Source organism: Prunus mume, linkage group LG2 (assembly GCF_029339155.1).
Source record: "Prunus mume cultivar Tortuosa linkage group LG2, ASM2933915v1, whole genome shotgun sequence".
Classification (NCBI taxonomy): domain Eukaryota; kingdom Viridiplantae; phylum Streptophyta; class Magnoliopsida; order Rosales; family Rosaceae; genus Prunus; species Prunus mume.
The window spans coordinates 33,692,538-33,825,832 of NC_142699.1; the positions used below are offsets into that span (position 1 = coordinate 33,692,538).

Here is a 133,295-nt window from a genome sequence, read left to right on the forward strand (position 1 = left end):
TGAAAAACTACTGATACCGAAAACTACCAAACTGCACATTACCAAAGTTTTTGGATTTTGGTTTGGTAAAAGACCCTTTACCAATTCTAACTGACCAAATGGCTTGTGATACTGGATGTCCCAGCCGCATGTATTGTGCTATATTTACCACCTGCAATCGGATGTGTTTTAGAATTGGCTACATGTTGCATTGTCATGCCTCTCTGGGTTTGTGTTGAACTCATAACAAATTGTGGATATTATGCAGCAATGGCCTTTCCCATAATTTGGTCTTGGCTGTTTAAATCTTGAACCGTACACTTGTTTTAATTATTAATTCGCATTATGACTGGCTCTAATGTTGTCATTTGGAAACAAGGTGAATGATTCATATGTCTGGATTATTTGTGGTTCTGGTTCATGTAAAACCAGCCATGCCTAAGAAGCTTAATTTTGTTTCTTGTTTTAGCTTTCTGTACACATTGACTTAGTTTCTTTCTCATTTATTTTTAGAGTGTTCTGGTGGAACCCACTAGTGGAAACACAGGCATTGGGCTTGCATTTATTGCTGCCACTAAAGGATATAAACTCATCTTGACAATGCCAGCTTCAATGAGTTTGGAGAGAAGGGTTCTTCTAAAGGCATTTGGAGCTGAGCTTGTTTTGACTGATTCAGCAAAGGGAATGAAGGGAGCAGTTCAGAAAGCTGAAGAAATATTCAAAAGCACACCCAATGCATACATGCTTCAACAGTTTGACAATCCTGCTAATCCTAAGGTATCTTGGCTTCCTATTCTCACTTTGTTGAACAATTGGCTCCTTTAGCAGCTAGGCTGTTCAGCCACATGTTACATTATTTTGAGGCTAATTGCTTAGTGCTCCCTAAAACTACAGTATTACATTGCCCCTGGTAAGTCAAAGTAACTCACGTTGCCCCCTGGTAAGTTAAAGAAACCCACCTTGCCCCCTTGATCGATTTTTGTGTCTCACCTTGTTCCTTATCAAGTCCGCCAAAAAATTAGTTAAAAATGCTAACGTGGCATGACTGGGACCCACAACTTTGCTGAAATGTATGCCACGTAAATGCCATGTGTTTATGAATTGAACTATTAAAAATAATATTTTAAAATAAATCAATCCACTGCAATGTAAATTGAGCGTGTGTATTGGTAGTCTAAATCGAGCAACAAAAACAAGGTCACACCAACATTGGGGTGGTGGTGGGAATCGGGTTGAGAGAGGGGATTTCACAATGTGGGGAGGAAGGGAGGAGAGTGGGGTGTCGGGGGTACAGCGGGGTAGGTGGGTAATGGGGAGGGGAAGAAGGGGATTGGGGATTTTTTAAAATATTTTAAAACATTAATTTTAGTAATCAATTTTTTTAAAAGAAAATATTCTATTATTTAATTGCACACTTGACACTTACGTGGAATACATTTCAGCAAAACAGTGGGTACTGTTTCTGTCATGTTGACATTTTGAACAGATTTTTTGACGGACCTGATGATGGAGAACAAAGTGAGATGCAAAACATCTGTTAAAGGTAGAAGGTGGATCACTTTGACTTCCAGGAGGCAATGCATGATTTGACCATACTTTGAGGGTGCACAAGAGCAATTAAGCCTTTAATTAACTACTATGTCTCAATGTTTTTTTTTTCCCTTTTTTTAATTGTCATATGCCGGCCCAAAACACTAGAAGTCATGTTAGCCATGTACTCTTGGGAGGGGTTTAGAGTGTCCACAGTGATGGTGGAAATGGTGCTTATATCTTGTGCAAAGAAATATTTCTACTGTGCTGAGCTTCACATATGTATACTGAAAAGCCCACAGCCCAAAGTAGTCATCGATCAATATATTCCAGAGTAGTACATTGCTTCTCAAAAACAAAAAGAACTATATGTGCATGAGCTTGACCTTGGAAAGCAAATGAAGTTAATGAATTAGATACTAGTCAACTCAAATCCAAGAGATATTTTACCTTGGCTGATTATTTCTTCTTCAGTCGGTTTTGATCATGTGCTTCAAAGCTTGCTGTAAATGATTAGTTTGGTTTTACATGGAGTCTATAAAGCATTTGAGTTTGACCTTCATCACCTTACCATAAGGATACCAAATTGTCATAGGGATCCTCTTTGTAGTTATAGCATAATACCATTATGGCTTCCAATACGGTTAGATGTGTATAAATTCATTATATGTTTTGTATGCAGATACACTATGAGACAACTGGTCCAGAGATCTGGGAAGATACAAGAGGCAAAGTGGATATATTTATTGGAGGAATTGGAACTGGTGGAACCATTTCTGGGGTAGGACAATTCCTTAAAGAGAAAAATCCTAAAATAAAGGTATGCTGTTTTTCTGATTCATAATTTCCAAACTGTATATGCAAAAGTGCTGACCAGCCTGAATCTGATAGCCTTGCCTTGACTGTGTCAATTAGAGGGCAAATTTAATTTGACGTAGATCCTGGTATATCTGTGTACTGGGTGGAGGGTGAATTATTTTCAAAGAGAATTTCTCTTCTTTTGTGTTTTATTTATTTATTTATAATTTTCCTCCCTGCCTTTCTTTTGTTATCCTTTCTCTTCTTGTTTTGGTTCCCATTTGAGTGACATCATCTGATCATTAAAGTAACAGATTATTGGTGTAGAACCCTCGGAAAGCAACATCCTTTCAGGTGGAAAGCCCGGTAAGATAGAGGACCAGCCTTCTAATGAGTTTAGTGTGCAGTGTTTTTAAAAAATTTCTCATTTATTACTTATTTTCATGTTCATTTACTTTTCATTTTTTAAAATACAGGTCCCCACAAGATTCAAGGGATTGGAGCTGGATTTATACCTAGAAATTTGCACCAGGATGTTGTCGATGAAATTATAGAGGTCTAATCTTATTCCAATTTAATCTATTCAATTTTTTTTTTTTTTTGGGTATGTCTGTTTCTCTCTCTGTATACTTGAAATAAGTTTTAAAATGTTATTGTATCAAAGCTTACTTTATAAGTTAATAAGATAGAATTGTGCTTTTCTGCAGTATAAATCATGGTTCCTTTCTTCCAAAAAAAATAAAGAAATAAAAATATCAGGGTTCCTTTGTAATTTATCCTGTCAAATGTTAATTTTGTAGTCATTCATCTATGTATCGTTAATCACATAAGGTCCTTGTGAAGTTGGTTTTTAGTTTAGTTCTCACAGATTGTGATTTTGGCAGATCTCAAGTGATGAAGCTGTTGAAACTGCGAAGCAATTAGCACTCCAGGAAGGCTTGTTGGTATGCGTTTTTAGTCCTTGTTTTAGGGATTAATCACTTAACATGGGAGATCATAAGCGATGAACTATGATTGACATACCTATGTTTTGGCTAGTCATTGTCAGTTTACCTGTGATGAAAGAGAATAATCATAAGTGTTCAAGAATGGTTCGATATTCAAAATATCTCTTTGTTTGGAAAGGAAGAATTCAGTTTTCTCATGGAGTCTTTGGTGATGACGATCAAGACTCGAGGACGAGTCTTTTCCAACCAGAGGAGTTTGATGCAGGAGCATCTACAAGGCTCTCTAAAAGTACTTGGGTCCGTTAGTCAATTGGGCTAGGGTTCTAGTTTCTTTAACAGCAGCATTAGATACCCATCCTTTAATGAAAGGGTTCCTAAAAGCAAATTAAATAAAACAGTGCACTTCATTCAAAGGAGGCCATCTCTGTATATTTCATTATAAGGAGGCCAGCCCCTATTGTTTATCTATCCAAAAACTTTCAAAAGAAAAAGTTCGGGCGCACATCTTCTTCTTCACATCTATAACAGCAAAAGTGCTGACTCGCACAACCTAGAAACTGACTTGTGCGTGATTTTTTCATTCCAACCAATATGATTTCAACAATATTTTGCTGATATTTCGATCCGGGATGAAGAAATAATCTTCCCCCCCTCTTCCATTTCGATCCCCCTTTTTTGACATTTTGACCAATAATATCAGAAATTTCGACGATTTTTCTACGGTTGCTGCATATGGAGTAATGTTCTCTTGCCATACTGGTGTATCCAGACTATGAATCTAGACCACGTTCCAGACTATATTTATGTATATGTTTTTATATTAAATTCTTTAGTTTAGTGGTTTAATTTTTAACTTCGTATCATATCAGGTTGGTATTTCTTCTGGGGCTGCTGCTGCTGCTGCTCTCAAGGTTGGTAAGAGACCTGAAAATGCAGGGAAGCTTATCACGGTATATCATCTCTCTATTTTTCTGTGTAAAAATTATTTCTGTATGAAATTGATGGAACTTACGCATTGTGAGTTGAGCTGCAGCATTAATTGGTATGCCCTGAGAGAAAGAGGGAATGGGGAGTAGAAAACATAGAAGATGTAGGCTTTAAAATTTAATGGATGATCAGAGGAAGAGGTCCAAAAATTGTAAAAATCCTTGTAAATGGGCTTTTTGGTTTTAGGGTTGGGACTAAGAAAATGCAGACGTTTGTGCTAGCATTGTTACTTGTGAAAACTTGATTTGACTGGGAGAAAAAGAATGAAAGAAGAGACGGCATCGTTGGATACTTATTTCCTAAATCTTGGGGTGGGACTAAGAAAATCTAAACACCTTTGTGTTTAGAATCTTTTCATGTGAGATGGCTTGATTTGACTGGGGAATAAGAATGAAAAAGAGATGGTTTCACTGGATGCATATTTCCTACACCTTTGCTGGGTCTGATATCCATCTTAACTTTCCATGTACAAGAGTCTGGGATTGATCTTCATTCTTAACTAGGGCATTCCCAACGGATTTAATTTGATTATGCACATTCTGATATTACTTTTACAAGTCTGGTAAAAGTAATAAAAGTCACTCCATCATTTTGCATATTGAGTAGTGCTCTATGGACTTGCAAGATAAAATCCGGACCATTGAATTGAGGCATCCTAGTCATGTTCTGAATTTTCACACAATCACCGTTTTCTTGGGCTGTTTTCTGTATGATCTCTGTAGGGCATGCGCTTTATATAATTACCTCAAAACTCTATTCCTTTCAATTCTTCTTGAATCAATTCATTTCAGAATTTGATTGCTTACAGGTAGTGTTTCCAAGTTTTGGTGAACGATATCTCTCCACCATACTTTTCCAGTCAATCAGAGAAGAATGTGAGAAAATGCAACCCGAACCATGAAGTTCCTTTGTTCGAGCAAAATTTATTGACAGTTACGCAAATTTTTTATTCTGAAACTCTCATTCATAATATCCCGTTCACACATGAATTCTTTCTCTAGAATTTCTTCTGTATTACTAAGAGAGGATCACGGTATATAATTCTCCACCGGTGGCTGCTGTTGGAATTTTTATTATTATTTAATAATATTTAATTTCTATAGTGAATGAAAAATAAGTTTCTCCAACTGTTCGGTTTCCTTAGATTTGTGTTTGTTGCTGTTCAACATGCACAAGGATGCAAAGGTTGCATCTCTTGAACTTACACTAATTCGTAGATACGTTGTTTTATCAGGGGTGCATTGAGTTTAATATAAATCAAGCACCCTTCATCAACTTGAGATATCCTCAGGCTGGAGAGAGTTCTTTCCGGGAAAAATATAACATCCTCTAGTACTCTATTTTATGTTTGTTAAATTCTTTCGAGTTTTGTTGAGAGTACAAATATATAATTAGTTTGCAAGAGTCTTAAATTGAAGTGCTTCAATTTAGGATTATTGATTGTTGAATCTTGGGAGGTGGACACCAATAAAAACTGCAAGGGTTGGGGTGAAATATGTTTTTAGGACATTGCAATTCTTGCAAGCCTCATTTGCCGAAGTTGTCAGTATTTCTATTTGTGTTTGTTGATTTACATTAATTTCATGTAAATTTGTTATTGTATTTGATGATTACAATTTTGTTGAGAATTATTAATCTAAATTCATATTTTCTATTGTTTCGCCTACTGCAGCTCTTTGACATAAAAATTTGGGAGACTTTGGACAAATACAAAGGAGAGAAATTTTGTAAAAGAAGCCAAAATAGACAAAATTGCCCTTATTTATCTTTGGATTTCCTAAAGAATCCTTTACATTTGCATGTCTTTGATTTGAAAGTTGAGAGGTTTTTCTGTCTTTTTTTAAAAAGCTTTTGGTTTTTTCCAAAAGTGAATTTTTTTTTTGGCTAAAACCTAAATTTACTTAAAAGTTTTAAGAGAATTACCATGTGAGTGGATTTTCTGGTGTTTGATATTTTTGTCCCAAAAGCCAGTTTAGCTACTGATGTCTTGGTTCTTGTTAAGTGGCAATGAATTGGGGTACCCGTGGTGGTTGCAATATCTGGGCAGGGAATGGTAAAATATTCAAAATACTAAAAAATACTTTAGTCCCAATCATGTGGCATGTGTCATATCATATATATTTACTTGATAAATTCCAATTTGGATTATTATTCTATTTATTTATTTCATGCAGAAAATGAAAAAACTTAAACTTAATTTATAAAACCCTGTAGTTTTTCTTCCTTAAAAAAAACCCACTGCTAGCCCTAAACCATCAATATGACATCATATCCTTCCCACCATGTTTGTTGCTCTTTCTTCTCCTTCTCCCCTCGTGTTTTTAATTTAATTTAATTTTTTCTTCATCTAAGTTCTTTTGGGTTTTCTACGATTGTGCTACTTTCTAAGAGAAAATAAAAATAGAAAAATATGAGGGAAAAAGGAGAAACATGATGGGAAGGATATATGACAGCAAATTCATGGAGTCACAACTGAATCGAATTCCGTTTTAAAAGTCTCAAATTCATATCCTTATTTCCAAGATAATGATGATGATGATAAAAGTCTGAAATTTTGATCCTTGTTTCCAAGATGATTATAATAATCAGAGCCAAACAATGGTACAACGATAAGCTAATTGTTTAGGGTTGCAGTGATTTTTAGGGATTTATGTAGAAATGTCACATGAACTTATACATCAGTTTCAATTTTTCACCTTAAAGAAAAATTTAAGAGAAATGTCACCTAAATTTTTCAAAATCCATGATTTGTATCCGAGTTTAACACCATCCAATTTTCTATCAATTTAAGGATATTTTAGTCTTCTCATTTTCAAAGGTGATTTTAAAATGGAAAAATCATTATAAAAAAAATTATATAAATCAAGGGTCTTTCCTACCAAACATTAAAAAATGAAAAAAGAACATGAAAATTGCATTTTTTTTTCATCCCCCTCTACCATCTCTCTCTACAAAAGACCCCCCAAACTATATGGTCATTTTCAAGTTCGTACCCAATTTTAGGGATATTTACAAATACATACTCAAACTCCCGGAAACTCTACAAATTGCCCCCACCGTTACACAAACCGTTAATGAATTTGTTAAATGCTGATGTGGCAAATGTGAGCCCCTATTTTCGATGACGTGGACTTCATGTGGACATAATATATAATAAACAAATCTTTGTTTGAAAATAGTTTTAAAAATGTTACGGTATGACCAATTCAACTAATAATAAAGAGTTTGTAGACCATTTGAACTAATAATTTAGTTTATGGACCAAAATACAACTCGGATATAAATTTGAGGATCATTTAAGGGCTTCATGTAGGTTTTTCGAGAGAGCAAACTATTTCTTTTAATATTTTTTTATTTTAATTTTTACTTAAATTTTCAGTAGAATTGAAAGCGTGGTGGTCGGAAGTTAAAATTATACAAATTTATAAATAAACCCAATCCTAGACATATATTTATAAAAAAACCCAAACACTATTTAAACATAGAAACACACCCAAAATCAACTCCAAAGTCAACAATTGTATATTTTTTGGGTGTGTTTATAAATGGGTTTTGAGTGTGTGTAATGATGGGTTTTGGGTGTGTTTATAAAGTGTTTTAGGTGTTGGGTTTTTTTATAATTTCAGCTCTCATTTTGGGTGTTTTAATGAAACTCCCTTAAAATTAATAGCCCAAGATTTTACTGGTAATTTCTTGGTTTCCCACTATCCTTTGTTTTTTACGATAAAAATAATATCTTTGTTTTTTGTCTTTATTATTATTATTATTATTATTATTATTATTGGGGGTAAGAGTCACGTGTAAGGTGAGGCAGGTGGAAACCAAGTTTAACAAAGACTCAACTATTACTTGCAGCCTCAAGCCTCAACCATTGATCGGAGAGTTTGATCACGTTAAGCAACTGAATCGTTTTGTATTATTATTATTTTTATTTATTTATCAAAAGCAATTAAGTCGTTCGACAAATCTTAAATAATGCTAGCTCGTGCATCTTCTAGAATATAGTTTCCAGACTGATTAGTATGAGAAGCGTCGTGTCCTCTTCACATTTCACACTATTTAGTAGGGCCAAATTCCAACTTAACCAATAAATTTATTTGCATGGAGAGGTGAGATTCGAACCTAGAACCGAAATACCAGCATACTAAAAACTAGCGATGATATTTTATTTTTATTTGTCACAATTAAAGATAACCGAGAGAAGAAAAATATATAGTTCTTGCCAATAGTATTAGCAAATTAAGCTCTTCAAATTAAAACATTTCATAAATCGCAATATTAAGGTACCCTATTCAGTCATGTAAAAAGGGAGGGGAAAAAATTCACAATGCTTAAGTCAAACGAAAGAGGAAAAGAAAGAGAAAAAAAGAAAATTAGGAGTTTTTAGTGCAAATATCATAACCTTATTGAGGGATTTGTTGGGACCAATCTGGTCCCTACATGGGTCCGCCCTTGCTAAAGAGAGTGATAGAGGTTGCAACTTTGATGACTAAATTTGTAAGGCTCTTGAAGAGAGTTTTGATTATGTAACTCACCTATTTTTGCATTCCAAAGTTTTTTTTTGACACGTCATTCCAAAGTTATTGAAGAGGCCGTTTAGAGATCTTTGGAAAAATACAAACCAATAAATAATTATTTTCTTTATGATCAGAAAAACACTTTTAAAAGATATTGACGTTTATTTTTATTTTTATTTCCAAACTATAAAAACGTTACCAAATGAAAGTGTTTAAGTTGTCACTTTTCATTAGCCAAGCCGTCAACGTCATGAAGTCAATTAATTTATTATTATTATTTTCTTATCAAAATGAAGTCAAGTAATTATCTCATCGGGATAACGCGTTCCTCAAAACTTTTCCATGCAGGATGTTACAAGTATAAAAATTACTCAAATAGTCTTCAAATTTATATTCGATTTACATTTTGGTCCCTTAATTAAATTATTTTTTCAAATGGTTCATCAACTCTATATTATTCGCTCCATTGGTCCTACCGTTACATTTTGTCAATATTTTCGTTAAATATGAGGGCAAATTGGTCATTATTTACCCTAAAAGTATGTTTAATCTAACAGAAAATTAGACGATAGGACCACTGGAGCGAATAATATAGAATTGATGGACCATTTGAACGAATAATTTAGTTGAGGGACCAAAATGTAAATCAGGTATAAGTTTGAGGACAATTTGAGTAATTTACCCTAACTTGTTATTAATTTTAAACTTAGCTAGTTATGTTTAATTATCTTTAATTGGATTGTCACGTTGTCTTCTCTTGTGGAATTGTGTCTTGTTGTTGTATGCCAATTATATATATGAGTGAATGAATAGTTATTTGATTTTTTGTTTCCTTATGTTCTTATTAAATTTGATTTTGACTCATGTTTTTTTTTTCAAAGTTAGGAAAGGAGAGGGGGGAAAACTCATACACACGGGTACCGTGGAGGTTTGAACTCAGAACCACTTAGGAGCACACCAAAAACCTAGTCCAATCTAACTAACACCACAGAGTAATTGTCATAGTTTTGGTGCCACAAAGTTAAACTTTGCGGAGGTGCTTTTGCCTTTTGTCCTTCTAAAGCTTTCAATTTTTCTCTTGTTCTGTTTTATCTTTATTTAATCTTAAAAAAACAAAGACCTAAAGTAGGCTTTGAGGAGAATGTTAGATTGGAAGTGTGCCACTATTAGTAATTAATTAATTATAATAGACGAAAATATAAACACCTTATAACTTGTCTATTTTTAATCCCCAAAATGAAAAATCATTTACCTCTTCCTTCATGTTCTCCTTCATCCTAGGCACTAGATGAGTAACAACCATTACAAATTTTTTTGTTGTGACTTTAGAGATTATTGGGTACGTTTTTCCATGAATAATCCATGACTAAAGGCTTTATTCTCGGAAAAACATGACCAATAATCTCCAAAAGTAAAAAAAAAAAAAAAAAAAAGGTGATCACTAACATTTTTTGTAGTGAACCATCAAACAGGCATTGTAGCTTGATAAGATAATAGGGGCACTAGATGTGAATTATACCACTTAGTCATGGAAGTGTGTCTGTTACCCTTGCTTATAGTTTAGAGTAATTCAAACTTGGATCCCAAAAAAACGCATGAAACGGCAGGTGTACATAAAGGTGAAAAGAATGAAGAGATGATTCCTTGGAGACACACTATTCTAATATTAGCGTCTCAATGGAATTGAAAAGTTAGTCTTTAGCCTACATCACATGCGCCTAATTCTAGCGCTAATTAGCTAGTTAGCTTTTGCCCAGTTAATTTATGCTCCAGCGTGCATCGATCAAATACAATAAAAGAATGTTGGTGGTGACTATTAGTACCATAAAGCTAAGGCTAGTTAGGGAGTGGTCCCCCATCCTATACACAACTAGTGATATATATAAACAAGGGTTTGGAAGCAAAGAGCTAATCAGCTAGTTAGCTTTTGCCTAGTTAGTATATTCATTGAGAAACCGAATATACCCATAAGTCCCGTTTGGTTCACGGAATGGATTTGAGTGGAAATCACATTCCATGTCATTTCTCAAGGGATGAGAAATGAAAGATTTCTTTCCTACGTTTGGTAATGCTGATAAAGTAATTGGGAGATATCACTTTATTTCATTTCTCATGTTTATTTTGAGTAGGAATGGAAAACAAAGTTTGTAGAAGTAGGGCTTCACTTTCCCTCTACTTTCCCATGTAAGGTCAACTATTTACCATGCTTGGACTTACCAAATATGAGAAAGTAATTGATTTTCCATTTCCAAGCCTCCTTTTCCATGAACGTAAAGTTTTATAATTGACACAAAGGGCAAATTAAGCTTTTGAAAGCAGATGAAACGTCACCGCGATAATAATTAATATGTGTGGATGGATTCCAAGCATGCAATGATGCAACACATTAATTCTACAATTAACGGCAACTTGTATGGATAAAAAAATAAAGTATATTGTAAGTATGTGTGGAAGGATATTGAAGCAATTGGATCGATCTTTCTTAAAGTTTATATTATGAATAATATGAGCATGACCATAAATTAATTAAGAAAGGCTGGCATGTTGAAATCACCAACGTGGTTGTTAACTTGTTAATTAGGTTAACGACAGCCTTTTGCTCCACACCTGAAAATCGTATGGGAAAGTAAAAGGAAGCTAGTGGAGAATATTTTCCTCACATGGTCAAGCCAGATTGAATGGAATATGAACCCCAGGTCAAGTTGCAATCTCTCCATTATTTATTATTATTGGTCCAACCCAAAGTTGACCAGTGGGTGAAAAAAAGAAGAATTTAATTAGAAGAAGAAGAAGAATAATAATAATAATAATTTAAGACATTTCCTATTGAAAGGGGTGATAGTATACTAAACTCACATACACTATACGGATACTAGAACTCGAACTCAAAACTTTCTAATTATTCATCTAACAACGTTATTGATGCAATAACCAGTAATGAAACAAAAGAATCAGCATGCCTGATGACACATGCAAACGTTCATATGTTAATAAAACTAAACAAAAAGGAAATATAAAATTGGAACGTGGGTTACGCCTAACCTAATTATAATTGATCATGTTGAAGCAGTACGTATCCAAAATATTGACTTCAAGTTCCGTTTAATTTATTAATTAATCTCAATTCACATGTACACTTGCCTTTGTTAATTTCCATCTATCCATCCATCTATAAATACACATGGCTCGCATTCCTCTGCCTTCCAATTCATATACCCCAAACACACATCTTCAATTTGCAACCATATATCATATTTATGGACTCCAACGAAGCTGAGCTCTCTTTTCTTTCTCCTTCCCTCTCCCCAACCAGCAGGTAATATAAACATGCTCTCTCTCTCTCTCTCTCTCTCTCTCTCTCTCTATATATATATATATATATATATATGATTTCCAGCAAATTTTTTTTAGTACAAGCAATTGGGGGAGAATGTTTTACACAAATATTCATTGAGCGTGATGGGTTTTGAATATATGCGCCCACATGGGTGGCGGAGCCACTCCTAGGCCTGGAATAGGCCCCCCCAATATTTTTATCTCTCCTCTATTATGTTATATATAACATATAGAATTTGTAATAAACAACTTATAATTTAATTTATAGTTCCCTCTAAAATAAGTTAGACATGACTAAATTATAAATATTTAGCTCTAAACATGTAATTATTGATTACTTAGGTGTTTTATATACTTGTGTTTTCTAATTTGCCCCTTCTAACTTTACAATTTTAGCTCTGCCCTTGAGTGGAGGTGAAAGAGCTCAACCAATTGAGTTATATCCATTGACATTTTAATTGTCGGATATGATCATAAATATAATGTTGTAGGGAAATTGTGCTGTAATTTTCTTTCCTCCTCAAAATAATGATAATAATAATAAGAATTAATGTGGACATTATTAAATTTTCATGGCGGGGAAGATGGTGGTCAGAGGACACAGTAGCCGTAGTTACTGGTGCAAACAAGGGCATTGGGTTTGCGCTTGTGAAGAGGATGGCGGAGTTAGGGATGACGGTCATATTAACAGCCCGAGACATTGAAAGGGGTTGCAAAGCTGTGGAGGCTCTGAGAGGCCAAGGTCTTTACAATGTAGCCTTCTCTTGCCTCGATGTATCGGACCCTTCTTCAATCAGAGCATTCACATCCTGGTTCAGAAAAAGCTATGCAGCCTTGGATATTCTTGTAATATTAAGTTTTCTCTTCCCCACCATACCATTTCAAGTTAATTATTTCATATTTATTGATTACTTCGCTGACCACTTCTATTAGGTGGGCCTCACTAATATATGTGAGACTCACATGTATTGAGAAGTGATTAGCAATGTGATATTATATAGTGATATATATAGTGTTACATATATAATATTGACCTAAAATTTGGGCCAATTTTTGAAAATTTAAGGTAAACAACGCAGCTGTGTCGTTTAATGATCTCAATGAAAACTCGGTGGAACATGCGGATACAGTGATGAAAACCAATTTCTATGGACCCAAGTTGCTGATTGAGGCCCTCTTGCCTGTGTTTCGTAGCTCTTCCTCCATAAGTCGGATTCTTAATGTTAGCTCCAGACTTGGCTCACTAAATGTAAGTGAAACAATTTTATATATAAATAGTTATATACATAAATTCTCCTATGTGAACGTTTGGACGTTATTACTGTGCGGTACATTATGTATTTTCTACTATCCCTCTCTGTTTTTTTCTTTATTTACATTGGTATCTGCATGATAATAACATACGGACATCTGGATGATTGAATAACTATACTTATATGATATATATATATATATATGTATTTTTTTTTATTTCACTTGCTCAAATTATATATATGGCCTTGCAGCAGCTAAGAAACCCTAGCATAAAACAAGTTATGAAAAGCGAAAGACTATCGGAAGAGGAGATTGAAGGGGTGGTTAATTTGTTTCTCAACGACGTGAAGAGCGGCACATGGAAGAGCAAAGGGTGGCCGAAATTATGGACCGACTATGCTGTGTCAAAGCTTGCACTCAACGCATATACAAGAGTTTTGGCAAAGCGATATGAGGGAAGGGGTTTGAGTGTGAATAGCTTCTGTCCAGGCTTCACACAGACATCTATGACTCATTGTAAGGGCGACCACACCGCAGATGATGCCGCGGGTGTGGCTGCTAGGCTGGCCTTGCTTCCTTCTCACCAGATTCCATCTGGAAAATTTTTCTTCTGGGGTAGTAGTAATGCTATATCCTCTAAATTATAGCTTCAGTGATTTGCATTTGGAGTTAGATTTAGTTTTTTGGCCACCAGGGCATAATGAAGTGGGCAATCTTTCGAGAGGGAGAGCCTGTAATTAATTTTTTCTGTTAAAGATACTTTGGGTATATGTACGCCACATGTGGGAAGAGAAACCAAGAAAATTTAGTAGGCGACCATTACTTGTTTGATCGGGTGTATTTATATCTTTGTGAGTTCGATGCTATAATCTTAAAAACACTAGAAATTGTTAGAACCAATCAGTACTATGTCGATCGGTTATGTAATAATCTATGTAAATCGCAGATCTTACGCAGCAGAAAAGTAATTTTGAAATTTAAATTTAAAAAAAAAACTTAGAACCTATTGCCAAGATGCATATTCAAACCAACTGGGACACATCATAACGTAGTGGGAGACTTTATTTGGTGACTTTTTACTTTATTTTTTATTTTAAACAGAAATCCAATCAAAGAAAGTATGCAAACCTCCTTCCACTGCAGTTTACTGCACAAATTTAATGTCACCCAATTCTTTGGCCAATTGATTTCAAATCGAGCCAAAAATTTGAAAAACATCATAATATAGTGGGGGGTCTTTTAATGAGTTTGTACTGAAATCAAATCAAATAAACTATGCAAACCTCCTAGCCCTCTTTGGGGAGGGAAAAGTGCAGTCCCTTATATGTGTGGGCACTTGACTTCTTAGTAAGAGGTCTTTTAGGCAAGATAGCTTGAGTTAAGGAACATAATCGTGGGAGCCCATGAGACCAAAATTGGACAATACCTTGCTGGTGAAATAGGGTCGTGACAAAATGGTATTAGAGTTGGACCTCGACTAGAAGTTTGCTTGCGACAATGCTGGGTGAGTGGATTGTAAGACTTATGAGCCCTTAAGGATGCAAGGCAAGAAGGGGCAAGAGTAGTAAGCAATCGTACATCACTCGGGGACGGAAATGTGAAGTGCCATATATGTGTGGTCAAAACTTGAGTTCCTTGTAAGAGGCCTTTTGGGCAACATAGCATAAGCTTGAGCCCAATGACGAATCCACCATGCTGTCAATGGGGTTAATTGACCCCATGAAAGCCATGAAAATGGTTGTGGAGGTTTTCAAGAGCAGTAAATGCTGCTATCATTATCAAGATTTTGTAATCCATTATTATATTTCTGTTCATCCAATTGTTTAGTAATGGCTTCTACTACTACTCCATCAAGCTTGACACGTTGGTTGAATGATTCTTATGATAATAGCCATGCTTGTTTGTTTGATCCACTATCAGTAAAACGAAGCCTTCTGTTTTCTCGTTATTATTAGGAGCTCTTACGAAGCGTTTCGTTACCAAAAGATGTAAAGCTTAATCTGGTGAAGCAAAATAATTTTAGCCTTAGATGGCAGCACAAGTTTTAACAGAATCAAATATTTAGCAACTCTTGCTATCTTATTGGCAATCCATACCGACCAAATGGAATGCATTTTATTTATGGACGGACAATTACAGACGGCCCTTCTACTATCTACTGCTTCCATATTATCTATACCTTTAGTATTAGCATAAACAATTTACAGACAAAGGGTAAATCAAAGGATTACTAAACGATGAATTATATAGCTTTTGCAAATCCTACCCTGAGATTGCCGAAGTCAAACACTGTGTGGTATGCTCCCAAGAACAGAGCTCCAAGAACCCTGCAGAATGTGCTCATTTCATGACATTCTTGCATAAACCTTAAAATGAAGATCTTATGCGAGGTGAAGAATCACAACGAATCATGAAGTAGAACCTAAAGGAGGGTCATAGTGACTTACCATAGAGGACCTTGCGGGGGAGGGACATCCAAAGCAACAAATCCACTAAGGCAGACAATAGAACATTTTCCTTCAACTTTAAGTATATACTGAACATCAAGTCCAAAACATGTTAGAAATGGAGTGAATCTAAAGGAAATTGGTTTAATTAAGTTCCTTTCTAAACATTTGAGTTCTATCTTAACAAAACCGTGCTACTTATGTTACAAAGTGTGGACTAAGAGCTATAACAAAACCTGTACCTGTTCTGGGGAGAGGGTGAAGGATTTGTTCCCAATTGTAAATGAAACATCTGGCATGAATGCAATGTTATCACAGTTGACAAATGACCTTCTCAACGGATTCGGAAGCTTCTCGCACAACTTTACTCGCAAAAAATTCACAAAGAAAGGAAAGAATCAAAAGAATTTTTAGCTTTGGTGTATGCATATTTATCAGTCAAGCCTCAATACTTTCAGAAGAATTACCTCATTCACATAGCTAAATATTTTTTCCTTTGCTATTTGCTTTTTAAGCTGCAGCTGAATCCAGTAGACAACCATTTCACACAAGGTACATTGAGGAGTTTCATCAACTGATGACTCCTTCCCAGTTTCATTCTCTATCACTGACTCAATATAGTTTCTGCAGAAGTAAATTTTGCCTTCTGCTATGGTTATTATGATGAAGATATAAAAAACTGAACAAAATAAACAAAATAATAATTGGAAGAAAAAGAAAAAGTCTCAACTTCACATTACGAGATCCATCATATGAACATAGACCGATATCCACACACACTATATCAGGCCGTACCTGCAGACATATGAGGTAAACTCTACTGCATTTCTTCATTTCCAAAAAGGAATTGCAAAGGAAGTGAAAAGGGAAAAAATACGAACCCCAGATACTAGATATTCCCATATCAAATTTCCATAAGTGGAAACAACATTTTTACATTCCAAGTTTGCATATCCGTCTGCTCCAATGGCATGGTTGATCTGAGCCACTATAGTCTGTAAAAGAAGAGTTAATCAAGGGTGGAATACAAGTTGTTACTGCTCAAAGTCTGAAGTTTTAAGCATGAGTTTATACAGTTGGACCAGCAAGGAAGGATGTTCCTGAGTCCACAATGGCAGCACAGCCACCCTTGCATAGTCCTGAAAATTTTAAACTTTCATGTCATATGATTGTAAATTGAATAAAAACAGAATCAAGTTATTTGGTTTTTTTAGGCCTCTACATATGTTTTTGGGAGAATTTTTGGCTTGTCAAGACCAGACATGTACATGAATTCCTTGACTCACCAAGCAGCAAATTTAATCTCTAAACATAGAATAAAGATAGTTAAACAACGTAGGAGTGGAAATGTAGTAGAACCTGTGGAATTGTCTGCAACAATAACATCTCCAACATCAATCTGGAGAGATGAACAAAACTGAATCAAATGTCATCTCATTTGGCAAGAAAAATATATTAGAGAGGAACACCAATTTCTTTTTGCTATAATAAACCTGCCAGTAACCCTTTTTTGAAATCGGGACATAGGTGTGATCACCCGTAAAGTGCCTCCAATCAAATCCACCAAAGACGATCTCACCTCCCACCCTTGATGTTGGATCATGATTTAGCCAGATAGAGAAAATTTGCTGGCTCATATGACCTTGTTGCACCATGTTATACCTGCACCCAGAAAACTAACTCATGCTTTTAAGCCATCAAAACTCCTTTTATATTTTTAATCAGCTGGGAGTGGGGATTCAAATATGAGATCTAATCCAAGTTCCAACGCTAAGATGAAAAGTACGACTAGACTAAAGCTAGTTAAAGATATATCAGGTTTAAGCAGTTTATGCCAGAAACATACCACACTGGTGTGGCTTCGCCAACAGAAATATCCTGAAATCCAAGTCCAAGGACCCCATCAAACCGTGCAGCTAAGAATGTAAGGACTCCTTCCCTTGTAACCTCAACAAATTCCTAAAGGATGGAAACCAGACATAGCATCAACAAATTGGAAAAAGAAAAAGTGTAAACAAAAAAAACTTTAGATAAACCAAAATGGAAATAGAGAAAGAGCACTACTTGATCTTTGATGATCACATCCCCAATTTTAACGTTGTCTGCACTGAAGTAGCCGGAAATGGAACCAGAGCCATAAGGAATTTTGCAGGGTATTCCTAAATAATAACACAAAGTAATTTTGAGTTTGATTCTAACAAAAATTTCCCACAAGAAATCTTCTGTGTCAATTAAAAAATTAAAAAAAGGGGTCAGTTAGATGCATACTCAAATGTAAGGGATGGGAAAGATTACCAATTTTGGTGTAGGTACTCGATATGCTTGCCCTGTATTTTGAATGAAAGTAACAAGCAATCTGCATACAGTCACACTTTAGAAACTACTCAAAACTCTAAGAACACCATAGATTCAAAGCATTTTGATAATTCACTGCCATACTTACAGAAAAGATGCATCTTGAAGATGGGACCCAAAGATTGGCGCTGCCAGTATCAAAGACAACAGCCAAGTATTGTGGGGGAGACCCAATAGCAATCTCTCCATAATATTGGGTATCAAAGTAATTTTTCAGATATACAATATTAGATTTAAGATTATTGGAGTTAATATTTACATCCCCCAGACCTCTAGGTTGAGAAACTTCTGTCTTGGTGATTCTTGCAGCATTCAATCTGTTGAGGCCTACAGGCTGCTTCTTGAGACCAATTCTCAGTAGCCCATCATTGGATATTGCAGCAGCCAAGGAGCCTGACCAAACCCAAATACAAATTGCAACCAGAAGACCCTTAAACGCCATGCTCATAGAGCTCTCTGGCTCCAGCCATGACAAAAAATAAATACAGTTTTAGAAGAATGAGCTCCACAGCTGTACAAATTGGACTGTATGTATTAAAGCTGGGATTAACTATCCATTTGCATTCAATTTCAGAAAAGTCTGTCTGAAATTTTTAAGTTTTCCCTACCAACTTCAAAAAATTCTTATAAATCAATCATACTGCAAAATTTTTGACACGATGAACAATATAATAATCAATCTGACAATACAATATTATTACAATATCTATGCTTAATTCACATAGGAAACAGCTATTAACATGCCAATGTTGGAATTTGAGTTACTAATACTGATGGGTCGTAATCAGAAACAAAGTTCATAGTTTCATACCTCACTGGCATTGGCTTTACGTGGTGAATTGTGCGAGTGATCATGAGTAGCTCAATGGGCTAACCTTTTTGTCCACCGTTTTATAGAACAGATGGAGAGAGAGATTTATAGAACAGATGGAGAGAGAGAGAGAGAGAGAGAGAGAGAGATTTAGGAAACCAGAAGGCAGTTTCCAGGTCCGTGCGAGTTAAGAATTTGCCAAAAGAATATACGGAGACAGCCACGCATCTTTGGTTGTAGAGTTTGCTGCTATGCCACAAGAGGATCATGCCTACAATTTCGTGGCCTTACAAATTACAATCACTTCTGTGCAAAATGCAGACATGCAATTCATCTAGCAAAGAAGGAAAAAAAGAAAACAAAATAAGTACTTAAAGTGGGAAATGCATGTGGCAAAGGGTCATGCAACAGTTTGTTGAGTAAGCAATAATCGGTTACTTTTATGTTGGGTTCAATAGGACAGTGTTCTCGTACATCGAAGCATTGAACAACATTAATTATAACATCAAGCAGGCGATTGACCTTAAGTAGTTTGTTTAATAATGATTAATGCTCTAATGTCTAATTACAAGAAACATACAATTTACTTGTATAATTAAAATGAGCAATGTCGAGAGAGGGGAGACTTGAACACAGGAATGACCCGAATTGTAATTGTCAATTATCACAAGGGATCTATTATTGCCACTCCTGAAAAGTCATAACTTCCTTTAATATATTGGAGGAATGATTACTTTTTTGAAATGTCAATAAACCTCCCTCGTTACAAATCTCCCTTAATACTTGTGTTTCAAAACAAAAATCAAATGTGTTGGGAGGCTGACAGACAAAAAAATTTAAGAGTTTAAACACTCGAGTAAGCCTTCATTTTACCAATTAAAAAAAAAGTAAAAAGAATTTCTTTGCAACTATTACTTTGCCTTTTCTTTTCCTTTATTTAGAAAATAAATAATAAAAAAAAAAGGAAAGAGGGAATTTGGGCTTTGGTGGGCCTATCTACTTATGGGCCTAAACAGAGCTTCGAAGCTAAGATTGGGCTGGCCACTAAATTAAAGAGTTAGCGCCCAAATCACGAGTGTAACGGCGGGTAGATTGTTCATCATCATCTTCATTAAACGAAAAAGAAAACTTTTTGTAACAAAAAAAAAAAAAAGAAAAAAAAAGAAGAAAACTTTTGGCGCTTGGGAGACGTTCACGTCTCCAAAAGGGCAAAATCAAAAACCCAAAATACTCTGCAAAGTCCGAGAGTTTGATTCTTACTTTCTCAGTTTCTGTTCAAGAATGGCGTTGGAGGACGACGACTGGGACTTGAGCGCCGAAGAACTCGATTCTCTCGAAAGAGACGCTTTCCAGAAACTCGCTCAGCAATGCATCAACTCTGCTTCTGCTTGTTCTTCCTCTTCTTCTTCTTCACATAATCACCACCAGCTGCATCCGTCTTTACTTCCACGAATTGCTTCCAAAGCTCCCCTGCAAAACCCATTCCCAATTCTCTTCCTAACAAGGTGGAACTTTTCTTTTTTCCCGTTTCCTTCTTGAAGTTTCTAGGGTTTCAGATACCTGATTTTTTGACAGTGTTATTTCCTTTTCACTTTGTTCTTTCTTCATTTCTTCATTTTGAATTATTATCCTGCTTTTGGGACTTTTTATTTATTTATTTATTTTTTTTTTAATAAAAGAAATATATATTATATATATATATATATATATATATTTAAAGTTAACACCTTCACTACCTTCATTGTCATTTTGGTTTTTTAGGATGTGCTGTAATAAACATATTTATTTGGCAACAATGCAGGTAGCACCTCTGTCTCCTGGGACCAGAGTATTATCTCCATCAGTCCCATCCATGTAAAGTAAATCTTGGTCAGTTTATTGCTTTTAACTTTTCTCTATTACTGCAGCATCAAAATTCATCTCTTTCCAAGAAAAAAAGAGATGTGTATGAAACCTACTTGACTGCTTCATTTTTTGTGCAACTTGTATTGAGCATGAATAGGAAGTTCCTACTCTTAAAAAGACAGATAAACGTTTCTTTTCCTTCTTCTTCATATTCCATAGTTTCTCTTTAAATGTTGAAAATGGATCAGGAAGAAACATCCCACCTTGACAATCACCAGTGGTTGAATCTTCCAATTTGATACCGTTCTGAACTTTTTCTCATTCAACTGATTATATTACTTGCTGGTTGCATTGTTCTGCCTGCTGACCTTAAGTAATTTCTGCATATCTCTCGGCTCCTTTCTCCAACTTGTTGCCTTTTTGCAAGAAGATGAACGTCTGAAGGAGCTACCTAAGCTCTCTGTCAAATTTTTTCTTCATGCTAGTGGAAACATTGCCACAACATTTCCTTATAACCAGGTATTCCTTCTATTTGCTTCAACAATGCTCATTTACAACTTGTCAAACTCTTCGTTTGCTTTATCAATTATGTTCTATCTTGCACCAGGTGCTAGTAGGTGCTGTGCGCAAGGTCCCCAAATCCTCATGGAATGCAAAAGAGAGGTATACCTCTTCAACTCCCTTTATGTTCTTATGTTTGGTTCATTGGTTTGGTTGTCTTTTACAAATGCTGGACATGTTATGAGATGGAGCTCAATCCATGTGTAAGTGTTCAAACTGCAGGTTATGGATGTTCCCTATATCTTCTTTGTCATCAGCAGAAAAATTTCTTCATGAAACTTCTGGTGTTAATGTTGAGGTGATAATAACTCTTGCCCTTTTCCATTTTTTATTCAGGCTTTGCATGATGATTCAGTTTAAATTAATATAAATTGAGTTTCAATGTAGACACTGTTACCATTTATGTTTGAAGTTCACCAAGTCTGGATTGTTTTTTAACTTCAGTTTTACCATATTTGATATTTTGTTGCAAAATTGTGCAGGTAGAGAACGTAGATCCCTTAGTTCACCGCGCTATTGCTGCTGCGTCTGTTTTTTCGGATATTCTAGGCTCATCCATTCCTTCAGCAGCCACAGGCACAGAGAGCTATCATCCGATCCGAGTTTGTCAGCCGTCCTCAGCTCACAGCCACCACCTTCAATGGCCAGTGCTTCACTCAGCCTCTTCATCATAAACAAGAATGTTCCGACTTGACTGAGGATGATTTGAAGGTATTAATTTCTCACAGACGAGAACGATGACAGGGCTTTTTCTTATTTCTTTAAAATAAATCGTATAGCCGAGCGGCTATACTCTCTAGTTAAATGTTTTTAGAATAAGTCGTATAGCCGCGCGGCTATACCTTTTTTTTCAATTTTTTAAAAGAACCGATCGGTTATATACTGTTATTTCTTATCTCTTTAAAAAGAAACAGTCTAGCCGAGCGGCTATACTCGATTTTTTGAATTGTTTTAAACTGAAATAGTATAGCTGAACGGCTCTACACTGTTTACACGTACGGCTATACTCTCAATAGTATACTCGGTTCCTCCATATTTTTTTTATAAAAGGAAACGTATAGCCGAGCGGATATACTCTTCCATATTTCTTTTGGACTTGTTTTAAAAGAAATAGTATAGCCGGTCGGCTATACTCCCGTTGGACATATACATACATATTTTTGAATTCCTTTTTAGCAATAGTATAGCCGAGCGGCTATACTCCATTTTAAATTTTTCCAAAGAAATAGTATAGCCGCCCGGCCATACTCCATTTATTAATAGTATAGCGGTGCGGCTATACTCGTATTGAACATGTGCGTACATATTTTTTATATTTAATACACTTATTTTGTTTTATAAAATTTTCAATAAAACACAAAAACTTCACGAATTATACACAAAATTCCCACATATTATTGAATACTAATAATATATACAAATAAATTTAAAATATGTTATATTAAAATCTTATATAGTAGCTGAAATTTTTAGTTGTAATTTGAAAAATAAAACACGTACGTATTTTATTCTTATAGCCACGTGGCTAAACAAAAAAAATCTATAAAGTATAAACTAATGCAACTAGGAGGTTCTTATTTATTAATTTTGATGTATTAAATAGTATAGCCGCTCGGCTTTATGCCTTTGTTAATAATTTTTTTTAAAGAAATGGTTTAGCCGTGAGGCTATACTCGGTTCTTCTAAATGTATAGCCCATCGGCTATACCCGGTTGTTTGAAATTGTTTTAAAATAAATAGTATAGTCGTGCGGCTAGACTCGCATTTAACTTATACATACATATTTTTTTATGTTTAATGCACATATTTTTTATGAAATTTCAATAACAACAAAAACTTCATGAATTATACACAAAATTCTCACATATTATTGAATACAAATAATATATACGAAATTTTTAAATATATTATATAGTAGCTGAACTTTTAAGTTGTAATTTTCTGAACTTTTTACCAAATTTGTATCTATAAAGTATAAAGTAATGCAACTAGGAGGGTCTTATTTCTTAATTTTGCTTTATTAAATAGTATAGGCGCACGGCTGTACTGGCTTTTAGCAATTTTTTTTTAGCCACCGGAAATACAAATCCAATTCTCATGTCACATTATTCGTTATGAATGAATGCGTCTTTCTTTGTAACATTGTTTTCAAATTTTAGTTAGGCCCCAGGGGGATAACATGAACCGTTTTCGAAAACATATCACAGGTACTGAGGGAATTCTTCCGGAATGATGAATTTAGACCCCAGAGGATAACATGCTCGTTCACTTCCAAACTCCTAGAGTTTGCGCCAAACTAGTTCCATGATTGTCCACTGCCTATTTCAAAGTGAAACCTAGGAATGGAGAGCAGCAGAAAATGGAATCAGAAGTGCAGATTTACCAAATGGCAAAGGAAAATGGTGGGTCTCCTTCCAATTATGCACTTATGGCAGGCATAACATAACCACAAAGATTGCAAAAGATAATGAACTTGCATAAAGGCTGAATATATATTTCGCGTTGGGAGCTGCATCAAATCAAAGCCACTCTTTTTCAAATTTCCAGTAAAAAAATTTCTTTGCTGAATCAACTTTTTCAACTTTTTGAAAATGATAACCAGGAGATATCAACTTAAATTGACTGATTCCTCCATCAAGTCCTCGGCTATTATTGGGCTGGCCACTAACTAAATTATAGAGCTAGCGGCCAAATCACGCTTGAGAGACGTTCATTTCTCAGAAAGGGCAAAATCAAAAACCCAAAACCAAAAATACTCTGCACAATCCGAGTGTGTGATTCTTACTTTCTAAGTTTCTGTTCAAGAATGGCGTTGGAGGATGACGACTGGGACTTGAGTGCCGAAGAACTCGATTCTCTTGAACGAGACGCTTTCTAGAAACTCGCCAGAACGCATCAACTCGCTTCGCTTGTTCTTCCTCTTCTTTTTCTTCTTCACATAATCACCACCAGCTGCATCAGTCTTTTCCTTCCACTATCAACAACAGTGTGGAAGCAAAATATCTCACCCTAGGTCAAATAATTAGGCCAATCAATTTGGGAATTATTTGACCCAATTGGGGGTTACCTAACCTAATTGGGAGTTACTTGAATTAATTGGGAGGTTACATAATTTAAATTGGATGTATTTGATCATCGCCTTAACAAGGGATTTGGTTAAATCCCTAATCCCTAAATACACCAACCTCACCAACCACGCCAACTTCACCAACCCCACCAACTTCGCCGAGTCCCCCTATAAATACTTGGCTACGCACGAGGATTGAGGTACGTTTGAATTCCTTCTGAAACTCTAGCCATCATATTCTTTCTCTCTCTCACACTAGGCTCCGGCCACCACACACGGCTCCGACCACCCGGTTTTGCTTGAAACACCCAACCTAACTTAGGCATCAGAGGGCCTTTGGCCAACACCCCCTGGGTGTGGTCCTTTTACTCCGATCTGTTTTGTAGGAAGAAAGAGAAGTGGAGAAGATGAAGGAATCTTAGGTGGAATATTCTAGTGGGACGAAAATCGCTCCCACAAATTGGTGCTTTCATTGAGAGCGCGAGATATATTCAAAGCGTGCTCCAAATCCATCTTTCACACATTTTTTTCAAACAACCATGGTTGATACAAGATGTACGAAGAGTAACGCCACCACAACGGGCCCATCTCATGGTTTCGTGGTGGAAACCTCAATGCAACTACAGGGATCGTGGCTGCCGACGCCTTGCAACCGTCTTCTAGTGCTTTGCAGCCGCCTTCAATTGCTGGAATTGCGAACAGCCGCCACATGACCCCGAGACCTCCATAGCCTTGCGATCGCTAGCGCCGATTATCTGAGGCTGCTCGCCTCACCGTCTGCCGTCGAGCACAAGAGCAGCCACACCACTTAACTACGGACTTGCTGCACCCCACGGCTACTCGACGCCGTCCCGCCTTGGAGCAGATCCATTCTCTCCCTCCTGGCTACGCAAGTCTCGTGGCTTGGTGCTCCGTGCCGAGGGGATGTGCGTTAACACGTGACGCCCTTCTTTTGATGCGGTGCGCGTGCGCGGCGTGCCAAAGCACGGTCTACCGTGGTGTCGAGATGGTGATGAGGTTTGGGTAGAAGATGGTTAAATGATGCGCCTGTTTTGAGTTCGACTCCTAATCAAATGATTGTGGCCGAGAGAGGAACTGATCTCGGCCATCAGGTTCACGACTTAACCTACAAGGCCGTTTAGTGGTGGTGTTGGTGGCGATTTTTAGGCGGTGCTCCGGCGCGTTGCTCAGAGAGCGACGGTCGTATGATATATGGGGTGAATGAGATGATAACAGAGATGGTGCTCCGGCGCCTTGAAAATCAAGGGTCGTATGATATATTGATGAATGAATTTTCCTTACAATCTACCACTACTCCTATGAAAGCAAATAAAGGTATTGAAAATGCATTATAGGAAAATATAATTTGCTCCGTGGGAGGCTTTTGGTTTTGTGTTTGAACTTATTTGAATGTAGTTTTGAGCTTAGTATTTATAGGGGAAGTCTTGGAGGGACAATCGAGGCTGAAAAAATTTGCACGGTGGAGTCTGATCGGGGCAAGTGGGTAGTCAAATCGGCATTTGGGATCGTGAAGCATGGCGGTGTGACCCCCATAAATCCCGGTAAATCTCGGCCACCACCCTGATCGTGGGTTCTGCCCCCTTGGTTGTAGGAATGCATTTAATGCCCTGGTCTAGTGGTTGGTGATCTGACCTCAAGTTGTAAGAATACTTGTGAAAATGTTTGCGCCTAACCACTCTGATTTGCATCACCAAATCCCGACTTCACTACTTCCTCTTCCCTCATGCATTAAATGCTTCTTGCGACTAGTGGGTTTGCTGCGATAGTCAGAGGCATTACTTCATTAAATGAGGCGTGACCTTGAGGCCATGTGGCGATTTAACCATAGTGTCTTCGGCCGTGTCTTTACGCCTTCGGCTTCGCCTATAATACCGCGGTCGCGAGGCCGAGAGAATTCTGCCTTTGCGCTTTTCTTTGTTTTCGAAGGCGAATGCCTAACGAAACTTGGCCGTTTCAGTTCATGAGTAGGTGCTAGGGCCGAGAGGAAGTCCCTTCAGTCAGTTTATGACCGTGATTTATTAGGCACAAACACCTCCTATGCGATCACACTTGATATATGCACCTGTGTACGCGTCTAATGGAGCCCTAGCCCACATGCCGTTGGGCCCGATGCACACCACTCTACTTAACTTGCGCAGTTAGGTGGACCTTAACTCACGGGTTGATCAACTCACATAGAAGGTCGAAGATTAAAACAACTGATTGGCCACCACTTAGGCGATCGGCTGATTCAAGGCCCCAACCTTGGACCCCGTGACGAGGAGATGAGGGCACACGAACATGCTAGCGAGCAGTTCGAGAGGTCCCAAGCTGGTCGACGAGGGCAAACCGCAGGGGAGAGCGAGATTGTGCGAGGAGACGCAGATACCGCGAGCCGTACTCGAGCCGTTAGAGGTTAGGTCCTGTGACCAATGTGCTCGAGAGGCTAGGCCCACATCCAATGTCCGTGGTCGCTTGGGTCCACAAGGAGCTCGAGTTCGTGAGCGGTCGCGACGAGCACAACGATTAACGCCCACCAGCCCGCTCGAGGTCCAACACACGGCGACAAGGCTGTGGAAGGATCCTCCCAAACTCAACCTTCTCTCCCGCCCCACGGGCAGGCAACCAAGGGATCGACCTTGGGAGCTGGAGAAGAAGTTAGCCAATCACGCTCGAGGCACCGAAGGCGTCGACCTGAACGACCTTCCTCGTGAGCAGAGGATGATGATCGACGCCCACGAGCCCGATCGAGGACCAAGACGCGGCAACAAGCTACGAGGAATCCTCACAAGCTCAATCTCCTAATTTGCCCCACGGCAGGGAACCCAAGGATCGACCCTTGGGAACCGAGGAAGAAGTTAGCCACACGCCGAGGCATCAAGACGCGACCGAACGACCTTCCTTCCAAGCGAGGATGACGATCGACGCCACCAGCCCGCTCGAGGACCAACACGTGGCGACAAGCCGCAGAGGAATCCTCATAAGCTCAATCTCCTAATCGCCCCACGGGCGGGCACCTAAAGGATAGACCCTTGGGAACCGAGGAAGAAGTTAGCTAGTCGCGCTCGAGGCACCAAAGACGTCGGCCGAGACTCCAACCTGCGGGCAGAGGATGTCGAAAAGCTAGTAAAGGACCAACTCCGAGGTCTCGGACTTAAAGGAAGCACGGAGAAGACCTGTGCAAGGAAAATGATCGAGTTGATCGCTTGCCCTTTATCGACGAGGTGGACTGAGCTCCGTCGCTGAAGCGGTTTACAACACCATCCATCACTCCATTCAAGGGGACTTTGACCCTGAGAGCCATTTGAGGCACTTCAAGAGCACCATGATCCTGTACAAGGTAGACGACACACTGATGTGCAAAGTGTTCGCGATGACTCTGTGAGGAGTAGCTCAAGATTGGTTCCACACTCTACCATCCGAGTCGATAGGCAAGTTCAAGGAGTTCGCCCTCATTTTCACAAAGGAGTACACCTCCTACGAGACGGTCGAGAAAGCATGCGGACCACCTGCTCAACCTGCGCAAGGAGCGACGAGTCTCTACGAGACTACCTGAGACGGTTTAAGGTTGAGAAGGCTAACATCATAGGATGCAATGACCAAGTTGCATCCTCAGCTTTCAAGAAGGGCTTGCAACCGAGTACGAGCTATACCGGGAGTTGGCCATAACTCCAAGCCAAACCTTGGCGAAAGTGTTCGCCACGGCAGAGCGCTACGCACTTTGGGACAATGATGGTATCGTTGTAAAGAAAGCCAGCAAGCAAGTTGACCATTCGACGAAGCAGGCAAACCAAAAAAGCAACAAGTTCGAGCAAAAGCCCAGATAAGCCCAGCGGCCCCAAGAGGGAAGCTCGTAAATAGGGACCGTCACCGAGTTTGCTATCCCAATCCACCGATCCTAGCTCGGTGAAGGACAAGCCGTGGGTGAGGAGACCACCACCCATGAAGAGTTATGCATACGGGGAGCCGGTCATCCCAACAACTGCAATGCCACCTTAACTGGTCGAGAAGGTCATTGCAGAAAGTCCGCATATCGGCTCGTGATGCTAACCTAAAAGGTCATTCAAATCAACATCATTCTAGAACTCCCAAGACCACCAAGGAAGATGCTCAGGCAACTTATGTCTCGAGTCACAACGGGAGTACCAGCCATTGTGGATACACCCATCATCGGCTTCCGAGCTTGACCTAACAAAGAGATCATTTACATCCAAATTGTTCGCATGGTCACCTGGGTTAGAGCAAGATTAGCAAACTTGCGATCGACCGCTTCAATGGGTCATCCATCATCACCGCTTTATGTCAACCACGCCAGCCTGCAGAAGAGATGCAACCGCTCGAGCGGTCGATCATTAAAGCCAAGGTGATCGACAAGCTCTAGCCATTGAAAAGAGTCTCCTACTCGTTGAATACCAACGTTGTTCCGGTCAAACAATCGAAAAGGGCAAGTGGAGAGTATGCGTCGATTACATCAAAAAGGCATGCCCTAAAGACAACTTTCCATTGCCGAGAATCGACCACTCATGGATTCAACTTCCGACAATCAGCTACTTCGGCTATAATCAAATTATGATGTACGATGATGACAAGACGAAGACCTCTTTCATCATTGAAAGAGGGACCTACTGCTACAAGGTCATGCCCTTTGGGGAAGAACGCTGGAGTAACCTACCAAAGGCTCGTGAATAAAATTTTCAAGGAGCAGATTGGCGAACCGTGAAGTCTCGTGGGCGATATCTTTGGTCAAAGCCCCTGCGGCAAACCACCTCAAAAACCTCACCGAGGCGCTTGACCGCTCCGCCAATATCGCATGAAGTGAATCCAAGTAAATGCACGTCGGTGTATCGTCTGGCCGGTTCCTAGGGTACTTAGTGACGCAACGAGGTATTGAGGTACACCCGCGCCAAATCAAAGCCATTCTTAAGATGAAGTAGCCTTCCACAGTGAAGGAAATACAAAGCCTGACGGGCAGAGCAGCGGCCCCCAATAGATTCCTATCAAAATCTATAGACAAGTGTAGACCATTCTTCAAAGTTTTGAAGAATGGGCAAAAAGACTAGTGGGACGAGGACTGCGAAGTAGCTTTCCAGAATCTAAAGAATTACCTCACTTCACCCCCCGCCTCAAAGCCGTTCCTCGTGAAGACTTGTTTGTGTACTGCAGTGTTCAACTCGGCCGTCACTCACTCTCATCCGAGAAGAACTTGGGGCCTAACATCCTGTATTCTACACTTCAAAAGCTCTCCTCAATGCAGAGACTCGCTACCCTAAGTTGGAGAAGCTTATTTTGGCCCTTGTAGTTTCCGCAAGAAAGCTGCGACCCTATTACCAAGCTCATCAAGTCATCATCATGATTGACTTTCCTTTGACATCAATCCTCCACAGCCCTGATGCTTCTCAGCAACTCATGAAGTGGGCTATAGAGCTAAGCCAATACGACCTCCTCTACCGGCCGAAGACGCAATAAAAGCCCAAGCCTTGGTAGACTTTGTTGCGAATTCACACCATCGGCGAAAAAGCGGTCGGTAAAAGAAGGAAAGTTTGGCGATAAGACCTCCATGAACGACCAACCCATAGACATGTGGCGATTCGCGTGAAGCGGGCGTCGATCCGAAATGAGCCGAGCAGCATCATCATCATCACCGGATGGAACCTGCTAGAGCAAGCTATCACGCTTGGCTTCCCACTTCAAACAACGAGGCGAGTACGAGGCATTGCTCGCTGGCTTGCGCTTGGCAAAGGAGCTATCAATCAAAAAGTTGGTCATCTACTCAGATTCCAAGCGATCACAAGTCAAGCCTCAGGAAGAATACATGGCGAAGCACCCGAGGATGATCTTGTACCTTGACAAAGTCCAAGGGTTATTGAAAGCGTTTCCCACCATCACCATCCAGCAAGTGCCCCGAGCAGAGAACGCGCACGCAGATGCACTGGCGAGCTTAGGATTAGCGTTGGATACCCAGTTCAAGCGCTCCATCCCGGTCAAGCACCTTGACCAGCCTAGCATAGAAGAGGCAGAGCAACGGACCTGATGCAGATCGATGAGGATCCTAGCTGGCAAGACCCTATCATTGACTACCTAATGAATGAAAACCTGCCCAAGGACAAGTCTGAGGCCAGAAAAATCAAGCAAAAGGATGCAAGATACTACATGAAAGGTGACATGCTTATCCGCAGATCATACTCCGGGCCTCATCTCACTTGCATCAAGTACCTGTAACGTTCAAGGTTCTCTGCAAGATACATGACGGCGAATGTGGAAATCACGCGGATCGCTTGCTTAGAACGCTCTCGCATCGGTTATTTCGGCCTACCATGTGCCAAGACTCCACGGAGTATGCTCGAAGATGTGATCGATGCCAACGCTACAAGCGGTCCACGGCTTGCACGCGAGAATACCATTCGCAGAGTAACATGACCATTCATGCGGGGCCATTGACTTGGTAGGACCTATGCCGACAGCACCGCCAATAAAGAAATGATGATCGTTGCCACTGATTACTTCACCAAATGGATCTAGGCCGAGGCTTTATCTTCTACCAAGGAAGTGGATGTTGAACGGTTCATCCGGAAGAACATCATTTGCAGATTCGGTTGCGCAATTGATAGTCACCGACAATGGTACACAGTTAGTGGGCAGGCAGATCACCGCATTCCTTGCGAAATACGGCATCAAACAACACTTGTCAACTCCTAGATACCCGCAAGGCAATGGTCAAGCAGAGGCATCCAACAAGATCGTCTTTGGATGCCTAAAGAAAAGGTGAAAGGCGGCTGGAGACCTTGTGCTTAGAAAACTTTCATCACGCACCAAGGCACAAAGAAGATGAAGCCAAACTGGGAAGGCCCCTACGTGATCACCGATCTGGGGTAGAGGAAGTTACACCCTGGACACTCTAGAAGGAAAAGAAATTTCGAGACAATGGAATGCCCACCACCTTCGGAGATACTATCCATGAAATTCTTAAACGCTTACCAGCTTGGCTCCTAGCAGGCGACGAGCCTCCCGTACTTCCATTGAAGACGAACTACTTTTGATGTTATCTTTATTGTTAATTTCCTTTATTCAATAAAGCGATTTATTCACACCAACATCAATACAAGAGCAAGCTTTTCAATGAAGTACTTTTTTGAGCATTATGTCTTACGAACATACACATGTCGGCAGCAAGCCTCATCTCCATTGCAGACAAGCTGCTCCTCGAAGCACAAACTCAATGAAGTCTTTTTCGAGCATTATGTCCCTGATATACGCTCGCAGGTGACAAGCCTCATCTCCATTGGAGACAAGCTGCTCCTCGAAGCACAAACTCAATGGAGTCTTTTTCTAGCATTATGTCCCCGACATACGCTCGCATGCGACAAGCCTCATCTCCATTACAGACAAGTTGCTCCTCGAAGCACAAACTCAATAGAGTCTTTTTCGAGCATTATGTCCCCCGACATATGCTTGCAAGCGACAAGCCTCATTTTCATTGCAGGCAAGCTGCTCCACGAAGCACAAAATGGAGTCTTTTTCGAGCAACATGTCCCCGACATATGCTTGCAGGCGACAAGCCTCACCTCCATTGAAGGCAAGCTACTCCTCAAGTACAAACTTCATGGAGTCTTTTCAAGCGTCATATCCCCGACATACGCACACAGGTGACGAGCCTTACCTCCATTGTGGGCAAGCTACTTCACGAGTACAAACTCAATGGAGTCTCTTTCAAGTGCTATGTCTCCGGACGTACACTTACAAGATACAATGAGAATTGAAGTTTGAAAGATAACTGAAAATTCCATAGCAAAGCGGCCAACCAGCCAAGTTCAACAAAAAATAGGGTGGTCAACCAAAGACCACTTATTGAAAGAAAATCACAAAGTTCAAAAATAGCAAAAACGAACTACATCTACTGGAGGACTTCAGCAGATGACTCTTAGTCAATCACATCCTCAATCGCTCGCAACAGCCTCACTCTGCTCAACCAAGCACCATCTGCTCAACGGCCTCAGCTTGCCTACTCCTTCGCATTTGCTCTAACCTAATCAGCTGCACTACTTTTGGCGTTGTCTTCCTCCATTGCAGCTTCATCCGCCACCCGCTCCAAGAGCAGCCACCTTGCCTCCGCCCGATACTGGACTGCCCAAGTCAAAGACCAATTGGCAAGTCAAAAGCCTCCTCTATTCAGGAGGCCAAGTCACAGAAAGAAGTCAAGTTGCAAGTGGATAGCCCAACAATTAATCCACACCTCCTCCACGCCACCACGTGCCATGCAGAAGCTGGGGGGCATTTGTGGAAGCAAAATATCTCACCCTAGGTCAAATAATTAGGCCAATCAATTTGGGAATTATTTGACCCAATTGGGGGTTACCTAACCTAATTGGAAGTTACTTGAATTAATTGGGAGGTTACATAATTCAAATTGGATGTATTTGATCATCGTCTTAATTAGGGATTTGGTTAAATCCCTAATCCCTAAATACACCAACCTCACCAACCACACCAACTTCACCAACCCCACCAACCTCGCCGAGGCCCCCTATAAATACTTGGCTACGCACAAGGATTGAGGTACGTTTGAATTCCTTCTGAAACTCTAGCCACCATATTCTTTCTCTCTCACACACTAGGCTCCGCCCACCACACACGGCTCCGGCTACCCGGTTTTCTTTGAAACACCCAACCTAACTTAGGCATCGGAGGGCCTTTGGCCAACACCCCCCGGGTATGGTCCTTTTACTCCGATTTGTTTTGCAGGAAGAAAGAGAAGTGGAGAAGACGAAGAAATCTTAGGCGAATATTCTAATGGGACGAAAATCGCTCCCACAAACAGTAACACGAATTGCTTCCAAAGCTCCCCTGCCTTCCAAAGCTCCCCTGTGAAACCCATTCCCAATTCTCTTCCTAACAAGGTGGAACTTTTTTTTCCTGTTTCCTTCTTGAAGTTCCTAGGGTTCAGATACCTGATTAATTGACAGTGTTCTCTCTTTTCACTTTGTTCTTTCTCCATTTCTGAATTTTGAATTATTACATGCTGTTGGGACTTTAAAAAATATATATATATATATATATATATATAAAATAAAAGTTAACACCTTCATTACTTCCATTGGTGTGCCGTTAGTCATTTTCTTTTTTAGGATGTGTTGTTGTATACATATTTATTTGGCAACAATGCAGGTAGCACCTTTGTCTCCCGGGACCAGAGTATTACCTTCATCAGTCCCATGTAAAGTAAATCTTGGTCAGTTTCCTCCTTTCCCATTTCAATTGCTTTGAACTTTTCTCTATTACTTCAGTGTCAAAATTCATCTCTTTCCAAGAAAAAAATGTGTATGAAACCTACTTTGATTGCTTCATTTTTAGTGCAACTTGTATTGAGAACGAATGGAGGTTCCTGCTGTTAAAATGTTTTTTTTTCTTCATATTTAATCGTTTTCTCTTAAATTTTGGAAACGGATCAGGAAGAAACATCCCACCTGAACTACTGATTATATTACTTGCTGGTTGCACTGTTCTGCCTGCTGACCTTAAGTAATTTCTGTATAACTCTCGGCTTCTTTCTTCCACTTCGTTGCCATTTTGCAAGAAGATGAGCGTCTGAAGGAGCTATCTAAGCTCACTGTCAAATTATTTCTTCATGCTAGTGGAAACATTGCCGCAAAGTTTCCTTATGACCAGGTGTTCCTTCTATTTGCTTAAACAATGCTCATTTACAACTTGTCAAACTCTTTTTTTGATTTATCGATTATGTTCTATCTTGCACCAGGTGCTAGTAGGTGCTGTCCCCAAGATCCCCAAATCCACATGGAATGCAAAAGAGAGGTATACCTCCCCAACTCCCTTTATCTTCGTACTTTTGGTTCATTGGTTGTGTCCTTACAAACGCTGGACATGTTGTGAGTTGGAGCCTAATCCAGATGTAATAGTGTTGAAACTGCAGGTTGTGGATGTTCCCTATATCTTCTTTGTCACCAGCAGAAAAAATTCTTCATGAAACTTCTGGTGTTAATGTTGAGGTGATAACTCTTGCTCTTTTCCAGTTTCCATTCAGGCTTTGCATGATGATTCAGTTTAAATTAATATAAATTGAGTTTCATTGTAGACACTGTTACCATTTATGTTTGAAGTTCACCAAATCTGGATTGTTTTTTAACTTCAACTCTGGTTTTTGGACAATCAATTATCAGATGCTCGATGGCCATGAGAATACGTTGCAAGTTTCAACCAGCCAGCCGCCGCGAAGCAGCCCGCAAAGCAGAAAACCATCGACTCTTACTTTAAGCGTTGCAAGAGCCAGGAAGACTCTGAAAATCAGCCCAAGTTCAAAAACCCAAGGCACTGGATGAAGGCTGTACAAAACGGTAACCTACTGGCATGGAACCAGTTTGAAATGTCGAGAGCACAATAGAAGCCAAACTAGTTGGGTTAATACAGCACCCAAGGCTCGGTTGTAAAACTCCACCATCTGGGTATATACAGCAAGAACAAGAGGAATGATATGAAAAGTTATGGCTCTGAGTTTTCAACATTCCTGTGGTCACTTTTTTGTTTATATGTGCTATTATATCTTGCCTTGGTTTAACTAAAGTTAATGTAGACATAACAGCAAATTTGTATACCGTCATTCTGCATTCATACTTAACATAGACATGATTAATGAATAGATTTGGTGAATTTCCTTTAAAATATTAATTTTTTACACAAATCTAAACTACTCTGAAGTACAAAAGAGATGATCTAAATCTGGTGAAAGGGGCGGGCACACCTGCCTTATCTAAATGGTTTAACCGATATATGCTAACAAGATTAGTTGCTCATGTTCTTAAACTTGTGAAGAAAAAAAATCAGATGTTTGACGTCAAGGAAGGAGTTTTGAAATAATAATGAAGAAACACCAGATAATTATGACTTTAGATAAATGTAATGATGATGAAACAGATTATGAAATATGGGAGTCGATTCTATTAATTTATTGGCAAACAGTACGTGAATATGAAATCCTAAACATTTAAGATGATCTCAAATCAAATTATCCTACCACATGAAATAGTTTTAAATTTGAATGTACAACTTTATTAAATTGCTTTAAAATAATTTAACTCTTTAACTTTTTTGTTGTGATTTTTTTTTTTTTGAGTTAATTTTTACTCATACCTTTGTGATTTTTTTTTCTGAACAAATTAAAATAATAAAAAAATAAAAATTCTATAAACACAATTTTATTTCACTTGAAAATGAAACATTAAATGAAAAAGATGCCATGACAAAAAGTTAAAGCAGCAGCACACAAAAAACAAAAAACAAATAAAACAAAAATGGAATTGATCTTTCTCTCTCTCCCACTAAGTACTAACTATTCGGACACGATCTCTCTCTCCCTCTCCCCAATATTAACTCTCCCACAATAAGCCGTTGGATGTCAACGGTACTATTATCTGGGCCGTTGGATCTCAAAGTTAAAAGTTCACAGGTACTACTTCCTTAATTACCACAACCGACTCTCCGAATTTCTCTCAAATTAAAAATAAAATAAAATAAAAGGAGTTTCCAGATTCAGTGAGGTGAGATGCTCAAAGTTAAAAGTTGACAGGCTCTAGTTGTTTCATTACCACATTGATTCTGTGAGTGAGATGCTCGCCAAGGAAACTTATAAATAGCAGTGACTGAGATGCTCTTTGTTCGCAACAACACTCAGAGAAATTCAGACAAAAACTTCACTTCAAACTTGAATTCTCTTCTACTCTCTCTTTTCTTGTGTTCTTTCATTATCAGCAGCATCAAGCAATGGAAGAGTCTCTTGTGCCGTTCGGTTTTCGTTTCAGGCCCTCCGATGAAGAGATTGTGGGTTCCTTTCTCTACCCGTTTTTGGTAGAGAGCAAGCCCTTCATGTCGCTATACAACAATTTCTTCCATGCCTGCAATCTCTTCGGCAACAACACAGAGCCTTCGGAGATTTGGAAAAAATACGGAGGGCCGCAACTCGTTGATACAGACTTGTACTTCATCTCCAAGCTCAAGAAGTTAACCCCCAAGCGGATGGATCGAAGGATTGGCAACGGGGGTACTTGGAGCGAAACTGAATCCTCCAAATTGGTTCATGAAAAGGTCTCTGGAAATCCCAACCCGAACCCCATTGGCCGAAAGAGAAAGTTTCGCTATGAGAATAAAGGTTCCGAGGATCACACAGGGTGGCTACTAGATGAATATAGTCTTTTCGATGGTCCCAAGAATGACTACAATCAACGTAGTTACGATTTTGATTTTGTCATTTGCCGGATGAGGAAGAACGATAGGGTCGGGATCAAGGCAACAAATCTAAAGCGTGGATCACAAGATAAAGAAGAAAAGAAGATGACCACAAACAAAAAGATGAAAAAAGATGATCAAATGGGATCAACAGAATCATCGTCTCAACAAGGCTGCTCTTCCAGTCCAATTGGTGGTGATCTTGTGGGCTTTGATCCGATTGATCTGACAATCTTTGAGGAAAATACGATGGCCGACATGGAACAACCTACTTGGTGAAGCTTGGAGCCCAAGTAATTTTGAGGATGCAGTCTCTTATGATGTTGATCCGATTGGTGAAACCCAAATTAACTTTGAGAATGAGGAAAATACGATGGCCGACATGGAACAACTACTTGGTGAAGATTGGAGCCCAAGCAACTTTGAGAATGAGGAAAATACGACGGCCAACATGGAACAACTACTCGGTGAAGCTTGGAGCCCAAGTAACTTTGAGAATGTGGTCTCTCATGATGTTGATCCGATTGGTGAAACCCAAAGTAGCCAATTGTCTAACTGGTCCCAAGCGACATTAGATCAGCTCCTGGTTGGTGTATAAGGAATTAATTCTACAAGTGATGGCTGTAGCTCTCTAATTTTCAATGTGTGCAGAGAACTGAGTATTGATGAATATATTTGTACCACGATTTTGATCGGCTTTAGTTTCTTTAATTGTGTACCTTTTTGAGTTATCAATGAACTGATTCTATTTGTCTAGTAAAGTTACTCTTAATTTGTTAATTTGACCAAATATTGCTAGCTTGTTGTAACTTAAAATTGCTCTAATTAACTTGGAATTAGCAACTCTTCCAGTCTCTTAATTCATAGAGCAGATGATATGTGATATACAATAACAGAATAAAACGTAGCAAGTGAAGTGAGTAAAAAAGATCTTTTATTTCATTCAAACTGTAAGACTTTAACCAGAAGGCTATTACTATATATTGTGATTACAATGTGCCATCAGGCAAAGATGACACTGAATTCCTCTAAATTATTCGATAAAATCATCAAACATATATGTACAATTGTTTGATTGTTTGTAGTACACATGTACAACATTCTATTCTACAGTTGGATGAAATTGGGAGAACCAGTCTGGGGTTGTCAAATCTATTACCTCAGCTCCACAAGGCCGGAGATAGCTTCTGCTGGGAGACTGATCATCGTCTGCAACTATAGCTGTCGATTGTTCCCTTGCAGGTCGGCCCAAATCCACAATCATGTCATCAGAAGATCCACAAAAATCTATATCTTTAGTTACTTCTGTGTCAAATGAGGTAGTGCCATTTGCTCTGTACAATCCTCTCCTACCACTTCACTGCATCCACATGTTTCGTTAATTATCTTGGCAGTATCATCCTCCTGATCATCTGCTGAACTTTGAACTATAAGATCTGATAATGTTTCTTCCTGTAATGTACCATCATTCATAGGTTCATCACATTCTTTTCCAGTATACCACTCATCTTCTCCTACTTCTTTACTGCATCCAATACTTCATTCATTCTATTGCCACTATCACTCTGCTGAATTATGAGTCCTGAAGTCCAATAATGTTTCTTCGGGTAGTGTACTGGAATTCATATCTTCATCACATTCCCTTTCATGACACCACTCATCTTCATTTTCCAAAAGGTCATCAGATAGTTTAGTACAGGAAGGAAGCTCATCCATGGAGCAGACTTTGACCTTCATCTGTTCTGGAAATGGTGGACAACCAGCAGAATATTTGGCAGAATCAGCAAAAATAGAAACAATATCACTTTCCATCAATAACAGGACCCCTACCATGCAGAACATTCAAAAATATAAACCTCCGATACAGAGCAATCATAGCCTTGCAACAATTGTTCAATGATGATTGTCTAACCCTCCTTCACCAATCCAATTTTATCAAGATTTATTCAGAATTAGTAGGGAAACCATAGATGCTCTCCCATGAACGCTTCCGCTTCGTTCTCCAAGCACCTTGCGCTATTTCACCATTGTGCTGTCTTATCGACGCCGTGGGTTCACTGTGAATCTGAAGAATCACCCAAATAAGCACAAACAAAGGCACAGAGTTCAAGTGGGCTCTCTTATTACTCCAAGCAGATTCAGATCGAAAATGACAAGATTGATCTTATTATTCTCAACAGATATGAATTCAATATAGGTGTGGCCTTTGTAGCGGGGGCTGCGAGATCAACAGATAAGCGAAGAATCGTCCTTCTTCTGCTTCTTCCTCCTCCGCGATTAGGGTTTCTGGGAATTCAAGGCGTATGTTATTAAAATGCTGTCAATCCATTCGACCGTTGGAGTTTAAACAATTCCGTTTTCTACGGTCAGGATCTTGCGGTGGTACTTAGGGAGTGACCAATTTTTTGCCACGTGGCCGGTTGTTTCTCGATCAACCAAAAAAAATGTTGCCACGTAAATAATCTTCAAACTGGGGGTTTGGTTCTGTTTATACTCAATGTGGCTTGGGTTCGGTTCGGTTCGGTTCTGTTCGGTTCTGTTTACAATTTGTATTTTTCTTGAAACAGCATGTAGAGACAATAAGCAGCACACCACTGTTGATGTTGTGAAATCGTTTGTGGTGAGTATGGCTGTCCCCTGTTGATTTTGTTCTGTACGTCTTCTTGTTTTATAAGCTGTTTCACACAAGGAGGAGTACCATGTAAGATGCTGTCTTTGATTCTCATGTTGCTACTACTAAGAAGTTGGGGAAATTGTCTAATTGTTTCAGGACCTTAATTCTGATGGTGTGTGTGTGATCGTGTTGATGTCGATAATGAAGTCTCTACTCATGAGCTCATCCTTCTAGTTGAAAATGATGGGGACATCACGTGAGGAATCATCCCAGCAAATGAAGATGATATTATGCTGCCAAACTATTTGGCTCCATACGGCTAGCAAGAAGCAACATTTGAAAAGAAGAAATATATTTGGTTCCATAAGGAAACAGAAGACAATATCAAGAAGCAGAAGAAGATTCCCATAGGATCCTTTCAAGGAATCCAAAATGAAGAATAGCTAAATAAGGGCATTCTTCTAAAATTCTTTACTATTGTATCATCTTCCTTATTTTGCTCTGCATGTTTTTCTTGCAAAAAAGAAAGTTGTTGTTTTGCTCTTTTATAATCATAATTATATGCTAAAAACTCTTGCTCATCAGTTGTGTTGATTGACTTTCGTCCTCAAGGTACTTGACTGGTATAATCATATTATTAAGGAGCTAAACTAAAGCTCTGATACCATTATTTCAGCGGGGTCTCGGTCAATGTTTCTAAAAGCCAAAATAACAACCAAATACCTTGCCTAGAACATGGAACTACAAAGATGCCAACTTAAAGGGCTATGGAGCAGAACTCAGAGATCCTATGAACTCAAAGGTTCCCTCACAGACACCAATTATTGTTATGGCAAATATCAAACATGACCAAGTGCTCAAACAAAGTATTGATCGTCAGTTTAGCAAGATAATAACATAATTATAAAAGTGTTTCCCTGTTTTGGACAAGAAGTCTACTAAGAAAACCAGAAATAAAAGATAAAAAAGTCTTACTTTGCATTTGCTGGAATTGCTATTCATTGGATATTAATCTGTTGTTGGTGGTATTTAACAATGCTTGAAGTATATGGAGAATAAGAGAGAGTATATGAACAAAGGAGTTTTATTAAAACTGAAAGAGGAAGTACTAAGATTTTTTCTTCTCTATTGTACTTCTCTTCTTCGGAGCTGCAAGCTATATACATTACTTCACCGACTCCATTCTTTTCTGCTAAGTATGAGAAAGGATAAGGATGAGAAAGAGAAGCCTCATTCCCACTATCTTTTTTCTCTCCATCTCTCTATCTCTCTCTATCTGAACACTCCACGCATATTTCATATGTGCTTCACATGCTTTCTTACACTTATGCAGACATAGATACAAAGAATTCACATGCAATATAATAAGCCAAATTACACCTCCTGGATCTTCACATGTTGCTGTGCTTTGTTTTTCTAAAAGTTGCTAACAAACAAAATGGCTGAAAAAATATTGATGGCTCTGTCTGGTTTGGTGAGTCTTTGCATGTCTTTGGTATTAAAGCTGAGGAGTTTTCCTGTCCTTTGTGGAAAGATTTTGGCTTTTCACTAAAGTCCATTTTTTATTGTTGCTAAAGCTGAAATTTCATGGTTGCAGTGATGTTGAACAGTTACTTACCTCTACTAAGAGAGTTCATTCCATGTGCTGCATCGTAGATTGAATCAGATTTATCTGCTAACAGCTCCGAACAAGGTTGTTTTTTACATGTAAATGAATGATTAGTGGTCTTGGGTGCTATCACCCATTAATATTGAGCAAAGGTGGAAGATTAGGATTCTTAATAGCATATTGTCCTTGGTCGGCACTTGCAGCTGCTTCATATGCTCGTTTTTTCTTATTTCTTTAAAAGAAATAATACAGTCGAGCCGCTGCACTCAATTTTTTGAATTATTTTAAAAGAAATAGTATAGCCCCACATGTACGTACATATTTTTATTTTTATTTTTTATGTTTAATACACTTTTTTTTTTATTTATAAAATTTTCGGTACTACATAAAAACTTAATGAATTATACACAAAATTCTCACATATTATTAATATATATGAAATTTTTTTTAATATTATATAGAGGCCGAACTTTTAAGTTGTAATTTGCCGAATAAAACACATACATATTTTATTCTTATAGTCGCATGGCTATTCCAAATTAATATCTATAAAGTATAAACTAATGCAACTAAGAGGTCTTATGGAGTTTCACTAAAACACCCAAAATGGGGGTTGAAATTATAAAAAAACCCAAGCACTATTTAAACATATAAATACACCCAAAACCCATCATTACACACACTCAAAACCCATTTATAAACACACCCAAAAAGTTGACTTTATGGTTGATTTTGGGTGTGTTTCTATGTTTAAATAGTACTTTGGTTTTTTTAGTCTAGGATTGGGTTTATTTATAAATTTGTATTCTTAATTTTTGTTTTATTAAATAGTATAGCCGACCGGCTATACAATTGATTTTTTTGCGTATAGCCGCACGGCTATATTTTCTGTTTTCAATTCTTTTAAAGAAATAATATAGCCGCCGGGCTATACCCGGTCCTTCTAATTTTATTTATAAAAGAAATAGTATAGCCGAGCTGCTATACTTGGTTTTTTTATTTGTTAAAAAGAAATAGTATAGCCTATACGTATTTTTTAGAAACAGTGGCTATACTCATATTGAAAATGTACGTACATATTTTTATGTTTACACGTATTTTTTAATAAAATTTTCAATAATACACAAAAACTTCACAAATTATACACAAAATCTCACATATTATTGAATACAAATAATATATACAGAAAAATTTAAATATATTATACTAAAATTTTATATACTAGCTGAACTTGTAAGTTGTAATTTGCCGAATAAAAGATGTACGTATTTTATTCTTATAGCCGTGTGGCTATACCAAATTAATATTTATAAAGTATAAACTAATGCAACTAAGTGGGTCCTATTTCTGCCGCGGCTATACTCGGTTTGTTCTTATTTATTTAAAAGAAATAGAATAACCACGTGGCTATACTCGTATTGCCGCGAGGCTAACACATTCATATAGTTTTTTTTTTATGTTTAATACAAGTAGTTTTTATTAAATTTTCAATAATACACAAACACTTCACGAATTATACACAAAATTCTCACATATTTCTTAATAGAAATAATATATATGAAAGTTTTTTATTATATTATATTAAAATATTATATAGTGGCTGAACTTTTAAGTTGTAATTTGCCAAATAAACGTTATAGCCGCTCGGCTATACCATAATATGTATAAAGTGCAAACTAATGCAACTAGGAGGGTCTTATTTCTTAATTTTGTTTAATTACATAGTATAGCCGCCCGGCTAGACTTTTCAATTTTTCTGAAAGAAATAGCTATACTCGCTATTTTCAATTTCTTAATAAAGAAATATTATAGCCGCCCGGCTATACTCGGGTTTTTGAATTGTTTTAGAAAGGACTGTAGCCGCACTGCTATAATCATAAACATAACATACATATTTTTCATGTTTAATACACACATTTTTTTTAATAAAATTTTGAACTTCACAAATTATACACAAAATTCTCACATATTATTGAATACAAATAATATATACCAAAAAAATTAGATATTTTATATTAAAATTTTATATAATTGCTGAACTTTTGAGTTGTAATTTGCCGAATAAAACACATACGTATTTTCATATATTAATTTCAGCCTTTTCATTAATATCTCCACGTACCACCCAAATTCATTTAAGATATTAATAAACAATCATGTCTACAATATTAATTTATCATAAGTATTGTATTATATGTGAACTACATAAGTAACGCCCTGGCAAACAATTTTTGAGTAATTCAAAATTTCTCTCTTAAGCCAAATAGGAAATGTGAAAACATCAGCAAAATAATGGGTGGTAATTAACAGCATGATTTGGAAATGTTGTCTAGTAACTCCTGCCCCAGTAAGTCCACTTCTTTGCTGGCTTTCCGGAGGCAAAGCAAAGTGTCCCTGCACACAAGTTGCATTATTAATTTCCGAACACTATGGCAATACTTTGCAGCGATGCACAACACTAACGAGACAACTGCCGTCATGAAATTGCAAACATGTTACGAAGGTTTGGAAGCACATGAAACAAGAAATGTACCTTCAGGAAGTTCAGGCTGCTCGAATGGGGTGCAGAGTGACTTGGCTGCTCCAATTTCACCCTTCGTTCGTTTTTTCACATCCTCCTCTACTTCCTGAAAAATATGAAATAAAAGGCAAAAAAGGAGGGGGAAAATAGATGACAGCAGGATTAAAAGGTTTGTAGAAACGAACATGAACAGGACCACAAATAAGAAGACAGGTAAAATTACTAATGATTACAAATCAAACAAAAATGAGGACACATTATCTAACCAGACCTAGTTGTCAAGCTCAACACAAAGAAAACTAATAGGTTCAAGTTTCTAGAATTAGTACTGAAAGTAAACAACCTGTAAATACCCAATAGTCAAGGCTAAGCTCTTTTTGAAAAATAAAAAACATTTGGTCGAAAGAGTAAGCTGATATAAAGAGAATCCATTAGTAAATAAAGAGAAACCATTAGTAAAAAATTTAAATGAGAAATCGATACAAATCTTGTGATAACTGTAAGATTATAACAGAAAAGATAAATATCAACAATTTTCTGGAAAGGAAAAGCTGAGCTATGCAAACCAAAGGAGAAACTGCATTAAGAGCCACATGCTAGATCATAATAGAGTTGACAAGGATTACCATACCATTTCGTCACACCAAGGAGCCAAGATCATTTTCTTTTGGTTTAGAGCTTCCATAAATTCATCCCATGTCTTTGCAACCCTGATAGAAGCATCTCGCTTTTGTTTTGCCACATCAAACAGATTTTCCTGAATTCTATCTAAGATATCTTTTACTTGCTCAACCAAATTGCTCACAGGAATGTCCAGTTTATCTGAATTGTCACGGCGGGCCAGGCGTACCTAAAAACCAAATGAACATTATTTGATCCTGTCAGATAATCAACAATTAATAGAAACTGCAAGGTTATGAACCACAATTTTCACACCAGCATCTTAATAATTGCATATCTTTTAAACTTATCAGACTATTCATGTCTTTGGCACCTCAATCTTCCAGGGTGAATCCTGAGGCATCAAACCTTGGCTCCAGTTTTAAGCCATACATGATAGGGAACAGGGTAGCTATTGTTATTTTGCCCAAGCAGCAGACAAGTCCTGGCCTAAATATTACCAGGATAAAGATGCATCTAACCATATTTTATATGACATGTCAAACTTGAATGTACGAGACTCAGTAAAAAAACCAGATAATGCCACATCTATCTGACCTGGCATTACCGGCTTACATTTCATGATCAGACCCAGAAATAAAACTATGAGATCTGTTACAGGCTTACTCAATAGCAGACAAAGAACAAAAGAAAATATGAGCAACTAAATTTAAAATGAAAAATAAAATTGTGAGAGCAGCCTCACTTGTTTTTTTTCCAAATCCCTTGGTCCAATTTCAATCCTTAGAGGAACACCTTTCATTTCCCAATGTGAATACTTCCAACCTGGACCATAGTTGTCTCTTAAATCTGCCTCAACACGAAATCCTGCTTCGGTCAAGGTATCCACAGTTCTCAAGCAAGCTTCAAACATTTCTTTTGTATTAGTATCCTTGTAAGGCACTGGAACCACAATAACCTGGGTAGCTGCCACTTTAGGTGGCAATACCAAGCCTTTGTCATCTCCGTGAACCATCACCATCACTCCAATCTGAACATAATAATAATAACAATTGATAAGATCACTAACGAAAAAACAGCAAAGTTATCGGTGAAAGAAAGAATTGCATTTTGGTGGTGGGAATAGTAGTACTATCTCTAGGCAATTCAGCAGATGATGGAATGACATTATAAGTGATGCATAACAAGAATATTACAGATTTTCTTATAAAATGTAAACCAAGTTTTATATAGCATCAACTAAGTCCAGTAATGTAGGATTGAATCTAAACAGAAAATAGATGGCCAATTACAGAAACCTTACACTGTACCCAGTAAAATACAATGGAGTAATCTAACTTCCATGCTAGACTAGACAAATTTTCTATACTCCATGGACCTCCATCAAAACTTGCCCATAGTTCATTCATCCTTTATTCTTCAATAGATGCTAATAGTGTGGCATTCGGATTTCACATTGAAGCACCAAAACTAAACAAATTGTGAAACAACTTCATATGGAACTGTCACAAAGGGCAATTACACCATGCTACACAGACATGAAATTGTCCGTAAACTAAATTTTATGCCTGAGCACATATATATATATATATATATATATGCTCCATAGTTCGGGTCTTACATCAATGTCAAATTAGGTGAAATTAAATATAGATATTGATGTGTTGATGAGAGGTGACCAAAAAATTTATTTGATGCATGCCAACAGTGATTAATGTCCAAACAAAGAAAAGAAATTTGTTATTGTATAGAATAACAATATTCCCAAGAGCTTTAATGCAGGAAAGAAAAGAAAGCAAAGTTACCGTTCGAGTGCTATATGCCCAAGAGTTTTGCCAAACCATGGCCTTTCCACCCTTCTCATTTTCAAACTCTATGCCAAACATTTTAGCAAAATTTTGACCCAAACAATGCGAGGTAGCACCTTGTACACCACGGCCAGTATTTGGAATAAAAGCCTGCAAGCATGAATTAATATATTCAAGCTCACCATAGAAGAGGCATAAGAGGTATGCTCAAAAAATTATGGATAAAGAAAATATCAATTACCTCCACACTTGTAGTGTAAAGGCCGCCAGCAAATTTCTCAAGCTCACTCTTCTTTCCCTTCACAACTGGAATTGCCAAATATTCCTCATATATCCTTCTGTATAATTCCAATATCTCAAGAACCTACAATCAAGATGAATAATCAAAAACTAACCTTCAAAAAAAGATCTTCAGCACAGTAGAAATGCAACTAACTCTTTATCCTAAAGAAAGTGGGATTGGCGATATGGGCATTGAAAGGGGAAACAGAAATTTGAGTGACTCCTTACCTCTTCATCTGCCTCTGCCTGTGTTGCAAAAGCTGTATGGCCTTCTTGCCAAAGAAACTCCCGACTCCTGAAATCATATGGATACATACAAATTTGAGGCAAAACCAAATTTAACATACTTGTCAAAAAGAGAGGTCAATAAAATGGTCCTATGACATAGAGGACAATTAGCAACCCTGACTAAAGATGCAACAAAACATCAAGTAAGAACTAAACAACTTTAAATCTATGAGAACATATCGGAAGGAATAAAAAGGGTTAACTCATCTTGTCACTATCAATGCTACAAAACTAGTATATACAACACCAAAAGCAGGAAGACAATGGAACTACCTGATAAATGGAGTAGGATTGCTGAACTCCCATCGAACAACATTACACCATTGATTTAGCTTCAAAGGTAAGTCACGGTGTCCTCTGATCCACTTAGAGAAATAAGGATACATAACAGTCTCACTTGTTGGACGTATTGCTATTGGCACTTCCAATTCAGATTTTCCAGACTTTGTGACCCAAGCAACCTACTTAAGAAATAAAAGAATGAAAAAAGAGGTAGCATAAAACAAATAACATATACACATACTAAGGGGTGACTGGTGCATAACACGACAGGCACAAATTGTCACAAAGTGACAAGTAAAAGTACATGTTTTTCATTATACAAAAAAACTCTATGAGTTAAAAACACCACGGCAAAAAAATTATAATTGCATGCTAGATACTAAAATAGAAGGCATGCCAAGGAGAGGAGAGAGTGAAATATAAAATAATATAAATAATAATCAACAACCAACTGAGCGAGTGCTTAGATGTGTATGTGCCTGTGTACGTGTACGTGTGTAACACAATAAATAAAGTCACTTAAACCATCATAGCAATAAAGTGTTATTTCTCACCTCTGGAGCAAAACCCTCTACATGATCCTTCTCTTTTTCCAGAACACCCGGGGAGACAAACAAAGGGAAATAGGTATTTTTCACCTTCATTTTCTTTATTTCTGCATCGAAGAATGCCTACAAATTAAGGAGTTGGACGTGAGCAATTTTGCTGGAATTATCATATCAATTTGCTAAAAGAACAGAGAAAATATGCAAGCATAAACTATGAAACTATTACATTGAAATCTGTTAAGTAGAGTTCATAGCTTTGATAGGTGCATATATAACAAGGTTGACATCCTCAATCATATAAGTGCAAGATGAGATTATCTAAACTCAAGACAAGAGGGGGTATATTAAAAAGTACTACCAGGTTTAATATTGTTAAAAAGAATTCAGGCAAAATAGTCATCAACTGACAGGGAAAGATGACATCAATTGATACCATGCTAAAATGTCAAATTTAAATTGAAGTCTTAAGAACTATACAGGGAACATGTAATCAATATGCTGGAACCAGATGGTTGTTTCTAATAGCAAAGAAGAAACATTGACAACATGAAATTGAATAACTAAATAAGAAAAGGAAAGCTTACTTGCATCGTCTCCCATATTGACATCGTCCATGGCCTTAAAATATAACAACCAGAGATATCATAGTATTCAATCATCTCACTATGAACAACAACCTACATGGAATAAACAAGAGCCCATATATTACTTAGTGAAAGAAACTGCTGAACATAAACCAGAAAAGATAAAGACAGATACCTCAGAATACCACTCTCCAAAATTCTCATCCTTCTTCTTGGAAAGACCCAGGCCAGTTTCTTTCTTCACCTCCTTCTTTTTCCCTCCTAAAAATTAGAAAGAAATTCAAAGGTAAGCTAACAGCAACAAGAAAATCAAAGAAGAATCAGAAAATTGAGGGACAGGAGAGCAGAGCTCACCACCCTTGGTATTGGTGTTAGACTTCTTAGCACCGGCATCGGCCATGTTTGGATGTTTTCAACCTATATTAGACCACATACACCACAAAAATGACTATTATAACAATGGGCAGTACTATTAAACCATAAATTTACAAACAATGACAATTTTATCTATCACTCACAATTAGGCTCATACTCAGTTCTTTGTGCTAAAGAAACCCACAAAATCTAACATTTAAAGCAGACCCAGAAGAAAACAAAAGCCAACAGGGAAACCCAGACTCCATTTTGGAATAATTCGAGCTCGAAATCGAGAATGAAAAAAATGCAGAAGAAAATAGTAGAAGAACGGAATGAGAGAAAATAAACCCAGAAACATGAGAGCAAACAATCTGGGAAGGCTGAGTCTCTTACCAAAATTGAATCTTGTTGGTCGCGTTTGCGGCTCGCAGTTTTGGCTTCTCTCTTCTTCTCGCTCCTTAGCCTCTTCTTGTGAGAATAAAGAAAGAAAGAAGACAGCAGACTGGGAAGACTTAGTGGTAGTAGAGTAGGCTTGCCCTAAATGAAACTGCAAATAAATGAAGAATTTGTCCTGAGACCCTTGTGGGCTTCACCCCAGCCCAAACAAGCAACAAGCTTGGCCCCAAAGCTACCCAATTGACCAGTTTTCCTTCTTTTTTTTGTTTTTGTTTTTTTTTCTTTACCGGATAAGCTTGGCTCCCGATGTAGGATATAGGTGAATTAAGTATTTAGGTAATTTAGCGGAAGCGAAAACAATGATAAAACAGAAAGTAGATGATACGAATCTCTTGGCTTTACTCTAAAATAAAAATAAAAATAAACTTTTCTCAATATCTCAACAACTAAACTGAATTTTAAAGAAAGACATGGGATATATAGCAAACTAAAGCATAGAGACAATAGGATAAAAATCCCTTGCTAAAAGATATGTTGTGTACCATGTACACATTAGGTATACCAAAATAAAACACAAAAGATGTGTTATTTTAATCAACATGGTCCAGGAGTGTAATTAATAAAATTCAAAGGGCAGAAAGAAAATGGTGCTGAATGATCTAAGAATTTTCATTATAAAAAGACGCAGATCGTTGAACTTGGAACATTCATAACACATGCAGTCATTGGAAGCAATCCGCGTTGAATGTCAACAAGAGAAATCATCTTTCTTAGTTTAACCCCGCGTGCAAATTAGCTGTATGATTCTCTTATTTTTATCCTTCTCTTTGACTAGAAAGTTAGCTGCATGATCTGCAATGGAAATTGGCCATTACACTTGGTGTCATGCAAATTGCAGTAATTGGAAAACATGTAGAGAGATGATGACAAAGTATAATATGTACTTACATTTATGCTAGTTTAAAAAACTAGGACTTTATAGGCATGCCAATACAAACTTAAGTCATAAGACATACAATGCTACACAAAATTCAAACAAATTCAATGTCAGATCCCTTCATTTGCAGGCTGATCTAAGCTGCAGGAACAAACCCCAAATCCTTATTGTCTTCCCCAATTAAATTAGCTACAATGAGGCTCACATCTCCCAGGCCAACTCCAATGTACAAAGGATTGGTTGGAATCCTAACCGAATCATCTGTTCCTTCGGATTGAATCCCACCTACGGTGTTCGAAACCCTAATGTTAGGACCATTTTTGCATTTTCCCATACACTTGCACCCAACAACAGTTCCTTCAACACCCATCACCCTCTCAAACTCTTCCAGCAATGCGCCACCTCCTGATTTCTTGCACTTGTTGCCCATGCACACCTCAATCTTCAGGGCAGATGCTCCCATAACTGAGCTACTAAGAGCATCATTATGGCCAATACTACCACTACTGCTGACACAACTTGAACTAGTTCCTGAGCAGCATTCTGCTTCCTGATTCTGTGAAATGCTAAATTCAGTGACATTTTCTACTTTGGTGTTCTCTTGGTGGGTGGCTATGGCTAATGAACTTGGTAGGGTCAACACCGCCCCTTCTTGATGATTAAATGGCTGCAAACTGTCTAGTATTGGTTTCGCAGGGGCTTCACTTCTCAGGTGGTTCATGTCAACCAACTCCCCACATTCACTTTCACTTGATTCAGATGATGATGAAGAAGATGATTCACTGTCAACCATGTTTTTCATCCGTTCAGCTTTAAGCATGGCCTTCTCTTCTTTCCTCTTTCTCTTTAATTCCTTCTCCTCTGCTCTTAGCTGCTCCAATTGTTTTAGTAATAATGCCTCTGCACCTTCCTGCATACACAGCAAATTTACACATTTAATATCCATGATTTCAAATAATAATCAACACCCAAAATCCAATTTTCAAGGAAATCAAAACATATCTACCCCGATTCTTATAAACACACACACAAAATACAGAATTTTATCCTGCATATCACCAGCCCAAGTACATAATAATAGATTTGGTCCAAACTATGTTAGTTCTCAAATTCAAATGGGAACCAAAAAAGCCTACCATTAAAATGTAAAATTGAAAAATTGAAGACAGAAAGATGAATTTTTAACCATAGAAACCACTTATCACCAAGAACAGAGATGAGGTGAAGTTAATCAGAAACACACCGAGATCAGCTTCCCCTGAAATTGAGCGACTAAACCCTCCTGAGAATCTAACGGTCCAAAACCCATCTGAGAAGACGCGGACAAGTCCTTGGACAACCCTTTGAGCAACTTCAGCTTCTTCTTGATCTCCTTCTCCTTCTTACAACCACATCTGGGACCCACGTGATAATACTGCACATGCCTGTCATCACAAAATCCATAATTCGATTGCCCACGAAACCTTCTAGTTCTCAAAGACACTCCAAAATCTCTACGACCCTGAACCCGAAACTCTCCATGAAACGACGCCGTGGAAGACCGAGTGGTATCGATTCCAGCGCCGGAAAAGCAAGGTACTTGCCGGGAAACGACGCCAGAAACTTCCATGGCTTTTTGTAAACTAGACGCTGAAACTTGGAAACTCTAAACCCTATACCCACAAAACGCGCGAATAGCAATGATCGTCGTCTCAAATCCTAAAGATCGAAGCTTTTTTTATCTGCGTATCTTCCTTTCCTTGCATTACAGGGGCAGAGAGAGATGAAGGAAGCTAGAAGGTGGCTGGATAAATGATTGAACACGCGGGCGTTTTAGATTGGCGGGTAGTGAGGAGGAGGCGGCGCGTGCTGGGCGCCTGCAAGCTTGTGACCGTTTTCGGTTGTCCACACGAATTGAGTAAAGCCTTCACCCTTCGATGGATTGGACGGTGGAGATTAAGCCAAGTGGTGCCACGTGTGCTGCCAAGTAGGCATTTCTTACATCCATAACCTTTTTTAACCAAAATGTTATCTGTTTTTATTTGTTGGGTATTTTTCCTTTTTATTCTGTAAAATCCTTTTGTAACTTAATTAATTAAAAAATAAGAAATAAACTATTTGGTAGAAGCAAAATCACAATGAGTCAATGACACAGAAGCCACATAAACATAATACAGATTTTCAACCACCAGATCAGAATCAATCTCATGCAGCTAATTAGCAAAAACAGCAAGAAATTTCCATGGACACCAAACATTCTTGGGGACAGTAGTTCAGCCTTGGCAATGTACAACCAAGTTTCAAAATACAAGTGCTAAATTTATAGATCTCTTTAGAGAACAAAAAAGGTAAAATAAAGCCACAGGCAGTTGAGCTGGGATCTTATCACAAAAGAAGATTAAATACAGTGAACATAGTTTAATATTATACACAAAAAGCAGAAAGTATAATCAGTAGGAGATCTTTTACAGCAACTGTTACCATAGTCAGTTGATCATAGTAGGAGCTTTGATTGGTGAAGAGTCCATGTCCATGCCATCAGTAGTCGGCCTGGAAAGCTGGTTTTAGGTAGCCTCTGAGTGATGCAACATTCTTGATGGAGATTTCATTCACTTCTCAATGCTTCACAAAACTGGATTTTGAACCTTTTGCAGTGAGATTATTCGACTTCTGTTTGCAGCTGGGATTCTTGTAAACCTCATAAAAATACAATGAAGAAAATGCTTAACTTTCTTATAAACTTATAACTGGCGGCAGGAAGTCTGTCATTGCAGCTTTTTAGGAAGATGCTATGCCTGCCAACAGCTCTTGAGAACCTCCCAAGTGTCCCGGTACTCGCTGTCTTATTTCTTCAAAAGCACATAATGTTTCAGAGTCCAGACCTCCAGCAAACTGCAGAGTTCCACAATGTAGGCAGCTCAGAGGACAGATATAAAAAGGGGTATTAAGGGCACATGACATAATATCAAGAAGAAAGTCAACAATTGCATTCCATATGTAATTCATCATATGAAGTCAGCTTCTAAAATTTTATAAGCTTGAAGATCTTATGAAGTTGGTTTGTTAAAAGGTTGCCTTATCCCATGATAAGGGGTCTGTCTTGTAGTGAGTGAAAAGAAAGATTGGAACAGAAAAAAGGGAAAACAAATCCAGTTGCAGCAACTTCGTTGTTACTCCCAGGCAAGAAATCCGATTAGACAGGGAACCTAAGATGTCTACATAACAACAGAAAATTAGACAGGGTACCCAAGCCATTTTATCCAAACCACCCAGAAAAATGCCGCACGTGATGAAACATAGTCCCCCAAATCCATCATATGTCCAGTCTCCATTAACCTACTATGAGGTCATAAACTGAGATACTGCACAGCAAAGAAATGAGTTTCTCCTTTTTATCATTCTTGGTCACTGTTCAGCTTCTCATAATAAAGAGGGTGGGTGGATTCATATTAGAGGGAAAAAAAACACTTGAAAGTGTGAGTTAAACATTTACTGCTCCAAAATTGAAACAATAGCCCCTATGACATTCAGTGCAACCCGACTTGATTGCCCTTATTTTCTCTCAAATGGATTCATTAGGCTCCTTGTTAGGTGATCCTATCCATACCATAACTATGAACAAACATAGAAATTGCTGACTCAAGGATTACCTGGTGAGCCCTATATACAAAATGCACCCCTGAAGCAGAAGAGATTCTTGACTTGTTTCTCTATCTGAATTCTGAATGGATTCAAGCTCCATTGTCACCCTCTTCATGTAAACATTAGCCAGATTCATGGAAGCCTTCTTTATCTACACAATTTGGGACAATATAAACATAAGGATATTCCTCAATAGCCACTAAATAATGATGTACACAAGGCTTTAAAATAATTCCTGACATCAGATTACAGACAATGAGATAGAACAAAGCCACTAAATACAGCAGGAGATATGCTGATATAATCTACCAAAAATGTGAAGATACTTTAAAAGGTTTCTGCCATGCTGAAATCTGTATTTTTCAGATTAAACTGCATAATTTCATTATCACCATCAATATATTAGAGAATGCACATAAAGAAGCATACCTTACTCACAATCCCAGAATCAAGCATCCAATCAATTGGAATTTTCAATTCCTGATAAGAACGCATAACTGAGTTTCTTAACTTAATTAGCCTTTGTATACTTCGCTCCGACCTTAGACAATGAGATGAGAGAGAGCAATATTAACATGCTGGGCCTAGAAATACTTTTAACGAATATAGAAGATAATTTACATAGTTCTTACTTGTCTAATAAGCCAGCCATCTTCTTCAAGGCAGCTGCACATGGAATGTCAGTGTCATCCTTAAAAGAAGAAATCTCGCTTTGCAACAGTTTAAGGTCACGATATTCAATTGCAGCTTCTCGCATGGCATCAGCTTTCCTCTCAGGCCACTTAAAATGCTTTAAGACAGCCCGTTCATCAGCCTGTAGAAGGCATGAAAATGTTAGACTTATCCACCCATTTATGTATCTGACTCTCTGAACCACTTAAGCTTCTTACATTACAATCTAGTAGGGGTGCCCAGTTCCAAAACTTTCCAAAGCAGAAGCCAATGGAAGATTAACATTTTCAAGTACCTAAATGGCCTAAAGTAATGCAAGATAAGCTGAATTGCAATCAGAGATACCACTCGACCATCTTAGGCAGGCTAATAGATTACAAATATTTACAACCCCCTGTTTGTTATATGTTTGGCTTGCAATTCTCTCCATAAAATATATCCTACAGTTGCGATTGATTTTAGAAAATATTGGCTTCTGCTTATGGAATGGTACAGAGAATATGATACTTCTTTGATTTGGTAAAATTAAAGATAGTTGGGCGTTAGAAAGTACCAAGGATGAGAGTTCCCCATCAAGCCAATCCACAAATTTTAGGACATCTTCTATATCAGTATATGCTGCAACCAGCACCTTCTGGATAAGGTCATTGATGAACTCTCCTTTTGTTTGAACATCTGCTTTTATCTGGAAAGAATTGTCATTAGATAATGATTTACACTTCAAGCTGAGGCAGCAGAAACAAAAGAAGCAATAAGGTATCAAACTCATAAAAGCTTACAGCTAACAGATGTGCTGAACGGTTTTGAATCTCTCCAACTATGCTATTATGTGCACTAATAGCTGATGGTTTATGATTGTTTCTAGATTCTGGAGAGTCCCTCTTCACCTCTTGCTTTCTTAATGAGTGATAAAATTCTACAGGGGATGGAGCCTTCTGAGTGGCACTGGTAGTTGTTCTCACTGAGGGCTGAGGTGGAGGTGGTGGTGGGGTCGGGGATCGAACTGAAGGTGGCGGTGGGGGCGGAGGTGGTGGCCCAGATTGGGTGGCTGCAACTCTAGGAATTGCACCAGTTGGTGCTGGAGCTGGTGTTTTATTTGCACTTTTTTCTTTGACTGCCTCTTTCTTTACTACTGGGCGTTCTAATTTGTTGGCAATGAGTTTCTGAAGGTCTTTAAATTTAGGGCTCTGGTACTCTCCATTTGTCTCCCGCTACATCAGGCAAAACAGAAATTATATCAAAACTACAGATAATTAAGACTACACGTCAGAACAACCAAATTGAATTTTCTGCCAGAAACAGATACAAAATCTTAAAAGCGCAAAACCCACAATCAAATATTAAGAACAAAATCAATAACTGCAGTGAATAAACATTGCAACCAATAAAGGCACCACGTTTTCATGGAAAACAATCACAGACCCATGAAAGTTCGTGTCTTTACCTGTTCACGAGTGGTAAAAGCTGCTATCTTTGCTTCAGCAGCAGCAAGTTTCTCAGTGAGGTTTTTGTTCTGTGACTGTAGCTCCACGTTCAAGCCCTGAGCCTTATCCAACTCTGCCTTCAAGGCCAACACCTCAGCCTGCAAATTCATGATCAAACTCTCACTCATGTAAAATTTTTCCTGCAATTCTCTGTTTTTCTCATGTGGGTCTTCTTCATTTCTCTTGGAATTAGGATCCGCAGGCCTCTGCGGCCTTGGCCTTGCAAATTGCTCAGCAACCTGGCGATTTCCAGGCCTACCCACTGCTTTAGTCTCTTCAAGTTCCTTACTTTTCTGAGATCCCAACACCAACTCTCCAGATTTAGGCTTGTTGAGCAAAAGAGACCTCCTAATGCTCCTGGAATTGTCACAATTCACATCTGGGGAGACTGACTTTGCTCTTGATGGCCTTGGACTTGGAGACTCCTTTGCTTTGGAAGAAGCTGAAGCTCTGAGATAAGATGGTGGTGTTGGCTGTGACATATTACCAGAAACTTTGCTTTCACTCTTTGTTGAAGATGGTGGCGTCCCTTGCTTCATGCTTATGGCCTAAAGGTATTGTCTTCTCGAAGCAACCTGCAACTGCAACAACAAAACAATGGAACAGAGTTGATTTAGGAGCTTCTGTTAGATTCTGTACTGCAATGTTGGTGCATGGGTGCTTATGGGGCCTGCACTCGGCAGTTGACTTACCTACTTTATACATCAACTTTCATCAATGGCTCTCAAGAACCCACAACAGGCATCCCTCATTGACCACACCAAATCGAGAAAAAGAACCACTTATCTTGGCCACCTTTCAATCTCCAGCAAATTAGCAACAAACCCAATAGAGAGTTCGCGACCTTTGAGCCTGTGGAAAGTCTGAGGTGCTGAGAACACAAGTATAACATTCCATTTTGTGATTGTGTTTTTATCAGTTTCTGTGCACATAATGAATTTTCAGTTAGAATTTGTGTTTAATGCATTTTTAATTCTTGGTTATTTAATGATGACATAAAACAGACTCCACATCACCTAACACGCTTAATGGTGAATTAAATTCAATCCCAGAATTTTAAATTTTGTAAGGAAGAAACATCCTTTGGGGTTTTATGACCCATTAAGTATTCATGAAATTTGAAAGGAATCTAAATACTCTTGTCCTTAACGATAAAAAAAAAATAAAAAAAGAAGAACCTTTTAAATTCTCTCTTTTAATAGCTAAAAAACAATGATAAACCTTTTTTGTGGCCCATTTAGATTTTTTTTTTTTCAAATTCTCTTTCATTTTTTCCTACGGCCAACTGGTCTAGCTCAATAAAAAAAAATCTTAACTTGTCAGTGCTCTCATATTCGAACTCCCATAACACCTTGATAATGTGTGTGAGAAAACCCTCGTTCCCTCTCTAACTTTTACAAAAACATATAGAAACGTTTTAGCGTCTTATAATATTTGCTATCGTACTTGATGGGCTCATCATGCTGAGGTTGTCGTACCGCATATAATAAGAGATGGGTCCGTGACATATAGGGACAAGCACGCATTTATATACTCATATGAGAGTCAAGACCCATGAGAATGATTGGAAGATATGGATGAATGCAGAAAAGGAATTCTTTTTCAAATAAAATATATTTATATTCAATCCAACGGTGGTTTCTTAATGCGTAAAGACGAATCATAATTCACTCATAAATGGAGAATTTTAATGCATTCAAGTTGTCTTCTAAGCTCAAACTGCCCCCCTCTCCAAATGGTTGGTTGCAAGTCACAATTATGGGCCATTCAACTAATCTCCACATACCCTAATTATTAATCCAATTGGCTTAATTAATTATCTAGGGTTTAGTGCATGTTTGGTTTTATGGAATTTGTTTTTTGGAAAACATTTGAATTTTCAAATGAGTTGTGTTGTGTTTATTTAGTGTTCTCTTTGTGATACTGGTTACTCTTCAACCAATCAAGATGTGTTTGTCCTCTCAAGGAAACTGGAAAGAAACAGTCTTGGCTTCGTATGGTCACATTTCCATTTGTTTGTGCAAGAAAAGGAAATGCAACAGAAAGTGTAGTTTTTGTTGGGGTCCATATTCTTTATATTCCTCAATGTCAAAATCAGTATTGGGACGGCTGAATTATTACATACTCTGTCTTATCTCACAAGGGAAGAAAAAAAAAATCATATTTACCAAAACAATACTTAGATTTTGGCCATGGAAATAAGAAAAAGATGATTGTGATTATTTGTGGCTACTAGGCTTTGAGTATAAATTAAATTAGCTAGCAATTTGTCAAATTGATATTATGGTAAGATGGGAGCATGCAAAGGATTATTTATCAAAAAAGATAGAATCACTAACTATAGGTCGATTTATCAACTAACTCTTAGTTTAATTATACTTCTTTTTCCATCATTGAAAAATATCCCAAATTCAAATCTTCCGCTGAAAGACACAATAAGAAGTTGATCACTATCTATGAGAATCCTCGGTAATTTCTGAATTAAATATTGGGCTAGAGTAAATATATTCCAGACCCAAAAAAGTAAGATAGGAACATCTAAAGACTAGCTAAGACTATTGTTAAATAGTCAACATGATCTAATCCAGTGAAAAAAGGCTTTGATTTGCAGACTAGAAGGTCTCAAGTTCAAATTCCCGAGACATAATAGTTGTGTGTATGTGTGTGTGAGAAATCTCATTTTTCTATAGTTTAGATTATCGTCTATACTAAAAAAAAGACTATTGTTAAATATTGTCAAAGCAACAAAAGTATAGTTGCAGCTTCCAAATCCGACCACATATATTATATATGGATCAGAAAAGTAAGATGAACCCACGGATTAGAAAATATAGTGCTGCATAAAAAGACACGAAAAGTAAAAGCACTAGTTGATTGAGAAAGCTAAAAGTCATCAGCAGCAACATACCTTACTTAACCCTCAAATCAGATGAAAATCAAAGTTCTACTCTTTCTCCTTGTGCCTGCTTTTCCTCCGTCATAGTACGTGGAATCCATCTGCTGCTCTACATACACAAAATGAAAGTTTCTCTGTGTTCTGCCAGCCCTGCAACTGAGTGAATTGAAAAGCCTTTCAACTATTAACATATATAACAAACAGAGGTTTCAAGTTCCAAGGTGACCCCATGTGAAAATTAGGTCTGCATGGCTTTCCAGTTTTGATGTTTAGAGGGACCACGCAGATGGGAAAAAGGGCAGAAAAGAAAAACTAATGGCAACCAAAGTGAATAGGTAGACTTGAAAATTTTCCCATTAGAAAGATATGTGTACAAAATTACAAAAGCAAAACACTAAATACGTAGCTCACCCGTGAAACTTTTTGAATGAACTATATATATATACATGCAATGCAATGCTGCATGTGACGGTGAGTAATTGTGAGTCTGTTTGAGACTGTGACTTGTTCTTCTGCATGCGCTGAATTTCAAAGCCACCGCAGACTCAAGCTATAGCTTAAAGAAATTGCTTGGTGTATGCATGATGCCCAATTGCCTTAATTTAGCTCATGCTTTTGTCTCATATTCTCCAAATTATGGACCACCATAACATAGCTGATGGCCCTTACATTGGTTTCAATCTTCACTTGGGCATTGTCAAATTTCAAATTTGCAAAAAGGGTAGCTAGCTAAGATGGAGAAGATATTCGGCTAATGAAACTCCGGTATTTGGTTATCTGAAAAAACTTCTAGCCATTCTAAAAATACTGTACGGAAACAGGCCCATAGAATGCATAGGTTAATAGGCAAATCTTAGAGAACATACATGAAATGCAGATTGCAGAAGAAAAGTACCTGAAGGCTGAAGATCAACAAGCCAGAAAGCAAAATGGGGGGATGGGATTCCCTTTGAAGGATTTAAAACTTGGAAAGTTGTATATACAAGTTAATAAGATACAATATGTAGTATGGCCAATTGGTTTGGTCAGTTGCGACTTTACATCACATGATGTCTCATTTGTTGTTTTGATTGTGACATATATTGTCTCTAATTGATGTTTATTGAAACGATCACGTGAGTAATTAATCAAATTCCTTAATCAATGCTTAATTAATGCTTGAATTTACACTAAAGAGATTAACATTGTTGACAATCTAATTGCACAACATGTCATCGAAGAAAAGAAAACTACCCACAATTTGCAACTTTACCTCACATGATGTCTCATTTGTTGTTTTGATTGTGACATATATTGTCTCTTATTGATGTTGATTGAAACTATCTAATTCACGTGAGTAATTAATCAAATTCTTTAATCAATGCTTAAATTTACACTGGAGAGGTTAACATTGTCGATAATCTAACTGCATAACATGTCATCGAAGAAAAGAAAACTACCCACAATTTAGTACTACTTGCAAATTTAACATTACAGGGTCCCAAATCACAAAATATGTCCAAAAGATTTTTGGGTTTTCTCAATGATTGAATTAAGAGGCCCGGGTCCACTTTCTTCAACAAATCTTTCACTGTGGTGTTAGATAAACTCAAGCTTAGGTCTCATATGTTTGAGATATTGGGTCATGTTGTATATGGGAGGGAAGGTCATTTGACTCCAGCAAATGTTACCGCATTGAAATGAGCCCATAAAGTAGTTGATTGGTGATCATGAAACCTAAAATATAGATAATTCGGATTATGAAAATACAATGTGAATAAGCCTCATTAAAGTATCCCTCAAATAATCTAATTTTGATCACCTTATTCCTCTCCTCTTCCTTCCCCGCTGAGTTTTTCCAACTGCACACGAGTGTCTATAAAAATAGGAGGCTTTGGTCCCAATTGTTGATGCTTGAAAAGAGAAGCTGGGATTTTTTAGTACACAAGCAGAGTATGAGATAGGTGGCGGGTCAGATCAGAGGTCAGATGTCAATGGCAGTCTCAGTCACCACCGGGGCACTAATATGCGCATGATCAATTCAATAAGTAGATGTAGAAGTAGAGCCACCACTCTAGAGCTAAAATAAAAATGCTTAATGTTATGGGGTTTTGTATGAGCTTGCAAAAAAGTGGGCTTGACTTGTTTGTATGATTGTTTATGGAGTAAAGTTTAGTCCACTTTTTGTTGTTTTGTGAATGGAGAAGTTGGGTTGTTGAGGGGCCACTTCAGATGTCAAAGGCCCCAACCCCTTCAATCATTGAAAATGTTAAAACACAAGAAATTGAATGAGCCCTCAATCAATCAACTTATAGTCTTATGGTATGTATTACAGCTAGGACTAATAATAATATATTGTTATTCAAGCTAATAAACCATAAATACCATAAATAATTATAATGAGTTTTCACTCATTAGTGTTGTGTTGCTCTCCAATTGAAGCTTTCAAGAAAGAAAGAAAAAAAATGCCTCTTGGTAATTTACCCTCTCTGCATAAAAATATATTACATTACATATTCTTTTTCCTTTTGATAAAAAGAAGATAAAAACTCTCTAAGATGAGGCACTTGCATGCAATGCTACCAAAGAAGCATAAATGCCATCCTTGATACTGATCAAAGTTTCATGCTTTCCTTTCTCTGCAATGACTCCATTTTTCACCATTGCGATTACATCTGCACCCTTAATTGTGGATAACCGATGGGCAACCACGACTGTGGTTCGATCCACCATGATTCGGTCCAATGCATCTTGAACCACTCGTTCAGATTCAGCATCAAGAGCACTTGTGGCTTCATCTAGCAGTAGTATCTTTGGTGCCTTCATTATAGCTCGTGCAATTGCCACCCTTTGCTTCTGTCCACCAGACATTTGAATACCCCGCTCCCCTACTACTGTATCATAACCCTGCATTGTTTTCCAAAATTAACATGGTTAATCTTCAACCTTCCGAATATAATTTTGTGAATTTTCATCAATGAGTCCTCCTCATTTATGCAACACCATGGCAATAGATTATTTTATAGTATTTGTGGCCAAAAAGAAATTGGCAAACTTGTTAATTCTGCAGTGCCTACCTGTTGTAAACTACTAATGAACTTGTGAGCATTGGCCAATTCTGCTGCAGCTATAATTTCAGTCTCTGTTGCATTCCCTTCCTTTCCATATGCAATGTTGGCTCGGATAGTGTCATTAAACAACACAGGCTCCTGGCTCACCAGTCCCATTTGCTGTCTCAACCACTTCAACTGTAGCTTTTGGATTTCAATTCCGTCTAATGTAATGTGACCGGAATCAGGTTCATAAAATCTCTGCAACAAAGAGACAACTGTCGATTTCCCACTTCCACTTTCTCCAACCAAAGCAACTGTCTGATAACATATTTCACATTGTAAGTCCAAGAAACTTGAATTAGACTACTCAGGTCCAAAATTTTATGCATAGATTGAAATGACTAAAAGGACAAAACATGTCTAGTTACCTCGCCGTGATGAATGGTCAAGCAAAGATCCTGGAAGATTGGCACGTCAGGTCTAGTTGGATACTTGAAACTGACATGGCGAAGTTCAATTTCTCCCTTCACATTTTCTATAGTTGTTCCAGATTCATCACTGGAGTCTATTTTCGATTTCCGGTCAAGAATTGCAAATATGGAAGAAGCAGAGCTCTTTCCTTTACTTAAATCAGGGGCGAGGGAACCTGACTGAGACACTCCGACAGCTGTCATCGTGAGAGCAAAGAAAACCTGCAAACCAGGAAAGCAAAATGTTAGCAATGGCCTCAATGGACTAGTGAAGATTTAATTCTTAAGTAACAACTACTTATTTAGCAGAGTTCGGAGCCTCTGCTTATCTTTTCTCTTCTATTTACTTAAAGACTTGTAGTGCAAGGAAAAAAAACTAACCCGGAAAACATCAGAGAATGTTGTTTTGCCTGCTGCTACAAGTCGGGCTCCAGCATAAAAACTGCAGGCATACACAGAAAAGAGAAAAAAGAATGATAGCCCAAAACCAATCCCACTGATTAACCCTTGTCTTATCCCTGTCTTAATAGGGCCTTCGCATTTCTTCTGGTACAATTCAATCACCTTCTCTTCAGCACAAAAGGAAGCAATTGTTCTAATACTCCCCACTGCATCATTGGCTACTTGACTTGCATCCTCGTACATTTTCTGCAACCATTTAAAATTTATAGCATTGACAAAAAGGAATGGTCTTATATATATATATATATATATATATATATATATGCATGTGAGATTGGATGATGTTTTGGCTGCACCAGCTACAAGTTCTATACATACATTATGTATATATATTCTCTTCCTTTTTTCTTTTTTGTTATTGCAAAGTTTGGACTTTGGAGAAATACCTTTGCATCTGCACTGAATCCTTTCATGAACTTGACTTGAAAATAACCATTTACTCCTAATAGAGGCAGTAGAACAAGGATTATAAGAGCGAGTTGCCAATTTGCTACAAAAGCAATGCACAACCCAGCAATTGCAGTTGCTAAATTCTGAACCAGCAAACCTAGAGCATCTCCAACAAGACCACGCAGAGAAGCTGCATCTACAGAAAGCCTTGCACCAATTGCACCACTTGAGTGCTCAGGATCGTCAAACCAACTTACTTCCATATAAACCACCTTCTCAAAGCACATTGACCGGACTCGTTTTATTAACTTACACCCGGCCACAGAAAAAAGGTATTGTCTTGATGGCTGTGCTATGAAAGATCCCACTCCAAGAACAAGAAAGATTAATGCCCAAAACTTCGAATCCTTACGGAGTTGATGAGGTGGCTCAAAGAAGGTCTTGATAATACTGGATATCATTATCCCAAAAATAGGTAAGATTACCCCATTGGCTGCTGCAGCTATAGTACCTAGTAATAATACTGGGATCTCTGGCTTGTTCAGATAAGCCAGGCGGCTAAGTGAGACTTCTGGAGGCACTGTTGATGATGTTGAAGCAGGAATATCTGGCTCTGCAGATGCAGTTTCAATGACACCTATGGGTACACCATATGAGTTCGAGAAGGAATGACGACTACTATTTCCTCTTCCAGATGATCCCCGGCTTATGGATCGTAAGTTTGAAAATCTTTGACTTGAGTGTCTTTGAGAATCCACACTGCTAAGCATTTCGTGATCATTTACAGCACTCTGTTCTGACACGGTGCTCATTTCTTGCAACCTTATAAGTTGGCTATATGCTCCTTCAGGGTCCTTAATTAGCTCAGAATGTGGACCTGCTCAGTTGAAAACGATCAGTATGTGCAACACTCATGGACTAAGAATATGTTGAACTATAGACAATAAGATTTGGCCCTCAAATGGTAGAACAGGACAAAATAAACAAATGCATCACCTTTTTCAACAATTATTCCTCGATGTATAACAGCTATGGTGTCAGCATTCCTTACTGTGCTCAGGCGGTGGGCTACAATGACAGTAGTCCGGTTGATCATAATTCTGTCCAGTGCTTCCTGCACAATTCTCTCAGATTCTGCATCAAGAGCACTCGTGGCTTCATCTAAAAGTAGAATCCTTGGGTCCTTGAGAATTGCCCTAGCTATAGCAACTCTCTGCTTTTGGCCCCCAGATAGCTGAGTTCCATGCTCACCAACCATTGTGTCTAGTCCCTAAATGCATCAGAGTCACAAAACATGTAACACAAATTAGAAAAAAGGAGATTGAATGAATCCAGTTATGAATCCAGTAAAATTAATTATTGAAATAATCCAACGTTTTTAGAAAATTCTTGTAATATGTCTCTATTTCCATCTTTGAATGTAACAAAATGGTCGTCAAAATTAAAAATTCACACAAAAGTTTAAATGAATTAACCTGAGGCAATTTGTCTATGAATTTAGCAGCATTGGCAAGCTCGGCAGCAGCCCTTATTTCTTCAGTGGTTGCACCATCCTTCCCATATGCTATATTATCTTTAATGCTAGAGGTAAATAAAACAGGTTCCTGGCTGACTAGGCCTATTTTCTGTCTGATCCATTTCAGCTGGAACTCTTTGAGATTTATGCCATCAATAAGAACTTCGCCAGCTTGGGGGTCATAAAATCTCTCAATCAAACTGATTACAGTTGATTTACCACTTCCACTCTCTCCAACCAAAGCAGCAGTTGAACCACTAGGTATTGAGAGAGAAAATCCATGGAATATTTGTTCATCCGGTCTTGCAGGATAACTAAAACAAACATCCTTTAGTTCTATGTCTCCACGGATATCATGTAATTGTTGCCCATTAGTGTCATAAGCATCAATCTCTGGCTTTCTGTTAATTGTCTCAAACATCTTATAAGCTGCAGCTTGTCCAGCTGCAAAGGCACTCATGCATGGGGATGCCTGCCCAAGAGACCTGAAATTTTATGAAAGAAACATTATTATATCTTGATGTTCTGAAGCATCAAATATCAAATTTTGGACTGATGGGGGGAGGGGGAGTAGTAAGTAGATTTTGAATATCCCATTCTTTCAGCGCACACAAAACATGTTAACTAGTACAATAGTGTTAGGATCAATAAATTTGTTAATTAAATTTTACCGAAATGCAACTTACATGGAGCCAGTCAACACAGCGAAAACTACATTCATGACTTCTCCTCCTGTATATCCTTTTTCAAGTATCATCTTTGCGCCAAACCATACAGCCAAAGCATAACTACACATTATAATAAGCATGACCGAACCAATACCAAACCCAGATGCCAAACCCTCTTGCACACCAGAGTTGTAAGCTTTAATTAAGGAGTTGTTGTAATTAGCTATAGCTTCCTTTTCTCCTGTAAAAGATGCAACCTGAATTGGGAACGCACATCCGATTTAGTTCTACACAAAGAAAATAGAAGTAATAAATTTTTGTTTTAAAGATTTTAAAGAAAAGTAGGCCTACTGTTCTGATTGACCCTATGGTCTGCTCTACCACAGTTGCTGCCACTGCATAAGCAGTTTGTTGACGGGATGCGACCTTTGAAATAATGATGCCTATGATGGCACCAGAGAGGACAAGAAGGGGAATAGAAGATAGCATGACAAGGGTGAGAAGCCATCCCTTAATAAATGCTATAACAAAGCCTCCTACGAATGTTGCAATTAACTGGATAAAATTTCCTACCTGCAATAAGAAAATGAAAGAAATAAGAGGTTACTGGAGAAAATAGCAACAGGTAAAGGCTTTTGTGTGTGGCATGTAAATACCTTCTCGCCCATGGCCTCTTGAATGAGCACAGTATCACCTGACATCCTCCCAACAAATTCCCCAGTGTTAGTTTCTTTATCAAAAAAGCCAACATCTTGCCTCAATATTGTTTTCAAGTATAAACTTCTTATTCGAGCAGCCTGTCTCTCTCCAGTGACCATCCAGCAAGACATCTCTGGCAAAGCTAATCATCTCAGTTTCCGAAAAGCCAAATTATTTGTTTGATGCACCAGCAGGGAGTTCAGTGTACTTACGTAGAAATGAAGCTGAAGCCGCTCCCACAGCCAAGTAGACATACTTTAGAGCAACCTGAGAATATTGGATTGGCCAAGTCATTTCTGATTAAACCTTGTTCATTATAATTTCATACAGCACAATTTAGCAAATATGACTTTTGCTTAATCGAGAACTTACTTGGTGAAGGAACACCCTATTTTAGCAACTACGTTAGAGATACTAGAGAACCAAAATAGAAGTTAAAAAACAAAAGTAAGCTCAGTTGATATAATTCAGTTGGAACTGTATAGAACAATGTATTTAAGTAGACTTTTGTTGTTTCGTATTGCTGCTGTTGCCTATTTGACTTAATTTCTATGAAGATGTTACATTAACAGAGATAACTATCTAACAGTTTTTAGTCACAGAATATTTACCTTGGAAACTGCATCAACCACTTCTTTATTATTCTCAGTTCCTCCAAAAGAATTAACCACGTTTCCAAAGATTATGGTCATTAGAGGCATACAGACCCCATTTCCAATAGCGCTGATTGTACCAACAGACATTAACAGGTAATCCAAGGAATCAGCAAAGGAGAAAAGCTTGTAATATGGTACTGTTTTGGTGGCATCCTCCTTGCTCTTGCTTGTATCTTGTGGGTTGTTTTGAGAGTCCTCCACTGCTGAGTGGCCGTTCGATGCTGTCGTGGCCTGCTCCTTGTTTACATTTCCATCCGCAGGATTTTCCTCAGCCATGTTTTTCGAAGCAATAATAATTTAGTGAAGTTTTCTATATTTGACAAGAAGCACCTCAGAGAACTAAATTGCAACTATATTGACAGTAAGCAACTCAAACTTGGATGATGAGTTCAGAGCTGCAAGAGAACATTTATGGATTGAATTAGCAACCAGACACATGTATTTTTTTTTTTTTTTGGGCACAAAATTGACAACACAAACCAAGGAACATATGCCAACTTAATCCAAATTGAATATAGAGTTGATCAGTAAGCAAAAGAAAAAGAAAAAAAAAATCCACTTGTTATTCCAATTTTCTTCTTTTGTGATTGTGTGTGTGTTTGTGCACGTGTCAGCATTAGACAACCTGTTCCAGAAGATGAAAATAGCCCCATTGAAACAACACAGACAGGAAAAGAAAACAGAGGAAAAACAGAACAAGTAATAACTGCAGCAATTGGGAGAAGGGTTTGTTGCAATAAAATAAAAAATATCAAAACCAAACCAAAACTCAAGAAGCCTTACACAGCCGGCATGCAAAATGCGGGCAGTGAGAAATCACAGGGAAGGTATAATTCTTGTCAGTATTATATATGAACGAAAAGAATGGTCAGAATAAACTTTACAACCGCAGCAAACGATGCAAATTCTATCCTCCACAGACACAATTAAAATCTAAAATCAGGAATCAAACGAAGGAGAAAAGAGAAAGAAACCAAGTATAAGCTGAAGCTTATAATTTTTAAACCAAGTTGAATTGAAAGAGATACCATTCTAGTCCTCCCTCTGCTCCTCTTCTTGCCTTGCTGCTTTGACAGTGAACAAGTAGAGTTTCATTTTCATTTTTTTTTTTCTCTTTTGGCCTGTGAAAATATAGTGGGTAATCTAACTTGGGTTGTAGTCCAATATATAATTTCAGATCCTCTGCTTGCTGCTAGCAAATTGCGACGCAGCCGTCTTCTTCTGTTATCCGGTGGTCAATTGTACTAGATCATCCTACCCCACCATCAAATTCGCTTCTTTTTTTGTAATAATGAAAAGTTTCAAGAAGAGTACTTCAAAGATATAGAAATCATCTTAATTTTGGTCACGTAACAACACATATGTGACCCCAATGGGTCATAGCTTAGTGATAAGAACATTAAGCTCATTCATTTTCCGTAAAAAAGGTCACTTTATGAAGGGCTCCGATACAAATATAATCGGTAACTACTATTTTTAATCACTTAAGTTACATAAAATTAATTTGTAATTATTTAATTAATTATATGCTATGTAATCCGATCATGAGATTAGGTGTAAGGTACAAGCCATGATGCTAATGAGTAAAACAAGAAGCTGGTATTGGAATTGTATGATTAGAGTAGAATACATGGGAATGAAAATAAGGAATAAGACAGAGGAATGGTAGCAAAACAGAAACTATGGCATGGAATATGACGTGAGGTGTGTATATTATTGATTGACGAGAAGTGATGCGCAAGCTTATGCAATAGAAGAACAATCTCAACCACTGCAATTTGGGTGGTCCAATGTGACTATTTTTTATATATATTATGCGTAGCTTGGACTGTTGGAGATGTATATTAGTACATGTATGTTTAATAAAGAGTTGGCATAATTCTTTTTGGATAGTTTGGCTTCAATGTCTTAACAAAAGACAAAGAAGGAATCTGACATCAGTTGTGACAAAAGCAATCCTCAGGGGTGTCTTTTTTCTTCTGTTTTTAGTCTATGAACTTCTTGGAAGGATTTGGTGTCCTTGATCTTTGCTTATTGGCCCCACTTTTTCTCAATTGCAGTTTTATTGAAAAGGACCATTGGCCAGCTTCCGGCTGACATTTCCTTACGCACGTTTACTTTTTACTTATCATTTTCTGAGGAGATGAGGCCCCAACCCCTTCAACGTTTAAAGATGTAAAACACATGAAATTGAATGAGCCCTAAATCAATTAAATTTCTAGTTTGTATTACAGCTAGGACTAATAATAAAATCTTGTTATTCAAGCTACTCAATAGATAAATACCAAATCATGAAGTGGGAAAATTTTATGTAAATCATTCTAAAGGGTGGATTTACTTTGAGGGCAAGCTGGGCTGTTGCCTGGCCCAAAATTTTCCATTTAAAAAAAAAAAACTACGTATCTTTAGTAGCCCACATAAAATTAAAACAAATAAAAGAATGGTGTTGTTAAACGAACTCTAAAATTAATTGAGTACACCCTACTACTAGACTATTTATTGAATTACTAATTTACCTTAATATAAAATGGACAAAAGGATACATTGAATTGTAAAACAAATGTAATTTTAATAAGTACATCCTACTCACCATATTCAACCCAATCAAACATAAGTGAAAAAAGATTTTACATAGTGATCACCCAATTTCTTTGAACTTGATGTTTCTCGGTATCTACAACTACAAGCTACAAGTCATCATGGACAGTCTTGTTACTTCATTTTGACATCTATGTATATCTTAACATATGTGTCACACAACTAAGCATTAATGTTTTCTAAAATAACAAAGGTAATTTGAACACCCATATAGTGAATTGGAAATTTGAACACCCTGGTTCGATCGCTTTTGGATTTTCCTCCCGTGCTGTTTGGTGGTTTGTCTCCATGTGTTTGGGCCTCATGTCCTTTGGTACCTACCATGTCTGCTCCCATTTCTGATGATGATACCTTGGTTTCTAGGGTAGACTTCATGGTTTCTATGCTCTTGCGCATTGATCCCTATTTTGACAAGCCTATGGAGACTGGTCCAGTGGGGTCTCCTGGGAGCCTTCCTTAATGTGTAATGGGAGCATTCATGGGCTTGGCATTTGGAGAATGTTTTTGTGCCTGATACTCGGTTTTCGGGTTAAGTGGCTGATGCCGGTTTTGTTATTGTTGCGTGGTGTTTTCTCAGTTATCCTCTCAGCACATCTTTGACTCTTCGCCTGTCTTAAAGACTATGGATTCATAGGAGGTTTCCTTGTCAGTGTTGGGATGATAGATGTGTCTTTGAGGACTTTCTTGTTTCTTTTTTTTCTTAGCATGTTCGTTGTACTTCGTCTATTCTCTTGTGTTGCTCCTTGCAAACTTTTCTATTTCCAGCGCCATTTGTTATTAAAGGTGGATAGAGCTGGTGTGCTTTGTGGTTTCTCTCTTTCTTTTTGGAGCTTTGGTGTGTTCTTTGTCAGCTGCTCTCACTCTCTTGTGGTTGTGTAAATGACTATGATTTTATAGGACTCTCTTTTGACAGTTAGGTTGTGTTGAAGTGTTTTGTCGGAGGTCTTTGTGTCAGTGTTGTTTTGCTTTGCTTTTGTACTGGTCTAATGAGACTGTATCGAACTCTCTTGTGAGCCCACAACATGTGTGGTACTCTTTCTTTTCCTGGAGTTTGTTCCCTAAGAAGGTTTTAACAAGGTCACTGTATCGTATCATTCTATGTATGCTATTTCGGTTATATGAATGAAATTCATTTCTAAATATATATATATATATATATATATCAAACATAAAATTGAAGTCGAGAAAGCATACACAGGGTTTGGTGGTCTGATAGTGTTCGGCAGCCAACTCTTGAATCGGTTTGGTGTTGTGTGATATAGTGTATTAGGGTGTACCAAGGGTATCTTTGGTAGTTAAATAAGGTGTAGGGTATACTTAGATCATAGGGTGTACTTAGTTAATTATAGGGTTCGTTTAACAACACCCTAAAAGAAACCTTACATGTCTTTTGGCTAGTTGACTTATTCATATCTCTCCTCTTCTCTATCTTTTTATTTTTATTTTTTTTCATAACTCTTCTCTATGTGTTAGCTTCTTTTTGGTAACAAAAAGTTTAGGGGGAGGGGAGACTATCCCATCTCAGGACCAGGACATACCTAGGCAGGCCTCTTTGAGGACTTACAGACGGAGTCTTAGCCCCTTTTGGTTTTTACAAATTACTCATAAAAAAGGATTGTCGGCAACGGGCCTCAAACCTAGGCCTGGATAGAGAACACAACGATACTTACCTACTCAACCAATCCTCGTTGGCTTTCTATTGGCTTCTTCAATTCTTCTAATTCTTTCCTATTTTCTTAACTTATCCTCTTGGGTTTCTCCTAAATACATGTATGCATATTTAATTTTAGTTTTAATTTGAAATTGAATATTCTAGAGTCAAAATTAGGGGTTTGATTTTAGGAATTGTGTTGAGTTGAGTTTGATGTCTTTGTGGGTTAAATTTTAGATTTAAATAGTGTTATTTTCTTTGCATCGCATTTACTTGACTTTTATTGTGGTTTCTTTTTTGTTAAGCTTTTATTTATGTGGAGATGCATTTGAGGGGTAAGGCTCATTATGTCCCCCTTGATTATGTGTATTTTCTAATATTTATTAATGAAATTCACTCGAGTTTAGTATGTAAGTTTTGCCCAGCGGACTTTCAAATTATGGATCCACCATTTATAATGAGTTTGATTCACAAGTGTTCTGTTGCTCCAAGTGAAACTTTCAAGAAAGAAATAATTTACCTCTCTGCATAAAATTACATTACATACTTTCTTTTTCTTCGGATAAATTGAATATAAACGCTATCTAAGATGAGGCACTTGCATGCAGTGCTACCAAAGAAGCATAAATGCCATCTTCGATGCTGATCAGAGTTTCATGCTTTCCTTTCTCTGCAATCACTCCATTTTTCACCACTGCGATTTTATCTGCACCCTTTATCGTGGATAACCGATGGGCAACCATGACTGTGGTTCGATCCACCATGATTCGGTCCAATGCATCTTGAACCACTCGTTCAGATTCAGCATCAAGAGCACTTGTGGCTTCATCTAGTAGTAGTATCTTTGGTGCCTTCATTATAGCTCGCGCAATTGCCACCCTTTGCTTCTGTCCACCAGACAATTGAATTCCCCGCTCTCCTACTATTGTATCATAACCCTGCATTGTTTCCCGAACTTAACATGGTTAATCTTCAACGTTCCAATTATAATTTTGTGAATTTTCATCATCTCGTCCTTCTCGTTTATGCAGCACCACGGCAATAGATTATATCATAGTATATGTGGCCAAAAAGAAATTGAAAATCTTGTTAATTTTGTAGTACTTACCTGTTGTAAACTACTGATGAACTTGTGAGCATTTGCCAATTCTGCAGCAGCTATAATTTCAGCCTCTGTTGCATTCCCTTCCTTTCCATATGCAATGTTGGCTCTGATAGTGTCATTAAACAATACAGGTTCCTGGCTCACCAGTCCCATTTGCTGTCTCAACCACTTGAGCTGTAGTTTTTGGATTTCAACTCCATCTAATGTAATTTGACCAGAATCAGGGTCATAAAATCTCTGCAACAATGAGACAACTGTCGATTTCCCACTTCCACTTTCTCCAACCAAAGCAACTGTCTGATAACATATTTCAAATTTTAAGTCCCAGAAACTTGAATTAGAGTACTCAGTTCCAAAATCTTATGCATTGATTGAAATGACTAGAAGGACAAAACATGTCTAGTTACCTTGCCGTGATGAATGGTCAAGCAAAGATCCTGGAAGATTGGCACGTCAGGTCTAGTTGGATACTTGAAACTGACATGGAGAAGTTCAATTTCTCCCTTTACATTCTCTATAGTTGTTCCAGAGTCATCACTGGAATCTATTTTCGACTTTCGGTCAAGAATTGCAAATATGGAAGCAGCAGAGCTCTTTCCTTTACTTTGATTAGGGGCTAGGGAGCCTGACTGAGCAACTCCAACAGCTGTCATCGTGAGAGCACAGAAAACCTGCAAACCATGGAAGCAAAATGTAACATGGTCTGAATGGACTAACGAAGATTTAATTCTTAAGTAAAAAGTACTTATTGAGCGGAGTTCAGATCCTTCGCTTTGCTTGTGTTTTCTCTTCTATTTACCAACTTGAAGACTTGTAGCACAAGGTGGAAAAACTTACCCGGAAAACATCAGAAAATGTTGTCTTGCCTGCTGCGACAAGTCGGGCTCCAGCATAAAAACTGCAGGCATACACAGAGAAAAGAAAAAAGAATGATAGCCCAAAACCTATCCCACTGATTAACCCTTGTCTTATCCCTGTCTGAATAGGGCCTTCACATTTCTTCTGGTACAACTCAATCACCTTCTCTTCAGCACAAAAGGAAGCAATTGTTCGAATACTCCCCAGTGCATCATTGGCTACTTGACTTGCATCCTCGTACATTTTCTGCAACCATTTAAAATTTTCAGCATTGACAAAAGAAAATGGTCTTATATATATTATGTATGTCAGATTGGATGGTGTTTTGACGACAAAATTTTGAAAAGTTCAGACTTTGGAGAAATACCTTTGCATCTGCACTGAATCCTTTCATGAACTTGAAATGAAAATAACCATTTACTCCTAATAGAGGCAGCAGAACAAGGATTATAAGAGCAAGTTGCCAATTTGCCAGAAAAGCAATACACAAACCAGCAATTGCAGTTGCTGAATTCTCAACCAGCAAACCTAGAGCGTCTCCAACCAGCCCGCGCAGACAAGCTGCATCTGCAGAAAGCCTTGCACCAACTGCACCACTTGAGTGCTCAGGATCGTCAAACCAACTTACTTCCATGTAAACCACTTTCTCAAAGCACATTGACCGAACTCGTTTTATTAACTTACACCCCGCCACAGCAAAAAAGTATTGTCTTGCTGGCAGTGCTATGAAAGTTACCACTCCAAGAACAATAAAGATTAGTGCCCAAAACTTTGAATCCTTACGGAGTTGAGGAGGTGGCTCGTAGAAGGTCTTGATTACGCTGGATATCAATATCCCAAAAATAGGTAAGACTGCCCCATTGACTGCTGCAGCTATAGTACCAAGTAATAATACTGGGATCTCTGGCTTGTTCAGGTAAGCCAGGCGGCGAAGTGAGACTTTTGGAGGCACTTTTGATGATGCTGAAGCAGGAATATCAGATGCTGTTTTAAGAGAAACTACCGCAGTGGGCACACCATATGAGATTGAGAAGGAATGACGGCTACTACTTCCTCGAGAATCCACGCTGCTAAGCCTTTTGTGATGACTTACAGCAGTTTGTTCTGACACGCGGCTCATTTCTTGCAACATTATAAGCTGGCTATATGCTCCTTCAGGGTCCTTAATTGGTTCAGAATGTGGACCTGCTCACTTGAAAACGATCAGTATGTGAATTGTAACAGGAATATCAGATGCTGTTTTAAGAGAAACTACTGCAGTGGACACACCATATGAGATTGAGAAGGAATGACTGCAACTACTTCCTCGAGAATCCACGCTGCTAAGCCTTTTGTGATGACTTACAGCAGTTTGTTCTGACACGCGGCTCATTTCTTGCAACATTATAAGCTGGCTATATGCTCCTTCAGGGTCCTTAATTAGTTCAGAATGTGGACCTGCTCACTTGAAAACGATCAGTATGTGAATTGTAACAGTATGTTGAACTATAGACAATAAGTTTTGGCCTTCAAATGGTAGAACAGGACAACATAAACAAATGCATCACCTTTTTCAACAATTACTCCTCGATGTATAACAGCTATGGTGTCAGCACTCCTTACTGTGCTCAAGCGGTGGGCTACAATGACAGTAGTCCGGTTGATCATAATTCTGTCCAGTGCCTCCTGCACAATTCTCTCAGATTCTGCATCAAGAGAACTCGTGGCTTCATCTAAAAGTAGAATCCTTGGGTCCTTGAGAATTGCCCTAGCTATAGCAACTCTCTGCTTTTGGCCCCCAGATAGCTGAGTTCCATGCTCACCAACCATTGTGTCTAGTCCCTAAATGCATAAGTCAGAAAACCACAAATAAGAAAAAAAGGAATTAAATGAGTTGTTCGAAATCATCCGAGTTTTTTTGAAAATTCATGTGACCTATCTGTATTTCCATCTTTGAATGTAAGAAAATGATAAGATCACTGGATGTCTCAATAAGCTTCCATGGTCGTGGAAATTAAGAATTCACACAAAAAGTTCAGAGAACAAAATACCAGAACTTAGACGAAAGTTTAAATGAATTTAACCTGAGGCAGTTTGTCTATGAATTTAGCAGCATTGGCAAGCTCAGCAGCAGCCCTTATTTCTTCAGTGTTTGCACCATCCTTCCCATAGGTAATATTATCTTTAATGCTACAAGCAAATAAAACGGGTTCCTGGCTGACAAGGCCTATTTTCTGTCTGATCCATTTCAGCTGGAACTCTTTGAGATTAATGCCATCAATAAGAACTTCGCCAGCTTGGGGGTCATAAAATCTCTCAATCAAACTGATAACTGTTGATTTACCACTTCCGCTCTCTCCAACCAGAGCAGCAGTTGCACCACTAGGTATTGAGATAGAAAATCCATGGAATATTTGTTCATCCGGTCTTGCAGGATAACTAAAATAAACATCACTCAGTTCTATGTCTCCACGGATATCAAGTAATTGTTTCCCATTAGTGTCATAAGCATCAATCTCTGGCTTTCTGTCAATTGTCTCAAACATCTTATAAGCTGCAGCTTGTCCAGCAGCAAATGCACTCAAGCATGGAGACGCCTGCCCAAGAGACCTAAAAATTTATCAAAGAAACATTGTTATACGATTATATCTCTATCTTCTGAAGCATCATATATCAAATTTTGGACTGAAGGGGGGAGTGGGAGTAGTCAGTAGATCACGCAAACATGTTAACTTGTACAATAGTGCTAGGATCAACAAATTTGTTCATTAAATTTTACTGATATGCAACTTACATGGAGCCAGTCAACACAGCGAAAACTATATTAATGACTTCCCCTCCTGTATATCCTCTTTCAAGTATCATCTTTCCTCCAAACCATACCGCCAGAGCATAACTACACATTACAATCAGCATAACCGAACCCATTCCGAACCCAGATGCCAAACCCTCTTGCACACCAGAGTTGTAAGCTTTAATTAAGGAGTTGTTGTAATCAGCTATAGCTTGCTTTTCTCCTGTAAACGATGCAACCTGAATTGGGAACACCAATCAGTTTTAGTTCTACACTCAGAAAATAGAAATAATAAATATTTGTTTTAAAGATCTTAAAGACAAGTAGGCCTACTGTTCTGATTGAACCAATTGTCTGATCTACCACAGTTGCTGCCACTGAATAAGCAGTTTGTCCACTGGATGCCAACTTTGATATAATGATGCCCATGACGGCACCAGAGAAGACAAGAAGGGGGATAGAAGATAGCATAACAAGGGTGAGAAGCCATCCCTTAATAAATGCTATAACAAAGCCTCCTATGAATGTTGCAATTAACTGGATAAAACTTCCTACCTGCAATAAGAGAATGAAAGAAATGAGAGGTTATTGGAGCAAATGGCAATAACTTAAAAGGCTTTTGTGCGGCATGTAAATACCTTCTCGCCCATGGCCTCTTGAATGAGCACAGTATCACCTGACATCCTCCCAACAATTTCCCCAGTGTTAATTTCTTTATCAAAAAAGCCAACATCTTGCCTCAATATTGTTTTCAAGTATAAACTTCTTATTCGAGCAGCCTGTCTCTCTCCAGTGACCATCCAGCAGGACATCTCTGGCATATAGAAAACGGTACTAATCTCAGTTGCCAAAAAGCCAAATTATTTGTTTGATGCACCAGCAGGCAGTTCAGTGTACTTACGTAGAAATGCCGCCGCAGCTGCTCCCACAGCCAAGTAGACAAACTTTTGAGCCACCTGAGAATGTTGAATTGGCCAAATTATTTCTGATCCTTGTTCATTATAATTTCAACTAAGTTAGAGGAACCAGAGAGTCAAAATAGATGCTAAAAACAGAAGTAAGCTCAGTTGTCACAGGTCTGATAGAACTGGATAGAACAATATTATAGTCACACAATATTTACCTCGGAAACTGCGTCAACCACTTCTTCATTATTCCCAGTTTTTCCGAAGGAATTAATCACATCTCCAAAGATTATGGTCATTAGAGGGAAAGAGGCCCCATTTCCAATAGCACTGATTGTACCAACAGACATTAGCAGGTAATCCAAGGAATCAGCAAAGGAGAAAAGCTTGTAATATGGTACTGTTTTGGTGCCATCCTCCTTGGTCTTGCTTGTATCTTGTGGGTTGTTTTGAGAGTCCTCCACTGCTGAGTGGCCGTTCGATGCTGCCTTGCCCTCCTTCTTGATTACAACTCCATCCGCAGGATTTTCCTCAGCCATGTTTTTCGAAGCAATAGTAATTTAGTTAAGTTTTCTATATTTTACAACAAGCACCTCAGAGAAGTAAGTTGCAACTATATTTTGACAGTAAGCAACTCAAACTTGGATGATGAGATCAGAGCTGCAAGAGAACATTTATGGATTGAATTAGAAACCAGGTACATTTTTTAATTTGTTTTTCGGGCACAAAATTGACTACATAGACCAACGTATGCCAACTTAATCTAATTGAATATAGAGTTCATCAGTCCGCAAAATTATAAAAAAACCCACTTATTCCCTTTTTTTGTTTTTTTTTTTTGTTTTTGTTTGTGTGCAAGTGTTTGTGTTTGTGCACGTGCCAGCACTAGAAAACCTGTTGCCGATTTAAATGGTACAGAATATGTGCATTTTGATTACAGACAGGAACATAAAACAGAGGAACAACAGAACAAGTAATAACTGTGAGAAGGGTTTGTTGCAATAAAATAAAATAAAAATTTCAAAACCAAGCCAAACCTTAAGAAGCCTCACACAGGCACAGCAGGCAATGAGAAATCATAGGGAAGCCTCACACAGCTAATGCATGCTCTAAAGGTGAGAAATTTAAAGACAAGAGACATAACCACAAACAACTGAGAAACAACTTCAAAAAGTGTTGCAGGAAACATTAATATCACCAAAAGATCAATATACTCACTGAAGAGGAAACAAGTTTACCACATTCTAGGAAATGGGTTGAAGAAGTTGTTGGATACATGGTTAGTCAAACATTAAAATTATCCAGAAAAAGAAAAAAAGTTGATAAATTTTAAACCAAGTTGAATTGAAAGACATATCATTTTAGTCCTCTGCTCCTCTTCTTGCCTGGCTGCTTTGACAGTAGAGTTTCTTTCTCTTTTATTTTTTCTTTTTTGGACTATGAAAATATGATTAGAATAGAATACATGGAAATGAAAATAAGGAATGAGACAAGCTGGTAGCAAAACAAAAACTATGGCATGGAATATGAAATGAGGTGTTTGTCTATTATTGAGGAGAACAATTTCAACCAATGCAATTTGGATAGTTGGGTCTTAATGTGTTAGCAAAAGACAAAGAAGGAATCTTTGAACTTCTTGGAAGGTTAGGAATGGATTTGATGTCCTTGATCTTTGCTTATTGGCCCAAGTTTTTCTTAAGGTTAAACTGTTGTTTTGCCCTTGAACTATACCATAGTTGTCAATTTCCCCCTTAAACAATTGTTTCGGTAAATTAAGGATTTAAATTATATGAAATTGGTCAATTTGAGACTCGCCATTAATTTATTGGATGATGTCCCTCCAAATTTCAATCACACTAGCTGCACATAGCCAGTAAGTAAAAAAAACATAAGAAAAATTAGAAGAAGATTTATATAAAAGAAAAAAAGTCAAACAAGGGGAGAAAAAGTTCCTTCAAATGGTTTGGCTTTGAAATTTGATGTATTTATTTTGAATGGGAAAACAATTAACTTTCATCCCAGGTAGTAGCAGTTGCACTAACTAGTTCTTAATGATAATTGTTTGATTCGGTCCCGTCATGGATGAATTGAATTAAAATCTGACTGAAGACTGTATATTCGAATTCGAATACAAATTGAAGTAGGATTGGGAAGAAGGAATTGGGGATTTTATTAGAAAGGACCATTGCCCAGCTCACTGGATGACATTTCCTTATGCACATTTACTTATCATTTTCTGAGTTCAGGACTAATAATAAAATCTTGTTGTTCAAGCTACTCAATAGATAAATACCAAATCACGTAGTGGGAAAGTTTTACGTAAATCAATCCAAATTTATAATGAGTTTCATTCACAAGTGTTCTGTTGCTCCAAGTGGAGCTTACAAGAAATAAATATAATAACAAAAAATGATCTATTCCTATTGGTAATTTACCTCTCTGAATAAAATTACATTACATACTTTCTTTTTCTTTGAATAAAAAGAACATAAAAGCTATCTAAGATGAGGCACTTGCATGCAATGCTACCAAAGAAGCATAAATGCCATCCTCGATACCGATTAAAGTTTTATGCTTTCCTTTCTCTGCAATGACTCCATTTTTCACCACTGCGATTACATCTGCACCCTTTATTGTGGATAACCGATGGGCAACCACGATTGTGGTTCGATCCACCATGATTTGGTCCAATGCATCTTGAACCACTCGTTCAGATTCAGCATCAAGAGCACTTGTGGCTTCATCTAGTAGTAGTATCTTTGGTGCCTTCATTATAGCTCGTGCAATTGCCACCCTTTGCTTCTGTCCACCGGACAATTGAATCCCCCGCTCTCCTACTATTGTATCATAACCCTGCATTGTTTTTCCAAACTTAACATGGTTAATCTTCAATGTTCCGAATAAAATTTTGTGAATTTTCATCAACTAGTCCCTCTCATTTATGCAGGACCATGGCAATAGATTATATTATAGTATTTGTGGCCAAAAGAAATTGACAAGCTTGTTAATTTTGTAGTGCCTACTTGTTGTAAACTACTGATGAACTTGTGAGCATTTGCCAATTCTGCAGCAGCTATAATTTCAGCCTCTGTTGCATTCCCTTCCTTTCCATATGCAATGTTGGCTCTGATAGTGTCATTAAACAATACAGGCTCCTGGCTCACCAGTCCCATTTGCTGTCTTAACCACTTGAGCTGTAGCTTTTGGATTTCAACTCCGTCTAATGTAATGTGACCTGAATCAGGGTCATAAAATCTCTGCAACAGTGAGATGACTGTTGATTTCCCACTTCCACTTTCTCCAACCAAAGCAACCGTCTGAATAACATAATTCAAATTTGTCAGTCCCAGAAACTTGAATTAGACTACGAGGTCCAAATCTTATGCATTGTTTGAAATGAGTAAAAGAACAAAACTGTTACCAAGTTACCTTGCCATGATGAATGGTCAAGCAAAGATCCTGGAAGATTGGTACATCAGGTCTAGTTGGATACTTGAAACTGACATGGCGAAGTTCTATTTCTCCCTTCACATTTTCTATAGTTGTTCCAGATTCATCACTAGAGTCTATTTTCGATTTCCTGTCAAGAATGGCAAATATGGAAGCAGCAGAGCTCTTTACTTTACCAAGATTAGGGGCTAGGGAACCTGACTGAGACACTCCAACTGCTGTCATCACAAGAGCAAAGAAAACCTGCAAACCGGGGAAATGTTAACAATGGACTGAATGGACTAATGAAGATTTGATTCTCAAGTAACATGTTTTTAGCTGAGTTCGGATCCTCTGCTAATTTTTTCTCATCTATTTACTTACTCAAATACTTGTAGCGCAAGGCAAAAATCCTTACCCGGAAAACATCAGAGAATGTTGTCTTGCCTGCTGCAACAAGTCGGGCTCCAGCATAAAAACTGCAGGCATCCACAGAAAAAAGGAAAAAAGAAGGATAGCCCAAAACCTATCCCGCTGATTAACCCTCGTCTTATCCCTGTCTTAATAGGGCCTTCACATTTCTTCTGGTACAATTCAATCACCTTCTCTTCAGCACAATAGGAAGCAATTGTTCGAATACTCCCCACTGCATCATGGGCTACTTGACTTGCATCCTCGTACATTTTCTGAAACAATTTAAAATTTTCAGCATTGACAAAAAGGATTGGTCTTATATATATTATGTATGTCGTATTGGATGGTGTTTTGACTGCACCAGCTACAAGTTCTATACTGTAAAATTTTGTAAAGTTTGGACTTCGGAGAAATACCTTTACATCTGCACTGAATCCTTTCATGAACTTGACTTGAACATAACCATTTAATCCTAATAGAGGCAGCAAAACAAGGATTATAAGAGCAAGTTGCCAACATGCCACAAAAGCAATACACAAACCAGCAATTGCAGTTGCTGAATTCTCGACCAGCAAACCTAGAGCATCTCCAACCAGCCCACGCAGAGAAGCTGCATCTGAAGAAAGCCTTGCACCAATAGCACCACTTGAGTTCTCAGGATCGTCAAACCAACTTACTTCCATGTAAACCACCTTCTCATAGCACATTGACCGAACTCGTTTTATTAACTTACACCCCGCCACAGCAAAAAAGTATTGTCTTGCTGGCAGTGCTATGAAAGTTACTACTCCAAGAACAATAAAGATTAGTGCCCAAAACTTTGAATCCTTACGGAGTTGAGGAGGTGGCTCGTAGAAGGTCTTGATTACGCTGGATATCAATATCCCAAAAATAGGTAAGACTGCCCCATTGACTGCTGCAGCTATAGTACCAAGTAATAATACTGGGATCTCTGGCTTGTTCAGGTAAGCCAGGCGGCGAAGTGAGACTTCTGGAGGCACTCTTGATGATGCTGAAGCAGGAATATCATGTCCTGCTGATGCTGTTTCAAGAGAACCAACTGCAGTGGGCACACTGTATGAGATTGAGAAGGAATGACGGTTACTATTTCCTCTTCCAGATGATTCCCGGCTTATGGATCGTAAGTTTGAAAATCTTTGACTTGAATGTCTTCGAGAATCCACGCTGCTAAACCTTTCGTGTTCATTTACAGCAGTCTGTTCTGACACGGTGCTCATTTCTTGCAACCTTATAAGCTGGCTATATGCTCCTTCAGGGTCCTTAATTAGCTCAGAATGTGGACCTGCTCACTTAAAAACGATCAGTATGTGGACTACGAATAAGATGAATTGTAACATTATGTTGAACTATCGACAATACAGTTTGGCCTTCAAATGGTACAACATAAACAAATGCATTACCTTTTTCAACAATTGTTCCTCGATGTATAACAGCAATGGTGTCAGCATTCCTTACTGTGCTCAAGCGGTGCGCTACAACGACAGTAGTCCGGTTGATCATAATTCTGTCCAGTGCCTCCTGCACAATTCTCTCAGATTCTGCATCAAGAGCACTCGTGGCTTCATCTAAAAGTAGAATTCTTGGGTCTTTGAGAATTGCTCTAGCTATAGCAACTCTCTGCTTTTGGCCCCCAGATAGCTGAGTTCCATGCTCACCAACCATTGTGTCCAGTCCCTAAATGCATAAATCACAAAACCACAAATAAGGAAAAAAGGAATTGAATGAGTTGATAGAAATAATCCGAGTTTGTAGAAAATTCATGTGATATCTCTGTATTTCCATCTTTGAAAATAATAAGATCACTGGATGTCTCAGTAAGCTTCCATGGTTGTGGAAATTGAGAATTCACCCAAAAAGTTTAGAGAACAAAATACCAGAACTTAGATGAAAGTTTAAATGAATTTAACCTGCGGCAGTTTGTCTATGAATTTAGCAGCATTGGCAAGCTCAGCAGCAGCCCTTATTTCTTCAGTGGTTGCACCATCCTTTCCATAGGCAATATTATCTTTAATGCTACAAGTAAATAAAACGGGTTCCTGGCTGACAAGCCCTATTTTCTGTCTGATCCATTTCAACTGGAACTCTTTGAGATTAATACCATCAATAAGAATTTCGCCAGCTACGGGGTCATAAAATCTCTCAATCAAACTGACTACAGTTGATTTACCACTTCCACTCTCTCCAACCAAAGCAGCAGTTGCACCACTAGGTATTGAGAGAGAAAATCCATGGAATATTTGTTCATCCGGTCTTGCAGGATAACTAAAATAAACATCCTTAAGTTCTATGTCTCCACGGATATCATGTAATTGTTTCCCATTAGTGTCAGAAGCATCAATCTCTGGCTTTCTGTCAGTTGTCTCAAACATCTTATAAGCTGCAGCTTGTCCAGCAGCAAATGCACTCAAGCATGGAGATGCCTGCCCAAGAGACCTGAAAATTTATCTTAGAAAGCTTATATTTTGATCTTCTGAAGAATCACATATCAAATTTTGGACTGAAGGAGGAAAGGGGAGTAGGCAGTAGATCACGCAAAAATGCAAACATGTCAACTAGTACAATAGTACTAGGATCAACAAATTTGTTCATTAAATTTTACTAAAATGCAACTTACATGGAGCCAGTCAACACAGCGAAAACTATATTAATGACTTCCCCTCCTGTATATCCTTTTTCAAGTATCATCTTTCCGCCAAACCATATAGCCAGAGCATAACTACACATTATAATCAGCATAACTGTACCCATTCCGAACCCAGATGCTAAACCCTCTTGCACACCAGAGTTGTAAGCTTTAATTAAGGAGTTGTTGTAATTAGCTATAGCTTGCTTTTCTCCTGTAAACGATGCAACCTGAATTGGGAACACCAATCAGTTTTAGTTCTACACTAAGAAAATAGAAATAATAAATTTTTGTTTTAAAGACAAGGAGGCTGACTGTTCTGATTGAACCAATTGTCTGCTCTACCACAGTTGCTGCCACTGAATAAGCAGTTTGTCCACTGGATGCCATCTTTGAAATAAGGATGCCCATGAAGGCACCAGAGAGGACAAGAAGGGGGATAGAAGATAGCATGACAAGGGTGAGAAGCCATCCCTTAATAAATGCTATAGCAAAGCCTCCTACGAATGTTGCAGTTAACTGGATAAAACTTCCTACCTGCAATAAGAAAATGAAAGAAATAAGAGGTTATTGGATCAAATGGCAATAACTTAAAAGGCTTTTGCATGTAAATACCTTCTCGCCCATGGCCTCTTGAATGAGCACAGTATCACCTGACATCCTCCCAACAATTTCCCCAGTGTTGATTTCTTTATCAAAAAAGCCAACATCTTGCCTCAATATTGTTTTCAAGTATAAACTTCTTATTCGAGAAGCCTGTCTCTCTCCAGTGACCATCCAGCAAGACATCTCTGGCATATAGAAAAAGCTTATCATCTCAGTTGCCAAAAAGCCAAATTATTTGTTTGATGCACCAGCAGGCAGTTCAGTGTACTTACGTAGAAATGCAGCTGCAGCAGCTCCCACAGCCAAGTAGACAAACTTTAGAGCCACCTGAGAATATTGAATTGGCCAAATTATATCTGATTAAGCCTTGTTCATTACAATTTCAACTAAGTTAGAGGAACCAGAGAGCCAAAATAGATGTTAAAACATAAGTAAGCTCAGTCATCGCAGTTCTGATAGAACTGGACACAACAATGTATGAGTAGAATTTTGTTGACTTAATTTCTATGAAGATGTTACATTAACAGAGATAACTATCTACCAGTTTATAGTCACAGAATATTTACCTTGGAAACTGCATCAACCACGTCTTTATTATTCCCACTTTCTCCAAAGGAGTTAATCACATCTCCAAAGATTATGGTCATTAGAGGGAAAGAGGTCCCATTTCCAATGGAGCTGATTGTACCAACAGACATTAACAGGTAATCCAAGGAATCAGCAAAGGAGAAAAGCTTGTAATATGGTACTGTTTTGGTGCCATCCTCCTTGCTCTTGCTTGTATCTTGTGGGTTGTTTTGAGAGTCCTCCACTACTGCTGAGTGGCCGTTCGATGCTGCCGTTCCCTGCTCCTTGATTACATTTCCATCCGCAGGATTTTCCTCAGCCATGTTTTTCACAGCAATAGTAAAGCTGCTATATTTTACGACAACCACCTCAGAGAAGTAAGTTGCTACTATATCTGACAGAGAACTTGATCAGAGCTGCAAGACAAAACATTTATGGTTTGGATCAGGAACTAGATTTTATTTTATTATTATTATTTTTTTTTGGTAAACTAAATTGACTATACAAACCAAAGAAAATTTGCCAACTGATTCTAATTGAATATGGAGTTGATTATTCGGCCAAACTTAAAAAATCCATTTGTTCCTCTATTCTTCTTTTTGTGCGTGTGAACATTAGAAAACCCGTTACTAAAGCAAGTGGTACAGAATATGTAGATGTCGATTCCAGTAGATGAAAATAGAAAATAAGGGTTTAGAACACAGACAGGAAAAAGGAAACAGAGCAAGAAAAGAACAAGTAATAACAAAAATACTACACCCAAACCAAACATTAAGAAGCCTCACACAGCAGGCATGAAATGCAGGCAGTGGGAATGCTGAGAACAAAACTTCACAAACACAATTTGAAACTAACTAAAACGAAACTAGGAATCAAACGAAGGAGAAAAGAGAAAAAAACCAAGTTGGCAGCTAATGCATGCTCTAAAGGTGAGAAATTTAAACAGAAGAGAAATAAACACAAACAGCTGAGATACAACTTCAAAAAGTGTTGCAGGAAACATTAATATCACCAAAAGATGAAGATACTCACTGAGGGGGAAACAAGTTTACCAACTTTCAGGAAATGTGTTGATGAAATTGTAGTACTTCCGCCCCCGCCCAGGAAAACATTGCTTTATAAGACAGCAAATCAGCCTAATATGTAAGTCAATGCAATTTTCCACTAAATTAGACCCCTTCATCACCTACCCTACCATCATATTGCTTTTGAATTTAAAAAAATGTAAAAAAAATTCATGCACAAGCTTGAGACCAGTGGAAAGAAATCATTTTGGAGACGTAACAACACATGTGACATATTGACTAGCGTATGAGTTTTGGAGGTAGACTATATTTTTATCATATTATGTGTAACTTGGAGTGTTGGGCATGCATATCAGTACATGCATGAATTCTTTTATAGAAAGTTGGTCTTGGTGTGCAAACAAAGTGGAAGGAGCTATAATCTTTCATAACTTAACAAAAGACAACCGAAGAAACCTGACATCAGACATGACAAGGTGAGATGAGCCTGTGTTTGGTGGAAAGTAGAAACCGAGAAAATGACGAGGTGGTTATAATATTGTTAAGGATGCTTATGACTAATAATAGATTAATGGGTTAGTCTAATATGTTACAGTGAATTAATATTATATATTCAGAAAATAGATGTCAAGCAAACATGGGCGGAACTAGCACAAGGGCTACAGTGGGTTGTAGCTCAGTGAGGTTTTCGGGTTAAAAACTTATATATTTTCAATATTTCAAATATTGCCCAATATCTATTAACCTATTAGAGTCCAAAAAAAATCCAATTCTTTATGAATTTAGTTGCATGACAACAATAAAAATACATATTAAAATAGGTACACTTTCAATTCTATTGTTGAAATATTTGCATTTTGATAATTTTGGTTACAAATTAATATGTATTTGTTTTAAGTTAAAGCTTATTTGAAATCGCAAGGGGTTTGCAGCTCAAATAGTTAAGATCATTTATCCTTGTCTAAGTTTCAATTTTTCCTCCCCTAATATCACTTGTATCCAAATAATTTTTTTTTAATTATTGAAAATTAGTTAATTGAACTATGAACTAGCATGGTTTACATGATTTAATGTATACTTTTATTTCTACAAAGACTAGAAATTGTAAGTATGAAAATAATGATCATTAAATTTTCAGCTAATAAATATAATACAAATTTATAAATAAACCCAATCCTAGACATGTATTTATAAAAAAACCCAAGCACTATTTAAACATAGAAACACACCCAAAATCAACCCAAAGTCAACTTTTTGGGTGTGTTTATAAATGGGTTTTGAGTGTGTGTAATGATGGGTTTTGGGTGTGTTTATAAAGTGTTTTGGGTGTTGAGTTTTTTTATAATTTCAACCTCCATTTTGGGTGTTTTAGTGAAATTCCTAATTTAGTCCACTCCTTGAAAAATTCCTAATTTTGTCCTTGCAAGCAAAAAGACATTTCCCATAAAATAATAATCTTTAAAAAAAAATTGGGAAATTGAGCATGAAATCTAATAGGGTTCAGTTTTTAAAGAATTTCAATCTGCTATGTGACAAATAGTCACTGCCTGACTTAGGGGTGGCATTTAGACTGAAAAACAGAAAAATCAGAAAAACCAACCGACATTATACCGCATTGGAACCGCAATAGCTAAAAACCGACCGAAAATTGCGGTTTTAGAAACCAAACCGCAATTGCGGTTGCGGTTGTGGTATGTTGATTTTTGCAACTCAAGGTTACTGCAACTGCAAATATATATTTTTTTAAATTGCATTTTAGTAGTTAGATGTTGTGTTTTAATTTGGTTGAGTTGAATATATTATTAAGAGTAATGCTACACTTACCACATTTATATCCCACATTTTCATACCACCTTATGTGGCAGATAAAGTGGACAATCACATCAATTAAAAAGTGTCAATAAATCATAAAATATAAGAAAACTTTAAATTAATTTTAATTTATGTGTTGTCCACTTCATCTGCCACATAAGGTGGTATGAGAATGTGGTATACAAATGTGGTAAGAGTAGCATTATTCTATTATTAATATGCTTTTATGTTGTTGCTTTTGTGTTGTGTTGTGTTATAGATGGAGTCTAGCCACTTTAACACACCTAATGTCTCTAATCCCCCAAACACAAACCGATACACCCAAAACACAACCTCCACTCCAACTCATAAAGAAGGGCTTCTTCTTATAATAAAATCCACTCACCACCACCTACACTTGAGTTCTCCTTTTGGTTTGTAATTTTAATTAATTTTGAATTGAAATTTTCTTTTGGTTGTGAATGCTTGAGAAGTTGAGGTTGAGGTTGTGAATTTATACTTTTTGGTTAAAGTATGCTTAAACTTAAAAAGCTTCAAAAGAAGCATCAAACCTAGGCTTAAAAGTGTGGAAGATTGAATTTTTCTAACACAAAAATACCATACTTAAAGATCTAAAATTGTCTAATTTAGGCCCAAAATATTGAAATCGGTTTAAACCGTTAATTCACGGTAACCGATCGATTTTTGTTGTTTACCGCAATGTGGTAAACCGCAAAAAGCGGTCGGTTTGCACTTTCAAAAATCACCTTACAAATAGTCGATCGGTTTGTGTTCGGGAAAAATTGCGATTAGAACCGCAACCACTCCTAGCCTGACTGGTCCAGTTTGCAAAGGTGGCACTTTCCTCCCTCATGTTTTCTAGGAATCTCTAGATGGTCAAGGGGTACGGAAAATTGCTTTTCACAATAAAAAATGCATTGCCATTGACTTATTAAACCATCTCCAACCCAAGGGGAGGAAACTCAAATTTTGAGTTTTGAATCCAAAAAAATTCTCCAACCCATGTATTTGGGGTTGAAAATTTGAGAAATCTCAAAGGAATTCCAGTCCCATTATTGTGTGGATTGATTTTTTTGTGGGCCCAAAATTTGCTTCTTCTTTTTTTTCTTTTTATGGTGAAGCCCCGTCTTTGAACAATGTTTGCTGGCCCGTTGGGAGTTTCTGTTTGGGCAGTAACTTTGTGCGAAAAAGCTGGGGCACATTTCATTATAGATGGACAACCAAGGTCTAAAATATCGGTGGTCCAAAAACATAGATATATCAATGGAAATATCGATAAAAATTGAATAAAAATCATGGAAATTATGAGAAAAGCTTGGAAATTTTTATTGAAACTTTAGATGATGTTTACTTAGTCAATTGTCTATTATTTTATCACAAAAAATTGGAAGAAAATGGATGGCATGGTGGGTTTGAGTGAGTTAAGTTGATTATGTAGCGACCTGACAAACACTGTGACTTTAGAAAATATGTAGTAATTAATGAAAGAAAATTAAACACACCATAATTTTTTAGTTATAATAATGTACTTCAATATATTAAACTTGATACATATGATAAAATATATGAGCTTAACCAAAAAAAAAAAGATAAAATGTATGAGTAACTTAGAACCACATAGAAATAATTCCTATTAAAATTCAAACTTAGTATCACATATAATGAACAATATTAAAACTCGAAGTGAATAATAATAAAACTCCATAATATATAACAACAGCAAATTACTACTCCATTATAAAATAATAAATAACATTAAATATATGCTTAAATTTATTCTTAGGGAATTTTTTTAATATGAAAATTTATCTTAGATAATATTAGCTTGCAGACATTTTTAAAGACCTTATAAATATTACAAGTTGAAGGTATAAACACAAACTCAGCCACAACTGAGTTGGATAAGGCGCTGGCTTTGATGAGAAAGGGAGGGGGTTTGAATCCCTCTGTGCGCAAGATGGAGGCTTTTCAACATTTTTCTTGTCCTTTTCAGTTTCATATTGCGATATTATCGATAAATTGACGAAATATAAATGGAATGTTGTGAAAATATCGGGACCCAAAAAAAAAAAAAGATATCAAAATTTAATTCGTTGTGGACAACAACCATATTATGGCAAAGAATCCAATGACGTAAAAATGGAAGAAAATTATGGCAATGTTTTTATTTTTAAGTGAAATTCTATTATGTTTTGGAAATTTAATTTTTTTAGGTTAAAATATTTAGAAAATTAAATAACGAGTGTTGAAACAAAAATAATGTCAAAAAAAATTTAGGAGTTAATCATTCTTAAACAATTTAATAAAGTTGAGGACTTAAATTATGAGTTTCCAAAGTTGGAGAAAAAAAAAATTTGAGTCATGAAAATACATGAATAGTTGTATTTTGGAGGGTAAAAATTTGAGTTAGCCCCAACATAGTTGGAGATGACCTTATGAATAGAATTCTAGATGGTCAAGGCTAAGTAATCCTTATGTTTTTTTTTTCTTTTCTCCCAATGAACAAATGGACTTATCTTGAAATCCCCAAAAAGGTGAGTCTCAGTTGCATGATACATGAAACAGAAATGATCTTTGTAGACGTCCATGTTGAACAAAGGATGTTTATTCAAATTTTTTTTACTTGGAAAATACCTGGAAATAGCAAGAAAAGTAAGGGGTCCCATCACCCTTGTAGGTTAAAGATTTTGGTTCTTTGTAATAGAGATGGTGCCGAATCTGCACAAAATCAGCCATGTAACCAAATAGGAATGTACTTGGAGACCAAGTACCCACCACTTGTATAAATATTCTAGTTCTATGTGAATACAAATCATCCAATTTCAAACCTAAGTGAATCTCTAATACTTTACTTTACTAGATTCTTAAGGGAGTTTCAAATTAAAGTAAGCTTAATGATCATTATTGGGACAGTATATTGAAAATTGTCAACCAACTTTGTTGAATAATCATTTCTTAGTGGAATTTATTATTATTAATAACTTACTTTTGATGAATTGGTTAAATATGACAAGACTCTCGACCCTTCCCGAATAAAAAGTGACCAAAATCCCTCTATGTCCAAGGGAAAATTGTAATTTCATAAAAAATAAATTAAATAAAATGACGTTTTGAGACGGGATGTTACAACTTACCCCCTTAAAAAAATTTCATACGCTGAAATTGTTTTGGTCACTTTTACACTTTTTCCACACCTTACTCACGACACCACAACTTTTGACAACTCATTTCATTTATTCTCATCTCCTTTGTTTTGGTGCCTCTAGCACATTTCCAACTCCATTCCCAATATCTAACTTAAGAACACATGGATGGGGGCAACCATGTTTGATAATCTCAACACTAATAAGGAACCATCCGACCTTCAAAGATAAAGAGTGCACTTAGTGTGCGAGTCTACAGAATCACAAAACTATGCTCTAATACCAATTGACAGGATCTATCCCGAGCAAAAAGCAACCAAAACCTCTCTATGCCCAAGGACAAAATTGTGCGTTTAGAAAAAATAAATTAAATAAAACAACATTTTGGGACGGGATGTTACAAAACATGACTGTGTCGTAGCTGCAGCCTTTTGTGATTACTGACTCTATTGATAATCAAGCAACAATTAGTTGCAAAAGTATGAGTTTTGAAGGAGTTTGGTTGAAGAAGATTCAAATTGAAGCAATTCCAAGTTGGTGTGGTAGTTCACATACTCATACTATTGCACTGTTACTAGACTTGGGATGATTATCAAAATGTTATAACGCGCAAAGGAGTTGAATTTAATTATAAGATATTTTATTAAGTTTTTAGTTTTATTTTTTATATAAGTAATATTGGGAAAGAGAAATTTAGAACCTCGAATACCACTTAAGCTATAAGGACTTGCATATTTGATTAAGGTTGAGCTTAAATATAATTGATCAACCACACAAGTGAACTGAGCAAGATATGTGATGGGTCAAATAGGAAGAAAAGGAAGACGTGTGATGGGCCTAATATTCATTGGCACAGAAGGCCTCATTTATGGTTACATAACGTGAGCATGGGCTACGCCCGAGTAAGACAAGGCAATTCATTTACTTCCGGTCCATTTGAGATTGGGTAATCTGATCAAATTATGAGTGTTGTTATTTCCACCCACTATTTTACTTTCTCCACCCACTTTAGGTTTTCACATTCCACTCAATTTTTACTCCTAAAATGCCCCCAATATTTTGATCAAATTGACATTAATCTCATGGTTCGGTCCACGTGACTGTATAACTAAACTATTGCACCTCTTAATTTTCTCATTAATATGGCCATTGTTATTATAGAATTTTGTGAAATCTCTTTTTTTAAAAAAATTTATAAAATTAAATTAAATTTTATTTTATTTTAAATACAAGCGAAATTAAAGGCGGGAAATCGAATGTGAAACCTTAGATACAGGGATAACAAAAATTCACTCATTTTAGATATATGGCGACATGACATAAATAATTTTTTGAAAACGTAGACATGTTTGCATAATTTTAATAATGTTAAGAAAGTTATGGTTAAACTTAAATGTAAGAAAATAAAGTTGATCCGAGATCAATTTATCCCAAAAAAGGAGGAAAAATGGACCAAAGGTCCAAGGCCTTTTTTGATCGTTTATCAACATTTGGTTCATGGAACGGATTTGAGCGGAAATAATTTCCCATGTGGGAAATGGAAGATACATTTCTCACGTTTGGTTATGGTGAGAAAGTAACGGGGAGATATTACTTTATTTCATTTCCCATGTTTGTTTTGAGTAGGAATGGAAAACAAAATTTGTATAATTTTCTAATTATACCCATACTATATCAAATAAAAAAAGAAAGCATTTAATGATATATTGTAATTTCAAATTGTTAATAGGGACAAAATGGTCATGAAAAATGTGCATTTAATGTTGGCTCATTTTCCCGAACTTTCCCATGAAGAGGGAAAACAAAACCCAAGTTTTTGGAGGAGGGCTGCATTTTGCCCCTACTTTCTCATGTGACAGGCAATCATTTTCTATGTGTGGACTTACCAAACATGTGAAAACAATTGATTTTCCATCCCCAAGTCTCATTTCCTATGAACCAAACGGCTGTCACCATGGTTGCAAAGACCAATAGACCAAACTCCAAAGAGAGCTGCAGTCACAATCCTGGAATGAAGTGCCAGTGCAGCAGCACTAGTAGTAGCAGTAGCGGCGTTGATGAGAAGTCAGTGTTTTCACTCACCTCGTCAAGCAAGTACGAAGATTATATGGGAGAGAAAACCAAAGGGGATTTGAATGTCAAGGTGGAGCATCTTGAGGCCTTTGGTAACTTTCTTTCCTCTCCAATGCTCTATTTCGTTCTTTCAGTTTTGAAACTACAACCATATATATGTGCGTCTGTAAAGTTTTGTTCTTTTCAATGAACCCATGTAGGAATTGATAGTCAAGCAACTTTAAAAGGTCCAATGGAGGAAGTAGCCAGGGTTGAGGCTGAAGAAGCTGAAGACTTGTTCAGAGAATTGGGTATCCCGGTGCTGTTTTTTAATTCCTTTTCCTGCATACATTTGGTCCTATATATGCATTACCACATCTCTTTGCTTTCTTATCTTTTTCTTTAATATATGGTTCTCTTGAATCTTGAACCAATAAATATCCCTCTTATCATTTTCTTATGGTATTACCATGTTCAATATTTATGTGCAGACTCCTTTTTCGTCAAGACAATCACCTCGTGGCATTTTTTGTAGCCGCACGTTGAATCTTCAATCAATCAGTGCCATTGGATATGATATGGACTACACCTTGATCCATTATAATGTGATTGTAAGTGTCATCAGCTTAATATGTGTTCTTATTCAAGCATTAGTTGGCACGTCAGCTTTGATGCAACATCAAGATCATATAGTTTTTGCATGTGCAAGTGACTAGTGTTGCAACCTCAATGCATTAGTAACCATTACTATTCTGGCTATTGTCTGACATGGATTTGTATTTGCAGGCTTGGGAAGGGAGAGCTTATGATTACTGTATGGAGAATTTGAAGAAAGTGGGTTTCCCTGTTGACGGTCTTGCGTTTGACCCTGACTTGGTAGCATCTATAAGCAAGATAAAAGGTTTTTGAGTATTTACATTTAAGCAAGTCATAAGATCTAATTTTCGTTTTTCCTTCCTACCTTTGTTCCACCCTTTCCCATAGGTTATTAGAGGCCTTGTCATAGACAAAGAGAAAGGCAACTTAGTGAAGGCTGATCGATTTGGTTATGTAAGGAGGGCTATGCATGGCACGAAGATGCTATCTAATCGAGCTGTAAGGTACACTATGAAGCTTTTATTTTGATTAGTCAATTAGTGCAAATGCAAAGAAGGCATTCAGTGTGCTGTTAAAACATTAGCAATAAGACTTCCTACGAAAGTTCCTATTATCAGGTTTATTACTCTGGTCTTCCCTTGTATTATAACTTTGTGTATGTAGCGCTTAGGTTCTTCCAACATTTTGCACTTTAGCATATCATTTTTGGGAAAAGATGGAATCATATATTCTATAGTGTGGCTTAACTTTTTACTCATTGAAGTGAGATGTACGGGAGGGAACTGGTGGACCTCCGGAAGGAAAGTCGATGGGAATTCCTAAATACACTGTTCTCCGTCTCAGAAGCTGTCGCTTATATGCAGGTACTGTATTGTCTTAGCCAGAGCACTGTTTTAACTTCTGACTCATTTTATTGCTATTATTTTTGTGGATTTAGTTTATTCATATGCAGACATTGACTCATGATTCTTTTCAGATGGTTGACAGATTGGATGATGGAACCATAGCAGCACAGCTTGGTCCACTTGATTATGAGGGGCTCTATAAGGCAATATGTTGTGCCTCAATTTTATAGAGCTTGGTATTAGTTTTTTCTTGCTCCTTTTTAACTATTGACATGATTTCAGGCTGTTGGAAGAGCCCTCATCAGGGCACATGTAGAGGGTCAACTAAAGGTTAATATATTTATGATTTGTGTATTAGATATGTAAGAATTGGTTCATGAGCATGAAGTGATTGTGGTATATATGCAGAGTGAGATAATGTCTAAGCCTGAACTATTTGTGACACCTGATCCAGAATTACCCCTAGCACTTTTGGATCAAAAGGAGGTATGTCTTATAGAAATTTATCGTTCAGTAGCGTGTGACATCATTTAACTCCTTATTTACTTCTTTGACCTATTTGTGCATTAGGCTGGTAAAAAGCTTCTGCTCATTACCAACTCAGATTATCATTACACAGACAAAATGATGCAGCATTCCTTCAACAGATTTCTTCCCAATGATATGGGTTGGCAAGATTTATTTGACATTGTAAGTAAACGTCGTTTGTTTACTTATAACTTCGTGCCACATTTGAATAGTAATTATTTTATAGGACCTCTGCTATAAAAGTCTCAGGATCATTCCTTCCTGGGTGATGCTTAAACCAGCAGCATAATTTTATCACAGACCAGTTTTCTTGTGTGTGTGTGTGTTTAACAATCAAAGATTGCCTTGAAACTTAATGATCATTAGAATTGTGACCGCATCAACAGCAGTGAGTCATGGTTTTTTGGTCTATCACGCTCATTTTCAGGTTGTAGTCACCGCAAGGAAGCCAGAGTTCTTCCAAATGTCACACCCTATGTATGAGGTGGTGACAGGAGAGGGCCTCATGCGTCCATGCTTCAAGGCTAAAACAGGTGATGAAGACTAATGTTCAGTACTTGTGCTTCTTTAGCCCTGAAATTCTTGTATTTTTAAGGCAAAATACAGTGAAGTTGTTAATTTGCTAAATAATCATGTTTGATAAATGATTGTTATTGTGACAGTAATTAAATAAATAACTAAGTTGTTAAGTTGGTCAAATCTCTGCTGTTTTTGTTCTCAGTCAACATCATTTTTACTTTTCAATATATTAAATTCCTCTGGGCTTTGTATGGATCATATTATTTGATAATTCTTTACTTTGTTGGCATTGGTTTTATTTAACAATCTCATGCTCATTCAAATTCTTCTTCTTGCAGGAGGATTGTATTCTGGGGGAAATGCTCAGATGGTTGAGAATTCCCTAAATATTCATGGAGATGAAATACTGTATGTTGGTGATCATATCTACACTGATGTAAGTCAATCCAAAGTTCATCTGCGATGGAGGACGGCATTAATTTGTCGAGAATTGGAAGAAGAGGTTTGTGTAGTTGATTTTCTCTTTACATGCAAGAGCACAGAAGAGAAAGTGCAATTAACATGTTTCTGGAACTTGAGATCTCACTATCTGTAGAAAATATATTTCCTTGTATTAAACAAATTACACAGTCCCTATTTATATTGATACATGATATCTACTTAAGGTAGGAAGGAAATAATGTAGACATGAATACAATTCGATTTACAGCAAGAAAGGCTAATTGCTAGGAGGAAATTGTGAAATTGACTTCCGTGTGTGCTAGGAAAGGAAAGCTGCGTTAACACCTCACCCGCCAGTGCGCAAACTGGGCATCATAGGATGCACAAGTTTGGAAGATGTATGTTGATGGCATGGTTTGTGAAGGGCTTTGGTAAACAAGTTCGCAGGTTGGTCAACAGAAGGAACAAAACAAACTTGATGACTTCCAAGAACAACCTTTTCACAGACAAAGTGATAGTCCAACTCAATGTGATGTGTGCGAGCATGGAAAACTGGATTGACAACCATGTACATGGTGCTGAGATTATCACAAAAGAGTTGGACTGGGAACCAAAGACACACACCCAATTCATGAAGAAGAGAGTAGAGCCAAGTGGTTTCGGCACAAGCATGAGAGAGGGCATGATATTCTGATTCTGTACTGGAGTGCGAGATTGTGGGCTATTTCTTGGAACACCATGAGATGAGGTTAGTTCCAAGAGTAATCACATATCTAGTGGTCGACCGACGAGAATCAGGGCACCCAGCCCAGTCTGCATCAGAGTAGGTCGGGAGGCGAGCTGCGGCAGTTTGAGGAGTGAAGGTGAGGCCGAAATCAATAGTGCCCTTGATGTACCCAAGCATCCGTTTGTCGGTAACAAGGTGAGGGGTGCGAGGGGCACTCATGAATTGAGAAACAATGTTGACGGAAAAAGATATGTCAGGGCGAGTAAGAGTGAAATATTGTAACTGCCAACAAGCTCGCAATACTCGGTTGGGTTGGAGATAAAAGCACCATCACAAACATAGGGGAGAACCTTGGCAGCCAATGGAGTATATGCGGGTTTGGAATTGAGAAGATTGGCTTTTTGTAAAAGTTCATGTGCATATTTGAGTTGATTGATATGGAGAGTACCATCCTTATGAAGAACCTGTAAACCCAAGAAATAGCTAAGCGGACCAAGGTCTTTGCTGTCAAAGTGGCCACCTAAAAGAAAGATGAATTGTTGGAGATGAGTGGAATCACTGCCAGTTACCACGATGTTGTCGACATATAGAAGAAGAAAGATGGTATGGGAGGCCTATTGAAAAATAAATAATGAAGTGTCAGCTTGGCTCCGTGTAAAGCCCATAGAGAGAAGGAAAGTACTGATGCGATGGAACCAAGCACAAGGTGCTTGTTTGAGGCCATAAAGTTCTTTATGGAGCTTGCAAACATAAGAATGACGATCAATGAAACCAGGGGGTTGAGCCATGTAGACATCTTATTGAAGAAACCCATGAAGAAAGGAATTTTTGACATCAAGCTGACAAATGGACCAACCACGAGAAACTGCAAGACTGAGAATAGTGCAAATGGTGGCAGGGTTAACAACAAGACTGAAGGTTTCAGCATAGTCTATGCTTGAATGTTGATGAAAACCCTTGGCCACTAGACGAGCTTTGTAACGTTCAATGGAGCCGTCAGAGTGGCACTTAATCCGAAAAACCCACTTGCTACCAAGTTCTGAGAATGAGAGGAAGGAACCAAGTATGATTTTTGAGAAGTGCATTGATCTCTCCAGTAATGGCGTCAAGCCATTCAGGATGCTTAGTGGCCTGTAAAAAACAAGTAGGTTCAATATAATCAACAACAGTTAATAAGGCATGGGGAATGAGGTATTTAATAGTGTCATCAGTATGAAGCTTGGGCTTTTGAATGCCATCCTGAAGGCAGGTGCGCATGTGAGGAATAGGTGCAGGAGTGGGAGATTGCAGAGCTGCTGGAACTGGGGGTTGAGCTACGGGAGCAGGGGCAGGCATAAGCGAGAAAGGTGTATGCGAGGATGTCGGGAATAAGTTTGGAGCAATGGCTAGGCTAACGCGGAAAAAGTGTGGTGGAGTGGACTATAGGGTATGGCGGGGACGGGGTCATGGCTTATGACTGCAGCAGCTGGAAAGGTGCGCACTGGGAGATGTTGTGAGGTTACGAGTCTGAGTCTGCAGGGCATGAGTGATATATTCGGGCCCAGTGCGGAGGAGGGCAGCTTTGACCCAGAGATTGTGGGGAGTATGAGAAGTGGTAAGGAGGGTACGGATCATGGTGGCAATGTGTCTATGTTTGCGTCCAACTAGGCCTTTTTTTTTTTGGGAGTGGGGGGACATGAGAACCGTTAGTGGATGCCTAGTTGACTGCAAAGATCAGAGAAAGCATTATTAACATATTCAACACCATTGTCACTTTGAAGGATTTGCATAGTGGTGTGAAATTGATTTTTAACCATGGCAAGAAAGGTTTGAAAGTAAGAAAATGCCTCATTTTTATGGTGCATAGGATAGATCCAGGAGTAACGGGAAAAGTCATATGTAAACAAGACATAATAGCGATAACTAGGGATAGAAATGACCGGGGACATCCATACATCAGAGTGAATGAAATAAAAAGGAGATGAGGCAAAAGTTTTATTACTAATAAAGGATAGTTTGGTGGATTTTCTAAGTGCACAATCCTTACAGAAAGCATGAGAGACTTTAAAGCGTAGAGATGGCGCTAAGTGAGAGAGCACAAGATGGGATGGATGGCCAATATGACGATGCCAAGTAGGAGAGTGCAAGGTGGTAAGGGCACGGGGGGCGGTGGATGAGTGAAATGAGAAGGAAAGTGGGTAAAGACCATCTTTAGAAGGCCCCTGAAAGAGTAACGAACTAGTACGTAAGTCATAGATTTGATAAAAGTCTGGAGTAAAGACCAAGAAAACTAAATTATCACGAGTAAAACGGGACACAGAAAGAGGATTAGTATGAAGAGTGGGAAGATAAAAGACATTTTGAAGAGAAAATTTATGAGAACCTAAAGGAAGAGGAAGAGAGCCAATATGAGAGATAAAGAGAGAATCTCCATTACCAAGAAATACAGAATTATTACCCTGATATGGCTGTTGATTTTGGAGATTAAAAGGACTACCAGTCATGTGATGAGTGGCACCTGTGTCAGAGTACCAAGTGGAGTCAGGTGGCTGCATGAATTGAGCCCCAGCAAATGAAGGATATGATTTTGGGTCATTGTAGCGATGAGGACATGTTGCAGTAGTATGTTGATTGGTATTGCAGGTGGTGCACCAAGCGAGTCCCAAAACACCAAGAGCTGAGTTGGGTTGGGTAGAGTGTTTGCTAGAAGCAGCAAATTGGGCCCAATGGGGCTGAAAGAAAGGTCAGTTACTTTGAGGTCCAGAATTTGGAGCAAAAGGAGGGCACAGTTGATTAGGCCATTGGGGCTGAGGGGAGCCATTCCATGGGTTGCTCCAGGAAGGTGAGAAGTTGTGTCAGCCACCACGGCCACCATGCCTATTGCTGGAGGACCCACCACCACAGTGAGAATTAAAGGAAGTATGACCAATGCTATGAGGAGAAGATTGGATGGCCATTAGCGCTGTGTTTTGATCAGGAGAGATTCGAGGAGCCTGTGCGTCGAAAGCTAACAAACGAGCATGAAAATCAGCAAAGTCAGGAAGCGGAGGAAAATTGAGAATTGTTGTGATGAGCATTTTGTAATTGGGTCCTAAACGTAGGAGCACAGCAATGACAAGTTCTTTTGGGGAGACAGGTTTATTGATGGCAGCCAATGAATCGGCAAGGGACTTAGCATGATGAAGGTAAGCATCAATGGGTTGAGAGCCTTTTTGCATATCCATGAGTTGAAAACGAAAGCAGATTCACTGACCATACTAGATTGAGAGAAGTGGCGTTGGAGACACTCCCAAAGATCCTGGGTAGAGGTGCAGCCGACGGTGAGAGAGAGAATGGACTCAGAGAGTGTACTAGTGATGTAGCTAACAATGAGTTGGTCTTGTTGGTGCCACTGGGATTGGTTCGGGTAAGAGTGGAGGTGGGTGGTTGTTGGTGTTGCGGTCGTAGAAGTGGAGGTTTGGGCAGAAGTTTGTTTATGAGTGCCATCGATAAATTTCTAGAGGTCATGACGGGCTAAAAAATGTTTGAGTTGACGGAGCCAAAGGAGATAGTTGGAGTCAGTAAGCTTGATAAAATGAGAAGAGTTGGGGCTAGGGATGGAGATGGTGGATTCAGAAGAAGCCATGAGGTGGACTTAAAAGAGAGGATTGGATTGAATAAGGGAGAGGGAGGAAACCCTAGGTTAGGCTGATACCATGTAGAAAATATATTTCCTTGTATTAAACAGATTACACAAAGTCCCTATTTATACTGATACAAAATATCTACTTAAGGTAGGAAATAATATAGACATAAATACAATCCAATTTACAGCAGGAAAGGCTAATTGCTAGGAGGAGATTGTGAAGTTAACTTCCGTGTGTTCTAGGAAAAGAAAGCTATGTTAACACTATCATCGAAGAATTGAAAATTTTGGCATGATTAATAATATACTGACTAGAAAAAACACTTTGAGACAAGAAATGGAACCCAAAGAACCTGCTTGCCAGTTTCCTTATATAAATATTCTATTGTTCAACAGACCAAACACCTATGGACTATAATTTTTAATTTGGTGTCCTAGCAATTGAGAGATTTAATATCCTCGAACTGTTAAATGCTGATTAGGTCTCCATTTGTTTCGTGAAATTTTGAGGCTGCAGTTTAGTGCTTTGATTCATAGCCGGGGTCATAGAGCATCGTTGGTAGAGCTTATAAATCAAAAGGAGGTCGTAGGGGATCTTTTCAACCAACTTCGGCTCGCCTCGCAAAGGCGAACTAAAGGACGCCCTGCTCAAGTAATTAAGCTTTATCCATCACTGAATTCTTGTAATGTATAGTGATAATATCTCAATATATTTTTCATATCTCCACTTTTTTATGCTTCCATCTGTATCCTTGATCATTAACAATTACTGCCTTAATTAACAAATATTGTCTACTCACCGTTGCATGTATTTGAGTATAGAAGTCAAGATGATCTGGTTATCATTTGAACATTTCTATACTAATAGATAAGTGCAACTCTTAATTCTGGTGTTACCTCTCAAACTGAATCCATGCTACATTTTCTTTTTCCCATTAAGCATCACCACCCTCAGCAAACAGTATGAACTCCTAATCCAAGAGTGTGGACCAAGAGATGATAGAACTGGAAATATAAAAAAAGAAAAGGTTTATATAATGTAGTGCTTCTTAACTTTATCTGAACTTTTCTGCACTTTCAGACTCTTGCTGCAAGAAACTTGGATGATCAAGAACTCTCAGAAAGCATGCAAAAGCTACTTATGGTTATGCAAAGACTGGACCAGAAAATTGCTCCAATGCTAGAAGCAGATGGAGAGCTCTTCAACAAAAGGTAAGATGGGGTTAGGAAACATACGGAATTGATTATTTTTATTACTAGTGTATATCTGTGGAAAATGTTTCAGTCATAAATATACAGTTGACCTCTTGAACCTGCTGTGCATTAGGTGGGGATTTCTTTCCCGTGCAGGGTTGTGGGATAAAAGCCATTTGATGAGACAAATTGAGAAGTATGTTCTTTTTTTCGACAGTTCATATTTCATTCATCACAGGACTCTGGTTGACGTCTGTGACAGAAATAAAAATTTATATTTTGAGTGTCCTCAACAATGATTCTCACAATTCTTTTTCATCTTACAGGTATGCCGATATATATACCTCCAGGGTGTCAAATTTCTTACATTATACACCTTTCATGTATTTCCGCTCACAGGAACAGGTAACTACTAAACACCAAAGCTTAAATTGTTAAGGAATGCCAACATTGTCATCTTCATGCGCAACCCTGCACGTTGAAAGGACTGTATAAATTACCAAATGAGTAGAGAATGAGGATTTGAGATTTCGAACTTAGGACCTCTTGTAACCAAAACTCTGATACTGTGAGGTAACAATGTGAAAAAGAGGACAAGACTACAATATTAATGAACATGCAAATAAGCAAGCAATACATGACTATTTTACGGCCCTCAACTTTTTGAAAGAGCACTCATATGCCTTATGCCTTTTACCACTGCAGACGCTTGCTCATGATTCGTACTCATACTACTGTTCGAGGTTTAATGGGTCTGCTGTGGATGACGAGGTCGACTTTATGTTGTAGAAGTGCATTTTTGGCTGTAAATATTGCTCAAGTTGACCATGTTGACCATACTAATTATTGTAGTATCTTGACTCCATTGTTGTTCTGTATGAATGATCCAGGCACTTTACAATTTTCAAGGTTATAAATTAATAATGAATAACAATGTTTAATTACTAATTAGTAATCAGTGCTTATCCAATGACCAGTGGATTGTTTATGCCTGACTTTCACCCCAACGTTGCTAGAATTCAAAGTGCCGATTATAGGGAAACATAGCGCACACAAGCTGTGAGAGGCTAATCAATTGGCGATACTAGTCGGTAACCAGCCTCTCACAGTTAGGACGCACTTGGAATGTTTTGCATGTAGAAAGCATTTCTTTTCTAATAAAAATACATCTAGAAACTGTACAAAGCAACTTTGTTTTGGGAATTACTAATAAAGCATTTCCTTCCTACCTTTGTTCCATCCTTTCCCATAGGTTATTAGAGGCCTTGTCATAGACATAGAGAAAGGCAACTTAGTGAAGGCTGATCGATTTGGTTATGTAAAATAGGCACATTTACTTATCATTTTCTGAGGAGATGAGGCCCCAATCCCTTCAATATTTAAAGATGTAAAACACATGAAATTGAATGAGCCCTTCAAGTGGAGCTTAAAAGAACGGAGCATAATAAAAAAAATGATCTATTCCTATTGGTAATTTACCTCTCTGAATAAAATTACATTACATACTTTTTTTTCTTTGGATAAAAAGAATATAAAAGCTATCTAAGATGAGGCACTTGCATGCAATGCTACCAAAGAAGCATAAATGCCATCCTTGATACCGATCAAAGTTTCATGCTTTCCTTTCTCTGCAATGACTCCATTTTTCACCACTGCGATTACATCTGCACTCTTTATTGTGGATAACCGATGGGCAACCACGATTGTGGTTCGATCCACCATGATTCGGTCCAATGCATCTTGAACCACTCGTTCCGATTCAGCATCAAGAGCACTTGTGGCTTCATCTAGTAGTAGCATCTTTGGTGTCTTCATTATAGCTCGTGCAATTGCCACCCTTTGCTTCTGTCCACCAGACAATTGAATACCCCGCTCTCCTACTATTGTATCATAACCCTGCATTGTTTTTCCAAACATAACATGGTTAATCTTCAACGTTCTGAATAAAATTCTGTGAATTTTCATCAACTAGACCTTCTCATTTATGCAGCACCATGGCAATAGATTATATTATAGTATTTGCGGCCAAAAGAAGTTGACAAGCTTGTTAATTTCGTGGTGCCCACCTGTTGTAAACTACTGATGAACTTGTGAGCATTTGCCAATTCTGCAGCAGCTATAATTTCAGCCTCTGTTGCATTCCCTTCCTTTCCATATGCAATGTTGGCTCTGATAGTGTCATTAAACAATACAGGCTCCTGGCTCACCAGTCCCATTTGCTGTCTCAACCACTTGAGCTGTAGCTTTTGGATTTCAAATCCATCTAATGTAATGTGACCTGAATCAGGGTCATAAAATCTCTGCAACAATGAGACGACTGTCGATTTCCCACTTCCACTTTCTCCAACCAAAGCGACTGTCTGAATAACATAATTCAAATTTGTAAGTCCCAGAAACTTGAATTAGACTACGAGGACCAAATCTTATGCATTGTTTGAAATGAGTAAAAGAATAAAACTGTTACCAAGTTACCTTGCCATGATGAATGGTCAAGCAAAGATCCTGGAAGATTGGTACATCAGGTCTAGTTGGATACTTAAAACTGACATGGCAAAGTTCAATTTCTCCCTTCACATTTTCTATAGTTGTTCCAGATTCATCACTAGAGTCTATTTTTGATTTCCGGTCAAGAATGGCAAATATGGAAGCAGCAGAGCTCTTTACTTTACCAAGATTAGGGGCTAGGGAACCTGACTGAGACACTCCAACAGCTGTCATCGTGAGAGCAAAGAAAACCTGCAAACCATGGAAATGCTAACAATCGACTGAATGGACTAATGAAGATTTAATTCCCAAGTAACACGTATTTAGCAGAGTTCAGATCCTCTGCTAATGTTTTCTCATCTATTTACTTACTTGAAGACTTGTAGTGCAAGGCATAAAAACATACCCGGAAAACATCAGAGAATGTTGTCTTGCCTGCTGCAACAAGTCGGGCTCCAACATAAAAACTGCAGGCATACACAGAAATAAGAAAAAAGAACGATAGCCCAAAACCTATCCCGCTGATTAACCCTCGTCTTATCCCTGTCTTAATAGGGCCTTCACATTTCTTCTGGTACAATTCAATCACCTTCTCTTCAGCACAAAAGGAAGCAATTGTTCGAATACTCCCCACTGCATCATTGGCTACTTGACTTGCGTCCTCATACATTTTCTGCAACAATTTAAAATTTTCAGCATTGACAAAAATGATTGGTCTTATATATATTATGTATGTCGTATTGGACGGTGTTTTGACTGCACCAGCTACAAGTTCTATACTACAAACTTTTGTAAAGTTCGGAGTTTGGAGAAATACCTTTGCATCTGCACTGAATCCTTTCAAGTACTTGACTTGAGCATAACCAGTTAATCCTAATAGAGGCATCAAAACCAGGATTATAAGAGCAAGTTTCCAATTTGCCACAAAAGCAATACACAAACCAGCAATTGCAGTTGCTGAATTCTCAACCAGCAACCCTAGAGCATCTCCAACCAGCCCACGCAGAGAAGCTGCATCTGCGGAAAGCCTCGCACCAATTGCACCACTTGAGTGCTCAGTATCGTCAAACCAACTTACTTCCATGTAAACCACCTTCTCATAGCACATTGATCGAACTCGTTTTATTAACTTACAGCCTGCCACAGCAAAAAAGTATTGTCTTGCTGGCACTGCTATGAAAGTTACCACTCCAAGAACAATGAAGATTAATGCCCAAAACTTCAAGTCCTTACGGAGTTGAGGAGGTGGCTCGTAGAAGGTCTTGATTACACTGGATATCAATATCGAAAAAATAGGTAAGATTGCCCCATTGACTGCTGCAGCTATAGTACCTAGTAATAATACTGGGATCTCTGGCTTGTTCAGGTAAGCCAGGCGGCTAAGTGAGACTTCTGGAGGCAGTCTTGATGATGCAGAAGCAGGAATATCACGTCCTGCAGATGCTGGTTCAAGAGAATCGACTGCAGTGGGCACATCGTATGAGATTGAGAAGGAATGACGGTTACTATTTCCTCTTCCAGATGATCCCCGGCTTATGGATCGTAAGTTTGAAAATCTTTGACTTGAATGTCTTTGAGAATCCACGCTGCTAAGCCTTTCGTGATCATTTACTGCAGTCTGTTCTGACACGTTGCTCATTTCTTGCAACCTTATAAGCTGGCTATATGCTCCTTCAGGGTCCTTAACTAGCTCAGAATGTCGACCTGCTCAGTTGAAAACAATCAGTATGTGCAATACCCTTGGACTAAGAATAAGATGAATTGTAACATTATGTTGAACTATAGACAATACGATTTGGCCTTCAAATGGAAGAACAGGACAACATAAACAAAGGCATTACCTTTTTCAACAATTGTTCCTCGATGTATAACAGCAATGGTGTCAGCATTCCTTACTGTGCTCAAGCGGTGGGCTACAACGACAGTAGTCCGGTTGATCATAATTCTGTCCAGTGCCTCCTGCACAATGCTCTCAGATTCTGCATCAAGAGCACTCGTGGCTTCATCTAAAAGTAGAATCCTTGGGTCTTTGAGAATTGCTCTAGCTATTGCAACTCTCTGCTTTTGGCCCCCAGATAGCTGAGTTCCATGCTCACCAACCATTGTGTCTAGTCCCTAAATGCAAAAATCAGAAAACCACAAATAAGAAAAAAGGAATTGAATGAGTTGATCGAAATAATCCGAGTTTTTAGAAAATTCATGTGATCTCTCTATATTTCCATCTTTCAATGTAACAAAATGATAAGATCATTGGATGTCTCAATAAGCTTCCATGGTCGTGGAAATTAAGAATTCACACAAAAAGTTCAGAGATCAAAATACCAGAACTTAGATGAAAGTTTAAATGAATTTAACCTGAGGCAGTTTGTCTATGAATTTAGCAGCATTGGCAAGCTCAGCAGCAGCCCTTATTTCTTCAGTGGTTGCACCATCCTTCCCATAGGCAATATTATCTTTAATGCTACAAGTAAATAAAACGGGTTCCTGGCTGACAAGGCCTATTTTCTGTCTGATCCATTTCAGCTGGAACTCTTTGAGATTAATACCATCAATAAGAACTTCGCCAGCTAGGGGGTCATAAAATCTCTCAATCAAACTGATTACAGTTGATTTACCACTTCCACTCTCTCCAACCAAAGCAGCAGTTGCACCACTAGGTATTGAGAGAGAAAATCCATCGAATATTTGTTCATCCGTTCTTGCAGGATAACTAAAATGAACATCCCTCAGTTCTATGTCTCCACGGATATCATGTAATTGTTTCCCATTAGTGTTAGAAGCATCAATCTCTGGCTTTCTGTCAATTGTCTCAAACATCTTATAAGCTGCAGCTTGTCCAGCAGCAAATGTACTCAAGCATGGAGATGCCTGCCCAAGAGACCTGAAAATTTATCATAGAAACATTGTTCTATCTTGATCTTCTGAAGAATCACGTATCAAATTTTGGACTGAAGGGGGGAGGGGGAGTAGTCAGTAGATCACGCAAAAATGCAAGCATGTTAACTAGTACAATAGTACTACACCAGTCAACAAATTTGTTCATTAAATTTTACTGAAATGCAACTTACATGGAGCCAGTCAACACAGAGAAAATTACATTAATGACTTCCCCTCCTGTATATCCTTTTTCAAGTATCATCTTTCCTCCAAACCATATAGCCAGAGCATAACTACACATCATAATCAGCATAACCGAACCCATTCCAAACCCAGATGCCAAACCCGCTTGCACACCAGAGTCGTAAGCTTTAATTAAGGAGTTGTTGTAATGAGCTATAGCTTGCTTTTCTCCTGTAAACGATGCAACCTGAATTGGGAACACCAATCAGTTTTAGTTCTACACTAAGAAAACAGAAATAATAATTTTTTTTTAAAAAGATCTTAAAGACAAGTAGGCCTACTGTTCTGATTGAACCAACTGTCTGCTCTACCACAGTTGCTGCCACTGAATAAGCAGTTTGTCCACGGGATGCCATCTTTGATATAAGGATGCCCATGAAGGCAACAGAGAGGACAAAAAGGGGGATAGAAGATAGCATGACAAAGGTGAGAAGCCATCCCTTAACAAATGCTATAACAAAGCCTCCCACGAATGTTGCAATTAGCTGGATAAAATTTCCTACCTGCAATAAGAAAATGAAAGAATAAGAGGTTATTGAAGAAAATAGCAACAGCTTAAGGCTTTTGTGTGTGGCATGTAAATACCTTCTCGCCCATGGCCTCTTGAATAAGCACAGTATCACCTGACATCCTCCCAACAATTTCCCCAGTGTTAATTTCTTTATCAAAAAAGCCAACATCTTGCCTCAATATTGTTTTCAAGTATAAACTTCTTATTCGAGCAGCCTGTCTCTCTCCAGTGACCATCCAGCAAGACATCTCTGGCATATTGAAAAAGCTACTATTCTCAGTTCCCAAAAAGCCAAATTATTTGTTTGGTGCACCAGCAGGCAGTTCAGTGTACTTACGTAGAAATGCAGCTGCAGCAGCTCCCACCGCCAAGTAGACCAACTTTAGAGCCACCTGAGAAAGTTGAATTGGCGAAATTATATTAAGCCGTGTTCATTACAATTTCAACTAAGTTAGAGGAACCAGAGAACCAAAATGGCTCTTAAAACATAAGTATGCTTACAGTTCTGGTAGAACTGGATACAACAAAGTATTGAGTAGAATTTTGTTCTTTACTATTGCCTTGTTGACTCAATTTCTATGAAGATGTTACATTAACAGAGATAACTATCTACCAGTTTATAGTCACAGAATATTTACCTTGGAAACTGCATCAACCACGTCTTTATTATTCCCAATTTCTCCAAAGGAGTTAATCAAATCTCCAAAGATTATGGTCATTAGAGGCATACAGACCCCATTTCCAATAGCGCTGATTGTACCAACAGACATTAACAGGTAATCCAAGGAATCAGCAAAGGAGAAAAGCTTGTAATATGGCACTGTTTTGGTGCCATCCTCCTTGCTCTTGCTTGTATCTTGGGGGTTGTTTTGAGAGTCCTCCACTACTGCTGAGTGGCCGTTCGATGCTGCCGTTCCCTGCTCCTTGATTACATTTCCATCCGCGGGATTTTTCTCAGCCATGTTTTTCACAGCAATAGTAAAGATGCTATATTTTACAAGCACCTCAGAGAAGTAAGTTGCTACTGTGTCTGACCGAGAACTTGATCAGAGCTGCAAGACAAAACATTTATGGTTTGGATTAGGAACCAGAATTATTTTTCTTTTGGGGAACTAAATTGACTATAGAATTTGTTAACTGATTCTAGTTGAATATGGAGTTGATTTTCAGCCAAACTTAAAATATCCATTTGTTCCTATATTCTTCTTATTGTGCGTGTGTACATTAGAAAAACCGTTGCTGAAGCAAGTGGTACGGTACAGAATATGTACTGGATCCACATAGTGGGCTGTTTGGGGTAAAGTCCATCCCAGAGCTGCAAGAAGAAAGAACAGAGAGATGGAGCAGACGGAGAGAGAAGAAAGAAAAGAAGGAGAGAGGAAGAAGGAAAAAGAATAAAGAAAGAGGGAGAGGGGGAGAGAGAAAGAGAGGAAAAAAGAATTAAAAAAAGAGAGAGACGATCAAATATAATAAAAAAGAAAGAGAGGGGATGAGATGTGTTTTTATTTTGTTATGTGCACTGCCCCACAAAATGGGATGTTTTTATTTTATTATTACTTTCTTTTTTAACTTCAATTCCTTATAAATATCTTCTTCTTTTTTCTTTCTTTGTTTCCCTTCATTCCCTTCCAAATATTTCAACAATATTATCAATAATTCCAACATTTTCTCTATTTCAAATGTCGTATAACAACAAAAAGTTCTAAATACGATAAAGAAAATATACATAAAATAAAAATATAACAAACTAGGGCTTATGATTTACCCAAAAAAATTTAGCCACCCATGTGGGTTACCTCTAGTTTTTAGTTCCTAAAATCTATTGTCCAAGCCTAAAAATCTACAAAAACCAACCAAAATCCACAAAACTCACCAAATTTTCTTAATACATTTGTACTTAAGGTAAATTTAGCCCACCCGATTCGCAATTCCTGGATCCGTCCATATATGTACATGTTGATTCCAGAAGATGAAAATAGAAAATAAGGGTTAAGAACACAGACAGGAAAGGGAAACAGAGGAACAAAAGAAAAAGTAATAACAAAAACACTAAGAAGCCTGGCGGAGGTAGAGTTTGATGTTTGGGCGGGCCACAAGCATAAGATTATGATATTTTTTGTGCAATATATGCCTATACTCTCTGTATAGTCAAGGAGGTGAGAAAATGGTAAGGGGGCCCGGGCCATCTCAGGCCTGTGAATAGCTCCGCTCAATGCAGGCAGTGGGAATGCTGAGAACAAAACTTCACAAACACAAGTGGGCAGCTAATGCATGCTCTAAAGGTGAGAAATTTAAATAGAAGAGACATAACCACAAACAGCTAAGATACAACTTCAAAAAGTATTGCAGGAAACATTAATATTAACAAAAGATGAAGATACTCACTGAGGGGGAAAAAGTTTACCAACTTTCAGGAAATGGGTTGATGAAATTGTTGTACTTTCCCCCGAAAACATTGCTTTATAAGGCAGCACATCAGCCTACAGCCTACCAACTAGAAAGATAGTATGGATACAAGATTAGTCAAACGTTCAAATTATCCAGACTTTTAAAACTAAGTTGAAAGACGTACAATTCTGGTCCTCTGCTCCTCCTCTTGGTGGCTTGCTTAGGCAGGAAGTAAAATGTGTTGCTTTGCCATTAAGTTAAAGTTGAATCTGCAAAGGATTCACTAGTGTACTGGTTTGGAGTATTTACACTTTCAAACAAGTTCTTGGATTCAAGTCCTAACATATGTGTAGTATGTGAATTGAGTATACAATAGCCCCTCTCAATAGGAAAGGTCCTCAAAAAGTTAAAGTTGAATTTGTCAACTAAGATACTATGCTTTGTTGCTTGCAATCGAATCGGCCGTCTCTCTTTTGCAATTAAACTTAAATATACCCTGCACTTTTTTTTTCCCCCAAAGTTAGGAAGGCGATGAGATTTTTTTACACACACTGCCAATGTGTTATGGGAATTCGAACTTGAAACCACTAATATGTAAGTCAAGAGAATTTTCTACTGAACTAGACCCATTCATCACCTACCCTACCATCATATTGCTTTGAATTTTAAAAAAAAAAAAATGTAAAAAAAAAGTTCTGCAAAAACGTGAGACCAGTAGAAAGAAATCATTTTGGAGACGTATATCAATCTCTAGTTGACTAGCATATTCCATATATCAATCTCTAGTTGTTTGTCTTTCTTTTGTAATTATTTAACTTGTGTGATATGTAAGCAGATCACAACGTTAGGTAAAAGGTACCAATCGATTATGCTTTGCCCTTTAGATTAATCAGGGTCTACTGTCTATCTACATAACAGAATTTGGACAATTAATTAAGTTGTATTTTGTCAAGGGGATATATGATTAGAATACATTGAAATGAAAACAAGGAATGGTAGCAAAACAAAGACTACAATGGCATGGGATGGAAGTGTTTGTATATTATCATTGACGAAAACTGCTCAAACTAAATATATAGATAACTCGGCTATGATATTATATTAGAATGTAAACATCAAATTCAAAATTATTAAACTATAAATCCAAGATTAATATGTGGTTTGATTCCTTCCCATTTTCCTTTTTTCTTTCAAAAATAAAAATAAAATTAAGAGTGATGCGCAAGTTGGGTGGTCCAATATGACTTTTGGAGGTTGCCTATATTTATATTTTGTTGTGTGTATCTTGGAGTGTTGGGCATGCATATCAGTACATGCAAGTGTGTTAAACAAAGGGATGGCATAAATTCTTTTTAGTCATGCAAACACGGGCGGAACTATCACAAGGGCTACCGTGGATTGTAGCCTAGTGAGGTTTTTGGATTAAAAAAATATTAAAATTTATATATTTTTCTTATTTTAAATATAGCCCGATATTTATTAACTTATTAAAGTTATAAAAAAAAAATCAATACTTTATGAATTTAGTTGCATGGCAACAATAAAAATACAAATTAAAATACATACATTTTCTGTTGTTAAACATATTTTTATTTTGATAATTTTGGTTACAAATTAATATGTATTTGTTTTAAGTTAAAGCTTCTTCAAAATCGCAAGGGGTTTGTAGCTCAAATAGTTAAGACCATTTACTCTTGACTAAGGTTCGATTTTCTCTCCTCCAATATCACTTGTATCCAAATAATTTTTTTTAATTATTGAAAATTAGTGAATTGAGTTACGACCTAGCATGATTTACATGATTTAATGTATACTTTTATATCTGCAAAGACTATAAAAACTGTCCATACAAAAACAATGATTATTAAATTTTTAGCTAATAAATTCAGCTAGTCCACTCGTTGTTCTTTCAAGCCAAAAAACATTTCTCATTGAATAATAATCTGTTTAAAAAAAAAATTGGGAAATTGAGCATGAAATCTAGTAGGTGTCAGTTTGCAAAGGTGGCACTTTGCTCCCTCATGTTTGCTGGGAATCTCTAGACTGTCAAGGGGTAAGGAAAATTGCTTTTCACAATAAAAAATGCAATTGCCATTGACTTATTATGGACAGAATTATAGATGGTCAAGGCTAAATAATCCTTCTCTTTTTTTTTTCTTTTCCTCCCAAGGAACAGATGAAATTATCTTGAAATCCCCAAAAAGGTAAGTATCAGTTGCATGATACATGAAACAGAAATGATCGTGGCCCATAACCCTAAAACCTAACCTTATTTGGAAAATACCTTGAAATAGCAAGAAAAGTAAGGGAACCCATCGCCCATGTCGGTTAAAGATTTTAGTTCTTTGCTTTCCTAGGGGTGGTTTGGTACCCCTGACCTGCCTGTGGTGTATTTTTTATTGGATTATGACTAAGTCTGTTTTAATATGTACAAACAGGGCATGTGGATTTATTTATTTATATATATATATATATATAATTTTTCTTCTTCTTCCTCTTATTATTTTTTTGGCTTTTCTTTTCTCTCTGCATCTCATTATTTCCTTCTCCAGCGGCTGGCTTCTTTTTCATCTCTCCTTCTCCTCCATCCTCTCTCCTTCTCCTCGTCTTCTGTCTATTTTTCTCTTTATTTTTTGGGCGATTCACTATTATACCCAATATAGGGGCTCAAATTATAAAAATACCCTATATAAAATGGACTTTAAAAACACACTCAAAGCTCATTTACAACATAACAAAGAGGTTTTTAACTTCTTATAAATTACAAAACTGCTATCAATTTCTTAGAACAAGCCCAACCCCAAAATCTCATAAAAATACTCAAAACACTCAATAGGGTATCAAAGTAATTTAATAATCAATATTAAATTCAATAACCAGTTGTCATTTTTTGGGTTTGTTTATAGAAATTCAATGGTGGGTTTATCTATAATATTAGTGCTAAGAATGGGTATATCACTAAATATCTCTTCTTTTTTTTCGAAAATTTTCCGTTCTCTCTTCTCTCTTCTTCGATTCTCTTCTATTTTGTCTTCTCCTTCTCCTATTTTTGTTTTTTTTCCCAAAATTTTCTCTTCTTCACTCTACTCTTCCTCTTCTATTTTGTCTTCTCCCTTCTTGGGTGGTTGTGGTTAATGGTTGTGGTTGTCGCTTGGGTGGGGTTGGTTGCTAGTCGCTTGGGTCAGGACTGTCCCTCCTCTCCAGACAAGTCTCACTAAGAACACTTAGGTCATCTCCAACCATGGGCTATATCCCAAATATAGCCCTAAATTAATGCAAAACTCATCTCCAACCATAGGCCAAATAAAATTTTGGCTAAATTTGGAGGGTGTTCACCCATTTTGTGTTTGCTCCTGTGATGGAAGGGCAAAGTTCCCCATTGCCTTAAAAACCATTGACTGGTCAACAAGCCAACTTTCTTTGGTGTGCGAGCGTGCCACTGCTAGCGATAAAAATCCTAGCAAACTTCTTTGAAACAGATAACTTGCGCCCCAAGTTACTAATTTCTAAACAAGCGATTGTGAACTTGGGTGAGGAATATCTCCCAAGTAAGTTTTTTTCTTGCCTCAGACTGGTGAGGACTTCAACAATTTATCTAAGTACAAGATTAGTAGTTCTGGCAAGAATAAATGATAATAAAGTGAACTGTTTTAGGCAGAACTGCCTTTTACAAAACTAGAGAGGGAAAAATCAACTCTAAAAAGACAAAAAGATGATTGAAATTCCATTTCTGCCTGGATAGAAGCTTCTGATCCATGCTAGACTAGGTATGTCTGTGCTGAACTGAACTCTCAACAACTTCAACTACTTAGCTTTAGCTATAAATCGATACCAAAATTTGAATTTGGCAAAGTTTTAATCTATTTCAAGCCCTGGAAGGCTTTTTGGATGGGCAGAACTGGGCTTCTTCAACTGCAAGGGCGAATTGGTGGACTTGAAGACTTACTTGAGATGGAACTGCATTGTGGTACCTGTTTTGCTTGGTCGGGGCTCTCCGCAAATTTGTTGAGGTTTTCATATTTGTGAAAACTCAAACTCTACTTGTCTTGGCTTTTGCTGAACCAAATTTATAACGAGAGAAGTCTTGTTTTGAATGACTTTTTCTCTAAGTCTGAACTTGGAAATTCTAAGAGAGAGAGAGAGAGAGAGCTTTTGATTACTCCAGTTTGTTTGAAGGTTCTTAGTGATCAAGTGATCATTTTGAGTTTCTTGCCTTTGGCTGATTTTTTGGTTGTTTTATTGATTGTTTTTTTGTCGAGTCCTTTTGCCATGTTCACCCCCTTTTATATTTATAAGAAGTGCTTTAGAGTAGGGTTTCTTTCTTTTAACAATGGGCAGCACAATTTTCTCAAAAGATCTTTCATTTTTAAATGCAAAGAAAGAGGGGTTTTATCAATTTGGCAGATAAGCTCTCACTAGTCAGTTCTTCAGATCACTTCCCTGTATTTTGAGAGGAAACCTAACCCTTCTTCCAATTTCAACAGCCTTCTGTTTAAAGGTTTTCAAACCGTGATGGTTAGTTTGATCTTCCATTTGAACAACTTCTTGTCCTCCTGCTTATCTCATTTTGAGAACATGACCTACTTATCTCTTGAAAGAATCACCCTCTTTGGAGTAAAAACATTATCTCTAAATATATAAAAGGGTTTTGATCTTCTGATGGTCAGAAATTCAGAGATGTCTCTTCCTAGTTGCCTGTTTTTATTAACCCTGCATCAGCCCAGTTGAGAATATTGACTTTTCTAAGTCATAAACATCACGTGGGTGTATTCCTATTTTGGGCTTCTTCTTTTCCATCATGGCAAGTCCAAATTCGAGTTGAACCATGAGCTGATTCCTTTCTTTTCTCTGTTTCTACGAGGCCTAGGTTTTGCGTTTTTAGATAACTCCTGAGCTGGGCTTCTTTTGGATGTGGGCCCTTGATTATAATTTGGGTCCTGAACTGCCTGGTTCTATTTTTGTCTCATCTTTCTGGGCCTCCAGGTGGTGAGTGTGTGTTTTGGCCCAATTTCAGGGAATACAGGTGGCTGCCCAAAAATTGTCATGGGCTTTGTTTTCCTTGGGCTGTGTGTGAAAAATTAGGCCCAAACAGAAGGCGCATTTGGCCTTTTAGCCTCCAACCGCCAAATGTAGCCTTTGCCTAAGCCAAATTTATAGTGGGCCCCATCCATGTGCTTTTCAACAACTAATCATTAAAGCACTCCCCACTCCCTTTCTGAAAATAATAAAATATGAAGAACCTTAAAATATAGCCTTGTGTGGCTGGAGATGGAAAAATTTAGTCATGCACTATTCTTTAAAAAATTAATATTTTGGGGGCTAAATTTTTAGGCTTGGACTACATTTAGCCCTATGGCTGGAGATGGCCTTAGGGAGGTGTTTTTTATGGGGCCAGTATTAGTTTATCCCACTTAAAATTAGAACTGTGTAAAACAAACATGGGATAAAAATCTTAGCCAAGCCACTCCACGCAGGCACAGTGTAACAAACAGGCCCCTAGATTCCTAAGAGAGTTTCAAATTAAAGTAAGCTTAATGATCATTATTGGGACAGTGTATTGAAAATTGTTAACTAACTTTGTTGAATAATCATCTCTTAAAGGAATTTTTTATTATTAATAACTTCATTCCGATGGATTGGTAAACATGACTGTGTCCTAGACCTGTAGCCTTTTGTGATTACTGACTCTAATGATAATCAAGCAACAATTAGTCACAAAAGTTAGAGTTGTCAAGGAGGGTTGGTTTTTGTTGAAGAAAGGAGAAAAGAGACAGAAACCTAGTGGCCAGCCAACTAATGCATGTTCTAAAGGTGAGAAATTTAAAGACAAGAGAAATAGAATAAGGAATAAGACAAGCAGGGTATCAAAACAAAAACTATGGCATGGAATAAGAAATGAGGTGTTTGTCTATTATTGAAAAGAGAACAATTTCAACCAATGCAATAGGGTTGTGCAGGATCCAAACCAATCCGCTAAAACTGACCAATCCAATCCAGTCCAATTTTCATTGGTTTCGATAACATTGGTAGATTGGATTGGATCAGAAAAATAGAAATCCAATTAGATCGATTCGGATGGCTAATCAAGAATTAAAAAATTCAACTTAAACCAAACCAATCCAATATACATTTATACTATATCATGTTTACATTTTCATCTTGTCTTTCACTAATATATTAATCTTACTTTCAAAAAAACTAAAACATTAACATATTAAATATATTATTATATTAATTTATATTAAAACTAAATATATTAATGTCATATCTTTCATCATATTGAATTTTGTATTATATGTAATGAAAGGTTATGAAATTTTTTTGTCATGATTATTTTTTCATACATTGGATTGGATTGGATTGGATTGGATCCTGACTTCCGACCATATTAGATTGGATTGTAAAATTTGTAATCCAATAAAAGATTGGATTGAATTGGATTGGTTAAAAAAACCATTGGTTTCGAACCGATACTCACCCCTACAATGCAATTTGGATAGTTGGGTCTTAGGGCTCGTTTGGTACGTCGGACTGTACTGACTAATTTATGTCGAATAGTATTAATATGTTCCGGAGAGTACTGACTGTTTATCCATAATATTATAAGGTGTTTGGTGCTGTTCTAGATAAATAGTCTGACTAAGTTATACTATGTTTGGTTTTGTTTCGGATAACATCAGATCAGACAATTTTTTATTATAAAATTATTTGATAATTTAATGAAAATTTAAATTCATAGGGAAAGGGAGTAATTTAGTGGGAAGGGCTTTTAATTTGCCCGCGGCTTCTTGCCATTAATCCCATATATCCATCCAACATCATGAATTTGCCTAAATACATTTTAGTTAATTTAGTTAACTAAAATTTAATTTCCAGCATTCACCAAATTAAATCGAACAATCCACTCATCCTTCAAACTGAAGTTTGAATCTTGGAAAACTGAATTATGAACCAAACTCATCCACTCCCCATCAACCAAACCCAAGCTTTTTGGTTGCTCTTTGAAACATCTAGTTTCAATTCAATGGAAAACATAGACAAATAAATAATTCCACGATGCAATTACATTCCTAACCTAATTTCCACAAAAATAAAAACTCATAACCTAATTTCCACAAAATTTAATAAAAGATGAAATATATAAAGAAAGAGAAGATAAAGACAAAATAAGATAGAAGAAACATATTGGAGAGAGTATGAGAGAGAGAGAGAGAGAGATGGATACTTGGAGAAGAGTGAAGAGAATAACCTATGGAGAAGAAGATAAAATAGAATTTTGCATGTGAATGTGTGCGTTCTTTTTTCCTAACCATATAATTAAGCGTGTATTATCTAAACCAAAGTGTGTGGATTGTATTAATTAGTCAAGTAAAGAGAGTATTAAAAGTCCAACCCGTTTAAAATAGTCAGGTAATTAAAAAATACAAGTTGACACCAAACAATTGACATGGACTATTTACTTCTATCCATAGTCTAATACGGTGTACCAAACGAACAAAAGACAAAGAAGGAATCTTTGAACTTCTTGGAAGGTTAGGATTAGAATTTGGATAGTTGGGTCAAAATCTGGACAATTAATTAAGTTGTATTTTATCAAAGGGATATATGATTACAATACATAGAAATGAAAACAAGGAATGGTAGCAAAACAAAACCTACTATGGCATGGGATGGAAGTGTTTGTATATTATATGTAGATATTATATTAGAATGGGAACATCAAACTTAAAATTATTAAACTAATAATCCAAGATTTCCATTTCCAAAGTAGAATAATTAATCTTAACATGAGAGTGAAGTGAGCATATGCCTTCATCTTTGGCCTGTTTTTTTTTTTTTTTAGGAAAGAAACTTTGTCTTATTCCTTTTTTTTTTTTGGTCGAAATGTCTTATTTAATTTTTAGATAAACTAATCTTAACCCAACTAACCCAATCAAATTTTAAAACTTCATATAAATAAAACCAGCAACTCATAATGAACTTGAGTAAAACTACAATGAGGTGACATATCGAAATCAGAAGAAAAAATAAAGTCTAAAATGGTTCTCATAAAAAATAAAAATAATAATAAAAAGAGTCCAAAACGGTAACTTTAGATTTATCAAAGTAAAAAAATGACATTTCGAAATTCATAAGCATGTTATCATGAGTCAAATAAAATAAACTCAATTGAAAAATAACATGTCAAATCATATGCCAATTGCCAAACATAAGGGGCATAATTGCACGACCCTTATGCAATTGCATTTGTGTTAAATATTAACAAAAAATAGAAACTTGACAACTTGTATAAAAGGTAATCAATTTTTAAAAAAATCTAGGCACATCAGTGTGCCAGGTGCACTTTAGAAGGCGTGCCTTGTTTTTGTTTTGTTATTCTTTGAACTTCTTGGAAGTTTGTTGGGATATTGGTCTAATTTTTTTAATTTAGTTTTATTTTTACTTATCATTTTCTGGGAAGATGAGATGATCTTGTATTTGGTAGAAAGTAGAAACAGAGAAAATTATGACAAGGTGATTGTAATATTGTTAAGGATGCTTATGACTAATGTTTATACCAAAATGAACAGCCAATGAATGACGAGCACGTGGCTAAACCATGGCCATGTGGTGCCTTCGGCACCTACCTTCTGTAGAAGACCTACCGATCGCAACATTAGGGCAACCTCGCCCCTTTGGACGCGTGGCAGTCCCACAATTGATGTCCAGAGTCCCACATCGAAATTCTAAACAAGTCGCACGCCTCCCAAGGCCTATAAAGGAGGACAACCATCCCAGCTTGGAGGTAATCAATCAGAACTTACGGCATACTGCCTATTGATCTGTAGTTCCAACTTACTAAATCCGTACTTACTAAAGCATCGGAGAGCCTTCGGCCGGTACAACACCGGTGCCCTAGGATTTACCGTGTGTTTGCTATCTTACAGATCGCACACCTTACCGAGGACATCAGGATACCGAAGAGACTAAATCACTAAGTTGCGCGGGAAAGTGCCGAACCATTTTTCTGCGTCAACAGGTTTGGCGCCGTCTATGGGAAAACGATAAAATCAACCTACAATTCCTAAAACAAAACAAATGGGAACCACTTCAGGACCACAGTTCTGTCAGAGGACGGATTACCGTGCGGTATGCCAAGTGGAGCAAGCCTCGCGCTGCACCCTAGCACCCTTCGGTAATCCTCCGGCGCTCGGATCACGGTCAGCGGAACTTGGCTCAGATGACCTCCGCTCGGAAGGAGATGGCTAAACTCCAAGAACGTAATAATCTCCTTTTGTCCAAGGTAGACGAAACCCAACGGTTGCTTAATCCACGGAAACACAAAACATTCATCCACGAATCTTCACAGTCGGCGGACCCGATCGCGAAGAAGAAGCGAGGGCAAAGGCAACGCGCGCCCCAAGCGGTGGTGGTCTGGCTCCTCGTGACCAACCTCATATACCAAGAAGGTGTATACAGATTGTCGTCCATCGGATAAATGACAAAAAGGATGCGAACGGCATAGGTCCCAACACTGATAAACGCCACTTGGGGACTCGGATGAGTCCTGGGATAAATCGCCCGCCGGAGGTTCAGGTTTGATTCGGGCTGAGTCCGATGATGAGTACGTCCCAACGAGGACACCGAATCAAGCTACCGCTCGAGCTCCCGAGTACTCAAAAGCGAAAACACCAAGTCCGAGGAGAGCGTCGAAGACTTGATTCGAGGCGTCCCGGCGAGGACCCCGCCATTCGCCTACTCTTCCAAAGAATCGAAGATGGAGGATGACCGAACCCAGTCGGGTCCTCGATTGGGAAAACCGGCGGGACCGTTTATCCGATCGCATCAAGAAGTCCAGATCGGATAGGAGGTGCAGCCATTGCGCATACCCTTCTATACCGGTGTGGAAGACCCTTTGACACACCTTCACTCCTTCCAATCGGCGGTTGGGTGTAAGGGCCTCAGCGACGAGGCAATGTCTGCTTCGCCTCCTTACCGGAAATTGCGCAAAAGCCGGTTCTCCGTCCTCAAACCGTGGACGGTGAACTCCTTTGACGAGTTGAAGCAAATTTTCCTCAACCACTTCATGCGATCCCGAGACGGACCGTTTGTACTCTGCCCGACGATCATACCGATTCGGCAGAGGGAAGAAGAACCCTACGGAATACGCAGGCGCGCTTGATCCACGAGTACTCAAGGTGTCCCCGAACGGACGATAGGCAGCCTACGGCGCCTTCTAGAGTGGCCTACGGTCCTCTCACTTCCGACCTCGTACGGTGCAATCGGCGCGCGTCACGGCAAAGTTAATGAAGCGGCGGCGGTCCATGCGAAGGCGAATACTTCAATTCCAAACCCCCGCTAGGAAGGAGGAGTCGGCCACCAAAAGTTATCCGGGCCGAACCGACGACTCGTTGGCGGGACACAAGCGGAAGGACGACCGTGATAGCCGTGGAAACTCAAAGAAAGTTCGCGCGAAATACGGTCGAAAGACCACCGAGGCTCCCTACGAATCACGATCGTGCTCGTGAAGTCTTCACCCCGCTGAACACAACCTACGAGACCGCTTCTAATGAACGAACACGACCAGATCCCGGCCAACCAGCCCGAAGGCGGGATAATCGGGACACGCAAATTCGCCGATACCACAGAACAACCACAATACCAAGGCGCATCGATCGAGAAGAATTGTCGAGCGCTTGATTGGGAAGGAAAGTTGATCAATACCTCGCGCCGCAGGCCAACGCCGAATGCGAATCGGCAGGATCAACATGATCAACATGATCGGGCGGTAAAGCGGTATGTGCGTGCGCCCATCGCCTCGGTCTTGGCATAGAGGACGATTGGTGCCGAAAGTTGCAGAAGGTGGGATGGGAGCCCATCACATTTTGTGAAGAAGAGGAGGAGGATCATCTACCCCCACGACGACCCAATGATCATTCGGGCGAGATGCGATTACGATGTGGGTCGGGTCTGACGATTGACACCGGAAGCTCGGTGAACGTGATTTTTGCCGATGCGCTCAAAGGGTGGGATTGCCGACAAGATGGTCAATCGGCAAATTACGCCTCTACCGAGTTTTACGAGATCTGGTCCAACCGGTTGGTAGCATCGATCGCCCATCGCCTTCGGCGTCGCCGAAAATAATGACCTACGACCAATTCCTCATTGTCGATTGCCCAACGGCATACAGCGTCATCATAGGGCGAACGGCACTCCACAAGGGTCAAAGCCCACTTGTCGCCCCACATGTTGCTTGATGAAGTTCCCAACACGCATAGCGGCATACGAGCCATTCGGTGATCACTCGGCGCGCGACGTGCTATGCCACGGCCCTTAAGACGGTAGCTAGCAAACCGCCCATGGAGGCCATGACCTTGCAGGACTACGAACGGTAGCGAGCCTATTGCGACCCGGGGAGAAAACACCGCGCCGATGGCGCAACCCGCCGAGGCTCGAGACCGTAATCACGAACGAGGAATTCCCGATCGGTGGTAAGATCGCACCAACGATCTCGACTTCTACGGCAGGTGGAAGTCTTCGCTGGTCTTATGACGATATGCCCGGCATATCACCGATGTCATCAGCCACAAGCTCAGACATTTCCACCACCTACAAACCGGTCGAGGCAAGGATGACGGATGTGTCGACTATACCGACTTGAATAAGGCTTGTCGGCGATTTCCCTTACGAGAATCGACCGGCTCGTCGATGCCACCGCGGACCGGCTGCTCGGCTTCATGGACGCATATTCGTGATATAACCAGATCTTCATGGACCCGCCGATAGAGAGCATAACGGCATTCATCACGGATCGCGGTTTGTTTACAATGTCATGCCCTTCGGCACGAAGAACGCGCGGGGCAACTTACTGCGGCTTGTTAATCGGATTTTTGCCAAATACATCGGCGGCATCATGGAGGTGTATGTCGATGATATGTTGGTAAAAAGCTGAAGCGAGATCACTGAAAACTTGGCCCTCATGTTCGGTATTCTAAGCGACTACCCGAATGAGGCTGAACCGGCGCGCCTTGGTGTCTCTTCCGTAAATTTCTGGGTTCATGATCATCAAAGGTATCGAAGCCAATCCGAGAAAATCAAAGCCATAATCGACATGGAGCGCCAAGAAGAGCGAGGAAGGACATTCAGAGCCTTACGGATGTGTCGCTTTGCGACACGGTTCATCTCCAAGGCTACCGACAAATGCGTACCGTTCTTCAAAGCTTTGAAAGGGCAACATCATATCACATGGACTCCGAATGCTACCAGGCGTTTCAAAACTTGAACTACATAGAGCGGCACCCTTTATCAAAACCGCTCCCGGGCGAGGTACTACTCCCTTTTCGGTATCCAACACTGCGTTAGCTCGGTGTTGATATGGAAGCCGAGAAGGCGGAGCTACCGATCTTTATGTCAACAAGGCGCCGGCGCAGAGCTTGATACCCACCCACAGGCGCTATGCGGCTGGTCTTTTCGGCGAAGACTCGCCCTTACTTCCAGCGCCGCGAAATCACGATTCGCGAACCGCCTCTTCCAGTACTCAAGCCGAAACATCCTGGCCGATTGGTCAAATGGGCAATCGAGTTGGGAGAATTCGACATACAGTTCAAGCCGAGGCTGCGAGAAAAGGCTGCAAGCCGTTCGACTTCATCTCCGAGAGCTCACACCTCCCGCGCTTCTCCAGCCATCATCGCCGCGCCATTCCTCTTGCACGATAAAATGGATAACGAACGTTTGACACTTCCGTTCGTCTGCGGTCTGCATGTAGATGGCTCGCAAACCCGGCAAAGTGTGGCGCGGTTGGTATTAACCACTTGACGGTAGCAAAATTGAGTATGCCCTCGATTCAACTTCGGACCTCCAATAACGAGGCGAATATGAGGCCCTCTGGCGGCCCGGCTAGCCAAGAGCATGAGCGTGAGCGGAGATCAGCATTCACGGTGACTCGGCTCCATAGTAAATGCGTCGAGAGTAGGCGGACTTGCCGACAAAGGACGCCTCCATGTCACCTACCTTTGCGACTCACCAACTACTACAAATTCCTGTGCCTCACGAGATACAGATTCCCGGGTCGAAAGCAGCCACGCCGCGCGCTCTCACGATTGGCTTTAATAAATGACAAAATTGGGAGGAAGATACCGTGGAGATATTATCGGTAGAGTACAGCCGGCCCGAGGTGTGTACCGTCTGATGCGAACACATGGATGTCTCCAATCTATGTCTTCCGACAACCGAACCCTTCCTATAAGTCCCAATCTAAACTCCGCATTACGATCGACAAGATACACATCAACGATGTTCAGCACAAGCGAGGCTACACGGCGATCTAAAATGCACGACTAAGGAGCGGGGACTACGTCGCCTTCGGAGGTCCACGATGGAATCTGCGGTGACCACTCGGATCCGATCGCCGCACACAAGGTCTTTCGGCGAGGTTATTTCGGCCGACTCTTCACGGGATGCGAACACATTAGTCGGAAGGTGTGACAAATGCCAACGGTTCGTAGTGTCCCTCATATTCGTGAGCCGTGGCGTTTTAGCCTAGTGGGGACTAGACCTAATTGGTCCGATGCGGAGGAAAGGGTCAGTCAAATCTGTTTATTGCCGTAGAACTACTTCACCAAATGGGTAGAAGCCAAAGCCCTAGCGACAATGCGGCAGCCGAGTCGAAGATTTCATCTCGACGAACATTTGCTGCCGATCGGCATCCCCTACGCCATCGTCACGGACAAGCGGCGGCGCTTGATCCGGAAGTCTTTAGGAATTCTGCACCGACTCAAAATCGCTTTGTTCTTTGCTTACACACCCCAATCGAGACGAGTCGAAGCCATGAATAAAATTGTCAAGAAGGCTGTTGAAACGCGGCAGCCTTGACAGGAGCTAAAGGAGGCGGAAAAACCAGAGGCGCTATGGGCCATCGACATCCTACCGAGCGGCGTGGGAAACACCATTCTCTATGGCTTTGGTTAAGAGGCGGTGGTCCCGGTAGAAATAGGAGAGCCGTCACGATCTGAACGGAAACCTTCACAAGCGAATGAGGAAGCGTTGTTTGAGCCTCGACCGCTCAAGAACGCCGAGCACGGAGCAACCTTGGGCTTACAAGCAACGCGTCTCTCGGTACTATGACTCTAGGGTCAGATCCCGCTCTTTCCGAATCGGAGATTGGGTCATGCGGAAAGTCTATTTGGCAACCAAGAATCCCACGGAAGGAACCCTCGGACCTTCCTGGGAAGGACCCTACGAAATCATCGGTATCCAGCGATCGGGGACTTATCGACTCAGAGACTCCAACGGAAAGACCCTCGGTCATCCGTGGAATGTAGAGCATTTGAAGTACTATTTCAAATGAAGTCACTTGGCCTACGACAGGGTCACGGAGGAGTCCCAAAGACCTTCGGCATCTCTACAAGTGCAGCCTTCGGCATTGTAGCGTTTCCTAGCCAACGGCAGGTTCTAAATTTGTAAAACGCACTCCAAATTGTACTTTTGCCTTCGGGAGTTTATCAATGAAAGGGCCTTCGGCTCATATATTCAGAACCTTTGTTGTACCTTTCAAACCCTCCAGTTGTTCAAAAAAAAGGATACGGTAGGGACCATTGGTCGCAGATAAAATACACATTTTGGCATCGCCACTATCCTACCGATTAAGGGACAGCTTTGTAAACTTTATTGACCTTTATAGGCCTTCAGTAATTACGGGCCGATGCTTTGCCATCGGCAAGAACCCCCATTGGTTTCAATTCCCTAACACTTGGAACTTTGTGCGTGAAAGGAAACTTTACTGGCGACGGCCATTGACTTTGTTTGAGAGCCTTGGCATTAAACAGAAAAATTTCCTAAGTACATTACCGATTCAGAAGTAAGATGCAATTAAAATCAAAACATTGAAATCAAAACACAACTTTAATAAAAACACGGCGTCAATTATCCAAACAAAAGATGCCAACGGCATCATAGTGCAACGAAATTACAAAACAATGCCCTCGGCATCAAAATTACAATAAATAAAAGGCAGGTGATCAGGATGAAGGGGAGGAGGATCGGCAATGAAGTTCAAGTTGAGCTTCGTCCCAGGATTGTACCGCTTGAATCGGTAGATGAGATCCACCATCTCCGTGCCCACCTCCTTGTCAAGAAGGATGGAGAAATAGGGAGTGTGGCGATACAATGGCCTCCGGGCGGCTCGATCTCCGGCGCTTTGGCCCGCTCAGACTCCTCGAGCCACAGGCGGCTTCCTTCGCCTCCAGGCCTCTTTGCGAGATAGATGTGCCGACTCGGGCTGACGGATCTGCGAATTTGGACTCGTATACCTTGACTGCCGTTCAGCAGCCTACAAATCCTTCACCCGAGTTCGCATGGTCTGGATAGCCTTGGCCTCGGCAACATGCCGTCTTCGCGAGCCTTCTTCGCGGCGGCATTGATGGCCCGCTTTATGCAAAGCCACATGTCCGTAGAAGCCTCGAACAAAGGACCGTCGCCAAGGTATAAAAACGATCGGTAGAAATTTGGACTGGAAGTACGGGACTTACCGATGCTTGAAGACAGGACGCGACCTCCTCTCCTCCGAGAACTTTCGGCAGCTCGATCTCATTCAGTTCTCATTGCGTACCAAAGGATCATATGGTTACAAGAGTCTTCGAGCCACGGACCAGAGATCGCGCGCATCGAGCTCGTCCGTTATAATCGTCGTCCGCGAAGAGATCGAGTTTGTCTTCAGAGCCCGTCCGAGCGCGCGTTCCGCATCCGTCAGTCGGGCCGCTTGCCGCGGCCTCGGGAGTCCCCCGTAGGTATAGGCGCTTTGGCGAGGAGAGGCGGCCAGGGGCCACCGGCCATTGCGCGCAGCCGTGAATCGGTTGAGAGGCCGAGACCGGCCCGTGGTCGAGGGTTAAGGTCTTGTGGTGCCTCGCCGGCCGGCTGCGGAGTTTTTTTCTTCTTCTTCCGAAGCCCATCATGAGACGGCGAGGGCTCATCCTCTTAGCCTCGCAGCCCTCCCTCTCTCCCCATCTGGAAAAGAGAGTTCTGTATGGAACCCACAAAATAAGAAAAACAATTTACAAAATACAAAGTATACTTACTCGGCGGGATCGACTCGAGTGGGCCCGACCAGTTAGTGGCGAAGGCATGCGGATCCTCTCCCTGCGGGGACTTTCCTCCTCACTCTCTCCACTTTGATCTCGCCTGCGCATGACATTGCTGCTTCAATTTACCTACCTGAAGAGAGCGAAGGATCACTACACGTAGCCCCGAGAGAGGTACCGGCGACGTTAGTCCTACCAGCAAATTTGGAAAGTTGTGGAATGCGAAATGACAGCTGTCCCAGTGATTCCGACGCCGAAAGAGCTGCGCCGCGATTTCCACGACTTCTGGCGCTGGTCCAACACAAGCGCCACGATCGATACCACGTCTGAGAGATGGGAGGCCGTCATAGGAGGGCTCTCGCCCGCCATCCAGGCCGCTCATTATCCCATGAGGGCCACCTGTTGGGGTTGGGGTTGGTGCAGAGGCGAGCCGATCCGGGGCTAGATCTCTCTGCACATTGTCTGCAGAGCAACCAACATGCAAGACGCGGTAAAAGACTACCTCGCCGTCTTCTTCGCGTAAGAGATTCGGTAGGGCTTGGGATCCTCATCGCACTGCGTCCGGGAATCTGATTTCGAAATTTGGCAATCTCCGATCGGTAATCTTGTTCGCCCAAGATAGTCGACCGCTTGAATAAGTTTTCCTTCGGCACCCCATGGGCATCCTAGGTTGCTTGGGTACACTACCGATACCACAGGCCCATGTGGTGGATTGGCCGACTCTCCACGGCCGGAGGTGGAGGTCTCGATTGACGGCAACCCGCCTCCCGGGCATCGCGAGGCCCAAGTGGCGGCGGCGCGTCACTATAGACGATGGACAGGGGAGCGGGAGGCGGTCATTAGCCCCTTTCCGACTGTGTGTGGAGATAGAACTGTTACCCCGGCCTGCGAGTATCTAGACATTATCATCTTCCGCCTCGGCATCTGCAGTCGCCGTCGAGTCAAAGAGACCGGTCTGGTGACTTCATGAGCATCGCGATTGACGCATGAGGCGGAGAATGACTGCTTTATCGGAGACATGTCTACAGCGGAAAAGAGCTTCATGCGGATTCTACCTTACCGATCCTACGCCATACTATGGCAGCTAGACTACCGAATGGAACCCTATGGTCAGTCTAGTTCGAACCAAGGAAGGACGTAATTCTTAAAGCATGTAGCGATTAAAGGGAAGAGTGCGAACGGTACCTTAATGTGTACTCTGGAAATCAGCGACCGCTCTTGATGCTTCACTACAGCTTTCAAAGCGGCGAAATCGCTGTTACCGTTAACACTGCGGAAATCGGTTACCGCTAACACTTGTCGAAAATCGCTGATTACACGGGCCCTCGTCGGAAATCGCCTCAAACAGAGCTCTCACTTCTCACTAGACACAAAGTGGATTCGTCTCGGGGTCATCCCTATTTATAGGGGTGTGGCAACGGTATTCCTCAAAAAACCAAATGGCGCATTAATGCTCCGCGCACCATCATCACTTGCGCCACGTGTCGCTCATCCTGTGGGGAACAGACGACGCGAGGCGCGGAAGTCGAAGCGCTCAGACGTCCCTTCACCGGCTCCGACGCGACCTTACGACCGCCAACGCTACCTCGGGCTGATAATGTCGGAAGGGACAAGGTCGGCCCCTTCCCCAAGATCGAGTTACCGAACGGTAGGGCCGTAGTTCCTTCCAAGACAACTTCAAATCCCCTTAGAAGACTCGCAAGGGGACTTGGGGACTCCTGTTTATACCAAAATGAACAGCCAATGAATGACGAGCACGTGGCTAAACCATGGCCATGTGGTGCCTTCGGCACCTACCTTCGTGAAGACCTACCGATCGCAACATTAGGGCAACCTCGCCCCTTTGGACGCGTGGCAGTCCCACAATTGATGTTCAGAGTCCCACATCGAAATTCTAAACAAGTCGCATGCCTCCCAAGGCCTATAAAGGAGGACAACCATCCCGAGGTAATCAATCAGAACTTACGGCATCACGCCTATTGATCTGTAGTTCCAACTTACTAAATCCGTACTTACTAAAGCATCGGAGAGCCTTCGGCGGTACCACACCGGTGCTAGGATTTACAGTGTGTTTGCTATCTTACAGATCGCACACCTTACCGAGGACATCGAACCGAAGAGACTAAATCACTAAGTTGCGCGGGAAAGTGCCGAACCATTTTTCTGCGTCAACAACTAATAATAGATTAATTAGTCTAATATATTACAGTGAATTAATATTATATATTCAGAAATAGATGTCAAGCAAACATGGGCCGCATAACTACCACAAGGGTTACAGTGGGTTGTAGCCCAGTGAGGTTTTTGGCTTAAAAAAGTATTAAATATATATATTTTTCTTATTTTAAATATAGCCCAATATCTATTAACCTATTAAAGTCTAAAAAAAATCCCATTCTTTATGAATTTAGTTATTTTCATCCATTAAAACTGAACCCGTGACATAGTATTTTACCCCTACGTTGATAAAATTCAAAGTGCCGATTATACTAGAATTCAAAGTGTCGATTATAGGAAAACATGTATCACTACTACATTTTACACTTTGCGCGACAAAGAGAATTTCGTCGCACAAAATACATTGTAGTCGCACAAATTTTAGCGACAGAAATTTCACACAGTTCTGTCTCTGCATAAAGATCGTGAAGAAAGACTTTGCTCAAATGAAGTTTTTCATTCGTCGCGCAAAGAGACTTTGCACGAAAAATATTGGTTGTGCAAAGTGACTTTGCGCGATTTAAAATATTGGTCGCGACTTTGCGTGTGAAAAATATTTGTCGCGCAAAGTTTTGCGACGAAGACATTGGTCACACAAAGTTTCTTGTGACGAAAAATTTTAAAAAAAATTTTAGTTTTTGACTTTTTGTTTTATTATTTTGGTTTTATATTAATTATTTCAAATTTTTGGGCAACGAAATATTAATTTAATTATATTAATTATTTGCGTGATGAAATATTTTGGTTTTTGACTTTTTATTTTATTATTTATTTAATATTAATTTAATTATACTAATTATTTCGAATTTTTACTTTTTAAAATTTAATTTAATTGTATGATTTTTTTTTTTTTGTTACTTTAATTTAAATTGATATTGGCTATCAACTCTGGTATTGTTAACTACGATGTTAACTACGACTTGAAGACAAGACGGCGTTGGTTGGATCTAGTTGGGGCTGGTGGTTTGGATACCCCTTCGGTAGAATTCACGAGGGCTTTATGCTTGGGATCATTTAATTATATTAATTTATTCAAATTTTTACTTTTTAAATTTAATTTAATTACTTTAATTTAAATTGACATATTCAAAATAAAATTACATATAAAAAATAGTGATCAAATTATCCAATAAATATATATAATATTCAAAATGTACACATAAATTAACAAAGTACAATAAATAAATAAAAGGGATAATCTCCCATAAAATTGTTATACAACAAATCCAACCAAAACTCCAATCCCTCCTCTTTACTCAACCCCAAACCCCACACAAACTCAAACCTAACTCCAAAAACACATATTAATGAAAAAAAATTTAAAATTTGGAGAGAATCTACCTTTTGGCAAGATTGATAGTGAGTGAGAATGAGAGAGAGAAGTGAGTGTGAGAGAATTAGAGAAGATTTTGAGTGAGAGTGAGAGATAGTGAAAAGAGAGATGAGAGAGTGAGTGAGAGTGAGAGATGAAGAAAGAGATGATGAGAGATTAAGTGAGAGGAGTGAGTGTGAGAGAAATGGTGGGATTTGGGGAGAGGGAAAGAGAGAGGAGAGGTAAGAGTAGAGAAAGACATTGAGAAAATGGTGGAGTTATTTTCATTTTAAAAACGGTATCACTTTGCGCGACGAACGATGTTGTTGGTTTTGCGCTGACGAAAAATTAGCGCGCAAAGTTTTGCGCGACGAAAAATTAGTATTGGTCGCGCAAAGTTTTGCGCGACGAATACTAGAATATTGGTCGCGCAAAGTCAAAAAAATAAAATCCCGTCCATTTTGGTGCCCGCCCAAATTATGGAATTTTTGCGCGACAAAAAATACATATTGGTTGCGCAAAGTCTAAAAAAATTACTGTTGAGGCCCAAAAATCCAAGGGGCTAAGCCCAAATTAACCCTTAGCCCAATATGAGTGATTGGATGCAAAATAAGCTCAATCGGGATAAAAGAAAATTTATAAGAGCCGCCAACACAAGCTACAAGCCACAAATCATGCTAAACAAGCACGTGCAGAAGGAGCCAAGGACATACCGATATTACTAAATCACGCTCACATGCTCATTCGGCGCTACTTGGCCCGACTATAGCCTATCATGGCATAATAAAACCCCAAGCACGAGCATAGAAATCATGCGCATTCTAATACCAAGCTACGTTAAGAGCTTAAGTGGGCCCAAGCCACAAAATTAACCGGGGCTTCTGAGAAGGTTGTGGTATGGAAGAAACAAGCAATCACGGGGCCCATTGAGGTTCAAGGCGTGGTTTCAAAGCCACTTGGGGCTTTGGAACTCAAGCCCGTTCCTAGAACAAGCATATGGGTTAGCATGAGAGAGAGGAGAAAAAATTGACCCATGCTCTGGAAGACACCAAAGAACCTACCAAGATATTTGCCCACCCACATCAATAGAATTAGAGGGAAAGCCTTTCCGCAGGCTTGACAAAAGCACATCAAGCGATAAAGCAACAAAGCCAGGAGGACCCAATACCATACGTACAAGCCCAAGCCCAGACAACTTGCAAAAATGGCGTCAAGCCCTATTCCCGTTTGAATTCCAAACAATGGTCATAAGGGAGCCACGGCAAGACGAGAGAAATCCATGGGGTGAGAGAAGTGTCCATCGGACAAAGGCTCAATCTCTCCCCTTTTCCTCTGTAAGCTCGCCTTGGAAAAGCATAAGGAAAGCGGTGGCGCCTTCCCCTCTATGGGAAAGCCAGCTGCGTCAAACCATTGGAACCATAAAGGGTTCCTTACCCATGCTCCTTGGATGGAGAAATTCATCAAAATAGGGCTAAGTAGGAGCTGCCAAGGAAAAAGGAAGAGAATACCAGACAAAATTAGAGCTCCTAACGCCTATAAAAGGAGACATTTGCTACCCAGAAAAGACATCCACAACTCAACGACCCAGAGCTTGACCAAGCTTTGTCAAGCAATCTGGAATTTACTCAAGCCACCCAATCCCCTTTCTCCGTTGTTTTCTTCTTCCCCTGAGATAAAACCTTGCTAAGTTTCCTTTGTTCTCAGTTTAAGATTTGATCCTCTGTAAGAAATTCATGCTGTTCTCTCTCTCTCTCTCTCTCTCTTTTCAAATTGCTAAACTCATGAAAGCTTAGCTCTCATGCCACATACTCCTCAGGTTGAGCCATTAGCGAAATCCTCATACTTATTTGGGTGTTAGTGAAGTGATCCTGAGAGTGTTCTTTTAAAATCTCATTAGATTTTCTAAAAACTCTCTTGGGAGCTTGTTTTTCGAACTCAAGCATTTGGGGGATTTTGCTTGTTGTCTTCCTACAGCAGCCAGGCCTATTCGCTCTTTGGAACAAAAAACCCCACATAAATTGGCGACTCTGCTGGGGAACAAGCTGCCATTTTACTGATGCCTCCAAGAAAGAAAACCAGGAGCAATACCATGGCCTCCCAAGATGGGCCCGACCATGGTGATTCTGAATCAAGGCAAAATGCTTCCTCTAGAGGACAAGAACATGCAAGTGAGGAAGCCTTCACCCTCACTGATCTCATCACGGCTATGCAGGCCATGGGGAAACCCAGAAGGAGATGATGGACACTATCAAAGAATTAAAAAATGCTGCTTCCAAGCCAAGCGAAGAGGATAGACGTCCGCAAGAGGAATTTCTTCACTTTGAAAGGAACGAACAAAGGGGCACCGTCTTTTGTCACCCAGGAGGATGTCGTTGCCATGCTGGAAAGGGAGCTTAGTCGAAATTAGGAGGATTGGAAATACATTCCTCGGCCCAGCCACCGTACCAGAGTTTACTCCAGAGCCCTATCCCAAAGGTTCTGAAACACCAACTTTTGTTCTCTTCGATGGGAGGAAAGGCCCGAAGGAACATGTCGGCGATTCCTTGATGCTTTGGGGCCACACGCTGGTGATTATAATCTGCGACTCAGAAATTCTCAAAGAGCCTCACCGATCGGGCTTATACATGGTACACCACATTGGCACCAGGGCTCTATCGTTCTGGGATGATTTGGCAAGCAGGTTTTGTAAAAAATATTTTCAGGCACGAGGAGAGGGTCACCACCACGCAGCTCAACAACACTCGCCAAAAGCAAGGGGAGGATCCGTGGACTTCGTGAGAAGATTCCGGGACTTGGCTCTCGATTGCTATGACGAAAAAGATGAGGAGGCACTTGTTGAGATTTGCATCCAGCAACATTGTGGCGACTATAGAGTATACTTGGAAAATATCGGCATCAGCCAATTTTCCCTGAAGCGGTAAGAAAGACAAGCATGTCCGTCAAACCGACTTGGACAAAGGGGCTGGAAGGAGTGAGAAGAAGGAATCACATCAGTGTTAGCCATGGATGAGAAGCCATCTAACGACTACACTCACGCAAGCGGAAAGATAGGGAGGCGTACCGCCATTGCCTTGCAAAGATGAAGAGTTTCATGCCATCCTCGACACAATGATTGCTGACGGCGCGATCAAACCTCTCAGGCCTTACAAGGTCCCCACCAGTGTAAAAAAAGTGATCCCGGACATTTATCGCCGCTACCACCGGTTTGTAGGACATCCGACCAAGCTTGTCGAGTTTAAGGAGGATCTTACATGGCAAAATACATGAGGGAGTTCTTGAGCTTCCCTCTAGGAAGCAGGCTATTGATGAGGACCCTTTGCCAAAACGGAGGGAAAGAAATGGCTGCTGTTATTACGTGTTCAGATGATTTGCTCGAGCGATGACGAATTGTGCCACCCATGGAGGAATGATCCAAAGCCACCAGAGGCTATTTGGGAGCCTTGTGGAAACATGGATAAAGCTTCGGTGCAAATACTCAAACCGTCAAGCTACGACATGCCATGGCCACTTCGGTGATGGATGGGATGGCTGCGGACAATGGGGTGCATGTTGGACATGCGGAAGAACAACGCCAGAGCCTCATCCGGATAACGAGAAGCGTCTCTGTGACATTTCACACCCTTACAAGAGGCAAGCTGTAATGGAGCAATATCTAGGCTCGAAGCAAGGACCCACAGCTTCACAAGTCCTCCAGAGAAATCCTAGAGTTAAGTCACTCTTGACCAACTTGGTTTTGGGCCTCAGCGAGGAAGTAGCTCTGTAGCCCTCATGAATATTTCTGCAGAACCAACCCCCATTATTTCACCGCTCAACCTCAAAGGTCATTCTTGGAAAATGACAATGCTATTGTTTTCACAGACGAGGACATGGAAGTTCCATACGGATCATAGGAGGCCGCTTTACGGAGGGACAAATCAATGATGTGTTCATACGGAGGGCTCTGGTAGACACGGGTTCTTCATTAACATCTTGCCTCACATGTCAGTACTTACGGCATTGGTATTCCACTATCCAAGATTGTGCAGTCCTACGAGCATTAGCGGTTTTGGGAATCAAAGTGAGGTTACGGTTGGATATATGCAAGTAAATTTGAAGGTAGGGCCCGTCCGGTCACTTACCAAGTTCTATGTGGTGGACGTAGATGTGGCTTATCATGCTTTGTTGGGAAGGCCATGGCTCAACAAACATAAACTTGTGGTCTCTACATACCATCAATGTGTAAAAGGAAGAATTGGGCTAAGACCACTCCGCATACCAGGAAATCAAGCGCCGTTTAATCAAAGCGAAGCTCACTACTCCGAGGAATTCTGCCCGAGTGCAGGCCTCGGAAGCAACCCATCCAAGAATTCGGGACTTACCTACCATCGTGGACTGAGATCAGGGATCGAGCAACGAGGAGCTCATAACCATCGTTGATCGAGAAAGAAAAAGGCACTTTCGAGGCCAACAACCATGCCTACGATCATCCTCAATGCTCAAAGGTTACGCTTCGATGGGCGCACTGTATATCATGACGGGATTGGGGCTTGACAGTATCCTACGGAAAGCCCCGAGTATGGTGGAGAAACTATGCAGCAGACAGGCCGGGAGTCTAGATGGCAAGGCACCCTTTGCCCGGTCCTTTCAAGAACCAATAGCGACCCAAGCACATGCAAGATGGCTCAACAACTTGACGGCTGAAACAATTAATTTAAGTGATGACCCCTCTGTCCCAAGACCCATCTCTGTCAGTGTTCATTTAATGGGGGAAGAAAGGAGGCTTTGGTGTCGTTATTGAAAGAATTTCGAGATGTGTTTGCTTGGAGTTACGTAAGAGATGCCCGGCCTTAATCTAAACTTGGTAAGTCATACGCTGAATATTGAGCTCGGTGCAAGACCATTGTACAACCACGAAGGAATTTTCATCCTGAAATTGAGAAGCAAATCAAGGTGGAAGTTGAAAAGCTGCTAGCCGCTGGATTCATCAAGCCAATCAAACACCCGACATGGCTAGCAAATATTGTACCCGTGAAGAAGAAAACTGGGGTAATCAGAATATGCACAGACTACCGTGATCTCAATCGAGCTTGCCCAAAAGATGAATTCCCGCTGCC

General features: G+C 38.9%; 13 protein-coding genes, 1 non-coding gene and 1 pseudogene across 18 annotated transcripts in view; 5 read left to right on the forward strand and 10 right to left on the reverse strand.

The window, feature by feature from the left end:
* LOC103323392 (cysteine synthase-like) overlaps positions 1–5,368 on the forward strand; it is a 10,107-nt gene extending 4,739 nt beyond the window's left edge. The window contains exons 4-10 of one of the 2 annotated variants that reach the window (XM_089045709.1): positions 493–756; positions 2,192–2,329; positions 2,622–2,673; positions 2,784–2,863; positions 3,192–3,251; positions 4,124–4,204; positions 5,033–5,368. In XM_089045709.1, the coding sequence (XP_088901835.1) occupies positions 493–756; positions 2,192–2,329; positions 2,622–2,673; positions 2,784–2,863; positions 3,192–3,251; positions 4,124–4,204; positions 5,033–5,053 (696 nt within the window). In that variant the 3' untranslated portion in view covers positions 5,054–5,368. The remainder of the gene's footprint in view (positions 1–492; positions 757–2,191; positions 2,330–2,621; positions 2,674–2,783; positions 2,864–3,191; positions 3,252–4,123; positions 4,205–5,032) is intronic. The other variant, XM_008225389.3, reaches the window with a different exon arrangement.
* A 6,612-nt stretch (positions 5,369–11,980) lies between these two features.
* On the forward strand, positions 11,981–14,177 carry LOC103323393 (NAD(P)-binding Rossmann-fold superfamily protein). The gene is made up of 4 exons (XM_008225390.2): positions 11,981–12,074; positions 12,679–12,940; positions 13,161–13,343; positions 13,600–14,177. Exons 1-4 carry the CDS (start codon positions 12,016–12,018, stop codon positions 13,993–13,995), a joined length of 900 nt encoding a protein of 299 aa, XP_008223612.2. The 5' UTR covers positions 11,981–12,015; the 3' UTR covers positions 13,996–14,177.
* Positions 14,178–15,390: 1,213 nt separating this feature from the next.
* LOC103323394 (aspartic proteinase-like) lies at positions 15,391–20,362 on the reverse strand. Of its 4 annotated transcripts, none has more exons than XM_008225391.3 (15): positions 20,222–20,362; positions 18,962–19,295; positions 18,239–18,606; positions 18,091–18,151; positions 17,860–17,954; positions 17,642–17,754; positions 17,289–17,457; positions 17,155–17,194; positions 16,870–16,934; positions 16,677–16,790; positions 16,526–16,590; positions 16,263–16,419; positions 16,038–16,157; positions 15,796–15,884; positions 15,391–15,675 (listed from the first exon to the last, which is right to left on the reverse strand). In XM_008225391.3, the coding sequence occupies exons 3-15, from the start codon at positions 18,596–18,598 to the stop codon at positions 15,591–15,593; spliced, it is 1,533 nt and encodes a 510-aa protein (XP_008223613.1). In that variant the 5' UTR covers positions 18,599–18,606; positions 18,962–19,295; positions 20,222–20,362; the 3' UTR covers positions 15,391–15,590. The 4 variants fall into 4 exon arrangements, with proteins under 4 accessions (XP_008223613.1, XP_088902015.1, XP_008223614.1 ...); XM_089045889.1 differs by having other exon boundaries at positions 18,064–18,151; XM_008225392.3 differs by having other exon boundaries at positions 18,239–18,610.
* Positions 20,331–21,538, forward strand: LOC103323430 (uncharacterized). Its single transcript, XR_016124114.1, has 3 exons — positions 20,331–20,466; positions 20,763–21,325; positions 21,414–21,538. It is a non-coding gene; the product is annotated as an uncharacterized LOC103323430 (transcript).
* A 9,139-nt stretch (positions 21,539–30,677) lies between these two features.
* CHR18 (chromatin remodeling factor18) lies at positions 30,678–35,040 on the forward strand. Its single transcript, XM_089044544.1, has 7 exons — positions 30,678–30,842; positions 33,110–33,328; positions 33,597–33,660; positions 34,009–34,097; positions 34,186–34,241; positions 34,360–34,435; positions 34,607–35,040. Exons 1-7 carry the CDS (start codon positions 30,678–30,680, stop codon positions 34,763–34,765), a joined length of 828 nt encoding a protein of 275 aa, XP_088900670.1. The 3' UTR covers positions 34,766–35,040.
* Positions 35,041–37,582: 2,542 nt separating this feature from the next.
* LOC148920110 (uncharacterized) lies at positions 37,583–38,477 on the reverse strand (annotated as a pseudogene).
* Positions 38,478–42,965: 4,488 nt separating this feature from the next.
* LOC103323395 (Class II aaRS and biotin synthetases superfamily protein) lies at positions 42,966–48,738 on the reverse strand. The gene is made up of 13 exons (XM_008225393.2): positions 48,573–48,738; positions 48,177–48,239; positions 47,998–48,083; positions 47,823–47,915; positions 47,245–47,361; positions 46,682–46,869; positions 46,349–46,415; positions 46,080–46,202; positions 45,836–45,988; positions 44,776–45,060; positions 44,041–44,259; positions 43,422–43,515; positions 42,966–43,282 (listed from the first exon to the last, which is right to left on the reverse strand). The coding sequence occupies exons 2-13, from the start codon at positions 48,220–48,222 to the stop codon at positions 43,218–43,220; spliced, it is 1,536 nt and encodes a 511-aa protein (XP_008223615.2). The 5' UTR covers positions 48,223–48,239; positions 48,573–48,738; the 3' UTR covers positions 42,966–43,217.
* A 758-nt stretch (positions 48,739–49,496) lies between these two features.
* DGAT3 (diacylglycerol acyltransferase) lies at positions 49,497–51,256 on the reverse strand. The gene is made up of 2 exons (XM_008225394.3): positions 50,756–51,256; positions 49,497–50,422 (listed from the first exon to the last, which is right to left on the reverse strand). The coding sequence occupies exons 1-2, from the start codon at positions 51,119–51,121 to the stop codon at positions 49,649–49,651; spliced, it is 1,140 nt and encodes a 379-aa protein (XP_008223616.2). The 5' UTR covers positions 51,122–51,256; the 3' UTR covers positions 49,497–49,648.
* A 452-nt stretch (positions 51,257–51,708) lies between these two features.
* LOC103323397 (hydroxyproline-rich glycoprotein family protein) lies at positions 51,709–56,211 on the reverse strand. The gene is given in 9 exon segments (XM_008225395.2): positions 51,709–52,383; positions 53,142–53,167; positions 53,170–53,284; positions 53,563–53,674; positions 53,766–53,947; positions 54,359–54,490; positions 54,585–55,016; positions 55,250–55,870; positions 55,982–56,211. Coding segments are annotated over 8 exon segments (1,692 nt in total). The 5' UTR covers positions 55,829–55,870; positions 55,982–56,211; the 3' UTR covers positions 51,709–52,269.
* Positions 56,212–60,500: 4,289 nt separating this feature from the next.
* LOC103323399 (ABC transporter B family member 4-like) lies at positions 60,501–67,338 on the reverse strand. Its single transcript, XM_008225398.2, has 13 exons — positions 67,107–67,338; positions 66,034–66,473; positions 65,635–65,689; positions 65,380–65,555; positions 65,075–65,296; positions 64,742–64,980; positions 64,015–64,540; positions 63,536–63,809; positions 62,536–63,416; positions 62,069–62,335; positions 61,646–61,909; positions 61,242–61,535; positions 60,501–61,071 (listed from the first exon to the last, which is right to left on the reverse strand). The coding sequence occupies exons 2-13, from the start codon at positions 66,352–66,354 to the stop codon at positions 60,718–60,720; spliced, it is 3,873 nt and encodes a 1,290-aa protein (XP_008223620.2). The 5' UTR covers positions 66,355–66,473; positions 67,107–67,338; the 3' UTR covers positions 60,501–60,717.
* Positions 67,339–70,778: 3,440 nt separating this feature from the next.
* On the reverse strand, positions 70,779–76,617 carry LOC103323400 (ABC transporter B family member 11-like). Its single transcript, XM_089047204.1, has 13 exons — positions 76,187–76,617; positions 75,965–76,019; positions 75,702–75,877; positions 75,397–75,618; positions 75,064–75,302; positions 74,354–74,879; positions 73,838–74,111; positions 73,560–73,727; positions 72,658–73,475; positions 72,270–72,536; positions 71,840–72,103; positions 71,436–71,729; positions 70,779–71,265 (listed from the first exon to the last, which is right to left on the reverse strand). Exons 1-13 carry the CDS (start codon positions 76,505–76,507, stop codon positions 70,912–70,914), a joined length of 3,978 nt encoding a protein of 1,325 aa, XP_088903330.1. The 5' UTR covers positions 76,508–76,617; the 3' UTR covers positions 70,779–70,911.
* A 1,675-nt stretch (positions 76,618–78,292) lies between these two features.
* LOC148920111 (ABC transporter B family member 11-like) lies at positions 78,293–79,661 on the reverse strand. Its single transcript, XM_089045992.1, has 3 exons — positions 79,398–79,661; positions 78,992–79,285; positions 78,293–78,821 (listed from the first exon to the last, which is right to left on the reverse strand). Exons 1-3 carry the CDS (start codon positions 79,641–79,643, stop codon positions 78,468–78,470), a joined length of 894 nt encoding a protein of 297 aa, XP_088902118.1. The 5' UTR covers positions 79,644–79,661; the 3' UTR covers positions 78,293–78,467.
* Positions 79,662–79,819: 158 nt separating this feature from the next.
* On the reverse strand, positions 79,820–83,258 carry LOC103323434 (ABC transporter B family member 4-like). Its single transcript, XM_089045994.1, has 7 exons — positions 83,071–83,258; positions 82,771–82,992; positions 82,447–82,685; positions 81,740–82,265; positions 81,233–81,506; positions 80,228–81,114; positions 79,820–80,083 (listed from the first exon to the last, which is right to left on the reverse strand). The coding sequence occupies exons 1-7, from the start codon at positions 83,251–83,253 to the stop codon at positions 79,826–79,828; spliced, it is 2,589 nt and encodes an 862-aa protein (XP_088902120.1). The 5' UTR covers positions 83,254–83,258; the 3' UTR covers positions 79,820–79,825.
* Positions 83,259–91,616: 8,358 nt separating this feature from the next.
* Positions 91,617–101,062, forward strand: LOC103323435 (uncharacterized). The gene is made up of 17 exons (XM_089045995.1): positions 91,617–91,773; positions 91,882–91,979; positions 92,152–92,271; positions 92,447–92,536; positions 92,645–92,760; positions 93,021–93,120; positions 93,234–93,305; positions 93,385–93,432; positions 93,511–93,588; positions 93,673–93,792; positions 94,058–94,163; positions 94,488–94,651; positions 99,439–99,573; positions 100,003–100,133; positions 100,249–100,311; positions 100,442–100,520; positions 100,821–101,062. Exons 1-17 carry the CDS (start codon positions 91,620–91,622, stop codon positions 100,902–100,904), a joined length of 1,758 nt encoding a protein of 585 aa, XP_088902121.1. The 5' UTR covers positions 91,617–91,619; the 3' UTR covers positions 100,905–101,062.
* A 449-nt stretch (positions 101,063–101,511) lies between these two features.
* Positions 101,512–108,574, reverse strand: LOC103323402 (ABC transporter B family member 11-like). Its single transcript, XM_089045993.1, has 13 exons — positions 107,454–108,574; positions 106,869–107,282; positions 106,568–106,622; positions 106,305–106,480; positions 106,001–106,222; positions 105,668–105,906; positions 104,955–105,480; positions 104,441–104,714; positions 103,417–104,303; positions 103,006–103,272; positions 102,588–102,851; positions 102,182–102,475; positions 101,512–102,011 (listed from the first exon to the last, which is right to left on the reverse strand). Exons 2-13 carry the CDS (start codon positions 107,190–107,192, stop codon positions 101,658–101,660), a joined length of 3,882 nt encoding a protein of 1,293 aa, XP_088902119.1. The 5' UTR covers positions 107,193–107,282; positions 107,454–108,574; the 3' UTR covers positions 101,512–101,657.
* Positions 108,575–133,295: the final 24,721 nt, after the last annotated feature.

Bases quoted from the DNA above. Each gene is read 5' to 3' on its own strand.
- LOC103323393 (XM_008225390.2), top strand. From the start codon at position 12,016: ATGGACTCCAACGAAGCTGAGCTCTCTTTTCTTTCTCCTTCCCTCTCC. The intron at 12,941-13,160 runs GTAATATTAAGT...TGAAAATTTAAG, and splicing joins ATGCAGCCTTGGATATTCTT to GTAAACAACGCAGCTGTGTC. The intron at 13,344-13,599 runs GTAAGTGAAACA...ATGGCCTTGCAG, and splicing joins CCAGACTTGGCTCACTAAAT to CAGCTAAGAAACCCTAGCAT.
- LOC103323394 (XM_089045889.1), bottom strand. From the start codon at position 18,598: ATGAGCATGGCGTTTAAGGGTCTTCTGGTTGCAATTTGTATTTGGGTT. The intron at 17,755-17,859 runs GTAGTGCTCTTT...TCCATCCTTTAG, and splicing joins ATGTGATCATCAAAGATCAA to GAATTTGTTGAGGTTACAAG. The intron at 17,458-17,641 runs GTATGTTTCTGG...TTCTGGGTGCAG, and splicing joins GGCGAAGCCACACCAGTGTG to GTATAACATGGTGCAACAAG.
- CHR18 (XM_089044544.1), top strand. From the start codon at position 30,678: ATGACGGCGAATGTGGAAATCACGCGGATCGCTTGCTTAGAACGCTCT. The intron at 33,329-33,596 runs GTGGAACTTTTT...GCAACAATGCAG, and splicing joins CCAATTCTCTTCCTAACAAG to GTAGCACCTTTGTCTCCCGG. The intron at 34,098-34,185 runs GTGTTCCTTCTA...ATCTTGCACCAG, and splicing joins CAAAGTTTCCTTATGACCAG to GTGCTAGTAGGTGCTGTCCC.
- LOC103323395 (XM_008225393.2), bottom strand. From the start codon at position 48,222: ATGGCCGATGCCGGTGCTAAGAAGTCTAACACCAATACCAAGGGTG. The intron at 46,870-47,244 runs GTGAGAAATAAC...TTTCTTAAGTAG, and splicing joins TAGAGGGTTTTGCTCCAGAG to GTTGCTTGGGTCACAAAGTC. The intron at 44,260-44,775 runs GTGAGGCTGCTC...TTTGGTTTTTAG, and splicing joins GGGATTTGGAAAAAAAACAA to GTACGCCTGGCCCGCCGTGA.
- DGAT3 (XM_008225394.3), bottom strand. From the start codon at position 51,121: ATGGAAGTTTCTGGCGTCGTTTCCCGGCAAGTACCTTGCTTTTCCGGC. The intron at 50,423-50,755 runs GTGTGTTTCTGA...CTGTGTATGCAG, and splicing joins TTCAGGGGAAGCTGATCTCG to GAAGGTGCAGAGGCATTATT.
- LOC103323399 (XM_008225398.2), bottom strand. From the start codon at position 66,354: ATGGCTGAGGAAAATCCTGCGGATGGAAATGTAAACAAGGAGCAGGCC. The intron at 65,556-65,634 runs GTAAGTACACTG...TAGCTTTGCCAG, and splicing joins GGCTTCAGCTTCATTTCTAC to AGATGTCTTGCTGGATGGTC. The intron at 61,910-62,068 runs GTTAGTTTTTTT...CCTGGTTTGCAG, and splicing joins CATTCTCTGATGTTTTCCGG to GTTTTCTTTGCTCTCACGAT.
- LOC103323400 (XM_089047204.1), bottom strand. From the start codon at position 76,507: ATGGCTGAGGAAAATCCTGCGGATGGAGTTGTAATCAAGAAGGAGGGC. The intron at 75,619-75,701 runs GTATTTACATGC...CTCTTATTGCAG, and splicing joins AAGAGGCCATGGGCGAGAAG to GTAGGAAGTTTTATCCAGTT. The intron at 74,112-74,353 runs GTTAAATTCATT...TTATGCATTTAG, and splicing joins TCATAGACAAACTGCCTCAG to GGACTAGACACAATGGTTGG.
- LOC148920111 (XM_089045992.1), bottom strand. From the start codon at position 79,643: ATGACAGCAGTTGGAGTGTCTCAGTCAGGTTCCCTAGCCCCTAATCTT. The intron at 79,286-79,397 runs GTAACTTGGTAA...TATGTTATTCAG, and splicing joins TGACCATTCATCATGGCAAG to ACGGTTGCTTTGGTTGGAGA. The intron at 78,822-78,991 runs GTAGGCACTACA...AAAACAATGCAG, and splicing joins TCATCAGTAGTTTACAACAA to GGTTATGATACAATAGTAGG.
- LOC103323434 (XM_089045994.1), bottom strand. From the start codon at position 83,253: ATGCCAGAGATGTCTTGCTGGATGGTCACTGGAGAGAGACAGGCTTCT. The intron at 82,686-82,770 runs GTCAGCCTCCTT...TTCCCAATTCAG, and splicing joins CAATTGGTTCAATCAGAACA to GTTGCATCGTTTACAGGAGA. The intron at 82,266-82,446 runs GTAAGTTGCATT...ATAAATTTTCAG, and splicing joins GCTGTGTTGACTGGCTCCAT to GTCTCTTGGGCAGGCATCTC.
- LOC103323435 (XM_089045995.1), top strand. From the start codon at position 91,620: ATGAAGTGCCAGTGCAGCAGCACTAGTAGTAGCAGTAGCGGCGTTGAT. The intron at 100,134-100,248 runs GTAAGATGGGGT...GCTGTGCATTAG, and splicing joins GGAGAGCTCTTCAACAAAAG to GTGGGGATTTCTTTCCCGTG. The intron at 100,521-100,820 runs GTAACTACTAAA...TTACCACTGCAG, and splicing joins ATTTCCGCTCACAGGAACAG to ACGCTTGCTCATGATTCGTA.
- LOC103323402 (XM_089045993.1), bottom strand. From the start codon at position 107,192: ATGGCTGAGAAAAATCCCGCGGATGGAAATGTAATCAAGGAGCAGGGA. The intron at 106,223-106,304 runs GTATTTACATGC...TTCTTATTGCAG, and splicing joins AAGAGGCCATGGGCGAGAAG to GTAGGAAATTTTATCCAGCT. The intron at 102,476-102,587 runs GTAACTTGGTAA...TATGTTATTCAG, and splicing joins TGACCATTCATCATGGCAAG to ACAGTCGCTTTGGTTGGAGA.